This window comes from Lissotriton vulgaris, chromosome 11 (genome assembly GCF_964263255.1).
Source record: "Lissotriton vulgaris chromosome 11, aLisVul1.2, whole genome shotgun sequence".
In the NCBI taxonomy this organism is placed as follows: Eukaryota; Metazoa; Chordata; class Amphibia; order Caudata; family Salamandridae; genus Lissotriton; species Lissotriton vulgaris.
This window is the reverse complement of record NC_141699.1, coordinates 322448179-322592357: the sequence shown is the minus strand read 5'-3', so window position 1 is coordinate 322592357 and position 144179 is coordinate 322448179.

Here is a 144179-nt window from a genome sequence, read left to right as displayed (position 1 = left end):
ATTGGACATCGTGCGTTCTCCTAAGATGACCTCTCTGGCCTCCGGTACCATAGTTGGAACCCAACTTACCACGACTAACTCGAAGCTTACAAATGCTACAAATGGCTATGTTTTCATTTTTTGGGCAAACACTAAAGAAGTCCCAAACTGGAGACTTGAAATGTCTTCGGGGGCCGGAGGAGGCGGCAATACTGGTGGTGGTGGTCCTGCTGCTAATGCCAGATGAAGTGGAGGATGTGGATTGCCGAACTTCAGTACGTTTTGCACTTTCACCACCACGAATTGAGGTCGAGGACGAGGTGGGTACCTTCTTGCGAAGAAATATGGAAGCGGTAGGTTTTGGTGTACTACTTAACTCCAAATCTAATGATTCCATTTCCATTGCCTCCTCGCCGACATCATCATCACGCTCAGCAGCTTCTCGGGATAGGGTCAAAATGTCTCTTTGCTGCATGCCCGGTGGGGCTGCAGTGACCTTTGTGATGACTGGCTCGTCGTCATCGTGAGAGGCTTCATCACCAGCAGTATCTGTCACTTCTTGTTGAGCCTCATCACACTCCATAGGTTTGAGTTTTTGGACGACCTTCCTTTTACGCTTAGGTACCGGTGTCAGATCATGGTGTGCCTCACTCTCAGGCTGCCGTGGTGGTACCCATTCGTCATCCAGATCATCAGAAGGCGGTGGGCTTGAAGAAGATGTAGACACCCCCCTTGATCTTTTCCTTGCTAGGGATGTGGAAGACAATGAATGATCATCAGGAAGAGTGGCTTCCAATGATACCTCGGCTTCATTGTCGATTTCCTGATGTGCCCCTACTTCGGGAGGAACAACTATTGTGGGCACTTGTGAACCTCCATGCACCTTTGCTTGCGCATCTCCTTTTGCTGCCTCTCCTTCCACATGTGCTTGGGCGTGTACTTGCACATGGTGTTGTTGTTGCGGCTGTGTTGATTCAGGGACATTGCTGCTACTTTCTTGCGATGAGCCAACATCACTGGTCGATGGTGATTGGAGAAGTACACTGACTGCCTCTGAAGCACTCAAGGGCTTTGACTTAAGTTGGCGTGGTGGTGGAGGCACTGAACCCAATGGAGCAGGGGTGCTGCTCCCAGCTTGGTCCCCAGCAGAACCTGCTGCAGCAGGCGTACTTTTTTTTTTGCTCCCAAAAAACGTGGCGGGTGGCACACCAGCCTCCTTGGTACCTTGCTTCTTCTGCTCCTTACTAGCAACTTTCTTGCTAGAGGAGCTACGGAGAACTTTCTTTGGGGGCGGGGCCATCTTCTTCAGAGCAGGTCAGACAGCAGGCCGCAGTTGCACGAATTGTAGAGTTGTCTGAGGCCAGACGTGACGTCGCGTGACGTTATGCTGCACACACACACCGCTGCAGTACTTCTTCCTGGCACTGGTGGTTCTCTTGAGTCTTGTGCACCTAAAAAAAATGGAAGACAGAGGAACATCAGTTCAGTTATAGAGCACAAAAAAAATCGAAAAACACTGCAAAATCAGCACAATCCCAATCCATCCATGCCCTCCATAATGTTTAAATTCAAGACAACCCACAGAAAGACTAGGCCCATGCAAGACTCACTAGTACCCCTGGGCATAAATAAAGGTTGAAAAGTAGGCAAAATGGTTGGAGGCCTAACAACAAAGCCTGCATTCAAAATGGCCACTTGCCTGCCAGCACATGGCCAGTGCCTGTAGCTGCACTCAAAATGGCCACCAGCCACATGGCATGTCCCTCCCCATGAACACCCCCAAAAATCGAAAAACACTGCAAAATCAGCACAATCCCATTCCATCCATGGCCTCCATGATGTTTAAATTCAAGACAACCCACAGAAAGACTAGGCCCATGCAAGACTCACTACCCCTGGGCATAAATAAAGGTTGAAAAGTAGGCAAAATGGTTGGAGGCCTAACAACAAAGCCTGCATTCAAAATGGCCACTTGCCTGCCAGCACATGGCCAGTGCCTGTAGCTGCACTCAAAATGGCCACCAGCCACATGGCATGTCCCTCCCCATGAACACCCCCAAAAATCGAAAAACACTGCAAAATCAGCACAATCCCATTCCATCCATGCCCTCCATGATGTTTAAATTCAAGACACCCCACAGAAAGACTAGGCCCATGCACCACTCACTACCCCTGGTCAAGGCCCCAACAACAGGTCAAAAATCGAAAAACACAGAAAAAATCAGCACAATCCCATTCAATCCATGCCCTCCATGATGTTTAAGTTGAAGACAGCCCACAGAAAGACTAGGCCCATGCTAGACTCAAATACCCCTGGTGAAAAGGCCACAAGTACGGGCCCAAAAAACGAAAATCACTGAAAAATCTGCACAATCCCATTCAATCCATGCCCTCCATGATGTTTAAGTTGAAGACAGCCCACAGAAAGACTAGGCCCATGCTAGACTCAAATACCCCTGGTGAAAAGGCCACAAGTACAGGCCCAAAAAACGAAAATCACTGAAAAATCTGCACAATCCCATTCAATCCATGCCCTCCATGATGTTTAAGTTGAAGACAGCTCACAGAAAGACTAGGCCCATGCTAGACTCAAATACCCCTGGTGAAAAGGCCACAAGTACAGGCCCAAAAAACGAAAATCACTGAAAAATCTGCACAATCCCATTCAATCCATGCCCTCCATGATGTTTAAGTTGAAGACAACCCACAGAAAGACTAGGCCCATGCAAGACTCACTAGTACCCCTGGGCATAAATAAAGGTTGAAAAGTAGGCAAAATGGTTGGAGGCCTAACAACAAAGCCTGCATTCAAAATGGCCACTTGCCTGCCAGCACATGGCCAGTGCCTGTAGCTGCACTCAAAATGGCCACCAGCCACATGGCATGTCCCTCCCCATGAACACCCCCAAAAATCGAAAAACACTGCAAAATCAGCACAATCCCATTCCATCCATGGCCTCCATGATGTTTAAATTCAAGACAACCCACAGAAAGACTAGGCCCATGCAAGACTCACTACCCCTGGGCATAAATGAAGGTTGAAAAGTAGGCAAAATGGTTGGAGGCCTAACAACAAAGCCTGCATTCAAAATGGCCACTTGCCTGCCAGCACATGGCCAGTGCCTGTAGCTGCACTCAAAATGGCCACCAGCCACATGGCATGTCCCTCCCCATGAACACCCCCAAAAATCGAAAAACACTGCAAAATCAGCACAATCCCATTCCATCCATGCCCTCCATGATGTTTAAATTCAAGACACCCCACAGAAAGACTAGGCCCATGCACCACTCACTACCCCTGGTCAAGGCCCCAACAACAGGTCAAAAATCGAAAAACACAGAAAAATCAGCACAATCCCATTCAATCCATGCCCTCCATGATGTTTAAGTTGAAGACAGCCCACAGAAAGACTAGGCCCATGCTAGACTCAAATACCCCTGGTGAAAAGGCCACAAGTACAGGCCCAAAAAACGAAAATCACTGAAAAATCTGCACAATCCCATTCCATCCATGGCCTCCATGATGTTTAAATTCAAGACAACCCACAGAAAGACTAGGCCCATGCAAGACTCACTACCCCTGGGCATAAATAAAGGTTGAAAAGTAGGCAAAATGGTTGGAGGCCTAACAACAAAGCCTGCATTCAAAATGGCCACTTGCCTGCCAGCACATGGCCAGTGCCTGTAGCTGCACTCAAAATGGCCACCAGCCACATGGCATGTCCCTCCCCATGAACACCCCCAAAAATCGAAAAACACTGCAAAATCAGCACAATCCCATTCCATCCATGGCCTACATGATGTTTAAATTCAAGACAGCCCACAGAAAGACTAGGCCCATGCACCACTCACTACCCCTGGTCAAGGCCCCAACAACAGGTCAAAAATCGAAAAACACAGAAAAATCAGCACAATCCCATTCCATCCATGCCCTCCATGATGTTTAAATTCAAGACACCCCACAGAAAGACTAGGCCCATGCAACACTCACTACCCCTGGTGAAAAGGCCACAAGTACAGCCCAAAAAAACGAAAATCACTGAAAAATAAGCACAATCCCAAGCCATCCAGCCCCTCCATGATGTTTAAATTCAAGACACCCCACAGAAAGACTCAGTCCACCCACCACTGAGTACCCCTGGGAAAAAGGCCCCAAAACAGCCCAAAAATCGAAAATTCCAAAATTTTAATTGCAGCAACTGTATTGCCCCAAACAAACTTACTTGTAAAATTTCTAATCCAACAGTGATCCAAAGAAAGTCAAAAAGGCCTCAAATCCAAAGATCCAGCAGCATCCACAAAAAGTAATCCTTCCAGCTGCACATCCAAATGAAAAGTGACCAGGAGATGGACAAAGCACTGGGAGGAGCCTGCTGAACAGGAACAGGAAGTTGAAGACTGTGGGGCACTTCCTTCCTCCCACCCCCCTGCACCCCTCCCCAAAATGGACTCCTCGCTAAAAAAGTGCAGGCAAATGTCAAACTAAGGAGTTATTCACATAAAAATCATCATTTCTAGAAGGTTTATGCTGCTTGCTGGTGGATTTCTTGTGCAGAATTGCAAATTTATATTTTCGCTCGCCGCATCTCAAATCTCGCAATTGCGAAGTACCGCGAGACGTGATCTCGCCGTACTCGCGTTGACAAACTATCGCTGGCAAGCCGCGATGACGTAATCGCGCTCGCCAATTCCCGCGGGATCACACAGCAAGATCCAAAATGGCGCAGCACTCGCAAACTATCGAAAAAAACAACTCGGCAAACGATGATAAACGCCGCGCGCCGCAAAAATTGTATCACCAACGCCGCGCGCCGCCAAAAAAATCCGCTGCGTGCGAATTTGCGGATTTTGCGGGAAATCCGCAAATCTCGCGGATTGCGGATTTCCCGAAAATCCGCAAAATCCGCGAGCGTAACGGATTTTCCGCCCATGCTTAAACAAACTGACTCCACAAAAGTTTAGAAAAATAAAGGTATTTAATCTAGATTGCACAAAGTTGCGATAAAAATAATCCACAGTTGCGTGAAAAGTTCACAGTTGTGTCATGTTTAATCAACAGTACCTTTAGGTGCGACAAAGTTCCAAAAAGCAGAAGCTGATGTGGTGGAAAACAAGCAATGTGCTGCTCCTGAGACCTTGGGGAGGAGTTTGCGACAGCCCCGCTGCAGCAGCGGGCGTGTTACAACGAATCCGGTCTGTATGGGGAGGAAGGCCACTTGTATGGATTCCGGTGCTTAGGTTCCGTAGGAAGTTTGTTCTCGCAAAGGCACGATGTGACGATCTCGTAGGGGCTGCGGCGATCTCCGGGGCAACGATGCGCGATCCAGCGGTGATCTCTATCTTGCAGCTCTTCGATGTGATGGCTCTGCGACGATGTTCGCAGCGACGTGATGCGGTCTGCAAGCAAGCGGTGCAGCGATCTCACCCAGCGATGACAGGCTCTGCGACGACACTCGCTGCGATGATAGTCTTCCCGCACCGGTCGGGTGCGTCCCACAAATGAAGGATGCGACAGCTCTGGCAGCGGCAACAGGCGCTGCGACAATCTCAGCCTTCGTAGCGGCGGGAATTTCCTCACACTGTCGGGGATGCGCTCCGCTGCGAGCGATGCAATAACTTTTCTGTAGCAAAGTTTTTAAATCTTGGTATCCAGCTTCCCAGCACAGGTACAACCTCCAGAGGCACCACACATGGTCCACACACTCCAGGAAGGACAAAACTCTCTCAGTAGAGCTCAGGGCAAGCTGGGGGTGAAGTCCTTTTGTTCCTGGGACTTCAAAACAGGAAGCCAGCTCTTCTCAGGCCCTTGGAGATTCCTTCAAGCAAGGGGACACAACACAAAGCAAAGTCCTTCCCATCTCCTTGGCAGCAAAGCAACAGCAGGGCAATCCTGCATAGCAACAGCAGGACAATCTTCCTTCTTCAGTTTCAGCTTTCTCCTTGGCAGAGGTTCCTTCTTGATTCCAGGATGATCTAATTTTCTGTTGTCAGGGGTCCTGTACTTATACCCTTAAAAGTCTTTGTTCTCTTTGTACAAGTGGGCCCTGAGCCCGGTCTGAACCAGTTCTGGGTGTTCCTTGAGCACTTTGTTTTCCTGGCTTCTCCTTTCCTTTCAGAGTGAGGGGCAGGGTCGTAAGCCACCCAGCAGGAGGTGGAGCCAGCATTGTGGAAGGCAGGCACAGCCCTATTCAGGCCCAGGTGCTAACTCCTCCCACTACTCAGGTTGCAATGCAATCATTCAGCCTAGGGCTGACTCAGCCAGCCTCCTGGGGAATCCCCAGCCCCTGTCACTCTCAAACCAGACAGTCAATACACAAACAGGCCAAGGCACACAGAAAGGGCAGACAAGAGAACAGCAACTTTCTAAAAGTGCTGTTCTCGCACACAGGATTCAAAAACAACCTTTCCTAAAAGGTGTATTATTAAGTTCAGGGATACTAGGCTTTTATGTCCTATCTTGTTCCTATGGGAAGATATGATGGTAGCCACTGTAGCCAGCATCCCCCATGATAGCCTATGGAGCAAGATAGCCTGAAGCAGTGAAAAACAAAAATGGTTGTAATTCACTACGAGAGCATGCCACCTGCACAAGTACATGCTCTAACTTTCACATACATTGCACCCTGCCCAAGGGGGTACCTCGGGCCTTCCATAGAGGTGACCAATGTTCACAAAAAAGGAAGGGTTAGGCCTGGTCAGTGGGGACACTGACCAGGAGGACATGGCAGTTCACAGACTGCACACAGGCACTGTGGTGGCAGGCCCGAGACACCATTTTGGGGCTACTCCTGTTGGTGGCACAATCAGTGCTGCAGGCCCACTAGGAACATTTGTCATCACCGGCCCGGGCACACCCCATGCACTTTACTAGAGACTTCTTGGTGATGCAAATATGCCAATCATGTATATCCAATCATAATAACAATTTACACAGGGAGCACTTACACTCTGACACTGATCAGCAGAGGCAGAGTGTCCAAAGCATCTAAACCAGCAAAAACGAAATCCAGCACAGCATCAAAAATACAGGAGGTAGAGGCCAAAAAGACAGGGGAAACCATGCCAAAGATGCCAGGTCTAACAACTATTAACTAAGTGTTTATTCCCGCTGAGTGCAGATAGGCAAGTGGAATTGCGTAATTACTGCAGCCCTGTACTGTCAAATAGTTTCTTCGTAGTTAGTAAGTTGTAGTAAGTACTACTTTTCAGTAACCTAACCATCCATTTAGCAAACAACTGCATGCATGTAGTAGTGCACTTCCTTTATGTCCCTTAAAAGATTTATTGATATCTTCGTATCCAAAGATTTTCTTCATTTGTTGTTTGTCCATGCTGTGTTTTTTTTCTTCTCTCCACAAAAATTTCCCAAAAACCCCATTCCCATCCAATTTTCAAATCCTAACCCTCTTCCCCCCTGGGCTGTGTGGTTTTCATTGAGGTGTGACTAAATGACAACAATAATTCCACACACTTGCTGGGGAGGATAAGGTCAAAGCAACAGAAAATCAATTTCAACGCTGGTGAAGGAATTCGAGGATATATTCTTATTTTTATTCTGCTTGACACACACTCATGAGTATTTGCAAATCAAATCAGAATTTCATGTGTGCCATCAAGTGGATTGATCATCAACAACATCCTCCTCCTACACGTGACGAATGCTTACGCTGCTGTGTCCTTCACCTTCAGTACTATTTCTTGTAGTAGCCATACTCCGCGCAGCTACTACTTATATTTTGAATACTTTAGCATTGCTTAGGCTACCATTTATGGCACTGTTCTTGTGTACTGTACTATCTATCGTACTGTTCTAATGCTACGCTCAGGCCACTCAATGTTTAATTTCCTTTTTTTTCATGTGCTGCTACTGCCAGTGTGTACCACTACTACTACCACCACAGCAATGACATTTGATCCAACCAATATTCCATAGCCAACCTTAATCGCCATTTGCCATGCAGCAAGCCCTGTGCCTAGCCCTATTCTCAAACACGAATCACAGGTAAGATAAGCATTTTGAGGGAGGAAGAATAACAGAGTAGGAGGAGAGGAGAGACTGGCGGTAGTACTAGTAAAGTAGTAGGACAATTGAATTCACTAACTCTGTCAGTGGCATTTTTGTACAAATTTGGGAGATTAGACAATTTGAATCAACCAGGATGCTATGTTTAAGTTGAAATAAATAAATATTGGAGCCCTAACAAAAATAAGTTATCCAACAAGCAAACCCCACCCACCCCCTCCCTAAACCCAACCAATGTCCATGAAATCAATGTCCCCAGTCCAAAAATCCCAATGCCCAGTTCCCATCCCCCCAAAAGTCTTTAAAAAAGGGGCAAGAGACAGTCTCTCTTCTTCTGCCGGCGGTGTCCTTTGGCCAGGTGGTCATGCTGCTCTCTCTGGAGGTCCTTGAGCAGGGCTTTCAGCCTCGCCACCTCCTGCTCAAGGTTGGACACTCTCAGGGTCAAGCGGTGCACACGACCCTTGCACTTGCAGGTACTATGGGGGGCAGCTGTTGTTTTTGCTGCTCGACGGCGGGTGGCTGCCGGACCGCGGCTCCGTACCGCTGGAGGTTTGCGCTGACTGTATGACCGAGGGTCAGTGGAGGAGGATGCAGCTGTCATGGATGTTGGTGACTGCGACTGCGTGTCCTCCTCCTCCTGGGCCACCAGCTGCCGATATTCGATGACAATTGTCTCCAGCTTCCGCTGCTGGGCCTGTCTAGCCAACTCCTTCCTTGTTAGTTTGGAAGGAGTATCTATATGAAGAAAGAAAACATACTGTAACCAATGCTCTTTAAGATTAACACAAAATAATTAAGCAGAAAAGTGTGCCACAGTAGCATTAGCAATTTGCAAGCACAGTACACAACATTTGTGGCACATATCTATCTAACCTCCCACTTTGGAGGCCTCTGCCCTAACATTAGTGGGAGTTTCAGGAATAATACCAGCACTATATGGACTCACTATATTAGACTCAAACAGTGCACCAGTCTTCTTCTTCTCTCTTGTTTAGCGAAATTGGTATGTAAACTTGTGGAAGCCGGCATAATGCCAGCGCAGTCAACTTGCACCCGAGAAAAACAGACACAAGCCATGATGACACAGACTTGCGTTACTGTTACCAGTCCAGTACATGCAGGTGGTGAAGCTCTTACTTTTCTATTACGGGTAGCACTGGCCATACTCTGTTACAAGGGCTACTGCTTAATTAATTTAACTTTCACCCTGCCCTGCCCCTGACTACTACAAAAGGAAAAGGAAGAAGATAAACAATATGATCATCTATCCCTTCACAGGATATTTGCTTACATATGGGATGACATTTAGGTGCTTTGTTTTTGATTGAGTGAACACCGATAGGGCACACATGAATGACAGAGTTGTAAAAAAAATATTAACAGAGGTAGTGAGTGAGTGGTCACCATAATCGCCGGATATATGCTGTGCTTGCAAACTACTGTTACTAGTCATGGTAGTATTCTGAAAAATTGCAACTTCCCTTTCCTCAGCATGCTACTCTGGCACGGACGTGCAGTGTTACATGCTCTTCAAAGTAACACTCTTCATCCAGTGACCGTCTACTCTGTCTACATACACCTATGCTAAATATGAGGAAGATACCATCCAAGCATCCATCCATTCAAAGTAAATGTCAATCATTCTTCTTAATGTCTGACTCTCAACTGGACAAACCTTACTTTTTCTCATCGAAAAACAACCTTTTTATTTTATTTTGTAAACCTCCAGCCATGCAACCGTGCTTGACTTGCATTTGAATTTGAACCAAAGGATATATTGCGCACACATACAGTTTCTGTTTCACCCACCCAGGCAGTCCTCTTTTCTTTCTCCGTCCACCCATCCTTGCTTCAGCCTTTAACCGGCCATGCATCAGATTCCCAGCCACCTCGGGCAGCATTCAAAAACAAGTATTATTCTTTGCCTGTCATTAATTTTCACTTGCTTGTCCTTCCTTACACCCTTCTTTCCCTTTTCGTTCATCTCATCCATCAAGTTCATCTCTGATCTGACTTGACTTCTCGATAAAACTTTCACAGCTGAGTTGAAGTCAAATTTAGAGGAGGCCATTGGTTACTCGTCAACTCCCGCTGCTATTGCTAATGAGAAGCCAAGGGTGACTGTATTCTACCAGGTTGACAAAATGTAGTTCTAAATTTGTAAGTCTTCTCAATAGTAAAGTGTACTTGTACTGTACAAAATATACACCCCTGCAGAGAGTCCACTCTGCAATCTCAATAAGTAAGTAAGGAATATAATAGCTTACCACTGCCCGCCACTATCTTGGCATCTCCCAGAGCAGTTCTTTCTGGCTGTGGCACCGCATCCGCCCCTGGAGTGCCCACCTCCACGCTGGCTCCGCCACTGGTGGTTGGCTGTGCCGATGGTGTTACGCCTAGAAAATACATTTAATATTTTTAGATGCCATATACACTACTCCCTATTTTCTATAATAATGAAAAAAAGTTACTAGTACTACATAAACAAATTTAATAACTTGTGAATCTCTAGTCTAAACAAACAATTTCCCTTTCTTCAGGGAAGGGTGTTTTTATTTATGCTTAGCCATAACATGTGATGCTACACTTTTTGACACAACTGATGAATGCTTCCTTTTTAACACGCACCATTTTTCTCATAACAGACAGAAGCTTCCCTTCTACGAACAAGAGCAAGATCATCATCATATGTTAGTTGGAGTCGTCAGCGATTCATCCCCACCAAGACTTTAAGTTCCAACCAGGTGAGGGCTCTCCCACAATTAATGTGTGAAACCAGCCACTTTTCAGTTGTTCACTGTTTATCTTATGACATTGATTTTAATACAGGTTTTTATATAATTCACAATTTAAATTTTTACAGATTACACACAGAGCTAGATGTTTTACTTTTAATAAATCTTTAAAACTTACATAGACTCTGTGGTTTTTGGTCATGAGTGAGTGAGCGAAAGGGTTTGCAATTTGCAAGCATGAGTCCATGACTCTGAGAGGTCGGGACTCTGACTCCATAGTCTTATGTTCTGGGTTGTATAATCATTGGGGATCATCGCTGCATTCAGGAGCTAAATAATGACTCCGACACACTAGCTAGTCAGTAAGGAGATTGGGGTTCAACTTTTGTTATGACTGAGGTATGTGGAAAATCTAACTGTGCCTATTATAATTTATAACCAATGCCCTATTTCCTGTCCATAGTGCAGAATAGTCCCTGCAACAGTAGTAGTATGTCCTCCTATCCAATCAAAAAGTAAACTAGTATCTTATTCTTGGTGGCCATTGACATTTTATTGCTTGGAATTGTCAAAGCATAAACATTTAGAAGACTTCATTAGACATTATGTGTTAGGAATTAAACACCTTGACATGCGAGATTGCTGGGATGTGGTCTTTTGCCCATTTCCCTAAAACAAAACAAACAGCTATTTTTAGACGCTCCCTTAACAGAGAAAAGAGGCACGGCAGATCGTAGCCTTTGCTTGGCTTACTGTTCCGGTACCACGCCCCCTCTTCACTTACTGGTTCCTTGCTGGAGTTCTCCGTGGCGTCCTTCGGATTTCTTTGAGGCTCCTTGGACCCTTTCCCTCCTTGATTCCTTCATTCCCTGACCCTGCAGCAGCTAGCGAGGCTGTTACTTTTTGAGAGTGTTTTTGCCGAGCTTCGGCTTTTCTTAGTTTGTACGCGAGTGTGTTTATCGCGACTACCCTTACTTTGCTCACGCATTTTGCGGGCGTTAGTTCGCTCGTTTTCTTTTCTTGACTTCTGCTGTATGAATGGTACAGACCTTGCAAATTATTAGTTGTTTAAGTGCCTCCTGTGAGAGTGAGCCCTCCGCCCTTACCTTCTTTTAGGGCCGGGTGTCTCTCCTCGTGAGTGTGTGCTGCTCCGCTGTTTCCACCCACAACAGCCGGCCGGTGCTCCTCACATCCCCTCATTTTTGTTTTCGTTTGTGTCTGGTGTGAATGTCCTTCAAGAGTTATACTCCCCATACCCCGATACTGAGTATCCTGCTTACCTTTACTGAACTCTTCGATAAAGTCCACCTGACCTACACTTGGGGTAAGCACACCTGGAGAATCACGCATGTCAATGTCTCCTGTATGAAGGTTAGTGAATTAAGGAAATATTATGTGTATTGCCTATTTTGTTGTCTAGCCTGGACATACGCCTGTGACTCCTGCTGTATCCTGCCGACCCCCTCGTATGCGGAGGGTGGTGGACACTCCTTGGGTAATTCCCTCATACTTTTAGGGGACAGTAGACAGGAGTGTGTATCTATTCGCATTCTTGCTTCTGTGTCCTGGAGGTGTAGGGATTCTTCTTCGCTCCCGTGGAAATTGGTTATTCGCCTGACATTATGGACAACCCAGAGGACTGCACTCAGTGCCTACACCTATTGCTGAATAGAATAGGAGTTTTGTTTAACACCTTTTGCCAACTGTGCAAGCTTAGCTAGCTATACAGACAGACTAATAACAATCTAGTAGTACCACAGAGAGTCATAGTAGAGGCAGGATAAGAATTTAGATGCCAAGCCGGTCGAGCAGGTCTTGTTCCCGGTCCGGGATGTCGCACCACTGGTGTGTCGCCTGGTTGTAGGTGCGCCGGACCACAGACTTCCAATATATGGCCCGGCGCACCTTCCCCAATAGCTGGCGATGCTCCCGGAGCTCGTACCCGTACTGCCGCAACGGTCTTGGGAAGGTAGCGCTGTACAAAGAACACTAGTGCGGCCACCTCCACCGCGCTGAAGATCTCCCTGGGACTTACTGATTCCCCCCTTAACCTCCGGCAAGGGAGCCGGCTACGGGGTGCGGGAGTTTTCCCCTTTGACTTGCCGGCTGCCTTTGCCATGGTCCTGGGTAAAAGAGAAGGAAAGAATATGGAAAAAAAGTAAATGAAAGAAAAAAGAGATAGCTAAACAAAAAAGTAGTTGTTAAAGTAACAAAAAGTTGAAAAAAACACAAAATACAGATATAGAAAAATAGAGAGATAGATAATGAGTAAAAAAGATTTAAAAAAAGTTCAAAGAAACAAAGCATTGCAAAGATTAAAGCAGGATAGAAAAAGCATGCCCAGAACCATAGCAATGAATGAAAAACAAGATGGCCGTGCCCTTTGCCCACGTGGGTACGTTCGCTCAACATTTCCCCCGCGAGCACGCAAAAACGGACGCGAACACGTAATTCGCAAATTTCACCCATACTTAGGAGAAAGCTTGTCCTCCTTGGCATACCATACCATCTTTTGCGTCTGATTATAGAATTGCATACAGACACCTGGTGCCAGGTTCTGATGGGAGGGGTTATCTTGTAAAATTAGAACGCCTAATGGGCTTAAGCAGGGTTGCCTACTAGCACCCCTTTTATTTTCCTTGTGTATTGCAGATCTCCCGCTCAGAATTCTGTAAGGGGGATGCCCCCAAAATTGGTACAATGCCCTTTGGTTCTCTATTTTATGCAGAGGATGTTGCAATATTCGATCTGACGCCTATTGGCCTGCAACGTCGGCTGGATGCCCTAAGTAAATATGCAGAGGCTCACTTCTTCAAAATTATTATTTCAAAAAACAAGATTTTGGTTTTTTCAATAGAAGCGGCTTAGAATAAAGAGATGTCTAAAATAGATGCTTGGCTCTGAAAAACTAGAACTGGTTGACTCCTGTATCAAGGAAAAGGTTTTTTTCTAAAACAGGCCGAGATTTGGATCATATTAAACACTGTGTTAGTAAAGCTGTCTCCCAAGCCAGTGCATTAAACAGATTCTATAAAACTTGTTTTTAAAGTCAAAATCCCTCCGTCTTTAATATTTGCTGCTGAGGTGTTGGACATGAATTATTAGCTCTCTTTCGATAAGGCGGAAGAACTTATCCGGCCCCAAATCTGCAATTGAAAATCTTTGCCTGCCCCACATGTTTTGCACCTTAAATTTTGATTAGTCTTGTCCTTCATTTTATCCCTGGCAGCGGTTCTTAGGTGGGGTAACTCCCTCTTTTGGGAGGAGGAGTGTACACTCAGGGTTTCCCTGAGAATAGAAATGGTTTGCAAGCTAAAAGAACAATCACGTTTTTAAGGTCTTTTGTATGTAGAAGTGACACATTCAGTCTTAGTCTGAACCCCGCTTCTCCTATGCCTAAATCTGTACTGAAACAGCTTTTAAAGAAGTCTAGATCCCCTATTAGTTTGGCAAGAGATGCTGCCTCAAGTCAGTCCAGGTCCAATAATGAGGCGGCCAGTGGGAGTAACTTGGAATATTCCACATTGGATTAGAAATCTGATACCCCTACTGAGATTTAATGTGCTGCCTCTAAGAGAAGTCACTGGTATCTGGGATAAAACTCCAAGAGAGAAGAGAATTTACAAATTGTGCCAGTTGCAAATCCAAGATCTGATTCATGTTTTATTTGTTTGTCTAAGGTTGCAAAGTGCTAGGCGAGTGTTTTTATAGCCACTTTTTATTAAATGTAATATTCACTCTGCCCAGGAGGCACGATCTCTGGTTTTGTCCCTTCCAAATGAAATGGTTTGTTTTAAGATATATCCATATTTTAAAACATTTCTGTCTATTTACTAGGACATTTTTTCACAGTAATTCTATTTTCATGACATAATATTGAGTGGTTGGTTATTTGATCGCTTCATGTATTTAGAGCACTATTTGTACATTTCTCAGTATGTTTGATATAAAAATCTTACAGCGGTGTATAAGGAAGAATGTTGTATTGTATGTAAAGTTTGTCTTTTTTTAATCTGTGAATGTGTTTTGTTGACCTGCGTAGGAGATCCATAGCACAATAAATTGGAAATTGGAGAATAGAATCAAAGATTATTTATTGCAATGCATTAGTTCCAAATGTAGTTTTTCTTAAGGACATTTGGAATAGGTATTTTAGGACTGGTATGGGCAACTCAGTTATAGTTGCTAGAATCAAAACTAGAACTATAGGTAATCTGTTTTAGAGAAGTACAATATGACTGTGTTTGCCTGTCATAATAATTTTGTGAAGGTTAATTGAATCACAAACCTATTTTTTTTCCTTCTTCATTTCTTACATCAACATCCAACAGGCAAGAAGAGGGACGTTGCAGGGACAAGTTCGGGTGTAGCTGATCAGCAGGTGGCGCTGACTTCTAGTGCCACTGCCGAAGCCCCTGCTAAGCCCGGTAAGTCCTAATATTTATTATTATCTATTAAAAATAGCCCCTTTTGATGGTTTATTCCCAAACCTTTTGCTTCTTCCTCCTATTTTTTCCTGACTTGTCTTTGTTGATTTTAGGACTCTGGACACTTTACCAGAGCTGATCAATGCTAAAGTGCATATGCTCTCTGTGTAAATGTGTATTCTGTATTGGTGTTTCAATGATTGGCATATTTGATTTACTAGTAACCCCCTAGTAAAGTGCACTGATTGTGCCAGGGCCTGTAAATCAAATGCTACTAGTGGGCATTCAGCACTGATTGTGCCACTCACAGAAGTAGCACTGTAAAGGTAATTCAGACCTGCCACTGCAGAGTCTGCATGCAGTTTGTAACTGCCATGTCGACCTGGCAAGTGCACCAACTTGCCAGGCCCTAACCTTCCCATTTCTTACATATTAGCCACCCCTAAGGTAGGCACAAGGTACCCCTGTGGGCAGGGTACTGTGCATGTTAAAGGTAGGATATGTACTTGTGTGTGTGACATGTCCTGGTAGTGAATTACAGTGCATTATGTTTTTCACTATGGAAAGGCTATCTGTCCCATGGGGCAAAATGGGAGTTATTTATAACATCTTATAAATATACCTTGCAAGTGGGGCAAGATAGGAAAGTAAAGTTTAGTATGCCTGAACTCAGAATATAAAGAGGCATCTTTTAGTACAGAACCTTTTTATATTCTGCATTTGAAAATTAGCACCTTTAGAAAGTAGTTATTTTCTTGTTTAGCCATTCTATGTGCCTCTGCAGGTTTGTGTATCTACTGTCTGTCTTTCGAGTGACAGGGGCTATAGAGGTCCATTCTCTCAGATGGCCACCGGGGGTGGGGGGGGTTGATGCCTGTCCTGCCTTCCCTGAATCAGTCAGGGCTGGGCTGAATAGACCTGGGCTGCATTCAGAGTAGTGGGTGGAGTTTTTACTAGCCCCTGAATAGGCCTGGTCTGCATTTAGGGCGGTGGGATGAGATTTCCCTTGCGCCTGAATAGGCCCTGTCTACCTTGGACAATGCTGTCTCCACCTCTGGCCAGGAAGCTGGGCCATTGAGGACAGAACTGGTTTTGGGTGCGCACAGACATTCTCTGCCTCAGACCACAAAGGATTTTGCTGTATAAATATTGGGGTCCAGACCCCAGAGATTCAGACTACTGCTGAACTAAGGAACCTGCCAGTTAGAAGGGCTGGAAAAGCTGTCAGGAGAAGCTGCGTGCTCTGCTGTGTTGGCCTGCTGCTTGCTGCTTCTATCTGGGCAGGGAGAGGACTGTAGTGTACTTTCATCATCGTGCTGTTAGAGTTTTCTCCAAGGCCTTGAAGTAGAGCTAACCTCCGTTGGAAGTCTCAGAGATAAACTTCAGAGAACTCTTTTGGAGCCAAGAAGACAGCCAAGAAGACGAGCTGGAGAAGCTATGAGGAGGGACTACCACTTTGCTGTGTCCTTTCCTGTGTTGGCCTGCAGTGGCTGCTTCTGTCTTGGGGAGTGAAAGGACTGGATTGAACTTTCTGCAACTTCCTTTTGTGAGTTTCTCCAAGGACTTGAGGTAGAGCATGTCTCCTGTCCAAGAAGTCTCAGGAACAGCAAAGACTTCAAGTTCATCTGTAACCAGCACTGGGGACTTTGTGTTTTGTGCTGCAACTGAAAAAAAAACAACCAGATACAGTCAACAATGCCATTGCCGACTCCATGTCCTGAAGGCACCGCCGCACTTTGCACCGCAACCCTGGTCTCACTAACGCCACCACCTGACACCGCCACTGAGCCACTGCTTGAACCGAGACCTGTTGGCACCTCACACCGCACTGCCTCGCTTCATGCCGTTGCCCTGGGTATCCCCCACAACACTGCTCCATGCCAATCGACACAGCTGCTTGCACTGTGGTTTGAAGGCACCGCTTGCCATTTACACGGCGCACCGTCCTCATCCCGCACTGCAGCCATGGCCTACTGATGCCAGCGCCATCAGCACCAGTTCGTGAGCTGACGACAGCCCTTCAGCAATGACTGATGCTTGTACAGTGATGTGCCAACAACATGACGAGCACCACATCACTTTGCACCGCAGCCTTGGTCTCACTAATGCTGCTGGATGACCGTCACTGAGCCACTGCCTGCACGCAACCTGAGGGCACCGCACGCCACACTGCTGCACTTCGCACCATAGCACCAACGACTGCTGTCACCAGTGCTCCCAACTTTAACTGCAAGTTGTTTGATCTGCAAAGAGTGTGACTTCAGTGGTCTGACAACTCCTGCATTGACCTCCCGAACCAACGCCTGCTGACGCCAGCCCTTCGGGTCTCATGGAGAGGTTACCAACACCCTGTATTTCTAATACTGTTTTGTGGGTCTTCCTGACACCGTAGCTGAACCCCGACTCTGCAGTCAGCCAGAATTGTTTGCATTTGTTGTTCACAATGCCATGATTGCCCCAGACTGAGCTATCAACTTCAAGGAAATGTATTTCAAGTCTATTTTTTTATTATTGAAGATTTCTGAGAACTGTATGGTGGATTATTATCATTTTTGGTCTTGTTTCAGATATATAAAAATATTGGATTTTTTTCTAAACTGATCTGGTGTCCTTTTGTAGTGCTTTGAGTGTATCACTGTTGGTTATGTTCAAATTCTTTACACACTGCCTCTAAGATAAGCCTAAATGCTCATGCCAAGCTACCAAAGGGGTGAGCCGGGGTTATTTTAGGAATGTAACTCCCTTATCCGCCCTAGGGATTACAATTCGGGTTTCGACAGCCTTTCTGTGCCAGCCTTTCCAACACGAAAAGTCTGTTGAAACTTGACTTTGAGGGTCCCCAGCTGAGCCGCCTTGGGTGCCTGGCTCCAGTTGGAGGCTGATGGGTTACCTATGGTGCCCCCCTGTTGATCCCAGCACACTGTGCCAGGCATATTTTAGGTGCCTGTCACGAGGTGCAGGGATTAACTGCACCTCCTATTTTACAATGTGAGCATGCATTCCATCCAGAATACATTCTCACATTGTAAAGTATAGGAATGCGACCAAACAGTGTTTTGTTGCATCCTATTAGTCAGTCGGGACCACCGACCATGTGTCGTTCCGTCCCATGACCGAGACGATGTTGGGCAGAGGAATCTCCACCTGACATCGTAACAGGGCCCTTAGTGTGAACAGTGGTTTTGTTTGCAGTTTTAGTTAGTAAAGACAAAGGCAATATTAGTGTGTTTGTTCACTTAGGTAATAACTTAACCACTTTTAAGTCAAGCCACAACACCATACCATAACATATAATCCTCCTTCAGAATAATACACAATATACAGAATGACAGAGCTCCTTCCTTTATGTCCATTTATTCTAAAAGAGACATCTGTGGCACTGAGGGAACAGCATGACTTTCTTGCCCTAAGTGGGCTGGGGATACCCAGATGTAGGTCCCAGGCTCACTGTGCCACTGGATTCAACCTAACGATGCTGATAAGGGGTGTTACCCAGAAAGCGGTCCCAGGATGCTTGTTTCCCGTCCAGGAAGAACCTGGCTTGGCACTTCAGGCTGGACTGTTCCCATGAGGAGCAGGGTCAAGACTGGTTTGCATATGGCTAGGTCCAAACTGAGTTGGCATGGTAAGCAAAAGAATACTGGATTAAACTCATACCTTTGTGACTGGGGCAAACGTTTGCATTTTTCAGCAATTAGTCCATCATGTGTTCCTTTTGCTTTTGTGACCGTAAGTGAGAAGGGTATACCCAGACATGGCTCCTGTGCTCACTTTGCCACTGGAGTCACTGGATTAAAACTACCCTGGCTAATGAGGGGTGATACCCAGAAACCAGTCCCAGGATGCTTGTTTCTGGGCCCGGAGGGCTGGCTTGGCTGTTCGGGCTGGACTGTTACCATGGGAAGCAAGGTCAACATTGATTTGCATATGGCTGGGTCTAAACTGGGGTGGCATGGGGAGTAAAAGAACGATGGATTTAACCGAGATATCTTGACTGGGAATCAATGTTTGATTTGATCGGCATTCCATCCATCATTTGTCTCTTTTGCTTTCTTATCCTAAGTGCGCCTTGTATGCCGCAACATGGTCCCAGGCTCACTGTGCCACTGGATTCAAGTTAGCCCGGCTGATGAGGGGTCATACCGAGAAACCAGTCGCATAATGCTTGTTTCTGGCCCAGGGAGGACCCAGCTTAGCAGTTCAGGCTGGACTGTTTCCACGAGGGGCAGGGTCAAGACTGATTTGCAAAAACTGGGGGGGCATGGTGAACAAAATAACAATGGATTTAACTTAGATCTCTTGACCGGGGGATGAATGTTTGATTTGTTCCCTCTTCTGTCCTTCATTTGTATATCACCAGGGGCTTTGCCTCATTTCCAGGGAGGTAAGGAATTGGCATCTCTCCATTGCGTGTGACCAGAATTGTCTGGTGCAACTCAGCTCAAGGTGCACCAGATGTTCTATCTCATTTCCAGGGAGGTACTACATTTGTGAGTGTGTATTGCATGTGACTGGAACTGTCTGGTGTGACGCGTACCAATGCTAACCAGACATTGTGGCTCATTTCCAGGGAGGCATGGAGGAGCGAATTGCCTGGGCATTACTTTGATCAACTTTTTGCGGTATAGAGACAAAATATCGACTCCAAAATATCGACTGGACATAATATCGAGTTTTAAATATAGACTGGACAAAATATCGACTGGACATAATATCGACTACAAAAATATTGTTTTTCAGGTAAGTGAAGTAATATCGACTGTGTAAAATATAGATAGCAAAAATATCGATTTTTTAATAATATATAATATTTTATAGTGTATTTTTATGTAATAATATGTGTGAATAGTGTGTATTAATGTTATAAAATATTTTATTACATGAATTTTGTTTTGTTAATAATTGCGTAATGTAATTCTGTAGCGGGTTGTGGGTTTATAGGGGAATAGGGTGGGAAGTAATTTAATAATAATTAATTAATTTATATATGTGTGTTAATATTTTGAATTAATAATTAATTGATAATTAATTAATATTAATTAGTTAATTAATTAATATAATTTTGAATATATTTTGTATTAGTAAATAATTGTTAATTAATTAATTGTAATTAGTTAATTACATTAATTAGAGTACATTTTTAATATATATAATTTTGTGTTATTTTTAAGTAATTAATTTTGAAAAAATAATATTAATTATTAAAATAATTACACCTAATGTTCTAATATATTTATTTTATTGTTATTGTTAATTAATAATTAATTGGTAATTAAATAATATTGATAAATTTTGGGTAAAGGAGCATTTTTAGGGTTCAGGGTCAGTTTTCAGTTCATGGGTAAAGGGGTATTTTTAGGGTTCAGGGTCAGTTTTCAGTTCATGGGTAAAGGGGTATTTTTAGGGTTCAGGGTCAGTTTTCAGTTCATGGGTAAAGGGGTATTTTTAGGGTTCAGGGTCAGTTTTCAGTTCATGGGTAAAGGGGTATTTTTAGGGTTCAGGGTCAGTCTTCAGTTCATGGGTAAAGGGGTATTTTTAGGGTTCAGGGTCAGTTTTCAGTTCATGGGTAAAGGGGTATTTTTAGGGTTCAGGGTCAGTTTTCAGTTTTTGGGTAAAGGGGTATTTTTAGGGTTCAGGGTCAGTTTTCAGTTTTTGGGTAAAGGGGTATTTTTAGGGTTCAGGGTCAGTTTTCAGTTTTTGGGTAAAGGGGCATTTTTAGGGTTCAGGGTCAGTTTTCAGTTTTTGGGTAAAGGGGTATTTTTAGGGTTCAGGGTCAGTTTTGGGTTTTTGGGTAAAGGGGTATTTTTAGGGTTCAGGGTCAGTTTTGGGTTTTGGGGTAAAGGGGTATTTTTAGGGTTCAGGGTCAACAAATAAGATTTAAAAAAAATATTTTTATTATTTTCATTTATTATTTAATTATTATAATTTAATTTAAGTCGCTTTAAGTATATTTTAGTAATTAAAATTTAATATTAATTTAATTTAACACTGTTTTTAATAAAGTCGATATTTTTTACATCTATATTTTTGTTAACGATATTTTGTACTCGATATTTTTGTACTTACCTGTTTGTAGATACAAACTCGATATTTTGACTGTCGATATTTTGTCCACGATATTTTGGCAAGTCGATATTTTGTCAGTCGATATTATTTCAGTGATCCACTTTTTGCTTATGGGGTGACTCATTTTTTCTTGAGGCTCCCCTGCTTCATTCTCCATTTATGGATTGCTCCTTTTTGGGCCCTCAGTACGGTGGGCCAACTGCCCTCTCCTCACCGAACATCCACAACTTTGTGTTGCCAGGTAGTATTGCCTGGGTGTTGGGAGTAATTGACTGGGCTGAAGAACACTTAAGAGAGATATTGGAAGCTGGTCAAGAGACAGCGTGAATCCTCCCTCCCCTGAGCTTTGTAGAACTGGGCTGGTGCCAGAAGGCACAGTGTGGAATCCAGTGACTGAACGACTATTGTCCTCAGTCTGCTTGTGCTCCACATACCATGGATGGACTTCCTGAGTAGTGGCCAGACCCCCATTTGTCGACTGCCGCCTAATTCTTATTATTGTTATAATTTGTCCTGCTGCCTACCCACACATTCATCCCTGGAAACCTGACTAAGTGTGACTCTGGCCGCGATCTTCCTAGTATAAAGTGGAAGGCTTTCTTTATCTCTAGCTTGTGGGTGTAGGGTAGTCAGGGTTAGCTGGGGGGTGGAGGAGGGCTTGGGGCCAAAAGTCAGCATGTGCATTATCAACTGACCTGTCGGATATCTGTTGCACTGCATTATAGTGCTGTGTGTGTATGTGTATGAATGCACTTCAAACAGTCTTGCCTGATATCTGTGGCACCGTGTATTGATGCTGAGTGAGAGCCTGGGGGTGCCTGCCTGTTAAATAAATGACACCACATGACAGTGTTGCTTTACCTGTTTGATTCCTTTCCAAAAGAATACTACATTTGACATTGTTTTTTACCCATGCAGCCTTGGACCACGGTACTACCTGACTCCTTCAGACCTGCCCCTATGTCGGCTTCACATATGTATCATTCTGAATTATTATGCATTATTTGGTACTACTCTACTCTTCTATACTATTGTAAGGTATTATTTGTATTATTATTTGATTCTGAAACTCCCAATAACATATTTTGAAATGAAAAGTATTGTAATTATAGGGGGTGCACACATTTCCAAAATCGTTGTGATCAGTGGTGCACCCTATAACTATATGGTATTAAACTATAATAATTTCCAGGATGGGCCTTGTTCTGACAATGTTTTGCTCTGCTTGAGGGGCTACAATAGGATCTTTCCCAGTGAGCATGTTACTGGTGTCATTTTAACAAGGTTGGGCCAAGTACTGCTAGTGATATTTCCGAATACGATTTATGTCCTGAACTAAATGAAGTTAATGTGAGTGTTAAAAACAAACTGTATTTACAAAAACCACATGTGAAGTTTCTTTTATGATGCTCAGATGCACAGTGCTGTGCCAATTCTCTACACATTGCCTCTGTATGTAATTTTTGACCACATATTATTTTCTTTATACTCCATCTGTCCTTTAGGCTTCGAGTAAGGGCAGGAGTGTAGCTGGTGGTAGGGAAGGCGCTGTTTTTGTGTTCGAAGGTAGTCATGTCTGCGTTGACTACCACCATCCCGAGAACAAGTCATTCGTAGGCTGTCACCCTGAACCCCCTCCCCCCACCCTCCAGCACCGGTTTGCAAACTTAGGGACTGCCCCGGTGCCAGTACGTCTAGCTACGCCACTGAGTATAGGTAGTTTGTACAGCTACCAAATTGTCAGCTGCAAAAACTATTGAAAATCAAGTCGGGATTGCTTTTTAAAAAAATACTTTCTTAGAGATGAGAAAACCTGCATGTTTTGCAAATGACCGCTCTGGCCAGGCAAGTGCGGCGCTTGTTCTTTTAATAAAATTTTCACCACCGCCACTGATTAAAGATGTTCCTTGATCGGGATCCCAAGCTCCTCTTTCATTCCTATGGCCACTGGAACAGATCAGAGGATTTCTTCCTGCGCCTGTGTCATATCACCTTCATGAGCTGTTCTTATTCATGCTATAATTTGATTCAGCCTATTTCAAAGTATGCCTCATGGTTAAAAATGTCCTTAACTGAATCAAGGCTTTTGAAGAGGCTGGTTTTATCCAGCACTCTGCTGATCTGAAAGCCATTAACTTCTGATTATTTATTCAGCATTGAGTTTCAAGTGCAAGATCTTTGTAGAGCAACACTGACCTTGTAATTCAAACAAATGGCTCGGAAGAAGAGTTTTAGCAGCCGCCATCCTCCCTGCGAGATCAATCACAGACTGTAAATATTGTGTTTGCAAATATACCTTCAGCAGCGTAACTGCGCATGTGCTTGTTGCAGCGGCGGCCTCGTTGCGTTCCCGCGTCGCTCTCAAAGTAACCTTTCAATCTGCGCTTCTTCTTGTAGTTAATGTTGTGTTATCAAGTAGGTCATAAAGTATTATCATGCCAGACTCTGAGCATCAGCAGCGTGTGTCTTTGCATGTTACCGTATGTTTATTGTGTAAAACTACTTGAAATAACTTCTAATATATTTGTATCCTAAGGATGGTAACCGAGCAACATAAAAACTTGAGATTGCCTCAAAAGTCGTTTGAAGGAAAGTAATGGCTTCAATCCAAAAGCTTTAAAACCCTACAAGTGCTACAGTCACGGTAATCCACTTATTCATTAGGTCCCTCGATGCACCTCTCACAGCCTCAGTGCTTAATATGAACCGGTGGTCGCCGTTGGGGGTCACAGACACTTATTTTTGGAGACTTGCACTTATTTTTACTTATTCAGATATCTCCGGATAGCACGAGAGGGACAATACATACATTGGAAAGACAAAGAAGGCAACGAGGAAAAACCTGTCATGAAGGGAAAAAGCAGGAACATGCAAAAGTGGGATAATGGTGCATGGAGAGCCTGTTAGTAAATTGCACAAGCATAAGGTGGAGTCTAGATGCGCAGGGGTGGCACTGTTTAATTACACAGGCAGCGGGCATCGGAGCAGGAGTTTCCAGCATCAGCAAACATTGTTTTACAAGTTAGGCACAGCGTAGCCAAACAAGTCATCATCGATGACATAGCATACGACATCATTAAAGATGAAGTTACAGATTTGTATTACATCGACCTGAATGGCTACTGCAGCCTAGCTCAGAAGTAATGCATATGCTGCAATATATGAAACCCTTTTGACCAGAGGTATAAACACTTTGTAGCAGGTTTATGGCACAAAAGTGGCAACACCTATTGCAGTATTGAATTTGGAGTATTGTCCAGCGCAAAACTTCCACTGAAAATGAATCCTAAGGTAATAGAAATTAGCAATATGCACTACTTCATGCATGCGTCAAAGGAGGCGAATCAAGTGTGGGACAATAGGATTCCCATGTAATCATCCCTGGACTTTGTTGCAAATCGATATCTACTAACACTGGTAGACAGGGATTTTCATTAAAAAAAACTATGCCTCTCGAACCAGGAGTAACTTGGGAGAAAAGTATTATTTTCTCCAACCCTTCCTAACTTTAATGAATCACACATTTTTTTATTGATTGTTTATGTGCAGGAAGGGTCACCTTCTTGCACATATACAATCAATGGCCTTTTGCTGTTTCTATGTGTGCTGCACAACTCAGCACACATAGAATGGGATATTCACAAGGACTTATCTCCGATTTATTCCCACCTTAACGCATCACAATTGGAGATAGATTTAACACCCCATTCAAAAGCTGGTGCAAACTGTAAACATCGCCAGTATTCCCGCCATAACTGCCCTGAAATGCATCTCCACAGTGGACAGGCGATAAGCTGCAATAGCACCACGGATCCATGGATTTAACACCTGCCTTTTGCTGGAACTAAGCAGGACGACTACCCACAGCATGAACGGGAGCCCAGCCAAGATCCACACCTGAAGACCCACAGATGCCATGGAGACAATGAACATGCAACACCGATACCCATGAGGGCCACAACGTCCCCCACCATTAACCCTGCTCCCCCCGGACATACACATACCGTGCACAACACAAGAGCCACAAAAAACGCATGATGACTCACATTGCCAAAATAAATACACATATGTGCGGCCAGAAGAATGAGAAACAGTCACACAGCACTGAAGTAACAACAAAAAACGTTATTGAAATACAACATAAAACACCAATGCGGAAGACACCAGTCGGGTCCGTCAGGGTCAATCTCAACATCACAGCCTGGAAAAAAAAGCACAAAATCAGGACGTGTGTCATGTGCACATCAAAGAAGAGACACACAGGGAAAGAGAGAAGGAAGATGAGCCAGAGAGAGAAAGAGAGGGAAGGAAAGGAAAGGAAAGGAAGGGAGAGAGAGAGAGAGAGTGAGAGAGGGAAGGGTGAGAGAGAGAGAATGAAAGGAAGGGAGAGAGAGAGAGAGAGAGAGAGAGAGATGGAAGGGAGAGAGAGTGAGAGAGAGAGAAGGAAAGGAAGGGAGAGAGAGAGAGACACCGCTGCCCCTGAGCACACAGGCTCCACTGTTCACCTGCTGCCATCAGTAGACACACCACGTGCCAGTGCAAGCTCCAGGCCCTGGTCCCGCCACCATGGCATGGTCCACATCATGCGGGCCCATACATGACGCTAAGTCCTGAGTCATCAATGGTGGAGACCAATCAGTGCACACGTCATCAACGCAGGCTGTACACCCCCTCAGCTATTTTGGGGCCACTAACCCTGTGCAACGCCAGTCAACAGCATGTGGTGGTAGGCCTGTGACGGCCGCAAGGCCTCGGGTGCCACTAACCCTGTGCAACGCCAGTCAGTGCCACATGGTGGTAGGCCTATGACATACGCAAGGACTCGGGTGCCACTGGCCCCGTGCGCAACAACTAATGGAGCCTTTATGATTGGGAACCGTGGAGCGTCCATCATCCAGTCACCACCGGCAGAGGAGAATGTGAGGTTGTCGGCCCCTTATATTTGCGGGGTCATATGGCCTGTGCCGCCTGTGCCGGATTGGTGTGGTATGTGTGCAAACCTGCCATAAGGGAGCGGCCTTGACATGCTGACAACTAGACCAGTGACATGCACACCACCAGCGAGTACGCCTGCGACAGGTAGCTATGTGGGCCCCCACTTGGAGCGTAAGCGGAGTGGTCTGAACAAAACACTGTGATCCAGCACTCCACACAATATTTATCAAATACAATATTAAATGAAAGAAGATATTCAAACCATTCAGCAGGTCTGGTTTCAGATTTCTTTATTTAATTTTTTATTTTCAAATGACCGTAGCCAACGCATTTCGTCCCTAAGGAATTCTTCAGGGCAATAATGCGATATAGGGAGCTTTTCTTTGTGTATCTCCAATGTTAGATCCTATAGTAATTGCTCCCTTTAAAAACAGACTTGCATGTAACCTTATGTGCTTTCGCAGATCTATAGCGATAATCGTGCATTGTCTATCCCTGTAAGGTTCTTTAGGTTGACCTATCGCAATTTGTATTCAGCAAAGCAATCCTCCCATTGTGTGGTCCATACGATAAGCAGAGTTATCTGGCCTGGCGAACGCTGGACCGTGAAAATTAAAATTAAAACAGCATATCCGGACTCAGAACACCAAATCATCTATCGGAGTGCACATTGCGGAAGCTCATCACAACATTTCCCAATTGAAGTTTCTCGTATTGGAATGTGTAGAGAAACGAGAAGGAAGAGACAATAACAGACACTTGTTACAACGTGAAAATATTTGGATTCAAAAACTATGTTCGAGTAAGCCAAATGGGCTCAATGATCGGATTGAGTAGGCATGTTATTTATAATCCATTTAACCTAAAACAAACCCAATAGGGTTATTTTGTTTCCTGATGTGATACTGTGAAATGCTTGTGCCATTTCAATAATTCATGCTTACTATTAATAGTGCCTATACCAACACATGCTGTTTTAATTTTAATTTTCACGGATATATGTGTTTACTTGATTTAATTTCTTTTATTATTGACATCATTTAGAAAATAGTTAATATTTTCACTGTAATATTTTCGCCGGAATATGTTTTGCCATGAGAGTCTTTTCTTTATGGCCATAGACCAGGTGATCGCGAGGCGGTCCAATCAGAAGAGACCTAGCTTAAAATACGGAAGCGCGATACGAGCGCCACGAACGCCTTGTGAAGCAGTTAGCTGCAGTAGTTGAACATCGAATATGAACGTCTAAAGGTTAGTGTGGATATAGTTAGAATACTGGTCGGTCAAGACTCGATATAGGAACAGATGCATTTTTAAACATATGGCATTCATGATATTTACAGGTGGAGTATACTGGCTGAAAGCAACTCATGTGAGTTTAAGTTTTTTTACCCAGGCTTGGGATAACGGTGAATTGAGACACTTTAATCACTTTTGATGGCATGTAGCACTTGTAGAATACCTAGGAAATTGTAAGCATTGCTATATGGGAATGTTATATTTACTGTTGTATTATATATGTTTTTGATTTCTAGTGCCTCTCCCTGAAGAAGGGTGTTTTTCACCCGAAATGCATAGGAGGATGAGTAGTAATGACGTTCAGTGAAAAACATGTCAAAGAATGTAATTTGACTAAAGTGATTTAATGAGCGAACACGAAAGAATTGAATAAAACTTTTCTGAAACATTCAAATTAATTTCACAATTGAAATACTTTCTCAAGAGGATAGGAGTGTGTGCCTTAGAGGGATGTCGTCAGTGTTCCATTGACGGCACGTATTGTTACTTTGTTTAATTGACACCACCTGGCGGAAGACGTCACCTCGAGAGCACCCGTAAACCCATGGTTTAACACAAACAAACAAAGCATAAACCAAAAAGAAACAGGCTGTGCACCTAGAGCGCAATTTCCAATCCAGCCAGAGTCCATCCAGGTATGAAAAGTGCTGCGGAAGAGGAAGGGTACAGTCCGCAGTCTGGTCACAGTGTCATTGCTCATCAAACTGGATATGGCAGTCGATGTCACGGTCCAAGGTGAGTGCAGCTGAGTGTATGGGGGTCAGTGGAAGGTCATGGGGCCATGCGCGGCACCAAGCAGAAACAGGCCAGGTGGTGGAAATGAATGCTAGTGCCGCCTTCTGAACACAATCCCATCCACGTTCTCATCCTCAGATGTGTGCTCTGCACCACCTGTGGGTGTTGCTGTACCCGCTGTGGCGCTGTGTGCCTCTGACACATCAGGGGCCGGAGGAGGATTGTTGGCCGCACTTTGTGGCAGTGACACATCAGGTGCCGGAGTGGATACGCCTGCCGCACTGTGAGGCTCTGACACACCAGAGGGTGGAGATGTGGATGGTGTGGGTCAGCAGCATTCATCAGCGCCACACCTTGTAGTAGCAATGCCATGATGAGGATCTGCAGGGCATGGTAGATCCCAGCTACATTTTGCTGACGTGCAGCGGTGGCTGCCATCCTTTCTGCCTCCATCAGCACCATGTTCTCCATGAGCCTCCGCATGTGTGGAATCGCTGGAGCCACTCTGAGTGAACATGTGTTCTTCTCTCCATGCCATGACTCCAGCGATGTCAGTCAGGGCTCGTTGGAGACCATGGAGTAAGCGGTGGGTGTCCGTTAGGGACTGGAGCTTGTCCCTGATGGGACCTAGACACCCATGGATCGGGTCCAGTTTGATAGTCACAAGGCCAGACCCCACATGCACCTGCTCAGCCGTCTCCCTCTGGCCCTCCAACAGACAGCTTTGGAAGGCAATGATTTTTTCCTGGGGGTCTTGGGAGACTGCCGGGGCTGTGGGTGCCTCTTGCTGGGTGTGTGGGTAGTGGGTGGGGTCTCCTCGATGCAGCTTGGCTGCCCTGACCCTGGAGGTGAGTTGCGTATCATGTCGATGATGTGTTGGAGGGCTTGGGACTGCTGAGTAGGAAGTGTTGACGGTGCCTCTGCAATGTGAAGGGGAGATGGTGTATCACAATCTGTCCATATGTATGTAGCCACATGGTACATGTTGACATTCAGACAGCATGGCATTGTAGATTGTGGCAGTCTGTTGATCAGGGCCATGACCCCGTCATTGTGGGTGTGCACTGTGCTCTGCTTGATTGTGCATGTGTGCCATTGTGGTCATCTCCAACCGTGCCCCCAGTACCTGGCGGTCACTCACCCTGTTGCGGTTGTTTTATGTCCTGTCGAGCAGTGTCCGTTCCCCCGACTCCAGCCACAGTCTCCACACTGATGACTGTCGACACCAGCTCCTCCATGTTATCCAGCACAAGCTGTGGCGCTGGGATCCCACCTCTAGTCTGCACTGCTGCCTTTTGGTTGGCTGCAAGTTTCTCCTTGGTCTTGCGCTTGATGTCAATCCAGTGCCTCTTGGCCTCGTCTATTGGCCTCTTGTGCTCTCCGACGGCATTCATCTTGTCCACGATGTCCCGCCATTTCCTATTTTTGAGTGCCCAATGACACGTTGGAGGTGGCAAACAGTTGTTGATGATGTTCCATCACCTCCGTGATTGGGATCCTGTTTCCTGAGGACTGAACTTCGTCTTCCTCTGCTTCTTGTCCTTGCCCTTCCATGTCCCTGATGTCTCAGGCCGTTCGTCCGGGGTGCTTGTGGGATTGCGCTCGTCCTCTGGGCCTGCCCCAGCTGCCTCCATGGTGCTTGGGTGTTGGTCAGTTTGTGTTTGAGTGTTTTTTCTACTTTTATAGTGATTTTTCCCACCTGCATTGTGTGTATTGCAGGCCTGGCGCTGATTTACTCATCCCGGTTTGGCCCATTGCACGTTTTTTGGTGTTGTGGATTGTGTTTATATCTCCGTCAAGGTGGTTGTTTCGCAGACATTGACTGTGGTTTCAGCAGACTATCACATTGTACCGCCTTGTTGTGAATTCCATGCTGACGCAGGGTTATTTTCCCACGATGGGCTGCAATGTGTAAAGTTGCATCAGCACACGTTCTTGTGAATAAACCCCAGAAACAGCAAAAACAAGGAGAAATTATACATGTCTCCCTGTTGGGCCTGTTTAAGACCAGGTTTTCCCTGGTCTTAATTTTGGTGCTACCCCTTATCTATGCTACCTTTGTAAATATGAGGCAGCGTCAAAATCAGTGAGTGTTACGGTGAAACACCCTCCGCAACACCCAGAGCCCACCTCTGTCCCACTAAGTATAGCGTGAAAGGGGGCATTATTCACATGGCAGAGTTAAGTCTTGTTAAGTGGTTTAACACTGCCTTGTGAATAAGGCGATGCCCCTATCACCACCACAACGTCAGGAAAAGTGACGTTGTGATGGTAATAGAGGCTTGTAAATATGCCCCTATTTTTTAGGACAGAGGAATAGAACCCTTTAGATTTAGGATAAAATTAAGATTGTTCTTTTGTCATCCATACCAAAACATATAGGTGAACTAAAACCTAAGGTGTATAAATAATTCAAACTTAAATCAACATTTGATTATCTTGTCTCCTACAACGTACAGAACATATTTGAAACAAGGATTGATTACACAACATAGCACAAACAGATCAGGACAACTGATGAAATAGAAATCCTGAATTGCCTTACAAATAACAAAAAGATCGCTATTAACGCTGCAGGCAAGGTGGCACGATTGCAAATGTGGACACTACATATTACAATAAATTGGAGAATACGTTAAAAAAATATGTACAAACAACTTTGCGGATTTCAGTGGTAGACTCAGTGAAATTTTGGGAAAAATCCTGCAAAGTACATGGATCACAGAAAACATGAAACAATACCCAGTGCAAGCCCACCCTGGGATACCAGTGCTACATGCTGTCAAAGATACAAACCATCTTGCACTTCTCTTACTCTCTGCTCAGAACTATAGGCAGCATTTCCAGCCGATGCAAACATTTTTTGAAGAACAACTTATTTTAGAAAACTGAAATTGGAAAAGAATCATAAAAACTTTTTTTTTAAATTTATTGATGATCTGTTTGTGGTTTGCCCCTCAAGTGAAGCTTACCTTCATTTAAAAGAAAACTTTGTTTTTTTGGTTTGTTTAAGAGTTGACAGCAGTTCCGTGGACCACTGCATACTCTTCAACAAACTTTTCTTTTTTCTTTTCACAAAGGGGAAGTGGTCTCAAGGGAGCCCCTTCCCCTTAAAGAATGCATTACCATCTTATCTGAGGTGTTGGTAAAATGTTAATAGTTTGCGACCAAATTTTAGTCGCCAAACATGTATACGTTTCCTATTTGGTATTTAAAAGGCATTCCTACACCAAGCTTCTTCCATATACAAAACCAATATCCATTTGTATTCCTATTTAAGGAATCAGTAAAATATTTCTGACTCAGATAAAGGGATCAGCTTGTCAAAAAAATCACTTTAATGATCGCAAGCACCAAATTGGAGCATTTGCAACCATTAACATGCCTAGAGTATCTGGCCCTTAGTCCCATTAGGTGGATCTCTAACAGCTCAGACAAACTGTGTTTTCTGATTATGTTTTTTTAAATTAAGCAAGTGAACTCCCACACACGAAACTTGGCGGAATGCTTCATCATTGAGTTGCTCCTTATTCAGACTCCATTACTACTCAGCCTGTCCTTGGAGGAAAATAATGTAATCGGAGATGGGGTGGTGCTTCCTCCAAGTATAGCCAATCCTAAATGTTTTTTGAATGATTAGTGCTTGTTATCAATACAGTGAACTATGCATGCCAATTTAATTCTTGAATATTTAGAAGAAGAATACCTGTAATATTTCAATACAGTATTGGCATCGTACTGCTCTACAATATTACTCTAATCGGAAATGCTTAGTTTTGAATCTAAAAATACATTAAAGTTGATAATCTCCCATATTTACATATTCAGGCTTTCAAGGGAATTGATTGCTCGTTCAATTACAATTTTGTGAAAAACAAATATTTTAGTTTGTTTTGCTCTCAAGATTGTCATCACATTTCCCTATAAATGTGAAGTGTTTAATTCAATGAGTCATTGTAATTAGAACATGAGGATATAAAATGCAAATCACATTGAAAGCCATGTCTTAATTCATTTTGGGGATGATGTGCTTAAACAGAATACTAAGGTATATGAGGCTTTTTGCTTACACCCCACCACAGAAACCCCCTGGTAGAGTGGTTTGAGTAACCATCTCTGGACCGCCAAGCAATCAATATGTCAAAATATTTTAAGAAAAGGGCACAGACTATCAGGGATTGGACTAGTTAAGGCGTGTCTCTCCCACTCTCCAAGCCCGTGGGCTACCCAGCTTCCTCTGCAGCACAGAGGCCGTATTTGAGCACTGATTGCTGCAGTGGGACACCCGTGTATCCCCTCTGCAAACTGGGGGAGTGGCTATTTTGTCATTCAGCCTCAGTGACAGCATCACAGCCTCTTAGCAGCACTCTAGTGACCCCTAGTCTTACTAGACCCACGCCTCGACCTGCAGTGACAGAGGCAGGGGCCGGAGGCTGCCTTGCTGGGACAGTCCTAATGAGTGAACACGTCTGAGAAGCTCCCTGGCAGCAGCTCCTTTGTGACCTGGCTTCCGTGGCATTCTTGTAAGAACCCGAGGGCCCATCGAAGCAGCCCAAAATTTAGGATCCACCACCTCGTAAGCAGGGGAGCCGCAACCTGCTTCGGCGGAGGCGGTGGCGCAGCAACATCTCTGCTGGGCATTAAATTGATGGGGTATGTAACTGAGCAGATCTCTCACGTTCTGTAGCTATGGTGCATTGAGGGCTTGCTGGGTGCTCTATACAAGGCAGTGAAGTTGCAGGATTGTGGGACACTTCAGAGGCTGTGCAGTTACACCCCATCAACTCCAGAGTGCCTGCAAGGGGGACCGGGGCATATTGGTGGGCACCCCCTTCTACACTGCACTCTGGACTGGGTGCGAGTGGCAATTCGAGGTGACTACAGCGCCCGAACAGCAGCTTCTCTGCTGAAGGTCTAGGGACAAGACGTGCCGTCAGACTGACTGAATGAGTTCAGATGTTTTGGCTCAGAACCCTGGGGTCTGTTTTCCCACAAGCAGCTGTCCGGAGCTTACTGCCCAGAGACCGGAGAGTGTTTAGGGGCAGTGACGAGTTTCCCTTCTTGTGTCACCAACTACAGCCAGTACCACTCTTGTGGAGCTCATGCCGTAGTGCTCCACAGCCCTCGCTGAGGCTGCAGCACCTGGTGGCCTCGCCTACACCTGCTGAGCATTAGCCCTTGGGCCTTCTCATCTACTGCTTGCCACAATCCCTGTAAACAAGATGGATAATCAGCCTGCCTGGTACTTGTGGGGACCTCTGACCAGCCCCTCCCTGATCATCATTAACTGTGAGTTGTTGCGGGCTGGCATTGGGGACTCAGGTGTGAGGTTTTATTAACGCTCTTTGCTGCCCTTGAGGGTGCGCCGTATGTTGGGGGACGAACACAGAGATTACATTACTGAAGACTTGCAAGAATGATTGCATGGAGACCCAACACCATGCCAATGAGCCCGACTGCCCTCTTCGGTTAGATTGGACTCCTGAAGGGCCTGCCCTTCTCTTATCTTGCCACAGGCACTTTGCCTCTCCACCCACAACATACATGGGAGACTGTCTCTTTCTCCTCTGGGACACGTTTGCCTGCGACGAGTCGGGGTAAAGGGCTGGGTGACTTTGGACTTTCCACACTGGATCTCATGCCCTTGACCACCATGGTGTGCCCCAAATCTGTGAACGACAGTCCTCCCTATAGAACAAAATCCCTCTAGTTATCCTTAGACTCGAACCAATTCTTCTTTTAAATTATTTGACGGGGCATGGACATGTATTGAAAAGGACGGTATGGATACCAATCTCAGTAACGATCTTTAATATGCATGGGTACCCCTCAGAGTGTTCCTGTGATGATCCTGGAGTTTTCAGTTCTCCTTTAACTCTTATTTCCTGGACGTTCACAGGGAAAGTGAATGTCCAGAAATAAGAGTTAAAGGAGAACTGAAAACTCCAGGATCATCCAAATTTCAGATTGATCACCCGAACTCCGTGAAATAAATCCTGTGTGACAAAAACATGTAAGTACCCCCTAAACTGCTCATTAATGAATAGAACACTCCGAGGGGTACCCATGCATATTAAAGATCGTTACTGAGATTGGTATCCATACCGTCCTTTTCAATACAGGTCCATGCCCCGTCGAATAATTTAAAAGAAGAATTGGTTCGAGTCTAAGGATAACTAGTAGAACCACAAATATATATGCTTTTTAAGTAAGACCAACTTGACCTTAACAAATCTACCTAAAACCTAGATTAAATATAGGAGAAATATATAACCTCTGAGTAATATTAACTGTATGTATTTGTTTGCAGATTTGAAATGTTATAGATTTTATGTACCTGTCCTGAAGAAGGTGTTTACAAAAATATCAAGACACCGAAACGCGTAGACAAAAGGACTATTGTATCAATTTATATGTATATTGTGTATTCTATGTAATAAGAACATTTTTTTTAACTTCGTATTTTGTACTGTATATGTTAAATGATCATGACATTTTTTGGCATTTAATGCCGGTTTTTAATAAAATCGATACAAATATTTTAATAGTTTTGTGTTTGAGGTATATATTTCAGGTTCCACTTTAAATGTTTTGATAAGGTTTAGATTCTAACAGTATTGGTTTGCACAGAAAGGAAACTCTTTTTGTTTACGGCGGATGGGTGAGGCCAGTTTGTATGAGCAATTGGGACAACGTGTAGACACTAAATTGATGAAGGAGTCAAGATTGAAATGGGGACAGCGAGGGGCACTAGTGGTGTTTCTGATGTCCATAAGTTGGGAGCTGGTATAGGATAGCACCTTGTCTCCAGTTAAGGGTCTCGGAGGGCTAGGGGGCATGGCCCTGGGCCCTGTTCAGGCGCGGACGGGCGCAGACGGGCTTGACTTTGGCGCGCCATCAGCATGGTTCTTTTATGTTGGTGCAACGAACAGCTAGATTGCTGACCTCCGCTTGTCACCGGAGTGTATGGGGAACACATCCGGATCTTGCGATCGATCCCTTCACACAATCTGAAAAATTAGTGGTGGGCCGGGGAACACGCAGGAGGACACAGTGGCAAGATAAAAACAAAACAGTGCTTTAAATGTTAAAAGGACAAGCAAACAATAAAAAGTTGAGAGCGAAGAAGCCCTTTTCCAGGTGCTTTGATTGGCAGTGGCAGGCGTGCGGCTTTAAAGTTTAGGAGGGACTGCTACGCGGCAATTAGTGCAGGATAAAAATGATTGTTTCAAATTTAAAAAGTTTTAGTAAGAGCTAAGAAGCCCTTTTTCAGGCGCGGAGTATGGCAGTGGCAGCGTGCTGCTTGATGGGCTGGCGTGGCGATTGAAGCAAGATAGGAAGCGTAGCTAAGTGTTTTTTAAGTTAAAGCTGAGAAGCCCTTTCCCAGGTGCTCCTGTTGGCAGTAGCGTGCATGCTGCTATCGTACCTTAGAGTGAATTTGCATCCAATGGTCATAGACAAATGCAATGTTTAACTTGACCTTCTGTCTTGCTGTGATGTATTTGGCGACCCTGACGTACTCTGTTGTATTGAATAGGAATTTTCAATAAAGAGATTCTGAGTAAAAAAATAATTAAATAAGCACTAGTCCAAACTCAGAACATGTAGCCTAAAGACAGTTTCTCATGTGTGTGCTTAAGAAAGACTGTAATTGAACAGATCAGTCAGCTTCTAACAGCATCCAGTGGCCAAGGAGCCATCATTTCTCAGACATTTGGGACTTGGAAAAACTGGTGTGATATTTTTACAACAGTGTGAGAAAGTAGATTATTACTTGGGGTGAATAGTAGTCCACCACAAATAATGTTGTCACCTATTATTCTTGTTAGGCTCATTAAAGGTTTCAGTAATGTAACCCTTAATTCAACCCCTGGTATATCTGGCACAGAGCAGATAGGTGTAGCTTTGGAAAATGCGTAAAGCATTTAGAAGTACCAAAACAAAAAAATGTCAGAAACACAACACAATAAATATCCCACTCAAATTTATGACAATAAAGAAAAATGTAATGACCAATATGACACTTAAATGTTAAAAATCCAATAGGAGGAGCTGGTGATATGAATTTTTAAAGTTTTTAATGAAAAAAGAAACAAAAAGTGCAAACCACCAACCACGGGCAACTGGTTGCACTAAAGCTAAGATTTGATATACAAGATGGATTTCTCACAGTTGGAGAATTACCTTCACATTTAGAAAATTTCAGAGAAGGTAGAGTCTTCAGCGGGCCATGGATGCAAGCTGAATCCAATGAGGGCTTGTTAATGACAGCCCATCAAAGAAGGTGGGAAAAAGCTTAGAGGGCGAAAACTACAGATTTTATGCCCGGGAAGTCATCAGCTTCACTTGGATGCTGCTCAAAATTAGACCTGGTAAAACTTTTTTATTTTCGTACTTTGACTCATTTCTGGGAGTTGGAATTCTCACTGGAGCAAGGCTGCAGGGTGCAGCTGAGGAGGGTTCCTCATCATCAAACCCTTATCTGCATCTATCCCACTGAAATGGATTTGCTGCTGCTAAGGACGAGGCTGGACCTTTGCTGCTAGGCCTTCCCCCGTGCCATGCCTTTTTTGTGCTATTGGGGCAGTTCTTGATTAGGTCCCATAACTATTTGTCCACATAAGGTATCCATGCCAAATGTGCGTCCTTTTCCTCCAACATCATCAGGATTCTGAAGGTATCCATGGCTTGTGAATGCTCCTGGAGGGGATGGAGAAATGTGGCAAAATACATCTATGTTTAGTGCTTTTTGGGAAAAAAGTGCTGCAGAAGACAGCATCTGTATTTTTCCCAGCAATTGATATTAACAAAGTGCTTGTGGTGCTGAAATGACCTTCTTCCCAACTTACAGGAACAATAAGCCTTTTGTCACAAAACCAAAATTTTCTAAACAGTTTTGGAATTTTACTGGGACATAGCCTATTTTTCCTATTTTTTGTGCTTTTAACCTCTTTTCAGTTAGTGGGTGTAAAACCAATAATGAATCACAGAAAGCTATACATTTCTGAAAAGAAGATAACATTCAAAATTCAGCAAGGGGTCATTTGTGGAGATGCTTCAAGGTTCTCCTATAGAAAGTAATAGTTCAAATAATCAAATATTGAAATTTAGTTAAAAAAACACCTTCTGTGCCTACATTTTCACCTAAAACCTCTTGAAACTATGCTATATTTTTAAAGGAATATACCGTTACGTCCGTGGGATACTTGTCGATCTTGTTGGTTCACAAAGAAACCCAGGTTCCCAAAGCCAATAACTAAGCATGGGCAGAAAATCCGTTCCGCTTGTGGATTTTGCGGATTTTCGGTAAATTCGCAATCCGCGAGATTCGCGAATTTCCCGCAAAATCCGCTAGCGGAACGGATTGGGTCAAAAGTTCAAGCTGACTTTTTGTAACTATTTTAGAATGGGCCGGCAAGCTGCCAGAGCCTCTAAAATAGTTACAAAAGTCAGCTTCAACAGGAAGCACAAATAAAGTAAAGCAGGTGCTAGAGTTGAATCTCAAATTCAGTTACAAAATCATTAATCTTCCCAAACTTGGGGTGATTAATGGATGTGTAACTTAATTTGACCTTCAACTCAAGCACCTGCTTTACTTTATCTATTAGTGCTTCCTGTTGAAGCTGACTTATGGCTGAGGGCAGAAGGGCACAAAGTGGGACAGAGAGCATGAGTTAGGCAGAGGGCAGAAGGGCACGGAAACCAGTGGGGCAGAGGGCAAAAGAGCACAAACAAGAGTGGGGCAGAGGGCAGAAAGGCACAAAAACAGGTGGGACAGAGGGCAGAAGGGCATAAAAAACGAGAGGGTGGCAGTGATGAACCAGGTAAAAAATAACCTGCGAACATGCAAAGCGCCCCGCGAATACGCAAAGTTCCCCGCGAACATGCAAAAATAAAAAATCCACAAATTCGCGCGAATTAGCGAATTTTGTGGATTGCGAATTCGCAAATCCGCAAATTCGCGGATCGCAAATTTGCAAAATTTGCCCATGCTTACCAATACCTGAGCTGTAACTTGCAATGGTTTTTCATTGTGTACCGGGTATACAGCAATTCCTTTATCTACGTATAAAGAGTGAAAAATAGGTATCATGGAAACCTTTGTATTTCAGAAATGGGAATAAGATATGGAGTTTAGAAGCAGTGGATATTTGCACATCCCTGAATTTTGTGGGTAGCCATACCGGCATGTGAATTAGTGGGCAATTTTTGAGATTGTCTTCTTTTTTACACACTGTCTTGGAAGGCACAAATGCATAGAAAGACAAGTGATATTAACACTTGTTCTGCTATTTTGCATTCCTTCAGGTCTCCTGATAAAAATGGTTACTTGTGCCTCGCTGTGGATTTTGGACCCTAGCTTTGCCGGCGCCTGAGGAAACCTAGCAAACCTATACATTTTTCAAAACACAGACATCCAGAAAAATCTAGGATGGGGTGACTTGTGTGGCTCTCACCAGGTTCTGTTACCCAGAATCCATTGCAAACCTCAAACTTTGTAAAAAAACAAACATTTTCTTCACTCTTTGTGATGGAAAGTTCTGGAATCTGTGGGAAACCACAAACTTCCACCCACCAATCTTCCAAAAACCCCAATTAAAACGGTACCTCACTTGTGCTTAAGCAAGCACCTAAAGACACCTAGCAAACTTGCGCATTTTTCAAAACATGACACCCAGAGGAATGTAGGAGTGACTTGTGACTCCCACCAGGTTCTGTTACCCAGAATCCCTTGCGAACCTGAAACTTTGTAAAGAAAAAATAACACATTGTTCTCATATTTCTGTGTTGGAATGTTCTGGAATCTGTGGGGGGGCCTTAAACTTCCACCCAACCGGAATTTCCCCAAGTCACCTGAAATAAATGCAAACCCACTTGTGTGGGTAGGCCTCATGCCCACAACAGGAATAGGCTGAAACTGCAACATGGACACATCACATTTTTCAACAAAAAATTGACTCTTTTTTGCAGTGTTTCTAGCTGTGGATTTTGGGCCACAGCTCAGATGTCAATCAGGGAAACCTAGCAAATTTGTACCTTTTTTAAAGATAGACATCCAGGGGAATCCAGGATTGGATGACTAGTGTGTGCCATTCACCAGGTTCTGTTACCCAGAATCCCTTGCAAACCCCAAACTTTGTCATAAAACAAATTAGCCTCACATTTCTGTGATAGAAAGGTATGGAGACTGTGGGGATCCACAAACTTCTACCCACACAGCAAGCCCCCAAGTCTCTTAATAAAAATGTTACCTCACTTGTGTGGCTAGGCCTAATGCCTGTGACAGGAACTGGCCCAATACCTACTGTGGAGACTTGAAAATGATCGATCACAAAAAATACCTAGTCTTGCAGCCATGTAGGGAAACCTACCAAACCCAGAAATTTCTGAAAACTAGACATATAGTGGAGTCCAAGGATATGTGGCTTGCATGGATCCCCCAACATTTCCTTACCCAAAATCCCCTGCAAACCTCTAAGTAATCACATTTTCCTTACATTACTGTCTAGGATCATCGTAATGGCACACATTTCCTTCCACTCTGCCTTCCCCATGGTCTTCCAATCAAAATTATACTTCCCTTTTGTGGGTCTCTAATGCAGAGTCAACCTAAATACAAATAATTTGCTTAGAACTCGCTGTGCTATCCCTCAATCTCTATGTTTTTTTACCTTTCCCAGTCACAGGCCGTTAGCCCACCCACACAAGTGAGGTATCATTTTAATCCAGAGATCAAGGGGAAGGCTGGGTAGCAGGAAATGTGTGCCAGCACAACAATATTCCCACTGAAATGTGAGAACAATGTGATTTTTTTATTAGCAAAATTTGAGGTTTATATGGGATTTTGAATATGAAAACATTGGGGGATCCATTCAAGCCACACATCCTTGGATTTCCCCGGGTGTCTAGTTTTTAGAAATGTCTGGGTTTGGTAGGTTTCTCTACATAGCTGTCGATTGCAGGACCAAAAATACAGGTGACCCCCTTGCAAAGCCAGGTTATTTTGTGATGCCTCCAGAATACATTTTGTGCCCATCCCTGTGGCAGTCCTTTGTTCCACCCACACAAGTGACAAACCACTTCTATCAGGAGAAATGGGGAAACGCTAGGCAGAAGGAAATTTATGTCCGTACAGTGATACCGCAACATTTCCATACAGAAAGGTGAGGAAAATTTGATTATGTTTTAGCGAAATTTGAGATTTGCAGGGGATTCTGGGTAGGAACACTTTAGGTGATCCATGCAAGCCACACATTCTTGGTCTCCTCATGTTTGTAGTTTCAAAAATGTCTCTGTTTGGGTAGGTTTCCCAATATGGCCACCGATCCCGGACCAAAAACACAAGTGACCGCCTTGCAAAACCAGGGCATGTTGTGATTGATCATTTTGATGCCGCCACGACATGTTTTGGGCACTTGCCTGTGGCGGGCACTTAACCCAACCACACAATGAGGTACCATTTTTATTGGAAGACCTGGGGAAATGTTGGGAAGTAGGAACATTTGTCTTGGTCAGGTGATCCCACAACATTCCCACACATAAATGTGAGGAAAATGAGATTTGTTTTAGCAAAATCAGAGGTTTGCAGGGCATTCTGGGTAGGAAAACATAGGAGGATCCATGCAAGCCACACATTCTTCGACTCCCCCGAGTGTATAATTTTCAGAAATTTCTGGGAATGGTAGGTTTCCCTACAGAGTCGACGAGCCCACAACCAGAAATTCAGGTGAACTCATTGCAAAGCCAGGTTGTTTTATGATTGGTTATTTTTTATTTCCTATAATATGTTCTGGGCCATTCCCTGTGGCCTACCCATACATGTGAGATATCATTTTTATCGGAAGACCCGCAGAAATGCTGGACAGTACGATATTTGTGTAAGACCGGTGTTTCCACAACTTTTCATGAGGGGGTCTGGTCAGACATTATCATATAAGCGAGTCAGTATTATATCTATGACGACTGCCCATCTGTATACAAACTGGTCAGTCCATATAATTTCATTAATTTAACCCAATACAGTTGGCTCTTACCAGGACGAGTCACTGCGAGACACGTGATCACGTGACTCAGTGTCATTTTGATGGTTACCGGTACATAATGGCTGGGCATCCACAAGGTAAATAAAGAGTTTTCACACAAACTCGTGCGTGTAATTTGGGACGTCCTAAACTGCACTCTCTTACCACAGAGGTGCAGCATGATCAGTACAATCACTGCAATGCTCTGGTTTTTATTTACACCGGTCCTTGTTCAATCAAATTTTGACGTGAAGTTCGAGAACCCCCTTTTACGCCCTGAAGAAGTTGCTAAATTACAGCAACAAAACATGTTGGCTTGATAAAGAAGAGGATATGGTATACAATTAAACCATTTTTAATGGAAGGTCTTGCAGCATCAGAATAAAGAAAAAAGACGACCAGCAAGACTTTTCCAGGTTTTATTTACCTGTTTGTTTTGGTTGTCTTGGGGTCGTAGTATGGATACATGTTGTCACAGTATTGTCTGAATCCACTCACTGTGTTCTGTGTGTTTTCTTGTCACTATTCTCACTGTGTGTACTAGTATTTTTGTGTGCACGTTTCTTACTTCACGTAGAGAGAGTAACCGATGATGAGAAGTGAATATACCGGATATTGCTAAACCGGCAACCCCCTCGGGTGTTACGACCGTGAGGTACTCTCTCTACTCCCCACACTTTTTCTAGTAAGTGTTGGCCTGTGTTTTTTTTATTTGGTTCATGTTGATTTACTGAGACATCCTTGCCTAAGGAGTAGTGTGAACACACACACCTAGGGTATAGAAACAGACACTGTGGTCATTTACCCTGGTTGTGGTCAAGAAAGTGGATGGTGTGTTAACTGAGGTAGGGCAACAGTTTGATTATTTTTGATTGAGTGGGGGGCAGCCTTACCTCTCCTCCCCCTACACCCCTTGAGATTAGTAACCCCCTTGTAAAACCAAGTTGTTTTGTGCTTGATAAATTTGATGCCTCCACAATACGTTTTGGGCTCTTCCTTGTGGCAGGCAATTGGCCCACCCACACAAATGAGGTAGCATTTTTATCAGGTTTTGGGGAGCACTGGTTGGTAGGAAATGTGTGGCTTATTTCTAAAAAGCAGAAGAACATGTTTATTTAATTATTATTTATTTAGAAGTTTTGTATAGCGCTAGCTGGACCATAGGGTAACAGAGCGCTTCACAACAAGTACAAATATGAGCATTTTTGGTAAAGACAAAATCCGAAACTCACAAACTTAACAGCATTGTAGACATAATTACAATACAGATCTTGTGGTCGAACAAGAGGGGTGAGGCTGAGAGGTTTCATGAAGAGGAGTTAGTTTGCTGATAGCTAGTGAGGTGTCTATCAAAGAAAAAGTGGTACACCGGGAAATCCCATCGATTTTAGTTTTAAGACAACTGTTTTAGTCCGCATTGAGGTTATGGTGTGGTGTCGAACACTTTCCGGAGTATCTTGTGGTTTTCTCGTTACGTTCGAGAGCGCTCTAGGAAGAGGGCTTTGAGTAGGATCTTGAATTTCAGGAAGGAGGTGGTCGTTCTGATGTGGGGGGCATGGAGTTCCAGATCTTAGGTGCATTTCCTTGAGTGCTGGAGAGAAGTGGTTGAATTTCTTAGTTCCTGTGACCATTCTTGCTGCGGCATTGAAGGAAGTTATCAGGGGACCTAGGTGAGATTTTGTTGTCCTGGTCAGGGCTGTGATTTCATAGTCAATTCTAGAGAGCACCAGTGCCTGGATGGCCTGTTAAAGATCTTTTGGGGGAAGGTACGGTTTTATTTTGTATAGAAGTTTCAGATTGAGAAATGCACTTTTGGCGGATTTTGAGAAGTGTTTTTTCATGTCCAATTTGGGGTCTAGGGTAATACCTAGAGATTTCACTGAGTCCGTTGGCGTGAGGGCACCATTGCGGGCGTCAATGGCTTTGAGCCATCCCTCGATTTGGGGTTTTTCATCTATGTTGGAGATGAGGAGAACTTCTGTTTTCTCTTGATTGAGTTTAAAGTGGTTCACTGTGAGCCAATGTTGGACCTTTTTGAGCATGACATTTAGTCTGTATGTCATCAATCAAGGTGGTTTCCAGATAATGTTGTGTGTCATCCGCACAGAGGTGGAAGGGGATGTTGGAGTTCCTGAGAAGTGTGGTGAGGGGTTCCATGTAGATATTGAAAAGTTGGGGAGAGAATACTAACCCTTGCGGAACTCCTCTGTTGACGGGTAGGGGGTCGGATTCAAAGTTATTAATTTTTATTCTTTCCGAGTGGAGAAAAGAGGAGAACCAGTTTAGTTCTTTCATTTCAATGCCCGCTCTTTCGTGGAGGACTTTTAGGGTAGGGTGTGATCAATTGTATCGAAAGCGGCCGATAAGTCTAGAAGAATGAGAAGGCTTCATTGGTCTGAGTCAAGTGACTTGTGTAGATCGTCTATGACATTTACGATTGCCGTTTCGGTGCTGCATCCCTTTCTGAATCCCGATTGATGTGGGTCTAGGAGCTTGATATTCTCCAAGTGTTGGGTTAGCTGCAGAAGAACACATCTTTCGAGAAATTTAAATAAAAGAGGTAGGTTCAATACAGGTCTAAAGTTGTTCATATCCTCAGTGTCTAGCCCCGTTCTTTTTAGTAGCGGTGTGACTTGACCTACTTTGAGGCAGTTTGGAATGATTCCCTAGCTCAGTGAGCTATTAATGATCTTGCACCAAATTGGTGCTAAGATAAACTTCGCGTCTTTAGCCAGGCTCGTGGGAAGAGGGTTTGGCGGAGGCGATCAGATTGACTATCTCTGCTTCTTGGATGGGGGTGAAGGAGGACCAGGGAATAGGTGCATTCACTGGGGTGCTGTCCTTGATTGCTGGTGTCTTGATCTCCGTGTGAAGGGAGGGATTTTTGCTGAGAGAGAGAGATCGGTTTTGGTGATTTTTTCATTGAAAAAGCTGGCAAAGTTATCGCATAGTACTTTGGATGCTACTATGTTGGATGTCATTGGTTTGGATGTTTGGCTCCTAATGATATGAAAGATTTCCTTGGGGCGTTTTTTTGCATTGTCTAAAGCGGAGCAGTAGAAAGTTGTCTTTTTGTTCTTGATGTTCTTATTGTATTTTCTGTGTGCTGCCTTGAGTTGATCACATTGGAGGGAGGAGGGATTGTTTCTCCAGATTCTTTCTAAGGTTCTGAGCTGTCTTCTTTCATCATTGATGTTGGTGTAGAACCAGGACCTGGAGGGGGTGCTTCTGGGTTTTGTTAGATACAAGGCACAGTATTGCAAGGAAAATGTGTGACTGTAGTCACATTTTGAGGTTTGAATGGCATTTTGGGTAGGAAAACTTGTTGGTATCCACAAGAGGGACACTGCCATGTACTCTCATGGGTTTATAGCTTTCAAAAATATTGAGAATTGGTAGATTGCTCCTACAATGTAAACCTTGGCTGAGAAAGACAAAACAGACAAATATACCTCACAGCTAACTATCCCTATACACACACACACACACACACATACTAGTTGGATTTGGGAGTGAAGATTTTGAGCTTTACATTTTATTAACAACAGATTTCACAAAAAGGAAATGCACTGTTAATATTTAAAAGGTTAAAAACCTGAACCAATGACTCACAGCTCGTGAGCTGTAAAGTCATGGCAAGGCACTAATCTCTTTACAGGCTATTCATACACCTTTCATTCTTGACCCATACAAGAACATTTATACTGCCGGCCATGGGCCCAGTACATTACAACACTCACATCAACAGGCAGCGACATTCAATTGCCCATCACTTTTATATGCCCACATGCCTGACATAGAAACCACATCGGCTGGCTGAGTGTATAGGCTGGCTTTTTTGCTAGCTGTGTGTATAGTGACCAGCAGCAAGTCACTACTCACACACTGTCAGCAAAGCACCAGTCTATGCACACCCAGCCAAGTGCCAGTCCACCCACACCGCCAGCCAAGCGCCTGTCCATACACACCACCAGCCAAGCACCAGTCCATGCACACTGCCAGCCAAATGCCAGTCTATATACAGTGCCAGCCAAGTGCGAGTCCATGCTCACCACCAGCCAGGCACCAGTCCATGCACAGTGCCAGACCATTACTAATCCATGCACTCTACCTGCCCGGCACCAGTCCACGCACAGTTCCAGCCTGGTGTCAGTCCATGCACACCACCAGAAGGTGCCAGTCTACATACATCATTAGCCAATCACCAGTCCAAATACACTGCTAGCCAAGCGCCAGTCCACACACTGCCAGCCAAGCACCAGTCCATACACCACCAGCCAAGCACCAGTCAATGCACACCACCAGCCAAGCACCAATCCATGCACACTGTCAGCCAAGCACCAATCAATGCACATCATCAGCCAAGGATCAGTATGCGCACACCGCCATCACATTTGTTATGCAAAAAGGAAAACCGAAATCAGTTGGCAATAGATACAAAACTATAACTACAAACACAACAGCTCTAACTAAATACATGGCACTAATGCCAACCTTGAAATCTGAACAAAAAATATAAAATGATACAGATCAGTCAGTTTTGTGCGGTACAATTTAAAACATGTGAGCATATATGGCCCAGGATTAAAAGAACAATAGGGGCAGTATATACGACTCTTCTTCCACATACATGTTTTGGCACAGACTCTACAACTCTTAGGGGGAAAGTCTTTTTGGGAAGTTGGAAGAAGGTGATCAGGAAAGTGGTGATCTTTCAATTTAGCCACATCCTCCACCACTAAAACAAGGCTGCCTATCAGAGACTGCTATAATAATCATTAGATACAACAAAGGCATTGCAGATTTCCAAATGGAACAGATGGACAGCCAACTTCTTATACCAAACGTCCAACTTACGAACAGTAGTGTAAGTTTCCCACATCTGATCTACTCAATCAACACCACCCATGTGCTTATTGTAGTCTAAAATACACACAGGTTTGCACACTTTAGGAACATGACCCCAAACAGTCACAAGTGAAGTACTTTTATCATGGATGGTAGTCCTCATATAAGCATCTCTCCTGTCAGAAATGTTCAGAGCTAGAAGTTCATCACTTCGCAAGGCACTGCACAGTCCCTTCTGAAGTCTTTTACAGTTAGAGTGGATTGTGCCACAAGCAACAGTGTCCACTTTGAACAATTCCCTGATCAAAGGCACACCACTGTAACAGTTATCTACATATAAATGGTGACCTTCATTAAAAAGTCTTCTAACAGGTTCCCACACAATTTTCTCTGTAACTCCAAAAGTAGACAGACAACCAGGGGGGTCAATACTAGAATCCCTACCAGTATAGACTCTGAAATTATAGACTTATCTAGTACTACTCTCAGACAGCATATGCATCTTAATTCCATAACATGACCTCTTGCTAGGAATGTACTGCCTAAAAACCAAACAGCTCTTGAACAGGATCAAAGACTCATCCACAGTTATTTCTTTCTCTGGCACAAAGATCTCTGAAAATCGATCTACGAAGTGATCAAGGACAGCCAAACTTTAAATAGACGATCACAATCAGGGTGATCTTATAACAATGTTAAAGAATTATCAACAAAATGCAACATCCAAAGAAGAAGCAAATACCGATTACAACCCAAGGATGCAGGAAATATAGCCATTACCATCAAGGGATTAGTAGACCAATATGACAACAGTGGCAGCTTCCTTATCAAGCCCATCAAAATACGTTAAATCCAAGAACTTCTTCAGCTCATCCAAATTTGTGGGAGTCCACGGGGTAGCTTAGAGTGGGGCGCACATCTGGCACTGTTGTTCCTAAAATTACTGTTCAGCATTCAAATTAGTCTGCTACACAATATCAGCCAAAAATACATCTTCCATAAACAAATGAAAGAAATTAATAGGTAAAATGTTTTCACAATTCCCTCTACACCCTGCAACACTACCTCAGGCAGGCAACACTTCCTGCTCCATGACTGGATCAACCATGAGTCCAACACTTCCAATGGGAAACGTTGTAGCCATGGGCTACAATCCAGATACCTCTTCCTGCACGATAGGCACACCAGTGTCTTCCTCTAACAGCAGCACTTCATCCGCACTGACAGTGGCTTCATCATCAGATGATTCTTCTCAGACTGAAAATTCACAGTAGGAATCCTAGCCAACCTCCTCTGTTTCAGAAGCATAGTCAGTCTCATAATCACGGTCAGACGAAGTCTCAAAAAGCAGACAAAGAACCTGCTGAGCGGTCATCCTGTAGCTAAGCATAATCCTTAGATATACAAGTAACTTGACAAACAAATCAACAGTACCCAACACTATGTAAAAAAGTAATAAACAAAGTGCAGATTTATAAAACAAAAAGAAAAACTACCTGCATATATTAGTTGCAAGGTAAAGTCAATCAATACAAAGCACACAAAGACCTATATACCAATACCACTCACTTGCTAGGCCCTACCCTTCCCTTTTCTTACATGTGAATCACCCCAAAGGTAGGCCTAAGGTACCCTGGTGGACAGGGTGCAGTATATGTGAAAGATTGGACATGCCCTGGTGTGTGTGGCATGTCCTTATAGTGAAATACTGCCAATTTCACTTTTCCTTAACACACACTTGCAATTACACAAACTACAGCTCTACCAGATTGGGAGTCTGTGGGCGATTCAGACGTCCTCTGGAGTCTGGGAGCGCCGCTTGTTTTAATCAGGCTGAGATCACACAGCCCTGCCGCCTCATTGCGCGCTTACTCGCGCTGGACCTATGCGCCTGTATTTTAAAACTGCTTTTATGCTGTGCAACACTAACCCCTCTTTTGTTGTGCAGGTCCCCTGGAGCTGTCTTATTTTTATTTGCGCCGCCTGTCTTTAATTCACCTTCGTCTTTGGAGTGCGCGCTGGGACCCGTCCGGTCGCGCTGCACTTCCACCAGCTGATTCCGCCTCCCGGCCCGCCCACTGCAGCCGAGCAAGGTGCTGCCTGGGTCGTGACCTGGTGAGCCGCCATCTTGGGTGAGGGAGTAGGCGAGCGGTGCAGCGCTCGGCCCCTCCCGCCCTCGGCCTCATAAATACCCTGGCCTGGCAACTGTCCCATTGATTGGGAGTCTGTGGGCGATTCAGACGTCCTCTGGAGTCTGGGAGCGCCGCTTGTTTTAATCAGGCTGAGATCACACAGCCCTGCCGCCTCATTGCGCGCTTACTCGCGCTGGACCTATGCGCCTGTATTTTAAAACTGCTTTTATGCTGTGCAACACTAACCCCTCTTTTGTTGTGCAGGTCCCCTGGAGCTGTCTTATTTTTATTTGCGCCGCCTGTCTTTAATTCACCTTCGTCTTTGGAGTGCGCGCTGGGACCCGTCCGGTCGCGCTGCACTTCCACCAGCTGATTCCGCCTCCCGGCCCGCCCACTGCAGCCGAGCAAGGTGCTGCCTGGGTCGTGACCTGGTGAGCCGGCATCTTGGGTGAGGGAGTAGGCGAGCGGTGCAGCGCTCGGCCCCTCCCGCCCTCGGCCTCATAAAATGGTCCCTCTTCATAGGGAGCGCAGCGGACGGGCGCAGCGGGCGCGCCGTCATCGCGCCGAAGTCGCGCCTAAGTCCCGCCCGTCTGTGCCCGTCCATGCCCAGACGGGCGCAGGGGCCAAGGACGCTGCCGCACCCATTACTTACAGCAACGCGGCACTTAAAGCTCTTCAGTTCCCCCCCTGCCCCCTCCACCCCATCACTTGGGCTCGTATTACCTCTTTGGAAATCATGGGAAGCTCACCCCCTCTATTAGGGGCTGTCACACCTGCTACCCACGAGTCAAGCCTCCGCGTTCTGTACCTCAACACTCGCTCCTTCATTAGGCACCAGATCGACATTTTCCTCTTACTGACTACCGAGAGTCCGGATATACTCCTACTCTCGGAGACATGGCTTTCGGAAGACTCGCTCCCAGACATTCTGGCAGCGTTACCTCCAGACTACTACATGCTGAATGCCAATCGATCAGGTGGCCGTCAGGGAGGGGCTGTCGCAGCAGTAATCCAGAAAAACCTGCAAATCATCTCTACCTCCTCGCTCATTCTCCCAGCAGTTGATAACCTTGTGATCAACCTGGGCACGAAAGAAGGCGCTGTCACGCTCGTGGTGCTATACCGCCCCCCGTACCCTATGCCTCTTTTTCCCCCTTCTTTTGTTGAACAAATAGCCAATCTCACCACCTCCTCCCCTCGTGTAGCCATTTTTGGGGACTTCAACTACTGGTATTCAGGCCACTGAGCTCTTCGAGGCCCTATCGTCCCTTACCCTAAAACAACACATTGACGTCCCCACTCACACTGGAGGTCACATTCTCGATCACATCTGGACCCATGGGGTCAAGCTCTCCCACTCGGTGATTACTCCCTGTATTTGGTCCGACCATTTTCTGGTCAACGCCACCCTCACCATTACTGGCCATATCAGAGCCCCTCCCTCAGAGGGCGGCATGGCACGAAAATGGAGGGCTGTAGACACTCAGGTCCTTCTTGACCTCCTCTCGAAATCCCGCCCTTCCCTCACGTCTGACCTCAGCACTGACAAGCTAGCCCATGACATCTCTCACTGGCTTGTCTCGGCTAGCGACATCTTAGCCCCCCTCACCAAATTCCCTCGGTCACGGCACAATCACTCCCATAAGTGGTATAACCCCGATCTTAAAAAGCAACACCTTGAACTTCGCCAACTGGAGCGCAGGTGGAGAAGGGACTATCACACCTCAAGCAGGGAGATTTACTTGGTCGCACGCAACAAGTATAAGAAAGCCATCATCGCGGCCAAATCTGCATATATCGCGGAAAGAATTCTCTCTGCACCCATTCAATCCAAAGAAATTTTCAAAGTGATTGGGGAACTCACCACTGACACCAGGACTCTCCCCATCCAGGCCCCTACCCAGGAATCTTGCAATGCCCTTAGCTCCTTTTTTGTTGAAAACATTGTTATGATTAAGGACTCTATCACCACCCCCTCTCCTGACGCTGTTACTACTCCGGTCCCCCATAACTCTTCCTCACTTCTGCACTTCCCTACCCTTGACTCGACCACCCTAGCAAAACTAGCTACCCGGGTCAAGTCTGGTTCCCCGGACGACTGTTGCCCCCCATCTATACTGCGAGACATCTGCCTCTCTCTTCCCGAAAGCATTCTTCCGTTGCTGAACTTGTCTCTTTCTTCGGGCACGGTGCCTGGCTCTTTTAAGGAGGCCGTGTTAGTTCCTCTCTTGAAGAAGCCGGGGGCCGACCCATCGGTCCCAGCCAATTACCGACCTATTTCCCTCCTTCCCTATCTCTCCAAAATCCTGGAAGCCCATGTTACGGCTAGCCTCTCACAGTTTGTCGAAAATTCGAACTTCCTGGAGTCTAACCAAGCCGGTTTCCGACCCGGCCACTCCACGGAGGCAGTCATCTTAGCCGTGCTCGACACTCTGAGAGGCAATGCCGACAAGGGCATCCCCCAGGCCCTGGTCTTGTTAGATCTGTCGGCCGCATTCGACGCAGTGGATCATGACATTCTCATCCGCCGTGTCGAGCAGGCCGGCCTCCAGGGCCCGGCGCTGGCCTGGATCCACTCCTTTCTATCTGGTAGGTCTCAGACGGTCAGTCTAGGGACCTTTCGTGGACCCAAAGTCTCCTCCACTTGCGGTGTCCCCCAGGGTTCTTCTCTGTCCCCCCTCCTTTTCAACCTCTATCTTCGCCCCCTTCTTCTTTCTCTGAGGCAGTGGGACGTCACCGTCTTTAACTACGCTGACGACCTACAACTCATCTTTCCTCTCTCCACCCCTTCTGCTGTCTCTAATTTTCATTCTGTTATGTCTCATATTCTTCTCTGGATGAGCCAAAATCAGCTTAAGCTGAATCCTGGAAAGACAGAGCTCCTTCTTCCTGGCAGGAGCTCCATCTATTGGGGTCCACACTTTTGGCCTTCTGGACTCGGCCCTCCCCCTGTCCCTGTGACATCCGTGAAGAGCTTGGGTGTCATCATTGACTCCGAACTCTCCCTCAAGGCCCAGGTGGGGGCAGTGGTCTCTTCCTGCATGGACCAGATCCGCAGGATCAGGAAGGTCGCCTACCTCCTGTCCCCCGCAGTCCTACTTCAAGTCACTCTGGCCTTAGTCCTTTCCCGTTTGGACTTTTTCAATTCTCTATATCATGGCCTGCCAAAAACCTTGCTCTACAGGCTACAGGTCGTGCAGAACCAAGCGGCGCGTCTTGTATTTAGGACCCCTAAATGGCAGTCGGCCAAGCCCCTCCTTGCTAAACTGCATTGGCTCCCTATCAATCTCAGGGCAGCCTTCAAGACCGGCTGCCTAGTATTCAAGTCCCTCACTGGCCCTTCTCCTAGTTTTCTGAAATCTTTTATCACCCCGTACTGCCCCCCCGCACTCTCAGATCCTCTCATCTTCACCTCCTGGTCATCCCACCCTTTAAGCTTACGAGGATGGGTGGCCGAAGTTTCTCATATCTTGCCCCCACATTCTGGAATTCTCTCCCCCTTTCTCTCAAATCTGTCACATCACTCATCCTTTTCCGTAAGTCCCTTAAAACCTGGCTTTTCCCCCAATCTGGATAAACTCTAATCTGCCACTTTCAGTATCCCAATCAGCGCCAGGAAACCTACGGTGATAGTGCGCTCTACAAAAACCTCCTAACATAACATAACATAACCAGTGCTGAAACCACAAGCACATGTTACACTAAAGTAAAACAAATGTTTGTACTAAAATAAAAAGGAGAAAACAAAAGTTACGATCACAAATAATGGCAAAACACATAGACCATCAGCCATAGTACATTTAATACACACATTTTCCCTGGTGGTCTAGGGGCTTATTCTCCCTTAGGGGGCACATAGGCTTTGATATCCAAGGCCTATCTGCCACCAATAGGACAACAACAGCCAAAATATTCACCTCCAAATGGGGAGCGACTTGTGCCCAGGTGCCACTCCCCAAACCAATTTGCACAATACATAATAAAATACCTGGTGGTCTACTGGCTTCTGCCCCCCTTGGGGGCAGATTGGCCTACAAATATAAGGCAGATCTGTCTCCAAGGGGGACAGAAATCGTCAAAACATTCACCCCCAAAAGGAGAGTGACCCTTGCCCAAGGGGCCACTCCCCAAAACATGTTTTAACACTACATACAGACGAAATCCCTGGTGGCCTAGTGATTCTGCCCCACTTGGGAGCAGATGGGCAGAAAAATATAAGGCTGATCTGCCCCCAAGGGGGGAAAAATGGCATAAACATTCATCCACAAAAGTGGAGTGACCCTTGCCCAAGGGGGCACTCCCCAAAACAATTTTCTGTACATACAAATAAAACCCCTGGTGGGCTAGTGGCTTCTACCCATTGGGGGCATATGGGCCTAAATTATAAGGCCAATCTGCCCTTATAGTGACCAATAATTTCTTACCAAAAGGGGAGTGATCCTTGCCCAAGGGATCACTCCTCGTAATATAAAAAAATAATCCTCGGTGTTTAGTGGCTTTTGACCCCCCCCCCCACCCCCTTCATCAGGATGTACCTGATACACGTCCTCTCTCTGGACGCGCTGGAACCAAATGGTTTCTAGGACGTCCCCGGCAGCCTATATTGATGTCTGCATGCCATGAGCGTACTGTACTCATCTGATTGCTGAGGGGAGGTTGGGGATTGCAGCAGAAGCACTTCCACTGCCATCCCCAGTGGGGGCATGTAGGTGAGTGGCTCATGGGGGGAGAGCCAGTGTCATGATGTAATGGTTCCATCCTTGGCACAGCATCACCGCTGCAGAGGATGTAACCAATACGTCCTTGGCACCCAAAGGGTTAAATCAGGCCCACAGAGGGTGTAGCTAGGTGGATTGACTGGTAGGTAGGTCCCAGTATGCCAACGGTTCTCCAGGCAAATCTTAGCAAAATATTTCTGTTAGACCTGGCACAATTTTTAACCCTTGTATTTTTGCCTTTGCCTTCTGTGTTTTTGCTGTGTGTTGGACTTTGTTGTTGCTGGTCTAGATGCTTTGGGCACTTTGCCACTGCTGTTCCGGGCCAAAGTGCAAGTGCAAATTGTTGTTATGATGGTTTGGTGATTCCATGATTGGATTATTTGATTTACTGGTAGGTCCCTAGTACAGTGCACTGTGTGTGCCCAGGGTCTGTAAATCAACCGCTGCTTGTGGGCCTGCAGCAATGATTGTGCCATCCACATAGGCAGCATGTAAATGTGATTCAGATCTGTCACTGCAGTATCTGTGTGCAGTCTAGTACTGCCATGTTGACTTGGCAGGTACACCCACTTGCCAGCCCCTCCCCTTCCCTTTTCTCACATGTTAGTCATCTCTAAGGTAGGGACCCTTGTGGGCAGGGTGCAGTGTATGTCTAATGTAATGTAAGACATCCCCAGGTGTGTGCAGCATGTCCTGATAGTGAAATACTGCCGAGTTTTGTTTTTCGATATTGCAAGGCTACCTGTTCCCATAGGATAGAAAAGGGAGTTTGCTTATAACTTCTTATGAACATAAATTCCCCTGGTAACAAGGTAGGAAAAAAAGTTTAGGGTGCCTGAACTCAGCATGCTAAAATGCATCTTTTAGTGAGGGTTATTTTTACATTTTAGAAAGTAGGTATTTTCTTGCTTAACCATCCAGTGTGCCTCAGCTAAGATGTGTATTGACTGTCTGGCTTCGGAGTGACAAAGGCAGGGGATTTACAGTGGCTCCAGAAACTCTAAATGAGTCAGGGCTAGGCTGAATAGACCTGGGCTGCATTTAGAGTAGGGAGAGGAGATTTTCCTTTCACCTGAGTGGACCTGATCTGCCTTCCAAAATGCTGTCTCCACCTCCTGCCAAGAAAGTGCACCAGAGAGGACAGAACCGGTTTTGACTGAGCAAAGGGCTGCTCTGCCACCAGAGAACAAAGGACCTTGCTTTATGAATATTGGGGCCCAGACTCTAGAACTTTTGATTACTTTTGGACTTCAAAATGAACCTTTGACAAGGAGAAGTTCTGGAGAAACTGGAGGAGGAGTACTGCCCCTTTGATGTGTGCTGTCAGGGGTTGGCCTGCAGTGGCTATGTCTGCCAAGGAGATAGACTGTGTGTGCATACTGCTTGAGAATGTATCTCCAAAGGCTTGAAGTGGAGCTTGCCCCCTGTTCAAGAGATCTCAGGAACAGCCAAGACCTCACCACCCTTTCTGGCATCGTCTTTGATTCCGCTGGTTCCAGTCGCCGCAGAAGAAAAGAGCTGCTGGTTGCCCCGCATACTGTGGGCACCACACTCCGCACCGCTTCACTACACGTTGTACAGAAGTCACCGACTCTGTCGCTGCCCGCCTCAAACATCAACCATATCTGTCACCGCACCATGACTTGCCAGCACAGCATCGAGCACTGTCTCACCCTCCAATACAAGCCTTGGTCTCTCCAACTCCATCAACGAGCCGCTGCCTGCACCGAGCCATGAGGACACTGCATGCTTCCATCTCACATCGCAACCACAACGGTTGCCCGACCGACTTGCATCTACACGTTGGCTGCAATAAGAAAGGTACCATCCTCGAGTCTGTAGAACCTTTAGCTAACCCATACCCACGCTGTTGGCTGGAATTGTTAGACTCTGTTGTGTTCAGTATCGAGGTAGGCCCAGAAGGAGATGCCGATCAGAGGAACTGTGTTTTCACATTATTCCTGCAATATAAAGGTTGTTTTGCACAGTACCTATTTTTACAAGTATTGTGTGTTCGATTTTTGTCGTTTTTGTTCTAGTTGGTTTAGATAAAGTTTTGCTTACTTTTTCTAAACTGGTGTGGTGTTCATTTGTGGTGTTTTCACTGTGTTACTGTATGCATGCACAAATGCTTTACACACTGCCTCTGAGATAAGCCTTTCTGCTCATGCCAAGCAACCAAGGGGGTGAGCAGGGGTTGTTTTAGAAGTGTATCCCTCTTACCCTTACTAGGAAGAAGGGTCACTACTTGGACAAAGGTACCTACCTCTGCCAACAAGAGAGCCCCATTTCTAACAGTTTCTATGTCACAGTTTTTGGGTTAGGCAGGAGTAGTACACTCTGACATAAGCTAGAGGTGACAGGACCTCAAGAACAGTACTTGGAGTTAAGACTCACTTCAACAGAATCCACCAGAAGATTACAAGGCAGGTCCCCTTGAAATGGATCAGCTGGATCATTCCAGGAAAGTGGGTTTCACCAAGCTTGTGTGTCTCTGTAGCTTACAGGAGGTCACCCTACTTAGTCTGGGAGTCCATTTCTTTGTCCCGGGTACCAGGTCCAACTTTTCAGATCTCCCCACAGATCTTAACAGCAAATGTAGTCCTTCTTCGGTCTTCCAGAGGTCCTGTAGTGTTCTAAAGATGGTGCCCAGGGGTGCCACATTTATGTCTCACACTAGCCTGTGAAGAGATGACTCTACACCACTCCCTAACCTGTAGGAAAAAAGTTACCAAAGGTAACGCTACCCACTTCTGCAGCAGGTCCTGTGTACCTTACTTCATACAATGCTACAATGCCACTAAGTACCTAAATCCAACATGTCAGAACCTTTCTCCTCATGCCAGGGGCTCTTGTGTCCACACTAAAGTTGTGGCCATGGTGGGCCCTCGCCTGGCAGTTCGGGCTGGACAGTTCCCATTGGAAAAGCGACAAGACAGTATTTGCATATGGCTGGGTCCAATGGGAGGTGGCATGGTGTGAAAAATAATGATGGTCTGGGATGTGGTCTCAAGTAATTAGCAGTGTCTGGGATTAACTAAAGCATTCTATCCATCACTTTTTGTATTGTTAACACTTGTGGTGTGGTTAGGGAGTTAGGCAACTCCTCCTCTACGGTAATTCAAAACCAGTTCAGGTGGTAGCTCCTCTCCCACTGAGTTCAATCCATGGCTGGCTAGGGAGATAAAGGCTGTGGTGTTAGCTAAGTCTTCCTATGACAGTGTAGAGCTCTTTGAAATTAATGAAGTTATTGGACAAAGCTCAGATTACCACCCTGCCAGAGGACCAAAATGCCACCCCACAACCAATACCTTTGTCTCAGTTCTGAGAGCAAGTTTACCCCTTGTAAAGTTGCCTGTTCAGCTCCTGGGTGGCAGTTGGAAGCTCATGCGAATAGACCTCTTGAGGCTTTTAAGCAGGAAACAGATGGAATTTTAAAAATCACTGTTCTGAAATATTTCCTACACATTCGACTTTACCATTGTATTGGGCTTGTAAATATATTTAAAATATCAAATAATGATCTTTGTAGCTTCTTGACTGCTGTAGATCACATCATTAAATGTAATATTGTATCCTGATGATTTCCTGTGGAACAGCTAATCATTCTACAGTCGAAGTAGCTTTTAGGGCCTTGTCAGTGTAAGGACATGTTTAACATTAAACTTTTACATGTCCTACTTTTAAATAGCACAATCCCTGCCTTCTGGGCATTTAAGGCCTACATGCGGGTGACTTAGTAATATTTAAATGGAGCTGTAAGTAGATAATTTGAAAGGTTGAATTTGCGGTTTTCAAACTGCACACACAGGATACAGTGATAGGCCTGCAGTCATGTGTTGCAGCTAGTGATGTTTAGCTTATAGGGCCAGGGTTTCTTTGTATCATCTGCTAGGGCCTTATAGGTAAGTTATACATGCTAATTAGAAGTATAGACAATTTCACCATGTTTTAGTTATCACAATACATGCGCTCTTCACTGCAGAGCAATGTCCTAAAATCTAGCAAAAAATCGGGGTGACCACACAAAAAAGTGGCATTCTCCTCCATGCAACAACTGTGCAGTGTGCCTATTTATGAAGAGAACAAATGAACGCCAAATACACTCAAACAATTACATTTTTCCTGTGTGATGCTCGCAATTTGATGTCTTTGCTGTCTATTGCATACCAGCAGAGAAGTAGGATCAGTTGATAATAGCCACAGCGCCCTCAGTTAATGATTCGGTAAACATGAATAACCTAGAAAATGACACAGTTGGTAGTTAAACGTGGAGAAACACCAAAAAGCGGAGCCAGCATGCACCTAAGCACGAGGGTATGAAAGTGTAATGTTTGCAATTTATTTGAAAATTATTGAAACACTCTTGAATAATGCGAAAGTGGTATTTTCACAAAATATTTTTTGTAGTCCATTCTCACTGTTCCTGGCCTCATTAAAAGTAGCACTGTTATGCCTATAAAAACTACATTTTTCATACCCCTCTCTTTTCCTGGATATTCTATGAGGTTACTCATCATACATTTGACATCTTGGAAGCTTTTACATAGGGTAAACCGTTATATAGGATAAAAAATGACATTTCTTTCACTCCTCCTCTTCTTTGTATATCTCAAAGACCTGAAATGGCGATACTGTGTGAGTGACAATGTCTCGTTGCTGCATTGCAACTTTAGCGTTTGCACTCAAAAAGCTTGTAATTCTGTGCGCCAAAGGCCTAACATGTGCAAATACTTTTCTACATCTAGCGACAAATGCTTTCAAACTGGCACATGTACAGCAAATATGCGCTCTTCATTGTGCACAGTGAATTCCAGGAACAGAGAGTTGGGAGGTGTGTGACTATGACTCTCTAACTAGTAGTCAGTGTTCACTGTTCATTGGATGCTTGGGACAGATTTTCCAAATGATAGCGCAATGCAGCGTGGTTACCACATTTTATGTGCTGTATTGCACTGGGGGAGAGAGGTGGGCATAGCCATGCTACTCCTCTCTTCCCTCACTCAGGGCCCGATTCACAGAACTAACTTAAGACAAAATCCTAAACTTACTACCAGTTTGGTATTCACAGAAGGCACTTACTCATTTTAGTATTCACAGAAGGCACTTACTCATTTCGGTATTCACAGAAGTTAGGAGTCCTAACTTTAGGACTCCTAAATGCCTTCTGTGAATAGCGAAAGTCTTAAAGTTAGGTTTTTTCACAGTTTAGTAGTAGTAAAGTTAGGACTCCTAGGATAATCAACATACTCACAAAGAGATAATTTGACTAAGGTGCGTGGCTACGCCAGCAATGGAGACGGACGTGCTCAAATTGATCTCTGTCACCGGCTACCCTCTATGGCCACATATCTCCGTAAGCAGACATACCGCTAGGGCTGCTAACTCCCATGAGTGCACTGGGAGCTGGCCTGCTGCTCCGGTGAGGCGAGTACCTGTAGTGTATGGGAGAGTCTGCGGCACACTTCTCCGACCCTGAAGCTGCCCAACAGATCCCCATCATCCTGGGGTACGGCGTCTGTGCTGAGCTGAGGATTGGCTCCACCCGCCAGGCCCTGAATCGTAGCGCAGTTCCAAACAGGAACCCTGTTTGCTCCTTTTGCCGCTGGGACCGGCTGACACCAAACTGCTGCTGGCTGTTGGGACTAAAAAAGAGAATGGCACCCATTAGGATAGGCACCTGGAATGTGAGAGGTATACATAGCCCATCGCGCAGGTACCTCATTGATTCATATCTAAAACAACATTGCATACAAATAGCTCTCCTCCAAGAGACACACTTGCCCAAACCAGAGGTGACACAACTGCACAGAAGGTGGAGGGGCAATTATATGCCACAGGCTATTGAGCATACGCAAGGGGAGTTTTGATATGGGTAAGGTCAGGGACTCCCTTCCGGGCAGTAGACTCTTTAATAGATATGGAATGCAGATACGTAATAGTAAAGGACGCCCTGGACGGAAGACCAGTGGATATTGCGTCATTGAATGCTCCTAATTCCGATCACGCCTCCTTTCTTGAAATGCTATTTCACAAACTGGCCATATGTCCTGATACCCCCATGGGGTGAGGAGGTGACTACAACAGTGTCTTAGATGTCTCATTAGACCACTCCTTTCCCCCCTGCCTGGCACAGCCACACATACTGCAATTAAAGCGTTAAATTACTGGGCGACACAGTGGCACCTTACAGACACCGGGAGGCATAGAAACCCGCAAGACAGAATGTATTCCTATTATTTGGGTGCACATGGTCTCCATGTATGCTTAGACTGATTTATGTTATCCAGGGATCTCTTGCCATGTGTTTCTGGGTCACACTACATGGGGCGGACACACTCAGACCAAACCCGCATGTGTTGGAGCTAGAGTGGGAAGGCAATGTGCCGCGGATACCTGTCTGGCGCCTCCAACCAAAAACTTTACTTGACGCACCATTTTGTGACTTGTTAGCCACCACCGTAGCACAATACTTTGACGAAAATGCAGGCACAGTCTCATCTCGCTATTGGAGAGGGACGCCCTTAAGGTGGTCGTGAGGGAGCATTGTCTGGGAGCACAAGCAGGCATACAAATACAGTTAGAGAAAGATCTCACTACTATAGAGAGAAAGCTGGCACCCACTGAGGAAGAGGCAGCTGAGGGATCCCCTAGACACCTTACTTACTTACCATAGGGAGGAGCACACTTGGTTACTAGAATGGCTCCGATGCCTTAATTATGAAGCACATTCGGCACAAACACATCACATGGGGGACAAAGCAGTAGAACTGCTAACATGGTTGATCCATCAAGACGAGATGATGACTCCTGTGTCATCTGTACGCAAGGCACAAGGGGTTACAGTATACACACAATAGGACATACATTGCGAGTTCGTGGCGCATTATCAGGAATTATACAAATCCCACATGCAAGCTACCACAAAGGAGATGCAGCTCTATCTTGAGGGGATCACCCTGCCACATCCCACGTGTCATCAGAGAGCAGAATTGAATGACCCTATCCTTCTAGATTAGGTCTGGGACAGCATATTCTCGTCTAATGGCAAGTTAATGGGACCTGATGGTCTGTCGACAGAAGTTTACAAGGCCTACGCACACATACTAGCGCCACAGCTGTTAAAAGTGTATGAGACTGCTGTAGACTACTCCACACTCACTGACACACAAAATAAAGCACAACTGATCTCTCTCCTCAAACCCGGCAGAAACCTGAAGCCTTAGGTTCTTATCGTCTACTAGCACTCCTAAACGCAGATTACAAGATCTTCGCTAAGCACTTAGCACCATTGGTTAAAACACTAGTGCACCCTGATCAGAATGGTTTTGTCCCCGCCAGAAGCAACTCACTTAACACAAGCAGGTTCTTCAGTGTACAGAAATAGGCATTGCGCAGATGGCCACTCTCTGGCTGCCTAGTGCTAGATCTGGAGAAGGCCTTCGGCTCCCTGGAATGGCCCTATTTGGTGGCAGGATTACATAAATACGAACTAGGGAACCATTACATGAGTATGGTCCAACTGCTTTACCAACAACCTATTGTTCGAGCTAAGACTGGTCAGATAATTTCGGACCCCATCCATGTGAGAAGAGGCATGCGTCAGGGATGCCCCCTGTTCCTGTTACTCTTCTCCCTAGCTATGGAACCACTAGCGATGCTACTTCGCAGAGATGGAGATACGTGGGGCATACAATTAGGTGATGGGATGCATGCCATTTCTTTATATGCCGACGATCTGCCACTGTATGTGCGTGATTTACATGATATTCACACGATCATAGGGGACACGCTCAGGGTCTTTGATAAAGTTTCTGGACTTCGGGTGAACTGTGCAAAATCGGGAGTCTACCCCTTTAGGGAAAATACGGTGAAGACGGATGTGCTTATAAATGGCTCCACTCTCAAGTGGTACCCCACTACGTTGCATTATCTTGATGTCTTCATATATCGATTACCCGCCGACATGCTGGAAGAAAACCTAACCAGAGCTATTTCAGCTGTTAGGGCCTAAGTGCAATTTTGGAAGACACTCCCACTAAATGTTATGAGCCGCAACACTTTGAAAAAGATGATAATCCTACCAAAACTATTATACTATATTTCAAAACTCCTGATCTATGTCCTGACTAAAATCATCCGTGAGCTGGAACGTATGTACCATGACTTAATCTGGAACAAAGGCAGTCCCCGGGTTGCATTGTGGAAACTATATGCCCCCACCAGCCAAGGAGGACTGGCAGTCCCAAATATGGAGTTATACTATTTAGCGGCCCAGTTACAATGGGTGACAAGGTGGTTAAGTGGCAGGGGATTAGAAGATACAGCAACCCTGCAACAGCCATGGACACAATCTCAGATTTACTATATGTTCCACCCCATCGCTAAACCTACAACGTTAAAAAACGTACAACACTACACAACGAGGAAGCTGCAGGACTCTGCAAGTGCCCAATAGCGCAACACTGGGTCACCATCCTTAAGGCATTTCCGCATGGGAATAATAGCAACGATGGCAGCACCCGCCTCTCAAAGGCAGCTAACACAAACACCAAAGCCCCAAGTCAATGGGCGCACATCATCTAATATCTAAGCTGTGACCTATAACCAAATACGCTTATGGCCTAAACCCGCAGCTATGAACTTACAGGGGTTCCCAACCTACCACCTAATGCGCCCGGCTTTTAACAGTATGCATGAGCCAAAGTGCCACCCTGGCGAGCCAATATAATATACATATACACGATGTACATATCCAGGCCCAGCTGCGATACGTTCTTGATGGCAGTTTGTATAACAGGTTCCTAGTTTAGAGGATTAAAATATATGTCTCTTATTAGCATATCTCATAGACTTATTAATATTATACAGAGGTGATCATACATGCATAGTCCCCATGTGCTAAACTATTGTACATTCTACGTGACAATTGAACGCAACCATGCTCATGCGATTGTATATCTCACAGGTGCTATTATTTGTAAACAAAAGAAAGAAGTGACACAGAACAAGAACGAGGTGGTGTACAACAGTTCGCTTTAATATTACAAATGTAGAGGCATATACATACATGATCTGTAAATGTGCTTATGCTAAGAACCTCAGCTGCATGTGCTCTTTCACAATACTTGTCTGTGTATGTATGTATACTGGTTTGAACGACCTTAGAATGTGATATTTAAAAAAAAAGAGATCATTTGACTAAAATGAGAGCCCCTTACAATGGTTGTAAATGACTCTGACGAACATCTTGCCATGGTGTGCTACTCGAGAAAGTAATTCAGATAGCAAAACAATGGGAAATGCATGGCTGGTAGCAGAAATTTATTGCATAAAGATGGGTCCAGAAAATAGTTTAGTAATTCAGTTCCTGAGGAGCTTGCTGGAAATTCCTTGCTAAGTCAAATGAAATCCTTTAGAGGACAAACCCAGAGTCAAGAGAATTTTCTTGGACCAGGTAGCCTCAAGTAGAGCAGCAGTGGAAGGAGGCAAACCCACAGTCTGCGCTCATAGTATGGTAAAGACAGAGGAGGTCATGGAACCTTATGTCGCTCTTATGTTTAATGCGCAGGATAGATTTTTAATCACTCGTTTTAGGCTCAACCTTTTACATCACCTACTGGCTGATCCACCAGGTTTTACTTTAAATGTTGAGCAGAAGGTTTCCTGCGGCTGTGATAATCGGTCTCCGCAGTACACCCTTCATTTTGTATTATTATATCCGTTTTATGGAATACCCAGGCGCAGTTTTTTAGTAGGCATTTTAAAACAGGCCATGTTTAGACATGCCAAGGTCGCTCTATTATTCTTGCAAAGGGCCAATGATTCTCAAATATTGTTTTGTATTATGAATTTTATTAAGGTCGCTCTAAGGCTAAGGAACACAAGAGGGTTGTGTTGAATGAATTTTCCGTCAAGTGTTTCCAATTAACTTTGGCAGGTGATGGCCACAAATTGTATTTTAATTGTTTTTTAACTGCATAAACATGTACATTTATGGTATTTTTTTAAATACCGAATAAAGGATTATTGTATTGTATTGTTATTGAACAGCTCATGCTCTGCAGCTGTGTACCATGGGAATCAATTATAGTATATGGTATCAGAGGATATGCAGACTCTGCTGTTATTCTGCATACTAAGTCAGCCAACACACACTCTTACTGCCTTCTACAGGGCTCTTGCAGTGTAGTATTTGAGAGTTTTTCTCTCATCCACTGAGTGAGAAGATCACAATGGCTTCAAAGATAAGTACAGGATGTAATATGCATCAGTCCCTACAATGGAGGAGACACTGTAAGAAATTGGGTTATTAGTTGAGGGAGTGAAAGCCCCACTCAAATAATAAACACAACCCTTGTCAGGAGGAACCACAGAAAGTCACTACATTAACCTGTCCTTAACCCTCTGGAAGCTTGACACAAAACAGTCAGGCTTAACTTAGGACAATGTGTAAAGTATTTATGCAGCACTCAAACAGGAATGTAATAAACACAACACAAAAAAATCTCCAATTCATTTTCAAAAATAGACCACATTTTAATTAATAAAATGAGTTAAATTCAATCTGTAGAACTGCATTACTACATTTTTTAAGTTTTCAGTGAAAAAAAGCGCAATGAAAACAAAGCACCAAATGCAGGTATATGGTCATGCAAGACTTGGACAAAGTCACAAGTTAAGGCTGACTGTGATGAGCGCAGGTCCGATGCAGGAACCACGTTCACCCTGGCCTGAAAGCTACCTCTGGTCTTAAAACATTTCTTGAAAAGTTCTTAGGGAAAGTAGATTCCTCAGCAGGGCCAGCAGTAGTCTGTAGCCGATAACAATGTTGTCGGCAACGGGAGCCACTGGACAAAGTGATGCACCAGCGGTGCAAGGAGCTTATAAATAAATCTCCAAGTTTCTTTGGCCCATTTTTTGATTTTGGGTAGGGGGAGTACACTCAGGCTCCACACCAAGGGTCCAGGTACCTAGAGGGCACCACCTGGGTGCTAGGACCCACTCCAGCATGTCCTGCAGTGGCAGTCAGGTAGGTCCAGTTAGTACTGGTCAGCTGGATACGTGAAGGGTCTCTGAAGCTTGCTTTGTCCCTGTAACTCACAGAGAAGGCCAGACAGCTAGCCCTTGGAGTCATTCCATTAGTCATGGGTTCAAGGAGCCGGTCCTTCATAGGGCAGCAGCACAGCAGGTAGTCCTTCTAAGGGCAATGGCAGTTCTTCTGAGTCTTCTTAAAGTCCAGGAGTGGTCTGATTTGGGGTCTGAGAGTGCCACCTTTTAATCTCCAGTGCCAGCCTTTGCGTGGGGAGAGACCACTAGCCTCCTCCCAAACTAGTTCTGATCAGGTCCTTGTACTTACTGGGTTTGGCTCCCAAATGTATTGGGTGGCAAAAGGCTGGTGTTCAGTTTCTTCGTGTGTGCTGCATACAAGGCCCTTTGAAATGTAATCAGGGCTGGATACAACTCCTCCCCCAGTTATCCTGCCAGGATGGCCCAGGCTCTCCTAATCCCATTTGTACCCATGCCTGGAAGGAATCAACAACCCATCACAGGAGGGACAGCCACAGTAAAATGACCTGGTTTACTGGCAGGAAGACACTGTTGATGTGGGTACAGAAATTACAACTTTCCAAACAAAAAAGGCATTTCTATAATTGTAATTTAAAACCTGGCTTTACCATTAAAGAGGATTTAAAATTACAAGTCAAAAGAGTCTAAGAAGAAGTTTTGTATCTGTTCTGAATTTGAAGGTAACACTTTATTAAATGTAATAAGGTAACCAGTGATGGTCTATGGGAGAGATAGTCTTACAACAGTGAAAGATGACATGAGAAGCTTTCCTCTGCCAGGACACATAAAACTTAAACCTTATTTTTTAACTACTGTGCACCTTGCTTTAGGAACTGAGAAGGCCTACTTTAGGGTTGACTTATATGTTTTAAAAAGGAAAGTTTGGACCTGGCAAAAGGAATATTTGCCAGGTCAAAAAACAACTTAAACTGCACTACAGGCGGCAATGGCAGGTAAGAGACATGTTATAAAACTGCTACTTTAGTTGGTGGTACAATGGGTGCTGCAGACCCCATTACAAGCCTGGGGTACATGTAGTACCATTAACTAGGTACCTATAAGAAATTCAATGTGTTAGTTAGACGTGAGGCAATTTTACAATGTTTTAGGAAGAGGGCACAATCACTTTAACACTACTGAGCAGTGGCAAAGTGCATATAGTCCTAAATCCAACAATAACAAATTCAGCTAGCAGTAGGGGGACAATCTAAATTGTTTGGGGGCCTACCACCCAAGGGTGTCAGATCTAACAAAAATGTACATATTCCTTGATATGTATGCAGGTGTAGGGCAAGCAGAAGAAGCATTCCTAAACCATAGTTTGGGGACAGGTAGTGCAAGATTCTCTAAACGAACAGTTAAGTAAGGCATTACTACACAATAGCTGCAGAACAAGTAATGCATGTTTCTCTATAACCTACACGTGGAGGCCTCAAGTACACACTGTCCACCAACAAAGAATCCATTCCCTTTTTAGATCTTGAAATAAAACACACAGAAGGCCGACTTACCACCAGCCTTCATCGCAAATCTACAGACAGAAATACTCTACTAAACTACAATAGTCACCATCCACGGGCATTGAGAGACTCCCTTTTTCACAGTTTTTACGCATTAGGAGAAACTGCTACTTTAAAGAGGATTACTTTACGGAGGCCAAAGTCCTAAGCCATAAACTTAGAAGTAGGGGATATCCACGTAAACTTGTGCGCCGCTCTTTAAAACGAGCGTGGTATTGCCCAAGGGAGTCCCTCCTGGAACCAAAAACCAAAAGAGATCAAGATAGGCTTATCTGTGTCACTACCTTTTCTCCAGCTTCTAATACCATCAGGAAAATCATGTTAAAACACTGGCCCGTACTTAATGCTGGGCTACTAATCTGGAACGCCTAATGTTCGCCTCTAAAAGGGCAAAAAATATAAAGGGCCATTTGGTGCGTGCCTCTCTCCCCCAACAACCACAAAAAACAACACTTAATGATGCATGGGGTCTCCCTACCCTGACAGGTCATGCCAAATGTGGCAGCTGTGTGTGTTGTGAATCAACTATAGATTGAAACGGTTTTGAATTTGGTACAATCAAATTTGACAGGAAATACTTCTCAAATTGTAATTCAACAAACATGCTATACACTATTTTCTGTCCCTGTATGTTAATTTACATAGGTCAAACCAGTCAGAAGATAAAACTCAGGATTGGACAACACCGCAGCAGGATCCGCTGCAAAACAGCCAACGCCCCCCTCGTGGATCATTTCACAGAGAAAGGACATACTGAAAAAGTTCTGATTTGGACTATAATAACACTGATCAAACCCCCACCTAGGGGAGCGGACGTTTCTATGCTACTTAACAAAGAAGAACTGCATTAGATTTTAAAGACTAACAGTTTCCGCAGTGGTTTAAATTGCCTTGAAGATTGGACCTCCCTGCTTTAATGTGTAATTCTGTATAAAAGTCAATAATTAATTGTACTGCCTTTTCTAGTCACCTGCGTCGTTTTCACTTTCACTATCGACAAGACTATCACTATCACCTTTTACCACACTAATATGCCAGGTGCACTCCTTTTTAAAATGGCCACTTCATTTTCACCCCATTCAGTGTATTCTTAGAACCCCAGTCCTTCCTCTCTTGCTACGCCCATCTAATGCTACAACAAGGCTTCCCCAGATGGCTGCAATTCTCCACCATAAAGCCGGACCAGCCATTGAGCTCCTGCCCTTGAAGTAAGTTACTCTCAGGTTTCAATCTTGAAAGACCATGCGCTGCCACCGCATTTGCAACCTGCGATATAACACACTTTTAAAACCCCTCTTTTTCAGATTGTGCGATCTTGCACTCGTAAGGAATTATTATCTCTACAATTCTTTTGGATTCCCCCACTAGCACGGTAACTATAGCCTTTCTGAAATTCGGAACACCCGTGTGCTCCGCCTCCTCACAATGGATCTAGCGTTATTAATTTTGCCCTCCCTATCCCCCATTAGGTCTCCCTAGTTGGCTCACTGTCAATTTCTGACCGCGAGCTACCGCGCCCGCCCCTGATCCTTATTACAGGTACCGCTTCATTCACGACCCCGATTTAAGACCCAATTCAAGCCATGGCACTGAAATAATGCATAAATCCTTCTCTTGTGGCCTGTCGGATTCTCTGCCCGCCCGAAATAATGCATGAATCCTTTAATTGTGCTCCCGCCCACTGTCTTATTACACTGACCACTGCGCCGTAATTACGAGTGTTCACGTTCCGGCATGATACTGCATCAGCTCTGAACTAATGCATGAATCCTTTGAATGTGCTTTCTCCTCTGGGTTACCATACCGATCACTGCGCCATTGTTATGGGTATTCCCCCCTCATGTTTACATAATCAGCATCAAACACTTTGCTTCCTCCACTGCAGCACAATACCTTCTTGTGTGCCTTTAATTAATCGGCCACACTTTCAACCCTCGTACCGTGCCATCATTGTCAATAATGGAAACCATCTGTAATGAGTAGGCTCACCTCTCCCTGCCTGCACACCACAACAATTTTGAGCTCTTTCAAGCATGCGCTCCTCTGAACAAAAAGCACTCAGTCACGCTATTCGTCGTTTTTAATCCTTTCTCACTCACTTGTTGCCCTACACTTCTCGCAAATTTTTAAACCCACGACAGTCATCAATTTTACATGCCTAGCAGCATTCATGTTTATCAATTTATGTTCTTTTTGTTTCCTCCCCATTTTCTTTCCCTGTTTCATTTATATGTACAGTAATGCAATAAAGGCATAGTGTAATTGTAATTCTTAAAGACAACAATGAATCATTAAGTTGTTCTGAGGATGATGCCCAGTATCTAGTGTTGGCCTTGAAACGTCGTCGACACCTAAAACGCCATATGCAATATGATCAAACAATATTGTAATGTGCAATGGTGTACAAAAAAATGATTTAAGTCTGTTAAAATTTCCAAATACGAGTGTACAGACGTATTTCAACTTGCCCTTTGGCCATTCTGTGTTTCGTTGTTTTGTCTCATTTTTCCGTGGGTCACGGCTGTGCCCACTTGTCATTAAGTGTTTCTAACAAGTCAATCCCTTATATATATATATATATGTAAAATAAATTCTTGTCCGGCTGGGCAAAAGACATACTACCTATTTAGAGTATGATTATTGTATAAATGTGATTCTTCTTGTGAAAATAGGGACCAATGTTCTCTATAACATGATACTGCCCAAGGTCCCTATACTATACCTTTTGGGTTCCCTTGTTTTTTTGTAACAGAAACAGTCAATCAGTCAGTAAGAAACATAGCCAGTTTATAAAAATAGCATACATTTTTTATCTTTAAAGAGACACCAAAAGACAAAAATCAGATGAAGGGAACAGGAGTTGATGATTTTTGCAATGTTTTCATGAATCATTGCTTCACGCAGTTTTAAAATTCCAATTTTTTTTGTAAATCACTGCTTTTCACTTTTAGCAGTAGTCTCTGAGCTATGAAGGCGAAGGCCTCTGGAAATGTCAAATTTCAGGCTGATCGCGATGGAAGTTGAGGTCAAGATTCTTACTTTGCACTTAGAAACTTGTTTGGTGCCTTTTCTCATTCATGATGAGTTGTTCTGGTGTTGCACTCAACACTGATGGACAGGCGAAGTCCAGCACTCTGGTGAAGTATTGCTTTTTTAAAATAATGTTTTTATTAGGCATTTGCAAATCATGAAAGCATACAGTCACATCATGAATTCTGGTGAGATTAATTATAATCGTAGGAAGCTACAACAACACTTTCAGATGTTTAAAAAAAAAGGATGAGAAATTTTTCTTTTTTCTTTACAAAACAGTGGAAACAGAAACAAAGGTGTTTGTCAGTATAAACTTCAACAAAAAAAACCAATACTGGTAATAGTCATATAGAGAAGCATAAATACATTAGTGCGTTAATGGGGGTCCGGAATGGCAAGCAGACGTCTACGTGCAATCAGTGGTAACAATCGACAAGTGGACAGTGACTCAATATGCATATCAACTTCTGGGGTATGCGCATAATACATCAGGGGCTGTTGGCCCCTGCCACAGCACTGCTCTTGGTGTAGACGGGCAGATCCAAGCAAACAGCAATTAAGGCTCGTTAACAGGTCAGGTTGGCGCAGCCAGGCCCTACTGAGACGCCTCAGAGGGAGATAATCTATTGCGGGACCACTGCAGGAACGGCTCCCAAATGTCTCTCGGGCGGGCTGCAGCCGGCATCAATTCCCAATAGGAACCAAGTTGTGCATGACCATATGTCACATCAGACAGCCAGTCATCGAATTTCGGTTTGGTCTTATGCCCCCAGGTGATAGCCACCCTCCTTTTAGCATACAACAGCAGCAGCGCGTGAAGTTTCCGACTCGCAGGTGCAGTACCCGCAACCCAGCCAAGGATCCCCAGCAGCGGCGATGGGTCGTCCCTCCTGCCTAGAATTTGGTTTGTGGCTTCAAATACCTCAGTCCAGTACTCAGAGAGCGCCGGACAATGCCAGGCCGCGTGCAGAAAGGTAGCTCCCTCCGCCCCACATTTCCAGCATCTATCGTCTTCTCTAAGACCCATGCGGTGAAGAGAGATTGGGGTGCGATAGTATCTATGTATGAACTTGAAGTGAACCAGTCGGAGTTTACAATTCGGGGATAATGCTAGCAGCTGCCCACAACAGAACGCCCACTGCTCATCCGTCAGTGGCGTCTCCAGTTCATCACCCCACAGCTGCTGCGACTTGGGCACCACCAGGGGGGCCTGTTCCTGCATGGAATTATATATCCTGGAGACAAGTTTTTTGCGGGACGCCCTGGCCAGTACGTTTTGTAACGCTAGTAATTGTGGTGGCTCCTCAGGAAAGCGATCCCCCATAGCCCTGCACGCAGCTCTGAGTTTGTGATATGTGAACTTGTCAGAGAAAGTCAACGGGCCTTCAGGTGTATCTTCAGGTAGATCCAGAAATGTGCCCTCGGGATAGATGTCAGCAAATGTGCCTAATGTAACGCCAGCTATGGACACGTCGCTGCTGTTGGACTCCAGGCATGGAAACATTGGATTCTGTGTGAGGGGCATCGTGGGCGCATATAGCATAGGGACGGGGGATCTCTTCAACAGTTCTCTCCAGACCCAGCGGAGCATATCAGCTGTGTTCACATCCTGCGAGGGACGCAGCACCCTGTGATACAGGGCCACCCTAAGAGGCAGTGGTGACATCATATCCATCTCCACCGCCACGTGCGGTTGATAGGGCGTGGGATAAGCCCAAAAGTGTAGGTATTGTGCCTGTGCACAAAGTGCGTATAAGTGCATGTCTGGTGCACCTAGCCCCCCCTGTCTCAGTGGAAGTGTCAGCAGCGCGCAGGATACTCTGGCCTGACCACCTGCCCAGGCCAGTGTCAGCAGATTCGAGCGTAATCTTGTAAAAAAGGATTGAGTCAATGGGATCGGCACATTAGCGAATAAATAAAGGAATTTAGGGAGCACAATCATTTTTGCCAAAGCAATCCTGCCCGCCAACGAAAGAGGCAGCCTGGACCAGAGCGCCACCTTCCCTTCCAGCCACGCGACTGCACTGCCAAAATTCAGGTTCCAGAGTTCCTGTATACTCTGGCTTATCCAGATTCCCAGATACTTCACTTCATCTGCTTCCCACCTAAGGGGGTAGTCAGAGTGCACCTCTGTGGTCTTGTCAGTGAGAGGGAATATAACAGATTTGGACCAGTTTATGGATACCCCAGAGAGGCCACCAAATCTGACAAACTCGCGCAGCAGTGGGTTAAGGTTTTCGTTTGGGTTATTAACATACAGGGTCACATCATCCGCATATAGTGATATAAGCAAACTGCGGGAACTGAACGCAATGCCTCTCGCCGTGTGGTGCTGCAGAATACAGGCAGCGAGCGGCTCCATAGCGATGGCAAATAGGAGGGGGGACAACGGGCAGCCCTGTCGTGTCCCCCTGGAAATGGAAAATGAGTCCGAGATCATCCCATTCAGTCGCATCCTGGCTCTAGGGGCAGTATACAGTAATCGTATTAGGTTTATGAACAGTGGACTAAATCCCATTCACGTTAGTATGGCGAAGAGAAACGGCCACTCCAGAGAGTCGAAGGCTTTGGTCGCGTCCAGGAATGTCACAGCCGCCTGCGAGTCTGGGTGTAGGTAGTGTAGTGCGGAGAAAACTGTTCTGAGATTGTGTGTGGTGGAGCGTCCGGGTATGAACCCCGATTGGTCCGGGAGAGCTACATAAGGGAGTAGGGGTTGCAGGCTGTCAGCTATAATTTTAGCATAGATCTTGACATCCACATTAATGAGGGACAGAGGGCGGTAGGAGTCAATTTGTTTATCATCTTTGTCCGGTTTAAGTAGTGTGACGATCAGGGCCTCTCTCATCGAGTCCGGCAGCACTCCGAGTTCCTGCGCTTCAACAAACACAGCGTGCAGGCGGGGGGCTAGTTCCTCTGCATATGTTTTGTAGAAGGCTGCCGTCAGCCCATCTGGGCCTGGCGCCTTATTTAGTGGCAGTGCTTTAATTGTCGTTGTGATATCCTGTACAGTTATAGGTAGGTCCATGTATTGCCTGTGGGAATTATTGAACCATACCAGCGCTACGGATTCTAAAAAGGCCTCCAGTGCCTCTTCAGACAGAGCATGTGTAGTCGTGTACAATGTGTCATAGTAGGTGGTAAAGGCTTGCAGTATGTCTCTCTGATCCATCAATGTCCGTCCTCTTCCGTCGATTATAGTGTGTACGTGCGTGGGTGTCGGGATGGACTTGATCATTCGAGCCAGCGTGCGCCTCAGTCGATCTCCCTCGCCATATCTGTGCGCTTCAGCCTGTTTCCCAAGGAACTTCAGTTCTCTCTGCGCCTCTTCCACAAAACTCAGTAGCTTATCTTTAATTTGACCTGCCAGTGCAGGTGATGGGGACTCACAAAAAGCGCGCTCTAGCAGTTTCAGTTCTCTCTCCAGCTTAGCAAGTGTATCCCTGATGGCTCGCAATACCCCAGCTCTACGTGCAATACATTGCCCCCGGACAACCACCTTGAACGCATCCCATAGGACTGCCTCTGTCTTTACCGAGCCTGTATTTGTAGCAAAGTAATCGGCAATGTCCTGCCTGATTTCCTCCGTGAAGGCATCATCCTGGAACGTGTCCGGCGGAAGTCGCCAGGAGAAGGCACCACACCGGTTTCCAGGCATGGCCAGTTCCAAGAGACAGGGGGAGTGATCAGATAAAGACCTGACCAGTATATCCACCCGTGTGGCCCAGGTGGCCACCCCAGCAGAGATCAGCCAGAAGTCCAGCCGGGACCAGGTCGCATGATGAGCTGATATACATGTGCCCATACGTGCATCCGGGTTACGAGCTCGCCACACATCTATCAGCGAGCCCTCACTCACTATGTCCGTAAGCGCTGTGCGCGCCCGTGGGTGCATTTGCCTAGCCACACCCTTTCTATCTAGCACGTCATCAGGCACTACATTGAAGTCTCCCCCCAAATGACATTTGCGCATAATGGCAACTAGTACCACCTCAGAACCCAACAAAGCACCATGCGAGATAATGAACCTCCCAGCTTCGTCCAGTAACACAGATTGCTCTCTCCAATCCACCCCACGCCGCAGAAGTATAGCGACACCCCTGGCATAGTTAGAGTATATTGCCGAGTATACATGACCCCACCTAGAGTGTTTTAGTCTGGGGGAGCTGGATGAATTAACATGCGTCTCTTGCAGGAAGCATACATCTATTTTATGGCGCAGCAGATAACTGTGCATTAATCTAGATTTCCTGTGGTCGCCCAATCCTCTAATGTTCCATGTCAAGAATCTGGTCACCTCCATTTAACTGTAGCGGCGAGCACATGTCCCTCCACCATCCGACCCATCCCGTGTTCTCCATCGCGCAATTACACATGTTGACTTTCATACATCTGACTATACACCAACGAACTCCCGGCCCAACACCACCGGCCACCCACACCAACCCCCCAATCAGGTTGTGTCAAAACCCCCCCTATAGCGCCGAAGTAAACTAAACATAGGGCGCCAAAACAGGAAAACATTAGATTCACGGGAGACACCCCTGGGAGGCGTGGCATCTCAAGCGTACACCCCTGTTTACACAGGGTGGCTGCATTAGTGGAGCTATTTCTACAAGTACAATCCAGAATATTCGACACTGCGCAGCCGCACCGCAAGTCGCATGAGGCAGCTCACAGTGTCAACATTTGAATCCAATTGCATCAGTAGGTTTTTTAAACTATGCAGACATCAAGTTCAGAGCGCATGTGATTAAAGAATATCACTAGTGTGGGCCAGCCATTCAGTCATTATCACTCATCAGGCCTGCAGACTCAGTTTCAGTGTCTAGTCGCTTCCCAGTTCGCGACTTGCTGATGTGTTTAGAAAATTTTAAAGCGGATTTTGCGTCCAGAAAATGGTGTGTCGTGCCCTCGTGCACCACAAGAAGTTTAGCAGGGTACATGAGAGAGTAAGGGATCTGTGCCTGGAGCAGCATCTTCTTAGCAGGGATAAACTCTTTACGTGCGGCCTGCACCAACGGAGTGAAATCCGGAAAAAAGGATATTGCGTTGCCCTTGTGGACAATCTTCCCCTTCTCCCTAGCTAATTGCAGGATTAGATCCCTGTCTTGGTAGTTTAACAGCTTGGCCAGTATCGGTCTCGGCGGGGTCCCAAGTGGCGTTTTTTTCCCCAGTGTCTTGTGGGCTCTTTCCACAGTGAAGACGGATGACAAATTAGGGTCAAACAGTTAGTGCAATAGATCGGTCACAAAGGTTTCCATCTTCCCCATTGCCATTGTCTCCGGAATGCCCGTGATTTGGACGTTGCATCTGCGCGAGCGCGCTTCAAGATCATCCGCCTTGGTGCAGAGAACCTCAATTTTCTTCTCTAGGTTGACAATATGCGCCTTCGTCTCCTGCCGAAACTCACAGCATTCCGTGTTTCTGTTCTCCAGACCATCCATGCGCGTTTCATGCGTGGCCACTTGCGCCCTCACAGTGTCTAGTTGGGCCGCCATGCCATCTAACTTTGTAGCAATGCTCTTCAGGCTGGATCTCACCTCCATGAGCAGCGCCCCCACATCTATGTCCTGAGCCGCATCTGCAGTGGACCCTCCTGCGGCTCCCGCGTCTTGCTCGGCCTGCTTCGTGTTTTTCTTTTGCTCAAATGTGAGCCTCGGTTGGCGCGGATCTCCTTTCCCCATGGCTGGCGCGCAGTCGTCTGCCGGGTTTATGTAGTGGCCAAGGCTTGAGTTTTTTGCGGTCGCGCACCACAGCTGGGGCCTCGAGGGTAAGCAGGTGGTGTGCCAAACCTGTACTCGGCTTAGTCCAGTCACCAGGCTGCATCCACCCGGCCCCTCATAGATCACTCGGCTGCTGTATCAGGCACGGGACGCACCCCGCCAGAAGAGAGCTCCAGAGAGCCAGGGATGCAGGGCAGCGCGCTGCTCTGACCTACTGGGTGCAGGCGGTAACAGCGTTGGATATGACCCCCTTCGTGTTTTATGGTCAGTCCCCCTAATGTCTCAGGGCCCACCTCGGCGGCAGCGCGCCGTCCTCCAGGGCGCCTATGTCTCCGCTGGAAGTGCAAGTCTTGTGGCGATTGTATGCACCTCAGTGTCGCCAGCGTTTTCCCTGATTTCCGCAATGCCACTGGCAATGGAGGCGTGGGGTGTTGCAACTTGTGTCCGGTGCCTGATTGTGGCCCAGCCCAGCCGCGCCTGCCCTGGAAGGAGATGCGTCGCTGTAGACTTAAAATGGCGGCCGCCTCCCAGTGTCCGGAGCCCGGGACCCCGGAGGCACTACTGAGGAGCTCAGATTCAGGGCCGCTCTCGCCCTGGCCCTCGCCGCAGCCTTGCCTTACCCCTGGAGAAGCTGGTCACCCGGCAGGTATCTCTCCGGTCCAGGAAGCGCCCAGCCGGCCAGACCCACTGCGCCCCGTCCTCGATTGGTCCGCTACTGCCGCACAGACCTCCAGGGGCGGCGGGTCACGCAGCGCGCCTCTCCCGGCAGAATCGCCGAAGCCTCCAGTCGAGCAAATCTTTCGTTCAAAACCGCCGATTTTCGGGTCAGGTCTGCCCCAGCTCACGCAGCACCACTGCGCACCTTCCAGGTATGCGAGTGATCGCGAAATAGCAGGATTTTGCAAGGATTATGAATGCAGCCGGCGGAGCTCGCTGTTTAGGCGACCATCTCGCTGCTCGTCCGGCCACGCCCCCTGGTGAAGTATTGCTTCACGACAACGTTTGAGACAACGCACGAACCGGCAAGTAGCGGTAGTACATGGGCCTCAGACCCTGTGTACAAAAATGTTTATTGTTTGCCTTTGCTTGCAAGTTACATTTCTTTAGGGACAAAGAGTACACTCTAGCCCCAGCCAATGGTCTATCACCTAAGAAGGCAGTTCTCGAGCTCACAGGCTACACATGCAGAATGCTGGGAATGCCCAGTGGCCAAAGGTCAGCCGGGCACTTAGCAGCTACATTCTCATTTATCTTTTGTGTCCCTGACGCTTAACAGGAGGCTAGCAATCTAGTCATTGGAGTCCACTTAATGGCCCTTAGTGCAATTAGGAACAGGTGCACCCTTGGGATCTATTGCCACAAAGTCGACAGTGGCAGCAGCACTTCTCCTTCTGAAGTCCTTTGCTGAAGAAGCTGGTTTATCTTCCTTGGTACAACCTTTCTTTCTAAGATTCATGGGGCCAGAAGGGTCAATCCTTCTTCTATCCTTTCTGAGTCCAACAGTGTTCTGTGGTTGAATGCCAGTGGTGCTACTTTTATGACAATTTTGAGTTTGTGGGTGGGTAAGACTCCCTTGCCATTGGGGCTAGATTTTCTATGGGGCATCCCTACTCCTTCTGACATATGTTCCTGTGTGGTTGGCACAATCCCAGAGAACATTTCTCTGCCCGAATCCAAAATGTTTGGACCTCTCTTCCCTGGGTAAGATCTATGGGCACAGCCCTGTTGTATGTCAAGTACAATTAGCCGTCTCCAATGGGTTTTCCCCTCTGGAGGAGATGCCAGCCTGTCTACCTTCACAACGGATCAGCCACGTTAATGTGTGACTTGGATTTACTTCTCAAACACGATCACCCCTTTAAAGGTTTGCCATAAACTTCTGCCCATCCTGCTGAATGTGGGCACACTTCTTCTCATCATTAGTCCCTTTTATTACCTGTTCCTGGAAGCATTTCACTGCTCCCAGCAGGAGAGCAGCAGGTGTTATCGGGTGACAACTGTTTTGGTGGAGCAAAAAAGTCTACCAGACTTTTGGGCAACAAAGCAGTGACTTTCTAAAGTGACCCTTATATTAAAAGTTGCTTTAAATCTGGCTTCAGCTGTAAGTTGGGTTTAATGCAACAAACAATTTGGTACCTTACAATTAGCTCGTCGGCTAGTGTATCTCCATATTAGCCAATGGAACTGCCAGCCTTCTTACAGTGAAAACAACAATTTTGAGATTTCACTGTCAGGGGTATGCAACTTTTACAATGCAAATTTTACCACACAGTGCTGTTACAACGCATGTATTACAACGAAAACCATTAAAACGCATTACACTGGGGGGCGCTCTAGGATAAGGAATAGTTTTAATTTGCTATCCAACACCTTCCCTAGTGTCCATGGAGACTGGAGTTGGAATAGTAAATTAAACTTTTCACTAACCAGCACCCCCAAGTGTAATGCGTTGTAATGGTTTTCGTTGTAATACTTGCGTTGTAACAGCATGCGTGGTAAAAGCATGCGTTGTAACGTCATATATCCCTGTTAGGACATGTCCAATGTAGAATAAGCATGTCCTCCTTTTAATATTAAGTACCCCGCCTTGTGGTCTAAGTCATTTCCAAGGGGTGACTTATAAAAGGGTTTATTTTACCAAGTTGTGTTGGCAGTTTAATGATGTCTTGCTAGACTGCAGGGCGGACCTAGGGCTATATTTTCACCTTAACACTGTAGTGGTGGAACATTAAGTGCTGTAGTACACTAGTGACATTTAACTTACTAGCTCTTGGCACATAATGTACAACATACACTGAACTTATAGGTGAGGTAAGTAAGTGAATCAAGGTTAGCCATTTGTGCATCCACATTTGAGGGGTCAGAGTACATGGACTGGGGCCTGGTCAGTAGGCTCCAATGCACTTCGAAATCAATAAGCCAGTAACATCAGTCAATATTTGGGGGGATGACCATGCAGACAATTTATGTTCTTTCAATCTAGATTTCGAACAACACTGTAAAGTTTTCTTCATTTTGCACACTGTCTTGCAGTGCTTGAAATTTGTTCAGAAAAAAATTGAAAAATGTAAGCCGCACATGTAGTAATCCTAAAGGACTTTTATTATTATTCAATTTTTCAGACTGCCTTTTCAGTGATTTCCCCCCACCAGATTACGAGATTATGAAACACGCTAATTTACTTTTAGTGCTTCAGGAAATTCCTAATCAAAGTCTTCTATAAGTTACATCTATGAGCCAGAAGTCTTGGGAATCCAGTTTTCTCAACATCCTTTAATTTCCTCTTTAGAATAGTAGAATGTACTGGAACGTTATCTGATGGGGCCTGTTCTTGAAAGCTGACAAAAACCATCTTGAATATTTACTTTAGGAACCACAAATCCGAGTTTTTCTCTAATAGACTGTATCACGTCAGATTTTTGTGGCCCTTGAACCTATTTTCCTTCATGTGGCTCAAATTGTTTCTTGACAATCTCATGTAAAATCAATAGATGCCTGTTTTGTAGGTGAGCGCTCAACACACAGAATAAGATCTAAGAAGCAAGGACTTTGACAAGGTTGACTTGAGGAGGGCATATTATGATATATGCTATGCTATGCATGACCCAATTGTGTTACATTTGTATTGCTTAACAAAATAGATGGGGACCCCTCGAAAACCAAGGAGACAGGGTCTAATAGACAAGAAAACCTAACAAACCCCCCAATCACTATAAAAACATGAATAACTCAGGTGTTCCTGTGATTTTTGGACCTGGGCGGTATATAGGTACAACGCGCCCCACTTTCAGATGCTGCTTGATCCTTACTGGGACCGGCGCTCCACTCACTGCCGGATTACCACCCCAAGCATTCTGCTCGCGGCAAGCACGCCCCTGACGCACCAACGACGCGCCAGGAGGTGCTTAAAGGACTCCTTGGGACCAAGTTCCCTGTGTTCCTGTGATATTTGGACCTGGGCAGTATATAGGCACTATGCGCCCCACTTTCAGACGCTGCTTGACCCTTACCGGGGCCCGGGACCGGCGCTTCACTCACTGCCGGATTACCACTCCCAGCATTCCGCTCGCGACAGGCACGCCGCTGACCCGGCAACGACGCGCCAGGAGGCGCTTACAGGGCTCCTTGGATCCTCGTCCTGCGGGAGGCACGCGCGGGCGTGCCAGGCGAAGCCCAGGCAGAGGGCGGGCTGTCAGTGGCAGTCCGAGGCCGGAGGAGGTCGGGCCGGGCCCTCCCTCTTAATTCCTGCTTCAATAAAGGTACTTTTTTGATCAAATATACCCTGAAGTAATCCGCGTGCTATCCCTTGCTGACTTTGATTGACTACCTAACCTGGTTGTTCAGTACTATTGACTGCCCCTGAACTCTCCCATTGATTGACTTTTGTTGCAGATACTCATTGGATACTGTGTGGCAAATAAGAGGCACTTCACTTCATTCAAGACTGACTTAAAGCACAATTGCAAATAGTTTTCTTTCTGCTATATTTCTCTCATATTGCGCCATACTTTAGTTTGGTTGGTTTACCCTTCAGAGTACAAGAATATACAAGTCCCTAATTGGATCATATTGAACTATTGGTTTCAATTCTTGTTGTCATTTTACTAGTGTTTTCTCCTTGATAATGTCTAATCTAACAATGAGCAAAAGGAAGGGAATGACAGGGACATTGGATGATTTCATAACACAAGCTGAATCCGTATTATGCCATGAAATTGAACTTGCATAAAGAAGACTCTCGGTAGATCCTTCTAAACTGCCTACATACACAGCGACTATAGCACAGTCTCCAATAAATACATTGCTTTCAAATTCAGGCATAGATAACCAACATGATAGTATTAACATCCAACCGGTCTTGAATAATTCATTAATAGATTCAATGGAATTGCTTGATGTAAACGCGCAGGCAAGCCCGGGGATCTCAAGTAGATTACGAGCACAAAAAACAGTGGGGACAATGAGAATATCCAATGAGGAGAAAAATGAAAAATCCCAGAAGGGGAAGAAATCTAGTCAAAAAAAAGGGAAAGCAGGGTGGAAAGGGAATCTATGTAATGGGGATTCAACTACATTGGAAAATAAAGGCAATAGGTTTAGAACAATAGGGATACAAACTGATGCTAATGATAATTTTGGATTAGCCAGGGAAAATGAGGTAATAGGAGCGCTAGAACAAACTGTAGCAGATATTTTTAAAACTGCCCTGCATTCCATCCAGATAAAAATAAATGAGTTGTTGGATGGTAAGCTAAGGGCCATAGATGACAAGATTGCCCAGCTAAATGATGCAGCTCACCATCTAAGCAAGAGCATTGGAGAAGGAAATGGACTAATCACAGAAGGGGCAAGCATAATAGCTGATTTAAAATTGCTCACAAGGGATAAGAGGGTCTGTGATGATGCGGACAGAACATTGAAAATTCTAAACCAATCAGGCGCAGGACTTTCAAGTAGAGCCCAGTTAAGAAACAGTGCAGAGGTTATAGGGGCATATGAGCAAAGGGGGAAGGTTACTGTCAGTCCACACAACATCACATCAGGCTCGGAGTGTGCTAACTGTAGGGCAACAATGTATAGCCCCAAGGGGACGGACTTGATTCCTAACCCAGACAATTTGAACTTACCACTGGCAATGTGTCCCTATGTTTTAGTTCTGGCCGGTGTCCCGGCATAGAAAAGGGATCAGAATGAATCTATAACTTGAGGAACAAAGTTGTAGACTGGTTATCCAAATATAAAAGGTTTAACTCAAACAAAACAAATGAAATTCTGATGGTGTGTAGGGTAGGGTGGGTGGGAAGTTCCCCTAAAGACATACAGGGAGATTGAATTGTTGTAAATTTTAGCCACCCCCTTATAGTCTGTACCCTACTAAAAGCACATGAGGAAACACTAACCTGGAAGACTAATATCCATGCATTACCATTAGGATATTTTTATAAACCTTTGGAAACTGGAGTGAATAATAATCAAGTCAATTTACTATTCCCAGAGACCTCTTTTAGATTCTGTTGGAAGCAGTAGACTGACTGCATCAGCCAAAACCTATTGCAAATGTATCCATTGCATTAGATAGGGAAGTAGGGCCAGATGCATCAACCAAAAATGCGATCGCAACTGGTGCGAAGTACCAATTGCGATCGCAAAGTAAAGAAACGGCATGCATGAAGTGAAATCGCAAGAAAATGCGAATTCGCAAACGCAAAATTGCGAAATCGCAATAAAATCGCAGAAACAAGGCCAAACCCCATTAGCGACTCGCAAGTAGCGAGAAACCAATGAAATGCGAATCATATTGCGAAATCGCTATATCCAAATAGCGATTTCGCAATAAAATCGCTGTTCCCATGCATGTAAATTCGCATATTGCGATTCTGTCAATAATCGCTATTTTGCAAGAGCAGTTTACAGGGAATCACAATCAGGTGGTAAAAAAAAAAAAATTCCTACTCACCTGCCTGACATCAGAGGTGTATTTAAACAGACCCATGAGGGCCCAGTGGCCTTCCACAATGGCAGGACTCTACATATTTGCGAGGAGGAGGAGGATACTTGCAGCAGGCCAGGCCAGAAGGAGAATCCAGGATAGAATCTTCCGTCTGCGCATCACATTGTTAGGACAGACAGCTGAGCAAATTTATGATAAGTACAGGATGAATGCTGCAATGATACTGGACTTAATAGATGAATTGGACCCACTATTGCAGCGCCAAACACATAGGAGCCAGGCTATACCTACTCATGTCCAGGTGCTATGTAGCCTCCACCTCCTTGCCTCAGGTAGCTTCCCGGACATAGTGGCAGAAGCAGGAGGGGTATCACAGAGCTCCCTTTCGCGGTTCTTCAAATCCTTCCTGGCCGCCATGATGACTGTGATCAACAACCACATCACCTTCCCCACCACCCCACAGGAATTGAGCCAAACAAAACAGGATTTCTACCAAGTAGCAAGGTTCCCACACGTGATTGGATGCATTGATTGCACCCACGTAGCCATATGTCCCCCTGCCGTGAATGAGTATATATTCCGCAACCGGTAAGCATATCACTCAATCAATGTTCAAGCAGTGTGCAATGCTGAAAACATCATCACCGACCTTGTCGCACAATACCCAGGAAGCACTCACGATTCATACATCTTCCGCCATAGCGGCTTGCACACACGTCTGCTCAGGGGAGATTTTGGTAATGGACACCTGCTAGGTAAGTGCAATACTATACACATCACTGACTTAGTCATGGCAATGCATACGTGACTCTGACATCTTGCCTCTTACTCTGTAGGTGACAGTGCATACGCGGTGAGGCATTACATCTTGACTCCCTACCTGAACCCAGCCAGCCCACAACAACAGAGGTACAATGCAGCCCACATCAGGACACGTAACGTAATAGAACGGACATTTGGATTGCTCAAGAGTCGCTTTCGCATCCTGCATAAAACTGGAGGAGCAATGCTGTACCAACCGGAAACCTGCTGCAGGATAATTGCGGCATGTGCAATGTTGCACAACATAGCAACAAGGAGAGGCATCCCCATTGAGGAATCCGACACAGAGGGCAACCAGCCCCCAGCACAACCACGCCGTGCACATCTTGGTAGTTCAGCGGAGGGACAGAGAAAACGTGCTGACATCACCCAGCATTATTTCTAAGGTATGTAACAATGACACACAACACTCATTTGCATTTGAAGGTGAACTATTTATTATCACGGCTGGCGGTATGGGGTGTCAATACAACCTGAAATGGTGTCCATTAGCACATTTACTTCATGCACCAATGGACAGAGGAGACACACTAAGGACTTGTAATGCAGTCACAAAGATAGTCTTGTACATGGTTACGTCACCATGAGGTCTAACACCCCTCCAATTTGGTTTACCGTCTCCTCCCTCTCACACCCAAATGTCTTTCTCCTGCTTCAGCATCTGCATTCCCAGATGCTGCAGGAGGTGCCTGTCTACGGCTACTGCTCCTCCTGACAGTGTTGAGTGGCGCAGTGATGCTGCTGAGGCTGGAAGCCTCACTACCCTCTTCCCCTGTAACGTCGCCCTGAACACCAGTGCTAGCCTGCATCAGTTCAACGGCTGTTGTAATTTGCCCCAGTGCCTTGGACACATCCCCACAACAATGGGCCATATCAATCTGCATTCCCACAGACCGACGTGCCAGGTGTGACACGCTAGTGCTGATCTTGTTGTTTGACCTGGTATAGGCGTCCATGCATGTGAGAAACTGGCGATGCCTCTTCCTCTGTGTGGTGTGTCCCTCGTGCATCACAAGCGCAACCTCCAGCAGGGCGTTGTTGGATTCCCTGTGAGCCTCCACTAGTGCAGTTGTGAGCTCCCTCACACTGTCAGCCATTGCAGTAATGTTAGTGTTCATTTTTGTCATCTGCAGGTTGATTGCTCCCATGTGCCTCGCTTGCACGCGCTGCACCCGCACCATCTGTGACTCCACGCCACCCCACTGATTGGGACTTCCTGCTTCCTGTGCCCAAGTAGGGCTCCTTGGTCTGCGTCGTGTTCCTGGCCGGACATGTGCCTGCAGTGTTGGTGTGTGTCTGGCACTTTCACGGCTTGTACTAGGTGCGGTAGATGTATCCTGTTCTATCTCCATTGGCTGTAGTGGTGCAACTGTGGCCCTGCGTTTTGCTGGTGCCTTGTCTTTGGGTGGTGGTGACACAGGTTTTGACACCGCAGACTCTTGATTGGGCTGTGTGCTGTCTCCATCATCACTGTCATCAGTGTTTGCTTCAGCTGCATCTGTGATGTGAAACAGTGCAATGTTATTTAAATATGTTTCAATAGTTCAGCAAATTATACTTTTATGTTATAACTGTCTCTCATCTGTCACTGTACTGCTTATTGTTAGCATTTGGGCTTACTGTGTTGGATTCTAACAGGCAAATGGGTACTACTGACTACAAGTCCCATGATGCATTGGTCTCCCTATGTTAAATGTGTGCTGGACTATTTTTGCTGTTCTTTTGCAGGTTAAATCACATTTGGGCACTATCAGTATGTACTTTGTGCTGTTGATAGTCATGCATCTTACCTTGTGTGCTACAGGCTGCCCCAGATGTGTCCAGGTTCGCCACTCCAACCACTGCTTCTGGCTCAATTGTGGCCTCTACCATGTCCTCCTGGGGTGTGTTGTCTGGGACTGTTGGGCCTCCTCCTCCAGTCCCCTTTGCCTCCTTCAGCCTTTCAGCAACCCGCTCCTTGGCACGACTGTGCAGGTCGTACCAGCGTTTCTTCAGGTCATCTATGCTGCGGTGTGTGACCCCCACAGCATTCACCTTGTCCCTGATCCTGTTCCAGATCCTTCTCTTGTCTGCCTCTGGCACTTTAAGAGAGAGCTTGCCAAATAGCTTTTCATGGTTGTTTGCGACCTCCTAAATGAGGAGGTCAAGTTCACCCTCACTGAACTTGATTTTGCACTTCCTGCCCACTGCTCCCTCCTCTGTGGCTGTTTGGGACATGGCTGTCTCCACCAGTGAGCAACCTGCAGTTTGTTTTCTTCTGCTCTCACTCCCTGCACTCAGCTTCTGCCTCAGTGTTCCTCTGTGCACAGGTGGCAGCATGGGCTGATTGACTTCCTGGTTGTGATGTCATCAGCCTGCTCCCAATGCGACTCTGTAGTTTTCACGCTCCCGCTTTTTGCGATCTCGCAATTTGCGATCTCGCAATTTGCGATTTCGCAAATAGCGGGATCGCAAATTGCGAGATAGGAGTTATTTTACTATTGCGATTACTTTACATGGAATCGCTATAGTATTTAGCGATTTTTAGCGATTCCTTGTTTTTTCGCATTCCACATCATGCTGAGAGAGCGCAATTTGAATAAAACGTATATCCGAGCCATATTTACAAGCACATTGTATAACGTAGGAATGAAATGCATATCGTAACGTGAAGTTGACACTTATAGCATAAAGCTAACCGATATAATCAAAAGTAATATAGGAAATGTAACTGTATTCACTTTAGAACATGCATTAGATTTAGAAGGCCCGTATACGTAGTGGGCTAATGTAGAAAATGTGTAGAAATGCTTATGAAATGTAGAACGTGCAAAGTAGAATTCGTGTACGTGTGTAACTTTCAATGAAGAAACGGCGTGAAATATAACGTGGAGAAATGTGCAGAGAGCATACACGGCGATGTAACAAATGAGAATATAAAAGTTATACTCTACGTAGTTTATATTCCATGTACAATGTATTCACTTATACGTAAAGGATTTGCTAAAATGCGATTGTATATAAATGTGTGTTAAAGGTTACACTGTGTAGGAGAAGTTTGTAAGAATGTTAGAAGGGTTTAGGTCATTTGTGATTTTAACCTGACTGACCAAGGGTTCGCAGGAGTGTAGTCCGCTGTTTGTAATTTAGTGGGCTCACAGGAGTCGTGAATAGCCTTGTTTTGAACGTGAGAGCCAAGGAGTCTAGTTCTTGTTAGATTTAAGGTGACAATGCTGGACAAAGTTTATGGCCTAAACGTGAGAGGAGACGCTTGGAATTTGAGTCTTGTTTTGAAATGACCATTCACAGGACCTAGAAGGGTTACATACATAGTCCTAAAGTTTAAAGTTCTGCTGATGTTATAGACTTTTGATCTGAAAGTGTCAAATGAAGTCACCAACGAGAAGACGAAGATGGCGTCTAAAGAAGAAAGGTCAACTTAACGGACGACGCGAAGAGACGAAGCAAGGAAAAAGCTAGAAGATGACCTCACGGGGAAAGTCCGTGGTGGGCGTCGAAGGGGCGTTCCACCCACACTGTGATTGTGTATTTTAGGGACAACACCCCGGGGAGAAGATAGCGATTAGAGGGAACAGCTCAGAGCGAAGGGCGAAGGGTAGATGACTTGAGCAGATGCGCTGAGAGAGATCAGAGCGCAAGAGAGCAGTAGGCCGAGGACCCTTAGAGAGCGGATGGGTAGGCAGCAAGGGTACTGCTTCTTAAACTTAAGTTACCTTTAGAGGCTAAGAGAGTTTGAACTTCTTTGGGAGTCAAACTGCTGACACCTTTTTTAGGTTAGGAACTTGCGAAGTAGGGATGTCACTTAGTATAGAGTAGGGACAGATTTAACTTGCTTATTTTTCTCTTTCTGTAGATGACGCAAAGGAACCAATTCATACAGATGCTTTTAATTTGCTGATTCTTGAACTGACTTTAATTGTATTCGTTTGTAGACTGAGGTTCTTTTAGGGAATATATCTTCCTTCTAGTTCCTGTATATTTGTTGAATTTGATCCTGAGAGGATTGTATATGCAAGTTTTCTTAATTTTATATTAAACCTTTTAAACGTTATCAGTTGTAAGTGGTTCTTCAGAGTGGCGTCAGTTTATGGGGTTTATCTAACCTATGCGGGGTTTGTCTTTTACTCAATGACAGATAAAAATCGATCCAAAATTTACGAATGAGATAAGTTATTAAATTGATCATAAATTGATATCAAAATCTCATTCCCCGCAGTTGGTAGCAGAGAAAGATGGTTTTCTTCTTGAGGAAGACAACCTAGGTTAGGTTTAGTTTACTCCAAGGTCCCTAGTCATCGACGACCAGAAGAAGAATCCCAGCCGAAGAAGGTGCTGACGGTGTGTCGAGAGGAAAGCAGCAGAGTCGGTCGAGAGTGAGTATAAGGGTCATGCGTTGTAAGATTGCGGTATTTTATGTTGTACTTGTGTTGTAATGTCAAGCGGAGTTGAATGCCTGTAGTGTGATTGAGGGAAGGTTGTGAGCGCGCGCAACCGGATGAAATCTTAAGCTCCAGGGAAGGACTTAAGTGGTTCGGGTGTATCGAACACCCAGAGTAATTTGTCTACCATTGAAGGGGGTCATGAGGTACCATTGATCGCCCGACAGACCGATGATAGGGGGAGCGTAAGAGTGAGTGTATGAGTAACGGACGCTGGTCGTACGTTTACTGTGTGTAAGTAACCTATCAGTTGAGGCGATCGTCTGACCGTAAGAGGGAAGACGTTTCGCCAGTTAAGGTAGCAATTACAGTTAGACTGTGGCCGTACAGTCAGAGAAAAGTGATCGCTTGGACGGAAGTAGTCATTTTTCGGTGTACGAATGAAACGCATGCAAGACCGCGAGACGAGTTGAGAACGGAGGGGAACCGCTGCAGAGTGGACGAGTGACGTCAGCGTAGAACCGCACTGGGATAGGCCGATTTAGCGAGAGCCGCGTAGGGATTGGTTGGTTTATCATTGGGACGTAAACAAGGAAGAGAAAGAGGAAAATAGTAGAGTATCGAAAATGAAGTGTTTTAAGAGTTTAAGAGCAATCTTTAGGAGGAATAGAAGAAACTTATATGCCGGAGAAGAAGCTCCACCAGAAGGCACACCAGCTTATCATATGGCAGTAAATGTAGGCTTACACTCGATACTGTGGATCTCCGAGTGGAATAAGCTAACTGAAGGGAATAAGGAACTGACGTTTCCGAGATTCGGAACGTTTAAGCTAGACGTGTTGAACGAACTGAAAGCGGTAATGCTTGCAACGGGACCTCTACCGAGGCCAACACAGTTTGAAGCCCTTAGTGCATGGTTTAGAGCAGCACACGAAAAGAGCGTAAAGAGGCGCCAAGAAAGAGTGAGACGATCAGTAAAGGCAGTACAGGATGCCAAATGGGATGAGGAAGCTAAAAAGTGGAGAGTGCAAAAGATAGGAGCGGACAAACTGTTCACAATGATAGAAGCCACGGGAGAAAAGAAACCTCTAGAGGAAGATGAGGAAAGCGAGACAGAAGAGGATCTGATAGAGATGCTATTAACAGATAGACCACCTCCGTACAGCGGAGGGGCCGCAAGTCCCATATTACAACAAGGGGACGGAGCTAGATGGGGGGAATATAAATCGATCCCAGTAGCAGAGTGGGATACCAAGAAAGATGAGGAAATACCTCAATCTAGTTCCGAACAGAGAGTAGTGGGAAGATTCGTGGTCCAGAAAATGCCAGAAACGCAATATGCAAGGTCGTACCAAATGCCAGACGCTTTACAGGTACCTGTTACCATAGGGCCTATTGTGTCAATCTACAACCCAGAAGGGGTCCAGCAGATGGAACAGGCACGATGGGACAGGGAAAGGACAGAGATGGAAAATAGGAACAGCACGATGAATCCTCAGAGACAGATACTAGCACCGATGAGTCGGAGTACCCCATTAGATGCCGCAACAGGTCCCTGGGTAGAACAGGGGGGTCAAAGAGGGCCAATGGACTTAGGGGACCAAAACCGAAATCCCATAAGGAATTAAGGGAATACCTGAAAGAATGGGATACTGCCGAAGAGATTCGGAATAAAAGTTTAGAAACAGGAGCAGAGTGGAGAGACCAGGATAACAGGATCCTCTCTCATTGTGGAGCTGGCGAAAGCATCCCGGAGTGGGAGAGAGGGAGCCAGGAAAGCAGAAGAAACAATTGTCCTACTATCAGCGGCAATAGGCAAATGTGCGACGACAGGAGTGCAGGGTGTGGCGAAGTGCCTCGCGTCACCTTTAGTGAGGGGGAACGAAGGACGCAGGAGTACCGAAATACTTTCAGATGCACTCACCATACCCCGGGTGAAACAGTGCAACATTGGAATCACGGGAACATGGAGAGTCGCGAAGGGTCTCGCCATGCATCCGGTGATCGCGAGCGAAGTCACGAGAATATAGGGAGTCGCGAAACGTCTCGCCATACTTCTGGTGAACAGGATCGAGATCACGGGAGCATGGAGGGCCATGAAGGACCTTATCGTTTATTGAGCGACACCAGACAGCAAGCGAGTTACAGTGGTTTTGAACAGAACGGTGGATCCTATCTCGTATCTGGAGAAACCGAGCCGAAAAGACGGAACCTAGGGATGGGGGATGGAGCATTGTTCCACCACACCCCACGGGAAGATGGAAAGGCTTGGGATCTAGAGAGGTGGGAACAAAGAGATGGAAGGAAAACTCCTCATAACTCACCTGTGTTTAGGCATAGGGCGCATAGTGGAGGTGAGAGGGGTGTGAGCGAACCACCTAGGACTGACATACTGAGAGCTGAAATAAAAGCAAGACGGATTGATGTAATGAGTTTAAAATCAGACTTGGACGAAATAATTGACGGCACAGTGGCAATAGAGAGGTTAGAGCTGTACGCACCAGATGAAATATTGTTCTTATCCAAGGATGTTACTCGGAAAGCAAGGGCAGCTCATGAAAAACTATCCGAATTAGCAGAAAAGTATATGATAGACATGTCACGAACTAAAGCTTTACAGCCCAATCATAGGCTAAATTGCACAGATCAAGATCTAGATGAACGTAGAACGATTGGACTAAGAGTACACATAAGGGAACTAGTCATGTGTATTAGAATATGGAGAGATCTGGATAGATGGGAGGAAAAATGGTCTAAGAGGGGATCTGTCAGAAGAAGTACAATTGTGAAGTACCAGGATACAGACCTAATGCGAATGGAAGCTTTCCCTTTGCGAGAAATCGCGAACGGAAACTACGTTCATGTACCTTGGAGTAGGGGGGATTTAGCGGCATTCACTAACTCTTTCCCCAAGTTAAGAGAAAACCCCGTAGAGTGGTACAAGCAGGTAGAGAGGTTCGTGAAGATCTCTAAGGTGCTGTGGATCGATTTGAACACATTGTTCGATATCGTAGTACCCGGAGATTTGTGGACGGCATGCAAGCTTAGTGTTGAATGGCCCGCTTGCGAGCCTCCGAGAGATACCCGGACAAATGGTCCATCAGATAGAGTCATGGAAAAATACGAAAGAGTAATAACATGGCTAAAAGAGAAAGTGTCAGTGCAGGACATAGACTGGGTTAAGATAGATCGAACAACTCAGGAGCCTAAAGAGACAGTTCACGAGTTCTATGAGAGGTTACTGAAAGCATTTAAACAATACAGTGGGTTGGATGTAATGGATCCTAAGGACATAGGACAGTTTGTGTCGAAGTTCGTTCTAGGATTAAGACCAGACATAAGCTTGATGATACAACAGCATTTGATCTGTTGGCAGAACAAACCTTTAGATGAGATTCTAAGGTATGCAAGGTACTGTAGCGATGAAATAGATTCAAAGGCAAAGAAGCTCAAGGAAAAACTAATGCTGGTACAAATGCAAGCAGCTGGAAAGGGTGGACAGCGGCAACAGGGAACAGGAACGCAAGCAAAGAAACAGAATAATCAGAGCAGAGATGAGGAGGAAAGACCGAGGCCAAGAATGGATATTGCGACACTGAAAAAGACAACGAGGTGCCATCAGTGTAATGAGGTGGGACATTGGCGACGCGAGTGTCCTTACAATGTTGAGACAGGGGAATTAGAACAAGAGGAGGAAGAGGTACAGAACAACGTGGTTAAGGGAGCCGCAGTCCCGAAGGGAAAGTTTATCAAAGGGGGGACTCAGACTCCTCGAGCCCCAATTCCTCAACCGCCTCGCATCACAAACGGAGGGAAAACCTATAGACAAATGCCATTGTTCGTAGGAGGAGAAGAATGCTACTACGTTGATCCTCTTACAGGGCAACGAGTGAATAGGGAAGAAGACTGTACTCTAGGTGCAGCCCTGGAAGTAGATCAGAGAGGACCATACGTAGAGGCTGAAGTAGCTGGATGTCCTACAACCTTTTTGGTGGATACGGGGGCTACTCGATCCACGCTGAGATCAGCGGTAGTCCCAGGTCTGCCAATATCGGGAGAGACGATTCAGGTGGTAGGAGTCGCAAACAAGAGGATGACGAATCCTCTGACCGAACCAGTGTCAGTAAAGATAGGGAATTACAGCGACGAACATCAGTTTGTGATCTGTGATTCTAGCCCTGTGTGTTTGCTAGGAAGAGATCTGTTGTGTAAACTGAATTGCACAATACATTGCACACCTGAAGGAGTAGAAGTGCAGACCAATGATGAGGATGCCGATTTTAAGGTTGTAAACTCGCAGGAGTGCGTGGAACTATATCCTACCTTAACAGTGGAAGAGCTTCCACAGGATTTGAGGGAGAAAGTGTCAGCTGAGGTGTGGGATTTTACTGGAGAGGAAATAGGACTGATCAAAGGAGTAGAACCAGTAAAGATCTTGGTAAGACTTAATGCCGAATATCCAAGAACGCCACAATACAAGTTGACACCAGAGACGATTGCAGGCATAAAGCCTGTGATCGAATCCATGATTAAACAGGGAATACTGAAGGAGATCGTGGGTAGTCCATGTAACTCCCCGATTATGGGTTTGCAGAAGCCTAGTGGAAAATACAGAATAGTGCAGGATCTTCGAAAGATTAATAATATTGTTGTCTCATGTTGTCCAGTGGTACCGAATCCATCAGTGATATTATTTCAGATACCGTTCCAAGCTGAATGGTTTACCGTGATAGATTTGTGCCAGGCTTTCTTTTCGATTCCTTTAGATGAAGAGAGTCAGTATCTTTTCGCTTTTAAGCTGGAAGATCGCGTTTTAACATGGTGTCGTATCCCTCAGGGGTATACAGAAAGCCCATCGATCTTTAACCAGCTACTGAAGAGAAATCTTGAAAGTCTAGTACTGCCCAAGAATTCGGTTCTAGTCCAGTACATAGACGACCTCCTAGTTGCGTCAGAAACTGAGGAAGCTTGCAGAGTAGACACCATAACCTTGCTGAATCACTTGGCCGAGAATGGACACAAGGTGTCTCCAAGGAAATTGCAGTATTGTAAGACTGAAGTGCAATACTTGGGCCATAGGATCGAAAAGGGAAAGCGGAAGGTGTCTCCAGACAGAATAGAGGCGATCATGAAAATGAACGCGCCTACAACACAAAGAGAAGTCAGGATGTTTCTAGGCATGGTCGGTTATTGTCGGCAGTGGATAGCTAACTTCTCACTGAAGGCAAAACCGTTATTACAACTGACGCACAAAGGAGTAAGCGATCCGGTACCATGGGACAAAGATTGTTTGATGGCGTTTTTGCAGCTGAGGGAGGACTTATGTCGCGCCCCGGCTTTAGGAATGCCAGATTACACAAAACCATTTTTGCTTTACTGCTGCGAAAGAGAGGGATGCGCTTTAGCAGTTTTGGCCCAGATACATGGAGATGCGCGTAGGCCAGTTGCGTATTTTTCGGCTACATTAGATCCAGTAGCCGCAGCGTTGCCCGGATGTCTCAAATCCGTAGCTGCAACGGGTGTCAGCTTTGAACGTTCTGAAAGCGTGGTAATGGGACATCAGTTAGTGGTGTACGTACCGCATTCTGTAGAATTGTTAATGACCAGGACTAAGACTCAGCATCTGACAAATAGCAGGCTCACACGCTACGAGCAAGTCATACTGGCTGCCGAGAATGTGACCCTAAAAAGATGCTCCGTCTTGAATCCTGCAACTTTGATGCCACTTCCAAATGAGATCGATGATGAAATTTGTACAGATCATGACTGCCTTGATGTGACTGAACTATGCACCAAACCGAGACCCGATATCGTAGATGAGCCATTGACTGACCCCGATGAAATATTCTTTGTTGATGGTTCATGTGTAAGAGACGGTATCGGTCAGCTGAGAGCAGCTTATGCAGTTTGCACAATTACGAGAGTAATAGAAGCCGCTTGCCTGGAAGGAGTACACTCCGCTCAGGTAGCTGAAATTGTTGCTTTGACGCGTGCTTGTTTAGCAGGCGACAAACTTCGAGTCACCATATACACCGATAGCTAGTATGGTTTCGGGGTAGTTCATGATTACGGGCAGTTATGGTCTCAAAGAGGTTACATGACCTCCTCGGGTTCTCCCATTAGGAATGGAGAATTCGTGAGACTTTTGTTAGAGGCATTGCAAGGCCCGACAGCCATTGCAGTTGTCAAATGTGCTGCGCATACAAAAAATGTAGACTTTGTGTCACAAGGTAACCGCTATGCGGATGAAGTAGCGCGTTACTGCGCAGAACAGGGATATTCTCACACTAATGTAAAAGTGGGGGGAATCCAAGAAAGAACTGAATTGACAATGTTGTTAGATACTGTAGATATGTGGGATGAGCTAAGGAGTGTTCAGGAAAATGCACCAGATGATGAGAAAAAGAGTTGGGAAACAGCGGGTTGTACTAGAAGTGAGATGAACTTTTGGATCTCTGCAGATGGGAGAGCAGTTTTACCAAATGAACTTGTTAGTCCAATGGCAAGGAAATTGCATGGATCAGCACACATAGGTAGAGATGCTATGGTGAGAGTATTCAGACAAACGTGGTTCAACCCGAAGGTCAGAGTAGCGGCAGAAGCAGTGTGTCAGCGATGTGCGATCTGTCAGCAGCTAAACGTGGGAAAGAGAACACCAGTCACATTGAGTCACATTGGGAGGTCTGGGGGGCCTTTCAATAGAATGCAGCTTGACTTCATAGAAATGCCTAAATGCAATAGACTCAGATACGTTTTAGTGATTGTTTGCATATTTTCTAGATGGGTTGAGGCTTACCCTACACGTAGGTGCGATACACTTACAGTAGCAAAATTGTTACTTAGAGAGTTAATACCGAGGTTTGGGGTGCCATCCTCTTTGGAATCGGACAGAGGAACTCATTTTAACAGCGAAATAGTGAAGATGCTATGTTCAGCTTTGGGTATCGATCAGAAACTTCATTGCAGTTATCGACCAGAAGCTTCAGGGATTGTAGAGCAAATCAACAGTACAATCAAGTCCAGACTTGCCAAAGTTTGTTCATCAACATCCCTGAGTTGGCCAGACGCACTTCCAGTGGTTCTTATGAGCATACGTAGCACACCAGATAGAAAAACAGGTCTCTCTCCTCATGAAGTGCTAATGGGGAGAGCCATGAGATTGCCATCGGTTCCGACTGCAGCCCTAGTGAACATCACAGACGATTTGATCTTGGACTACTGTAAGGGACTATCTGATGCCGTTAATTCTGTGTCCCTCCAGGTCCAGGCTGCAGAGGTTCCATCAGCACAAGATTTGTGCCATGACCTGAGTCCGGGGGACTGGGTTTTGGTGAAAAAACACGTCAGGAAGAACTGCTTAGACGTGCGCTGGAGAGGACCGTTTCAAGTCATACTTGTGACGAATACTGCTGTAAAGTGTGGAGGCCTGCCAAACTGGATACATGCCTCACACACCCGAAGAGTGCCAACACCTCTAGAAGAAACAGCTCCTCTCTCGGATGAGAATCCAGCGGAAAGCGGAGAAGCCACAGAGGGGGAAAGCCAAGCTGTGGAGGTGATCGAAGAGGCTGAGACTGAGACGGAACAGGTCGACGAAGGTCAGGACACCAGTGGGACCGAAGTCGCCTCAGGAGAAGAGAGTAATTGGGAGATCGAATCAGATACTGAACAAGCAGAGAGTGACCAAGAGACAAGTCCAAGAACAAGGAGCGGGAGGACAAGGAGTGACGAAGCTAGTTGGCCGGAGAGAAGGAGAAGGCCAAGCTTAAAAGCAGATCAAGAAAGAGCTCTTGTCCCGATCGCTGAAGAATCGGATCAGGAAGAGGAAACTACAGACTCAGGAACTGAAAGTCCAAGAAGATCGAGAAGGGTACGTGTGCCCTGCAGAAGGTACGCCACCCCAGAGTGGACTTATCTAGCAGATGTCTTGGGGACAGAAATCTGGGAGAGTGAAGAAAGTGAAAGTAATCGATCACGATCCATTTGTGGCAGTGGAGATATGGATGTTGACGCCTGGACTCGAGACTGAGGGGTTACTGACTTTCACACTTCCCATACCCCCATATTTGAGTCAAATTCAAGATCTAGTGCTAAATAGATTACAGTTTCCGACTTTTGGTCATCAAATTCCAGAGGAAGAAGAAAAAGTCATTCGTTTTGAATTATTGGAAATTGTTGTGAAAGCTGCAGGTACGAGAATGATTGTTGATGCATAAAAGACTTTTGTATATAAGCTATAAAGAAGAAGATAACCTAGCGCCGAGTGGAAAGAAGAATAAAATTAGGGATTACATTTAGAGGACGGAGAAGGGTTAGGGTTGTCTGTTGCTAAAGAGAGAAGGACATTGGTTGCGAAAAAGAGACTTTTGTTGATAAAGAGCACTTTACAGACTGAGAAAGCAAATAAAGCAAACAAAGACTGGAAAAGAAAAACTTTTTCGCAAAAGAAGGAGCTACGCTGTTTGATAACATGGAGAACGGCAACCCAAACCGAAAAGCTAAATGTATAGTAGGTACACTTATAACGGTAGTAATTTTTCTCATAATTACAGTAGTGACAATATCATACATAATAGGACATGAAAGCGATAAAGAAACAGCAGATGTAAAGCCTGTAACGACTTTGAGACCTGCTCTTGTGGGGAAGAAGGAGGAGAGCAATGTAATACGTGAAAAGGCGTTACTGGCAGAAGAAGCTCGTAGGTTACACATAGACGAGTCACAGGGAAACTTTAGGTCAAACGCTTATGCTAAACTATTGTACGAGTATATCGATGCCATGGAGGCCAAAGATTGCTATGTTTGCATGCAATTGCCGGCTTCTGTAGACGAAGGCATTAGATATCATCATCTCCCACTGACTTATGGGATAACATGTAGTTTACTGCTTAGTATATTTTATGGTAGGGAAGGATTTGAGTACTACTTTTCAAATTATGATTCGGTACTGCCTGAAGTTCCGAATTATAAACAAATGAATAAGCGGGACTATTACAAAAAAGAGGATAGACTAGCCAAGTTCTTTCTTCCTTGGGATACATTAGATACATCATATGCACGCAGAAATAATCTAACTTGCAAAGTGTCAGAGGTTGAGAAAAGGTTCATAGGACAAGTAGACGACAGATACAGAAGGCAGAAGATTCTAAAAATGTCAGGACAGTTTAAAACTGATTGGACCGAAGAAGAGAAGGCGCATAAAAAGAAAGGTAGCAATGGTTCAATAGCTTTGGATAGAACGCAGAAAGGAAAGTTATGTTTAACTCGAAGCAAGACGTATTATGAGAGTGTATTTGTAGGTGAAGTAAATTGCGAACATGCTTTTAGATTAGAGTACTATACGAAAGATTTCATGAAAGGGATGCAAGCTATTCCGAATGTGTATTTTGTATGTAGAAGAAAGGCCTATGTAAAACTACCTGACAATTGGTATGGTTCGTGTTACTTGGCAATTGTCTTCCCCAAAATATATAATGCAAAGGATTTAGCGATCATAGAAGGAAAGGCTTCGACGAGAGCGAAAAGGGAAGTAGGAGATGCAGAAGTAGTAGGAGATGTATTTGGAGCGATGTTTCCTATGTTAGGTTTAATACTTAACGATGTTAAGATCAGGAGACTGGCTACAGTTGTAGATAGATTATCTGCAAGTACTGCAAGGTCATTAATGCTAGTAGAAGGCGAGATGCAGTCGATTAGAGCAATGGTTCTTCAGAACAGACTTGCTTTAGATGTACTCCTAGCAAAAGAGGGCGGAGTTTGCAAGGCTTTGAAGGTTCAGGAATGTTGTACTTATATTCCTGATAATTCAAAACCACTTGAGAAAGTCATAAGCAACATTACACAGATTCATCAAGAAATCGAAGATTTATCAAAAATAAATGTTTGGGAAAAAGTAGGTCATGGAGTAGGAAAGGTTGGGAGTTGGTTTGCCAACCTTGGTAAAAGCATAGTATGGTATATATTAAAACCTGTATTGATAGTATTAATTTGCATAATCACAATATTAGGGTTAGTGAAACTATATAAATGGTATAGGTCGAACCGGTTACAAAGATCCATGAGAGAGCAAGAAAGGAGACTAGCTGCGTTACAAGATCAACAGTACAAAAGCTTAAGAGCTCTCGAAACGATGAAAAGAGGGAATATTGTAACTAGTTCTGTGTAAGGGTGCTATTCAAATTGCATTTAGTGATGACTCCCAGAAGTCATCAAAGGGGGGAACTGAGAGAGCGCAATTTGAATAAAACGTATATCCGAGCCATATTTGCAAGCACATTGTATAACGTAGGAATGAAATGCATATCGTTACGTGAAGTTGACACTTATAGCATAAAGCTAACCGATATAATCAAAAGTAATATAGGAAATGTAACTGTATTCACTTTAGAACATGCATTAGATTTAGAAGGCCCGTATACGTAGTGGGCTAATGTAGAAAATGTGTAGAAATGCTTATGAAATGTAGAACGTGCAAAGTAGAATTTGTGTACGTGTGTAACTTTCAATGAAGAAACGGCGTGAAATATAACGTGGAGAAATGTGCAGAGAGCATACACGGCGATGTAACAAATGAGAATATAAAAGTTATACTCTACGTAGTTTATATTCCATGTACAATGTATTCACTTATACGTAAAGGATTTGCTAAAATGCGATTGTATATAAATGTGTGTTAAAGGTTACACTGTGTAGGAGAAGTTTGTAAGAATGTTAGAAGGGTTTAGGTCATTTGTGATTTTAACCTGACTGACCAAGGGTTCGCAGGAGTGTAGTCCGCTGTTTGTAATTTAGTGGGCTCACAGGAGTCGTGAATAGCCTTGCTGTGAACGTGAGAGCCAAGGAGTCTAGTTCTTGTTAGATTTAAGGTGACAATGCTGGACAAAGTTTATGGCCTAAACGTGAGAGGAGACGCTTGGAATTTGAGTCTTGTTTTGAAATGACCATTCACAGGACCTAGAAGGATTACATACATAGTCGTAAAGTTTAAAGTTCTGCTGATGTTATAGACTTTTGATCTGAAAGTGTCAAATGAAGTCACCAACGAGAAGACGAAGAAGGCGTCTAAAGAAGAAAGTCAACTTAACGGACGACGCGAAGAGACGAAGCAAGGAAAAAGCTAGAAGATGACCTCACGGGGAAAGTCCGTGGTGGGCGTCGAAGGGGCGTTCCACCCACACTGTGATTGTGTATTTTAGGGACAGCACCCCGGGGAGAAGATAGCGATTAGAGGGAACAGCTCAGAGCGAAGGGCGAAGGGTAGATGACTTGAGCAGATGCGCTGAAAGAGATCAGAGCGCAAGAGAGCAGTAGGCCGAGGACCCTTAGAGAGCGGATGGGTAGGCAGCAAGGGTACTGCTTCTTAAACTTAAGTTACCTTTAGAGGCTAAGAGAGTTTGAACTTCTTTGGGAGTCAAACTGCTGACACCTTTTTTAGGTTAGGAACTTGCGAAGTAGGGATGTCACTTAGTATAGAGTAGGGACAGATTTAACTTGCTTATTTTTCTCTTTCTGTAGATGACGCAAAGGAACCACTTCATACCGATGCTTTTAATTTGCTGATTCTTGAACTGACTTTAATTGTATTTGTTTGTAGACTGAGGTTCTTTTAGGGAATATATCTTCCTTCTAGTTCCTGTATATTTGTTGAATTTGATCCTGAGAGGATTGTATATGCAAGTTTTCTTAATTTTATATTAAACCTTTTAAACTTTTTCAGTTGTAAGTGGTTCTTCAGAGTGGCGTCAGTTTATGGGGTTTATCTAACCTATGCGGGGTTTGTCTTTTACTCAATGACAGATAAAAATCGATCCAAAATTTACGAATGAGATAAGTTATTAAATTGATCATAAATTGATATCAAAATCTCATTCCCCGCAATGCATAGCCAATAGCGAGTCCTTATTTGCGATTCCTTAACAATCGCAATTAAGGAATCGCTATTTCTTTGCATGATGCATCTGGCCCGTAGAGAGGATAAGGACAGCACGCATTGGGAACTTGGGTGAGAAGAGAAGGGAGGAAGTAAAATGCTGTGCGAGTAAGGATGAGTTATTGCTCTTAAACGGCATTGACATAATAACTAGTGAAGAACCTATACGGGATGTAAACTATAAAGCCTGCCCCAAATTAAAAATTATTTTCTAGAACATTGCAGGTCTTAAAAAGAACATGCAGGATCCTGAGTGGAATAGGTTTATTGAAACAAGTGATATTTGCTTGTTACAGGAGACATGGGCATCTAAGATCACACACAGGATGGGATACAAAAGTTTCCACATAGCGGCTGTTCCATCTATAAGAGGCAGAGCCTCTGGTGGTTTAGTTATCTGGGTCAAGGTGACCCTTGACATTTTAGTGTAACACAATTAGTGATGGACTCATTAGATATACTAGGGATCAAAATAGTGACTAAGGATGAAAGGGGGCTGCATATATATATTATCTATAACCGACCAGGTCTGGCATCAAAGGAGTCGACAACAATTGATCAAATGGACCCCTTTTTAAATTTAGTGGACCCTAGTGCAAGTATAGCAATTGGTGGCGACCTTAATTGCAACTATGAACCCATTACGGGGCTTGGAATGATTTTAGAAGATGAAGATCTGGCAAATAAGATCCCTGTTCTATCTAACTGCAAACCGGTCTTGTGCATGGACCTAACACTCTAAATAATGACTTTAACAGTGAGTCATGGCTTGAGGGCATGTAGTGGTTGACTCCCATCAGATTTACTAAAGTCACCAAATTTTTGCAGAAGTACTACTCAGAGTAAAATAGATGACCTTATTTTATCATTTGATATTTGGCACTTTTTCTGCAGATCTAAAAATTATAACAAGAGTGGAGAGCGATCACCATCCGCTTGAACTAGTTGTAAAAAGTAGTATGTTGACTAATTTAGCGAAGAACAGAAGTAACTCTAGTAATTGTATGGATAATATCATAGTAATAATCGCCACTCTGTTAAATGGGCACATATGTTGGAGCATGGCGAGAAGTTGGCAAGCATTTACAGCATTTTTGCAAACACCTTTTCTAATTATACTACTATGAAAATGGATAAGAACACATTTTTAGATTGACATGAGGGCCTTTTTAAGGTATTAGTCCCATTGGTAACAAAAAAAGCTAGAGCGAATAAGGAAAATGTAAAACAAAAACCGATGGGTAAACCTTGGTGCAATAAAGATTGCCGGGGTGCCAAAACTGAGTTACTACTAGCTATTAAAAGTAATAACAGCTCGATAGTTAAGGGAGCCAGATCAAAATATAAGAGTGTGTTAGAGAATGCCAAAATACTATGGGATGACAAAATTTGGCTTGATTTGCTGATAGCAGCAAAAAGCAGGGACCAAATGGCATTTTGGAAAATCATTGCAAATGGAAACAGAAATGAAAAGGGCTCCAGAGATGTTTATCTCGATGAAGCAACTTGGATAGACCACTTTGCAAAATTGTATGCTGCCCCTGAGATTGGCCGTTCCTCAGATGACGGGCTTCTATTATGCTCGAGTGAAGGAACTCTAGAATTTGATGTACATGAAACAATTTTGGCTATTAACGCAGTTAAAACTAGTAAAGCCCCAGGTCTAGACAAGATCCCTGGAGATCTATACAAACGCGATACCGATGGCTGGGGTTCTTACAATAATTATCTGTGTAATTTTATAGTCGCAGCAGCTGACATACCAGAGACATGGAGGGGGGCAGAAATTATTTGCATTTTTAAAAAGGGCAATAGGAGTGATCCCTCAAACTATCGCCCATTTAGTTTAATCGACGTTTTACAAAAAATCTACGCAAGGCATATTTTAAATCGCAATCATTCTTGGATTGACAAAAGGGCAATTCTCTCAAAATTCTAGCACCTCTCAAAAACAAGCACCTTAGACCTGGTGTTTAGGTTCTGCTGTATGTGTTGGAAGTACGTAAATCTGAGGAAAGGCCATTTATTTGAGGCATTTGTTGATTTAAGGGCTGCGTTTGATCTCATCCCTAGACATTTTTTATGGACAACACTTAATAGCCAAGGACTCCCGGCCAACTTCCTGGAACAAATTGTTAGATTGCATCAAAATAACTATGCAAAGGTGAGGTGGGGTCTGGGTGGCGAACTAACTAGTTCAATCCCCATAAAAAGGGGGGTTCGCCAAGGATGTGTCCTGGCACCAACTTTGTTTTCCTTATTTGTTAATGACATTCCTAGCTTTTAATAAGGTTGTAACAATGATGCACCAAAGCTGGGAGGTGAGTCAGTACCGGCCCTATTATTTGCGGATGATAACATTCTTATATCGCAAACACCTAAGGGCCTACAAACTTTACTTAGTACTTTCCAAACCTACTGCAGTAAAAAAGGCTTACAGATAACTACTAACAAGACAAAGTATATGGCATTGAATCCTCATACGTTTTTCAGAGAAAATTTGGTTTTAAATGGACAAAAACTGGAATACGTTCAAATTTTTAGTTACTTGGGAGTTTCACTGGATTCTAAAACAACATGGAAAACCCAAATTGCATCATAATTATTTATTTATTGTTCAGTTAATTAAAACCGTAACAAAAATTTCCATTATCGGTCTCAAGCATGATTAAAATATGATCATTGAATAAGGTCAGCCACAACAACATTTCCGTTATCATCTCAACCTTGAATTGAAATTGTGATTATTGGGTATAGTCGTCTATTTAAAACCTAATAATTATGGTTAAACGAATAACTGAAATTAATAAAAGAGTAAAACAAAAACTAAGTATTTACATTGCGTTCACAAGTTTTTCGAAAGTCAGCAAGAACTTTACACTCTTGCAGTTTGTTTGTGGTGATGTTGTGTCCATGCATCCAATTACTGCAGTCCTACAAGTACGTAGTTTCCTTACCAGGAATATGTTCCTTAGAAAAAGCCTTTGCTCCGTTGTCAACTGTTTGCAGATACATATTATGTGAACAAGGTCTTCTTTTACATACCCGCAGAGGCGGCAAGAGACGGATTCTGTTTGTTTGGAGGCTGGCTCGTCGGCCAAAGTTGGAAATTTACCGAACCTCAGTGCCATCAGCTTTCTTTTAATAAAGACAGAGTATGTTGCGTCCAGATAAGCTGCTGGGGTTAGAGATCTGTAACTATTAATCAAAGCCCAGGAATGTGAGCGGTGTGAGAAAATATCTTTGTCCATGATCAGAGAATGAAATTTTGCGGCCGTATTTAGTACCAGTTTGAATGATGAGAATGGCAAGTTTTTGTCCCAAAGATTAGCGGTGCATGTTATCTCCAATGCACTAGTCAGATATTTATTTGCTTCTGATTTTTTTTGAGTTTCTAGTTCCTGCAATAGGTATTTGTTAAAATTATTATCAGCTGCTCTCTTTTTGATCCGATACCACTCCTTTAAGCATGAGTAAAGCCGTCCCAAGCTTTCATTCTTTAGTCCAAACTCTAGGCAGATTTGCGCTGGTTAAGCAGAGTTCGGCAATTGTAGTACCTGTTTATACATTTTGGTGATTAAACTGTTTAGGAGAACGGAGTCCTTGCCATTCATTGCAATACTGGCGTAGGCTAGGGTTGGAAGAGCTTTGTTGGCAATCACCGTAAGTAAAGGTTTTAAAGAAGGACCTTCCAGCTTTTTCAATAGAGTGCTAAGTGCAAATGTTAATGCTCTTGATCTGTGAGTTAAATACGTTTTCTGGGCCTTTAAGGTGAGCTTATCATCAATGTAGTATCCCAAGTATTTATAACTTGTCACCCTTTCCAGCTGTTGTCCTTCTAGCCACACATTGTGTGATGTTATATGCCGATTGGTAATTAACATTGCTTTAGATTTTGAGAAGTTTAGAGCCAAGTTGTTTGCAGACAAAAAAGCTGAAAGGACCGATAGCTGTCTTGACAGGCCAACCTTTGTCTGGCTCATGAGGACGATATCATCAGCATAAGCCAGGTGTGTCAATTGTAAGTCGCCTAGTTTTGGCAGGTGGACGTTACATCTGTTTAACTTTCCTGAAAGGTCCGAAATGAATAGATTAAACAGATGCGGAGCCAGGACACATCCCTGTTTTAAGCCTGATGTTGTGGGCACTTTTCTCGATAATCGCGACCCGTCCCCTAGCTTTACTTGCGTCCAGGTATCAGAGTAAAACAGCAGCAGGCCACTTAGTATGTTCTCTGGAATCATCCAAGCTCTCAGTTTCGCCCATATTAGGTTCCGATCCACACTGTCGAATGCTGCTTGGAGGTAAATGAAGCACAAGTTCAAATCCTGTTTGATGAGCTTACATTTATCCTCGATCATTGAGATGGATAAAATACTTGTTATAGTTCGGATCCCTTTTGTGAATCCTGTTTGGTTAAGTGGAATAAAATCCCTCTCTCCTGACCACTTTACCAAGTCAACTTATAATAGCGATGCAAAGTATTTAGCTTCGACGTCCTGCAGGGCAATTAATCTGTAGTTAGCAGGGTTGGATCTCTCACCGCCCTTGTATATTGGCGTTGTGATGGAACCGTGCCAGCTTTACGGCACTAGGTTGTGTGTTTGGATGTCTTCAAAGAGTTTCTCAAGCAATGGGCTCCAATTTTCCGGTGCATGTTTGAAAGCAGCTGCCGGTATGCCGTTTGACTCAGGGGCCCCGTTACTTTTGCCCTTTTTGATTATTTTCGTTATATCCTCAGCGGATTTTTTTCCATGTAATGCAACAGGAGTTGGGTATTTGGACTGGCTAGTAATTGGTGATTGGCTGATGCAAGCTTCTTCCATTGTCCTTATTTGTTGACGCAATGAAAGCTGTGTGTTCCAGGTAGCTATTACTCGGTGTACTTTAAATTTAGAGGAGAGAAAGGCGACCCATTCAGATTCCTGCACATTTGAGGTCAATACATTGCGCGGTCTTGTTAATTCGTTTACTATTTTCCAGAATGTGTTTGAGTTCGGAAGCTTTGAGCTAAACAGCAATTTGGTCCAAAAAATTTCATTAGACCTCCTTTTATGTTCCCAGGCCATCTTTTTGTATAAGCGTCTTTGCGCATAAAAAGTGTCCCAAAGCTGCGCATCTTTATCATGCATATGTAGCTTCTTTTGAATTCTTCGCAAGTTCCTCTTTAGTTCTAGGAGTGATTTTGGTAGTTTGCTGTTGGTCCTTACTGTTTAAGCCTGTTTTCCCGATAATTTCATTTTTGACTTCAATTTCTCCAGAAAAAGATTCCATGCTTGGATATTATTCATTGGCTTGTCACCCACACCTCTCATTGAGGCATCTATTATTGAAAACCAGACCGTTTTATTTGCATCAGACCAATTAATGCGCTTTTGGTTAATTGTGCTTAGGTGACCATCCAGTATATGTGATGGTTGGAATCTTTCCGTACGGAGGTTAAATTTAATGTGTTACATCGCATGGTCACTCAAGGGCGTATATTCAATATAGAAGGATTCTACTAAAAGAATTAGTGGTAGGCTTACAACGTTGATTGAGAATGCGGACCGTAGTAGGTTTTTTTCGGTGGACGATCTTCGTTGGTCCTGCCATTCAGGACGCGCATGCCGAGATACTCCAGTTCTGTCACAAGGAATAATCCAAGCGGATCCTTACGAGCTCTAGTCACACTGCATGTTTTGCTGTGGGACGCTCCAGTACATGTTGTCTCCAGTTAATATTTCCTCTTCCTCAAGGGAGTGTATCATGTTGGAATTAAAATCGCCAGTTAATATTATGTTCCATGAGGGCTCAGTGGAGCGAAGTCCCATTATTGCATTGCACAGCGCAGCATTTTTTTTCTTTTTAGCTTCTAAGTTCGGTTGCGTGTAATAATTAATCAGGATTATTGTCTTGTTGTCGGTTGCCTTTTGTCCTGATAGTTTAATTAATTGTTGGCTTGGGTGGGAGGAATTGAGCTGCTCAGAATTAATGTTTAGGGCGGTTGACACGTAAACTGCTAGGCCTCCGATGGCTCGTCCATGGGTTTTGGATTTTTCAGCAGCTACAGTGTAGTGAGTGAAATCTACCAATGCGATATCTGCTTGCAACCAGGTTTCATGCAAGGCGATGATATCACAATTTGCCCATTCTTCTAATGCTTGTCCTTCCTCCAACAGTCTTTTTGCACCCGCAATGTTCCATGATATTACGTGTATTCCCCCGTGTGCATCTTGGTTCGACATGTCTTTATTTGGTCAGTACCCTTGCTTGTCGTTTAGCATACTGGGAAGCCACTTCCAAAGATCCATTGAGTGTTGAGATTCCTCAACATTTTCCTCTTCCATTACTCCCTGAGTAAGCGTTAGGTTGCTTCTACCTTTGGCATTGTGTAAGATTGAGTAGACTGGTTTCTGCAGAGCAAGGTCAGTTAATTTCCTGGTAGACCGTGTTCCATTTTGTTTTTTTAACGGCAACAGATAACGAGGGCAGTTGGCTGTGATAATTGTATGCCCCATGATAGAAACCGGTCTGAGCACCCTAGTATTAATTGGACAATCCCTGGGGTTTTCCAAGTGGTCAATGTTTGCTCATTACTTGTATCCTTTGACTCTCTCTGAAATTGTATCTGTTCCAAGTCTGTGGATTTTATGTTACTTAGTTCTTTAATTTCTGCCATAAGTTTCAAGATGTTACTCCTGTTTAGTGTATCATGCCTGCCCTGTGTCATATATTCAGGAGTAAAAATTAGTTGACAGTGAACTTCAACAGGCTCGTTTGGGTCTTTCCTTATGTTCTTGCTCATTTCTCCATTTGATTGTTTAATGTCCTTATTCGTTATACTTATACTTAGTTTGCCTTGATTTAAGGCAACCGGGGTTTCGAGTATCAATCTTTGAGAATCATGGCAAATTTTAACTGCTAAAATATGTGTTCCGGTTTCTGACGATGCTTGAAGAGTAGAAGCGAATAAGCCCTTTTTCCTTTGGTTCTGATCGGGCAACTGTTTGTACTCGATTGGTAACATCATTTACTGCCCCATTATCTCCAGCTGGGAGGTTTACGTCTCGCTGGTTAGGAAGATTGAAATTTCCTTTTGATTCTGGACCTTGTAGATGACCATACTTGTTATTATTCGCCCAAACTGAGATGGTGACTTGCGATGTAGTGATATCTTTGTTGGTTTTTTGGTGAGGGTTCTGTTCTAATTGGGATTCTTTGTCTTTTCCACAGTGAGGTGATTTTTCAGAAATATTTTCAGTTCCTGTGGTTGGCCCATTGTTTGCTGTTTGCAGTATATTATGGTGTTTTTCAGTCATATGTTTCAAACTGGTCAGGCTGTCAGCTGGCTGTTGGCCTTTGAGAGCCTTTGTCGTCATCTGTGATGTATTGATGGACATGTCAGCATTGACCCTTGCGTCTGTGCAAGATTTCATAATGCTGTCCTCTGTTAATGCCTTTGTATTAGAGTTTGCAAAAATAGGATATATGCTGAGGCTTAACTGTGAGCCAACTTCGCTTTTTTTGTTCCTTGCTTTCCGTTCTTTTTTCCTTTGTCGCTTTGTCATTATTAGCTTTGTAGGAACTAAGTTGGTTACATCAGTTTTAGTTACTTTATGGATTTCTTCATTAATTGAAATTTTTCCGGACTTGGGGGGTCCTTCTTTACTGGCATTCCCTAAGGAGGAGTTGTCCTCATTAAGTTTGTGGCTCTCTGTAATAACTTTGCCGGACTGGTCAGACTCTATGGCTGGATGAATGAAGCGCTTGTTTAATGTAAGAATCTGGTCTAAAACTGTAGGTAATGTGCTTAACTTATCAAGTACTGGACCACAGGTGCATGACGATTCGGATTGGAAGGCTTTAGCTTGTGCTTGTGCTATAATAATCAGATTATTTAAGTTATCCAATTTTCTGTTAATGCCAGCTATGTAGGAAGCTATTACGTTCATTAGATCTATTTGAATGTCCAGCTTATCGGATTGCATTATTAATGTTGTTGTAGATGTTTGAAGTGCTTGTAGTAAAGGCGGGCGAAGGCCAAAGGTCCATTGTCTTTGTTAAGCTGTTGATTGGTATCTGTATTTGCTGAATTAACGTTTCTCTCATTTGATGTAGACGTGTGGTTTTCGCTGTGTCCCAGTTGCCTCGATTGATTCTCTATACTACACAAGCTGGGAAATTGCAGGTCCAGTTCGCTACTTTTAATTTCAGCTGGAGTGTCTTCCTCCACCTGAATATTCTTTATATTGGCCGACCGATCATTCTCTTTGCCATTAAAATCTATCTGGCTAAGTTCAGGCCATAGGTGAGAGAGCTCGTCGAGGCTCGAATGCGTAACTTGCATGTGATCCTGGCTTGGTCTTGGATCCATTGCTTTTATGAATGGTGTTGGTTGTATGGTGGTGGTGGTGAGATCCCCGGTGGCTAAATGAACCATTGCTGATGTGGTAACTTTTCTATCTGCATTAGATGAGATTTTATTGTTGTCTGTGTTGACTTGTTGATCCGGGCCATTTGTGGATGCTGATGTGTCGCTATGATGGAGGTGTGATTTCCCTGCAAAGGGTGCATCTCTAGCGTCTGCCTCGCTTTGATCTTTCACTACTAATATTACTACAGGGGCTAAGGGGGACGATAGTGCTGATCCTTGGTCCTTTAGAAATTGAAATCGCAAACTCATTGCTGTGTCTTTTCTCAAGGCAGATTTTTCAAATAAGGATGCGATTGGCGAGATTAGTGGATTTTTTGGGGCATTGTTTGCCTTGTTATCATTAGTTTTATCAATCCTCCTTCACTTTGCAGGCCCCTTTGGGACATTGGTTTTATCTCCTTGGGCCCTTCTGACTTTGCCGGATCGCATGATAGCTTATAGATGCAGCTCAGTTTAAGCCTGGCTTGCGCCGCGGTATCTAGCGATGTCTAGCGCCGAGCCTGCCCCCGCCAGTTGTTTGTATTCGACGTTCGTGTTCTCTGTGCTCTCTGTGCTCCGTCCGTGCTTCCTCCCAACTAAATGCTCGTTGGGGTATTGCCGCTCAACCGTGGATTACAAGTGATGGGAACAAAAGCGCTGGGAATGGGAGGACTATGACAGGTGGAACACTCATCTGAACATTTTGATGCTGCTCTCGAGTACTCCTGTCCTGTCCCTGGGTTTTCGCGGGTCGTCAGCGGTAGAGCTGGTGGGGGGCCAGGCACTGTAGTACAAAACTGCAGTGGTGTTGTTATTGCAGCACTTGGCGCTTAGCTTAGCGCTATGCGCTCAGCATACTCAGCGCTCACACTCACCTGCAGTTGCTGCAATTGCTGCTCCTCTCGCATGTGGCCTGTGGCCAATTGTCTGTACTGCTGCAGAGGCAGTTTCTGCTGCTCCAACGAGCTGGTAGGTCTGATAGATCTGGTGAAGAGACCAGGCAAGGCGAGGCGTGACTCCGGCGGTGTTGTTTTCACTGCGCTTTACTCAGCTTGCTCAGCGCTCACGCCCGCCTGTGATGACTACTCCTCCTCGGCTGCTCCTAGCACGCTCTGCTGCACAAGGGGTCCTAACAGTCCCAACTGCCCCATCGACAGCCCCGCCAGCACAGATTGCAAGCCGACAACCAAGCCAACAAACAGCGAATGGAAAAACAGGGACTGGGCCGCCAACAATCCGCTCACTTTTTCGCTCAGCAGCAGCGGCGGCGACGGTAAGGACTGCGTCCACCTTGAATCAATGGCGTTCTGGCATTCTGTTCAGTTCGCTGCTCTCGAGCTACCCTCTAGCGATATCTCAGCAGCCTGCATTTGGATTACAAAACGGGAATCCAGAGTGAGTTCCTTCCTTGAAAGGGATGACTCAGAAGTAACATTTGCGAATGAAATTACAGCTTTCACCTGTATCTCTTGCTGCTGAAAAAGATCCTTTCAGTGCTCCTGGTACAACACTGCATCAAATAGACCAGGAACAATCTTTGGCTCCTGCCGCATTTTAAGAACTCTTGCAGCGTTCGTAACTTTCACCGGGTGCTTTGCTGAGATCCGCGGCCCCCGCCCCGCCACGTTAAACAAGCTTTTACGGCTCGCGCGGCGACAGGCAGGCTGGCAGGCAGGCCGTTGAACGTACTCCGCCCCGGGCAGCATGCAGTGAAACCGGTCGCCTCAATAAGGCCAGGAGGAGGGAAAGATCGGGCTGAGCCAACCCCAGCTCACCGTGCACCCTGCGGCTATCCGACGGTTATTCCGATGGAGGCGGCAGTGGTGACGTTTTTTGCAGCTCTCCGCGCTCCCCGCTTACTCGCCCACTGCGCTCCGCTCTGCTGCTCAGTTCCTCTGCTCGTCTGCAAAACGCGGACTGGATCGGCATGTACTGCGGTATTCCTCTTTGTATAAGATAAACCCAAATTGAAAAGAGCAAGCTGTTACTAACTCAAAACACCCTACCGATCTTGCAAAGGCACGGAAATAGCCTCAATAAAGCGGTATTTCCAGCACCTGAGGTATTCCGGTCTAAAGCTCAATCGGCAGCACTATATGGTGCTGAATTATGGGGCCCCTCATGCAAAAAGGTGTTTGAGGTTAACAAGAACAAGTTTGTAAGAGCTTTGCTAAAAATCCCAGTACAAACACCGTTAACACCGTTAATGCTTGACCTTAACATGAAACGTATGGATCACCATGTAATTATTAGACCATTGATGTTTTGGGTCAGGCTCTGGACAACACCTGAGCTGCTCGACTATAAGGCGCCTTTAACAGATATTCAGGATCTGGATGAAAATAACTGTATTACATGGTTTAAACATGTTAGCACTTGGTTCAAGTAGTTTGGCTTGGCACACTTTTGGAGTAGTCCATCTACATTAACGTCAGATTCAAGAAAGATACTAAAAGCATCCTTCTGGGCCTTCATGGACCATAATAGATTGAATGATGGAGCAAATGGATCCTTGACTAGTGAGTTTCTCATGTTTAAAGATAGTGCTTGCTTCGAATCCTTTTTGGATGAAGTAAATCCACTGTTGGCTAAAACACTATACTTGAAGTATAGATATGGTGTACTGATGATAAAATCAAGTACAGCAATGTGGACAAATCATAGTAATGACACATGCATGTTGTGCTCAGGAAAAGCTAAAGAAGACATTACACATGTTCTATTTTTGTGTCCGGCCTATTCGATCCCAAGAAAAAGATGGATTAAACCTCTTTGCATAAATATGGGGGTGAGATTGTATAGGAAAGCAGAAAGGATTCTAAAAACTGACACTCGCCAGGTTATCATCTTTGGTATTAGCAGGTTTCTGCCAGCTGTAAATTTCCACAGAATAAAGGCTGGTGAGAAGCTCTAGGAATATTTAGGGAACCGTTACCGAAATGCATGAATTATCTGGGAGCTAATGCAATGAAATAAAATAACAAAAGATGAAATGTCTGCATAACGATTTGATATATGTGCTGTGTAATTAGTTGTATATCAGCTTACCAGAAATCATGCTTGTAAATAGAATGATTTTATTCTTATATATGCCGTTTTTAAACTATTTATATAGTTTTTAGCATAATGATTGATCCCCTGAATCAATTTTTTTCATTAATTATTGAATTATATCTATCCATGGTAGTTGTAATATTGTGATACATTTCTGTGTGAACTTGTATTTTAAAGTATCTTTTATGATACTGTGGCATCGAAATAAAGATTATGATGATGAATAACTCAGTAGGCCACATGCAAATTATACATTATGCAGAAAACTAAAATGTACTGCAAATATGCATCAAAATAATATTTATCAAAATGTAATGGCATATTTCTCATATACTATAACAACACATAATACAACACATCATAAACTACATAGACAGAAATAAAAAATACAAGCAGGCTTATTTCCCGTCACGTCTTTTTTTTAATAAAAAAAATATGTGTATTTAACAGCATAGAATTTGTTTGAAAGAGCCTGATATATACCTGAATTTCAACATATGGATTTTGAATGGAATCTTTTGTTTCTTTAATTTATATTTGTAGTACTTTGAGTTTTTTTGTGCAGTTTGCACATCGCTAACTTAGTTATTTATTTTATTATAGCGCATTGGAAAGTTGTTAGTTTTTCTTAAATATTTATGTTGCTATACAAACTATTTAAAAGGAGGAGATAGAAGGGTCCTTCACAAACTGTAAACTTCTAGTGTAAATATAAGCAGAACTATGCTAAGGCAAACTCATGTTAACAACCTCAAAACAGTTTCTTAGGTAAGAAAGGAAAAGTTAACACTTTGAAATCTTTCCTGCAACATCTGAGTCATTTATTAGTACAACTGTCAGTGGGTGAGTGGGTGTGTGAGTGAAAACGTATTACCATTACAAGGGAAAATAAAACAAAGGTGTACATATAGTACGCATTTCTCTCCTTCTCCATACACAGGTTAAAAATGTTGCCATGGGCTCTGCCCAGGGAAGGAGAATTGTCCCTTTGACTGCTGATTTGTGTATTGGGAAGCATTATAGCACATTCCGAAGATTAGAACACTGGTTTTACATAGGTCTTGCACGTTCAAATTTAGAAGTGAAGGGAACGTTGTGAATGGGGTACATTAGAAACTGGATTTCAGGTGTGCAGAAGAATGCACATTGTCCAAGCAGGAACCGCAATCCTAGTCAGCGTAAGTCAGATACGCACCATAAATTAACCTGTTTTTTCCCTCTGCAGGTAAGGCACAGAGCAGTCAGGCTTAACTTAAGAGGCAATGCGTAAAGTATTTGTGCAACACTTCAAACAGTAACACAGTGAAAACACCACAAATAGATGACACATCAGTTTAGGAAAATAGATTACAATGTTAAAAATAAAACAAGACTGAAATGACAAAAATCCATTCACAAGAATTCGAGATACCAAATTTTTAATATTAAATGTTAAAAGAGTGCCCAGAAGCAAAAAACACCTATTGGTATATCTAATCATTTTGAACCAGAATAAAGTCAAAGCTTCAAGCTGACCGCAATGGAGTGCGAGCCAGATACAGGACTCACGCATGGTCCATTGAGCAAAAGTACTTTAATCCTGGCTGCAACAAGAGATGCATCAATTTGCTTCACACAACAAAGGTGATGCATTGGTTCCGAAGACGAAGAGCCAGACCAGAAATGCTTTGGATGGGAAGCTGATGCGCCAGGTTTCTTAATGCAAATGTAGGGATATGTTGATTGTCCTTTAGCAGTGGTGGTGATGCTGCAGGTCTGATGTGGTGGTTTCGATGGTGATGCGGCCATACCGGGCAATGCCCTGGTTATGTTCCCGCAAAAGTAGTGATTCTTCGACTCTGATCTCACAGCAGAAGATGCGTCTGTCTACTGGAGCAATAGCCTGGGTTCACTACAGGGAGTCAGGCACAGGAGCAGGTTAAAAGACTTTGACGTCCCTGAGTCTGTAAAAAACGGGAGGCTAGTTTGCTTGCCCTTAGAGTCACTCTGGGTCAAGTGATGAATGGATGTCAAGTCAGAGAGAGCAACAGGCAGCAGAGAACACAGCAAGACAGCAGTCTTCCAGAGAAGCACTGCAGCAGTAAAGCATTCCTAAGCACAGCAGTTCTTCTTGGGAAGTTGGTTTCTGGTCCAGAAATGTTCTGAGTTGGTAGGGTCAGTATCCAGTTGTGCCTTTGAAATTAGGGTGATTTCAAGAAGTGTCTTTGAAGTGCCCAGGGGTCCTTTCTTGCTGTCCTGGCACTAGAATTACTACAGTGGCATATGTATCCATGTGTGTGTGTGTAGACACGGCCCAGACACGGCCCAGACTATTAAGGTGTAAATATGAGGCTGTGTCAAGCTCCTTGCTCTCAGCCTCCAAGGAAGATGCATGAAGTGACACCTCAGTCTTCCTTTGTGTGGGACTATCTAGAGAAAACACATACATTGAACTATCTCCCAGCCCAGCCAGTGAAAAAAGATATGATTCAAAATGGCTAAGAGTAGGAAAATGTCCAGCTTTCTAAAAGAGGCATTTTCAAAATGGTAACTACAAATCCAACTTTACCATTGAAGAGCATTTTTCATTACCATTCCGGAGGTATTAAACATGACAAGTCTATCTTCTTGCAGTTAGAAAATACAGCGTATTAAATATATTAAGGAATCCCCAATGTTAACCTATGAGAGGGGTAGGGCTCTCAGAAGTGAAAAACAAGCTTTGGCGTTTTTCACATCCACAAAATGTAAATGGCAAAAGCACATGATTACACAGCACCCTGCCCCATGGGCTACCTAGGGCATATCATAGAGGGAGGTGGCTAATGTGTAATAAAAGGGAGCTTAAAATTTGGCAAGGGGTTATATGCCAAGTTTCCATGACAGTGTAAACTGCACACACAGGCTCTAGGGCCTTGACTCAAAACTCAGCAAGGCTGAGCCAATCTTAAATAATCAAACAACACAATTGCCAGCTCTGAGAACCTAAATTGAAAGCTCCAAACTTGAAAGAAATGGTTAGTATGAATATTTCATAAAAACCTGCTTTTTGAATTGCAACAAATACATTTTTAATACTTCTTTATCAATTCTTCAATTTTTTATACAAGATTATTGCGTGCATGGAAATACAAAAATATTATGTACATGCTATATGCAAAAACATTTTTACACAATGAATACACACATTGACAATTCAGACACTCTTGGCCGCTCAATCATCCAACACAATTCAAACACACTCACACAGAAATATACAAAAATATATACTGGTCTCGGTGTCAATAACACTTTGAACACATGACATGGAAAGAAATCATCCTTGTTATTATCCAGTGCAAAGTTCTTTTCAAAGTTCAAATATTGAGAAGAGAATCCTCTTGCTATTTACAAACACCTCTGTGGTGACAAATGTTTTAAATGACCCGAGACCGGGTTGGTCGACGCGTTTCAAACCCCGCCAAATGCCGGGGTTCTGCTCAGCACCATTATTGTCACTTAATTCTTGGGACAAGGCTCCAATCTCAAAAAAGTTGTATTTCCAATCGAAAGAACGCAAAGAGGCCGCCCTGTATGAGTGTGGTAATTATACTGCCTCAATCTCCAATTGTATCGTGTCCGGCCGGCTTTGTGGTCACTGCCGGTGATCAACACCGCATCCGAATCTGTTTTCCGGCGTCATCCGTTGTAGTAGCGCTCCTCACGGGAAGACTCGCTGCTTCTCCCTCAGTCACTCGATCGTAGTGATTGACAGGCTCTAGTGGCAGGCCTCAGAGATTTTTGAAGTGCTACTTGTGTGGATGGCACAATCAGAGCTGCAGGCCAACTAGTAGCATTTAGTCTACAGGCCCAGACCACATGTATTTTACTGTACTAGGGATGTACACGTAAATTAAATGTGCTAATTGTGGATATGTCAATCAAACCATGTGTGTGGGTGAAGCACATGCACTTAAGCACTAGTTGGCAGTGGTCCTAAGGCCAACAAAACAAATGAGAAAAAATGAGGAAAGCAGGCAAAACGTTTTAGGGAAGACCACCCTAAGACTGTTAGGTCTAACAGCATAGTAAATGTTTGTGTCACCCACAAAGTTATGACTTACATAGACAACGTCCGTGATGGATGATGGTGCGGGGAGAACTGGCCCTTTTTTGTTGTCCTGGTTTGTGCCAATCGCTCACAACCGTGCACACTTCTTTATGAAAATGTCCAAAAATGTGCACTTTTAACGCCTTAACCACAGCGGTTTTTCCACCACGGTGGGGGCTTTCTAAACGGTGGGAGCACAGAATGGAAAGGGGCGACCACTCGGTCCCCCCGCACGTATGGCAGAGTACCACGATCCCCCCGCGCTTTTTCCCCCCCTAGGGTGGGCTGGCCTAGACACGGACGCGGCTGGCCACGCCCTCGGGGCAGGCAGGGGCGGGTTTACGCCCGCCCTGAAGACGGATAAAAGGGGACGCAAGACCGGAAGGCATCCTCTTGTTCCTGTGCTCTGAAGCTGCACCTCCTCGCTGCACATGAGCTCGAGACGGAACGAAGAGCCAATTTTGAGCGTTGTAATCCTTCTTTTTGTCTTGCAGATACTCTGTCGGAGAAATGCCCAAGAAAGGCGGAAAGAGAATGACGACTGAACAGATGCTTCGGGTACTCATGAAGGAGATGACCGAGCTGAAGAAGCGGGTGGCGGAGAGAGAGGGGGAAGGGGGGCCGGAACGTCCTTCGGCTGGAGCAGCCCCAGGAGGGAGAGCCAAGAGGCCAAGAAGGGGGCCAGCTGGGGGAGACGTCCCGGTTCCCTGTACCCCGCTTGAAGCGCCAACCCCAGTACCCGTGGAGGGGAATCCGATTCCCGTGGTGGTCACCCCGGTGTCCAATGAGGATATGCCGCCCGAGCTGGCAGCACAACTTGCAGCGTGGTTGGGCGAAGGTAGTGAGGGCGCCACGGCTGTCGACGCGCAGGCGCTGATGAAGCAACTGCGTGAGAAACGGGAGGCAGCCAAGGTGTCCGCGCCGGCTGCAGTAATTGACAAGCCACAAGGGACGATTGCGACCGCAGAGGCAGCGTCCGGTGCAGGTAAGCGGCCATTGCCGATTGCGAGGGATGAGTCAGCACCCTCTCGTAGAGAAAGGTTGGGTCAACATGTGCCTTTGGCAATTAAAGAGAAGATTTGGGCGGGGGAATATGTGAACATCTTCTCGTTGCTTGTTGATCATTATGAGGTGGAGCATGTTAAGGGCCAGAAAGACCTCATGCATCCGAGTGTTTGGCGCGCAAAAATGGCCGCCTTTAAGGTGAATGAAAATATTGGCAATTGGGGCAATGCATGGGGAATCTTTACGTCGATCTTAGGGGAACGTAGGCCCGAGTTGCTTGCCGAGTTGCCGACCTATCAGTCGCGAATCATGGGGTACTCGACATCATACCAGGGTAACCATTGGTTTTGCTACGATAATCTTTTTAGAAAGGCGAAAGAGCATAATAAAAGCTTAACCTGGGATTGTTACGATTCTTTGACATGGGATAAAATGAAGGAGACAGGAATGTTGAAAATGCCATTGGTAGGAAGTAATGTTGGCGAATCCTCCCGCCAATATGGGGGGACGCCCTTTCGTTCAGGTACGGGTACCGACGATTACTCGAGGCCTGCCGGCAATACAGGAAAAAAGGGGTTATGCTTTAATTTCAACAGAGGTAAATGTACTAGGCCCCAGGGATCGTGCAAATTTAAACATGAATGTAGTGGGTGCGGGTCGCCCCATCCTGAGTCCACGTGCAGAGCCAAAACGGGTGATAACGGGGGGAGAGGAGGCGCCAAACAGGTCTAACATAGTCCGAGGGGCGCCTTTACCTACCCCGATTGATACCTTGGCGATGATTCCCTGGCTCAGTGAATACCCGGATCGTACTTCTGCTGGGGTGCTGCGGAACGGATTTTCGTATGGTTTCCGCATCCCGGTAGGGGACTTTCAGGGTGTGGAGAAGTGTAAAAATCAACTGTCGGTCCTGCAGCATACGACCGTGGTACAAGATAAGATCCGGAAAGAGGTTACTCGAGGTCGGGTCGCCGGCCCGTTTAGTGTACCCCCGGTGCAGGATTTTGTTTGTTCTCCTTTAGGGGTGGTCCCCAAGAAGGACCCGGGTGAGTTCCGATTGATTCACAATTTATCAGCTCCACGTGGTTTTTCTGTAAACGATGCAATAGATCCGGAAGTATGTTCGGTGCGGTATGCATCCTTCGATGAGGCCGTAGTCATTTTGAATCGCCTGGGGCCCGGGGTGCTGATGGCGAAGTCAGATATCGAATCAGCGTTCCGATTGCTCCCGGTACACTCAGACGACCAGCGTCTCCTGGGTTTCATGTTTCAGGGTTATTATTACATGGATAGGTGTATGCCGATGGGGTGCTCTATATCTTGTGCCTATTTCGAGAAATTCAGTAGTTTTCTACAATGGGTCTTCACAAAGAAGACGGGTTTCCAACATGTAATGCATTACCTGGATGATTTTCTGTTCCTTGGGGCAGCCGGGGATCTTGAATGTGGCCGGGCCTTGGCCGAGTTTTGTATGTTAATGAAGCACTTTGGTGTGCCATTGGCACCAGGTAAGACGGTGGGTCCTGCGACCTGCCTCGAGTTTCTGGGGATCGAGTTAGACTCCAGTGAGGGTTGTTTTCGTTTGCCAGCTGACAAAGTGTTGAAGTTCAGGGCAGCCCTGCGAGTGTGTATAAATGGATCTAAAGTTACGCTGCATCAATTACAGCAGTTGGTGGGACAGTTAAATTTTGCCCTGAGGGTTATACCAAAGGCCCGCCCCTTCTCCCGTTCAATTGCCCAAGCTATGGTCGGCTTAAAGGAGGGCCATCATCGCACGAGACTATCGGCTGAGGTCCGCCAGGACATGCGCATTTGGCTAGCATTCCTGGCGGACTTTAATGGTCGAGTCGTCTGGAACAAACCAGCCGTGTCCTCGGAAGAGCTGGGGCTATGGACAGATTCAGCAGGTAGCATAGGTTTTGGTGCCATCTTCGGCACAAAATGGTCGGCACCAAGGTGGCCGACATGGTGGCATGACAATGGTCTGACAAGTAATATTGCTTTCCTTGAACTTTTCCCCATTTTGGTGGCCCTGAGAACCTGGCCAGAAGGGTTCAAAGATCACTCTGTGATATTTTGGTCTGACAATATGACCGTGGTCGAGTGCATCAATAGCCAGGCTGCACGATGTAAACTGATTTTAAGACTGCTCAAAGAAATTGTGTTACTGTGTATGCAACTGAATGTGCTATTCAGAGCAAAACATGTCCCGGGGGTAATGAATCAGGCGGCTGATGCACTGTCTCGTTTTCATATGCAGGCTTTCTCGGGTTTCCTTCCCACAGCGGACCCAGAGCCGGCACCCTTTCCCGAAGCTCTCTGGTCTCTCGGTGCCCCGAACTTCGTCACCTCGTGGGAGAGAGTCTAGCACCAAGGACGAGGAAGGCATATGAAGGGGCGTTTCGGTCCTATTTAGCCTTTTTGGGGACCGATAGAGAGGGGCTTTGGGGCCACGAGGAATGGGTAGTGAATTTTCTGATGTCCTTACGTAGGGCTGGGAAATCAGTGGCTACGGCCCAGAGGCATTGTGCTGCCATTTCCTTTGTTGCCAGGGCTCATGGTATCCAGGACCCGACAGCGTCTTTCGTGGTACAGAAAGCGCTGCGTGGGTGGCAACGCCTTGAGGGTCGCAGAGTAGATGAGAGGCGCCCAATAGGTTTGGATAGGTTGGCCCAGTTGTTGGCCACACTCCCTTCCACATGTTCATCTCAGTTTGAGACAGTGTTGTTCCGAGCCGCTTTTACGCTGGCATTTCATGGGGCGATGCGGGTAAGTGAACTAGTGGCAAGGAACAAACAGGATGTGACAGGGGGTTTGTGCCAGGAACATGTTCAGATCAGAGGAGAGACGATGACTGTCTCCTTTGTCAGGTCCAAGACCGATCAGGGTGGGATGGGTGACTGCATAATTATACGCAGGATTCCCGGGTCCTCCATGTGTCCGGTAAAGTGTTTAGATGATTACCTAGCACGAAGGGTGGCATCATGGGGGGGGACCTTGTTGAGACACGCGGACGCCACCCCACTGACGAAATTTCAGTTTCAGCGGGTGCTTGCGATGTCAATTGCCGCTGCGGGCTTGAACCCGGGCGAGTTTGGGACCCATTCCTTTCGGATAGGGGCTGCTACAGAAGCTACAGCTAGGGGTCTTAATGTTGAGCAAGTAAAACGTGTGGGGCGTTGGTCCTCCAATTGTTATAAGAGGTATGTGCGGTTGCACATGTTGTGAAGCTGTAATGATGTACTCACGCCTCTTGTTTTTGTTTGATTTTCAGTTGCGCAAGCCTACGAGGCGGGGCGGACTATGCAGTCGACCCAACACCGGGCCAGCGGTCAGACATCACCGGCTGTGACAAAGGAGGTGTGGGTCGTGGGCCACTCATACGTGAGGCGTGCCGCGGACGTATTCAAAGCAGGTGACATGATTCACGTAGCTGGGGAGTACGGGTACAGGGTGTCCTTCTACGGAAGGGGCGGTCTCTGTATTGACCAGTTTCAAACATTTTTCGAGGGTTTGTTAGGGCGGACGAGGTCACCGCCGTCTATAGTCATAGTACATCTAGGGGGCAATGATTTAGTCACCACCGGTAGACGACTTTTCCTGGAGGCAATGCTTTCCACTGTAAGTTGGTTGGCGAGGAGAGTTCCGGGGTGCATAATTGCGTGGTCCCATGTGATCCCACGAAAGGTATGGCGAGGGGCTATTTCTATTCCTGCTTTGAATCATTCTGTTAGAAAGCTTAATAACAAAGTGAGTAGGTTGTTCCGTTCCAGGACATTGCATTCTATTTCGTATGGCTGTATTAATGATGACAGTATGTATTTGGGGGATGGTGTGCATTTGTCTCGGGTGGGGAATGAGTTACTCATAGGAGACTTTTTAGCATGGTTAAAAACGTTAAAACATGACCTTTAGGTAGGAGCTTTGTGGGGGGTCCGGATAGCCGGTCAACTATCCGGCCTGTGGCGGTAAGGTCATGATCGGTGAGCACTAATTGGAAGATCCCTATGAGTGGGCGTCACCCAACACGGATGGGAGCGCTCGGGAGAGGTGGCCATTGGCCCCTCAACAGGGAGGCGGTCCCTTCTAAGGATGGGTCGCCGAAAGAAAAGGAAAGGCGGTCAAGGCCCCTTCCTGTGTAGGAGGGGTTACAGCCCCCTCCTGGGGAATTTCCCGGGGCCAGTGACGTCTGCGACGGCAGATGTGGTAAGTTGTGCGGGGTTTTTGGGGGGGGGTCTACGCTACCTTCTAGATACCTCACACGAGTCCTCAAACGACCTTTAAGTGGCGTCGAGTTTTATTGGTGCCCCCGTCAAGTCAAAGGGAAATTGGTAGTTGCACTTGAGGTACGCCTCAGTGCTGTCGCCCCTCACAAGTGGGGGGGGTATTTTTGGTTAGGGATCTTGACACCGGTTACGACCTTGCCGTTGGCCCTTAAACGTTAGGATGTACAATTTCATAATTTCAAGTAAATGTGTGTAGGATGTTAGTTCGGCTAGGAGAACCTCTGTATTAGAGAATCTGTTAAGGTTAGCCAAACATCGCAATGTGGTAATGAAATTGTACATAATATAAAATGTTGATTTAATGTTTTAATTTTGTTTTAATAAATACGGCCGGGAGGGTTACTCCCTCCCTCTTCCAAAAACTTCAAGAACTGTTTCCGGTTTCCCTCTTTGGGGATTGTGTTGAGAGGGGGTGGCGGGTATCTCAGCCATATGGAAAGGGGCGACCACTCGGTCCCCCCGCACGTATGGCAGAGTACCACGATCCCCCCGGGAAGCCATCTTGGGCGGGAGGCGTGTCTCGGCTGGTATGCCCGAAGCGGCGTAGCCGGGGCGCGCTTTTTCCCCCCCTAGGGTGGGCTGGCCTAGACACGGACGCGGCTGGCCACGCCCTCGGGGCAGGCAGGGGCGGGTTTACGCCCGCCCTGAAGACGGATAAAAGGGAACGCAAGACCGGAAGGCATCCTCTTGTTCCTGTGCTCTGAAGCTGCACCTCCTCGCTGCACGTGAGCTCGAGACGGAACGAAGAGCCAATTTTGACCCACCCACCAGCCCCTGATGACAGCAAGTAGTTTTGAATAAAGTTGATAGATAACTCTGATTTTCGTTTACAGGTTGTGGTATTATTCGTGATGATTTTGAGTATGTAATAAAGAATGTCGATTTGTGTTACGTTTTGCAAATAAAGAAATTCTGCTTTAGTGTTCATTGGTAGCATGCTTTTAATGAAGGTATAGTTGCTACTGTAATTTTAGTTTAGTCATTTAGTTAGCATTGTCGTATTTATTTTGGTCGGGCGGTAAGGTCATGATCGGTGAGCACTAATTGGAAGATCCCTATGAGTGGGCGTCACCCAACACGGATGGGAGCGCTCGGGAGAGGTGGCCATTGGCCCCTCAACGGGGAGGCGGTCCCTTCTAAGGATGGGTCGCCGAAAGAAAAGGAAAGGCGGTCAAGGCCCCTTCCTGTGTAGGAGGGGTTACAGCCCCCTCCTGGGGAATTTCCCGGGGCCAGTGACGTCTGCGACGGCAGATGTGGTAAGTTGTGCGGGGTTTTTGGGGGGGGGTCTACGCTACCTTCTAGATACCTCACACGAGTCCTCGAACGACCTTTAAGTGGCGTCGAGTTTTATTGGTGCCCCCGTCAAGTCAAAGGGAAATTGGTAGTTGCACTTGAGGTACGCCTCAGTGCTGTCGCCCCTCACAAGTGGGGGGGGGTATTTTTGGTTAGGGATCTTGACACCGGTTACGACCTTGCCGTTGGCCCTTAAACGTTAGGATGTACAATTTCATAATTTCAAGTAAATGTGTGTAGGATGTTAGTTCGGCTAGGAGAACCTCTGTATTAGAGAATCTGTTAAGGTTAGCCAAACATCGCAATGTGGTAATGAAATTGTACATAATATAAAATGTTGATTTAATGTTTTAATTTTGTTTTAATAAATACGGCCGGGAGGGTTACTCCCTCCCTCTTCCAAAAACTTCAAGAACTGTTTCCGGTTTCCCTCTTTGGGGATTGTGTTGAGAGGGGGTGGCGGGTATCTCAGCCATAGGGGTTAAGACACATTATTTTATTACGGAAACATTAATACCACTGAATACAGAGAACAGATCATCACATTTCCTCTTGGATCTCTGCAGAGCACGACACTGACTGCGAAAGCACAGCAGTTTGTGTTGTTGTTCCATTAAAGGGTAATGTGACATCTAATTGCATCCCTACCGCAACAGACACCCCTCATATTTGTGTGTCACAGTATATAAACCATGAAGGATCGATATAAAAAGAGCAGAGTTTTGCTGCATACTCATCCGTGACTATGCAGTATTAATGCTCAAATCCCATTAATGATCCGATATGGACAACAACTAAAGCTGACATTGAATAAAGCAATCCTAGAGGAAGGGAGCGAAGGTTCACAGAACTAAAAGCACTTATGAGGCAATTAAATAGCGGATGCAAAGCATGCTGAGCGCCTTGGGTCTTAACAGACAGATCACAATGAGAGCTTTTAAATAAACAAGCATCCTGCAACATCAAAAAGTAAATGCAGCTCATCCTTTAGACAGTGAATATCAAAAACTGAAAGGGTAGCCAGAGTCAGAACGTTTGTTGTACTGTTTACTAACAGCTTAACAGAACACAGCTGGTAATATGAAGCAGCTGCAAACTGCAAAGCTAAATCGGACGTTTTCAAAATGAGGCAGGAGGAAGCTACATTCATGGAGATTGAAGTGACCTATGTTCATACAGTGTCGAATAACACAAAGTTTGACTGGCACTTTTACACCTTTTACCACGGTATTATCTAAGCAAAATTGTGGAGTTGGTATGTGTGGCAAGAATATTTGTGCACATTTTTGTGTTGCATTTTGATGTGGTGGTCATTTGTGTGCTATTGTGTTTTTGTGTTTCAATAGCATAGTATGTTGTTATGGAGCGTTTTGAAAGGTGCTTTATCGTGTGCCTTGTTAGGGGTTTGCTGGGTTGTTATTTTGCTTTGTGTCATGTTATTGTGTTATTTTATGTAAAAACAAATGCAGCTATTTTTCTTGCTAAGAGCAGCACATTCCTTAAGAGTGCAAGTGACAAAGAATCACATACTGCTGTCTCTGCAGTAGAAATATCTCTTCAACTATTGAAGACAAAACTATGGGCCCGATTATCATGGCAGAAGGCCCGCCACCGCAAGCCATGAGGTGGGGTGTCCTCCGCCCTCTGTCAATTTTTCCCCGCCACATTATGATGCAGAGGTAATCGTTACCCAGGTGTGATGGGCGCCATGACCGCCCGCCATGCGTCCCCCATAGGCAATTACGATTTCCTGGAGGAGCAGACCAGAACTGTAAGCTGGTGGCAGTGCCTATTAGGCACTGTCCACCAGAATACAATGCTGGCTTCAGCCAGCCTTTTCATGGTGGGGAATTGGATTGGATTGGATTCGGGGGCCATTACAGGCTTCCTCTGTGTTGGGGTGAGTTGGTGCACTGGGGTACCAATGGTACCCCCCAACGTTTCCCTGCACTAAGTGGCAGGCACCCCATGGTGCCTGCCACGTAGTGCAGCGAAATGCACTGCATGTCATTTTAACATTCAACATATCAACCAGCAGCACCGTCTGCAATGTTAAAGCCCCGCAATGCTCCCGCCATACTGGAAGGCGCATCATAATTTGATCGATGGGACCGCCGCATGACTGGCGGGCGGACCCAACCACCGCAATGATGGCGGACGGACTCAGTCCACCTGCCATTGTAATGATCCCCTATGTTTGGGAAAAGTCAGTTAGCACTTCCACTACATTACGTGATACATCCCACAGACCACAGCTCACTGTAACTGTCCCGGGCCCTGTTCAGATTTCAGAAATGGTTTAGTCATTCCTCAAATATGCTTCGACAACTGATATTTGATGCTAAAATATGCAAAAATCTACAAACTATTAATGAATGCATTGTCAAAATAAGTAAAATATGAGGTCAGTGGCATCTTGTATTATAAATAGGGCTCTCGGTTTTATGGTATTTTTTTTATTCTTTCTGTATTTATACATATTCATTTTGTGCCCATCTTATTGGTATTTTTCTATATTAATTTTGTGATTTGAGGATAAACATTGAAGTAAAATGTACATTTCTACATGTATTTACCTGATAAGCATGCACTCATACTTTGATGCCTGTTGAGTTTTAGCAAATAAACAAGCACTACTCCCACAGGTAAATATTGCATTATATACAAATATATGTTAACTAATGCCTGTATTTAAGGAAAGCTCATTGTGTTTTTTTTTAATCTCACTATGCTTTGTATCTGCTCAGTTTTAGGCCTGGAATTCATGAGGAACAGCCTGGAGAGTCACTCACAAGAAATACACGTTATTGTATTTTTCCACTTTTAAAAATAAATTCAGACAGAAAACACATTCTTTTCGGTTTATATTTATTTGTAACAATGGAATACTGGGAACCTTAAATATAATTCTGTGAGGAATACTGTTGCAAAATTAGTTAGATACAACATATTGCAAATACAACAAAGATTACAACAGCGGACTGTTACTGTTGCACCTCAACCTCCAGTTGCATCGAAGTAAGTGTCCTGTGCACCACTCTTCCAGCACTCACCGCTGTTGCGTGCTACTAAAAATGAGATCAAACTATTTTTCTACCAGTAGGAAGGTGCACCAGGAAAGAAGTCCATATTCAGTTTGGGTTTTGCTTCATCTTCTTTATTGATCACAAGAAATACATAAATTAAAATTCAGCCAACGTGATTTCTTCCAAGTTACCAACAAACTTTATCAGGGCTGAAAATAATCACATAAAAACAAAATAACATACCATATATAACATAAATCAACATGACATAATAAAACAAACCAGTCCAAACAAATCACAAACAATCATATTATTACAAAGAAAAGGACATTAGACTACACTCCAATTTCCATTAAAACAATGGAAATAAGCTATCACATGGGTAGGCACACAAAAGGAAAAGAAGAAAAAGACAATGAAATGAAAGAAGACGAAAACAAATTCTATATCTTTTTGACAATAACATCCACATGATAAGCCCAAATCCTATAGAAAAGAAGACTAAGTACAAGAGAAGAAAATAAACATCATACATTGCAAAACATCTTCCACACATTACAAAACGTATTGAAATTCCAATTCATGAGCATACATTTATCAACAAAGAGGGATGGTTAAGTGATAGCGCCTCTCTGCCCCTTATCTCAAGCTCAGTTCGTATACAGTATTGTTCTCACGTCAAAAAGATGTGTTGAGGTAGTATGCACAATTTGTGGTATGGTATCACCACGTATTCAGAATGATTCTCCTCTTTAAGTTTGATATATATCCCAAATCACAAAATATACCAGAGGGTAGTGTCACACACTATAAAGGATACATATACAAAAGGAATTCCAAACATATTTTTTAGCCATATTTAAAAGCCATATGGCAAGACCCCAGGACCAAGCTCTATTAATGCAATTGGAATATCAAGCGTAAAGTTTTAGCCGGATTATCAAATCAGATAACAGCTCCCGACAGGCGATAATTCCACTGTGCACGCCACTCTACGTTGCAGGCAATTACATAAACTAGCAAATATGATAGACATTACTGACTGTATGCATTTATAAATCATCACACTTCTACTCATTTGTCCCACTGAGGCATGTCCAAAAAATGATGAACTGGACCTCTTACAGAGGGACCCATCAATGAGGGGATACATATGTGTCATGAGCCTCCAATGCCATATCCATAACCCTCTTCATATCCATGACATAACCCAGACTTCCACAAGGTGCACTTTAACACCACCGCAGTCCATTTAACTAAACTTAAATGAATAAGGTACAGACCTCACAATAACGGTTCTAAGAAAGTGTTTCACAGTCGTCAATGAATCTGTATAGATCATATCCCAATGTGGATCATCCTGACAGGTCAGGTGCACTATCCCATAGTCCATTTGTCACCCCGACCTTAGTTAATGTACTCCTCGCACCATCATCAAGTTTTAGTATAGATATACTGCCAACCACCATGTATATCAAAAACTGCAAAAATGGCTCAAATACTCCAGCCATTTTTGCCCACACACACCCTCCTCCCTACAGACTTAAGCTGCTGACCCGAGAGCAGAGGACGGCCCGGGACCAGGGTTCGATTCCCGGCGCGGCAGGTTTCTGGACCGGGGTCAGCGGACTCGATAATTCTCTCGCCTCGGTGCCCACTCTGATCAGCGATCACACTCGGCAACTCTGGGCATTAGCTTGCCTCATCTTCACTAACGGCCCCACCAGACCGCCGGGGATGCCTGGTCTCACCCTGGAGATACCCATTAAGGGACCATCTCTCAGGGAAGCCAGGAAGGGTTTCGCAGCGGTCGAAGCGCCTTGGGACCCTACGGGTAAGTAGTGCGCTATATAAATGCCTATACATTTACATATACATTTACATACACTTACTGAAGTCAGTGTGTGTCATCAATGATGGTGTGTGGTCTGTAGTTGAGAAATCTGCACCATCTCAATCTCATTTAAAAAGGTAGCCTCAGCATGTACTTCCAGCTATGTGTTTTGCCCAAAAATGTGTTCATGACCAACGTCACGTGCTCTCTACACCTCAACTAATTGCCACATTGGTATTCCTATTGGTTGTGCTGAATGCGGAGCCTCATATTAATACAATATAGGAAGGGGAATATAGTGTATTGTGACAGAACCCTCTCATTCAAAAAGGAGCCCAAATGCCAAAATCATAATTTACCTAGTTTGAAAAAGAGGTAGTGCTGATTCCGTTTTTTGTTTGATGACAAACTCATGAACAAATCACGTGTTTTCTTATCCCATGTGGCTTATTAATATGGCAAAAAATACTTTTGGAATTCCTTTTGTATAGGTATCCATTATAGGACGTGATACTGTCCTGTGGTACCTTTTGTGATTGAGGAGACTCACTCTGAATACGTGGTGATACCATACCACAAATTGTACATACGACCTCAACACATCTTTCTGAGGTGAAAACAATACTATATACTCACTGATAAGGGATTCAGAGGGGCCGGATCCCTTTACCATCCCTCTTTGTTTATAAATGTAAGCTTATGGCTCACCATGAATTGGGATTTCAATACTGTTTGCAATGTGTGCAAGCCTTTTTTGCAATGTATGATGTTTATTTTCTTCTCTCCTGTTGTACATATCCTTCTTTTCTATATGATTTGCACATATTATGTGGATGTTATTGTCAAAAATATATAGAAAAATGGTTTTGTCCTTTTTCATTAGGTAGTCGTTCTCTTCATTTCTTTTTTTCTGCCTACCAATGTGATAAGTCTAATTTCCATTGTATTAATGGAAATTGGAGTTTAGTCTATCGTCCTTATCTTTGTAATAATATGATTATTTGTGGGCAGGAGATTTTAACATCAAATCATGTACTTATGCACTCAAGGGGGCATGCGGCCATAGGGAGGAGTACTCGGGAAGGGAAACAACATGTGTACACAATCACTTCCCTCATAACAACCTTGGCAGCGCTCTGAATAACTTATTGGCTAAATACGACCTGGAACTCCTTGAATGCAATAAGAATGCAAACAACGCCAGATGTCCGACATTCCATGGAAGGAACAGCCAATCTTTTATTGATCATATCATGGTATGTTGCTCTGTAACCTATATCAATGTTTGGGTGATTGAACAAACGGTCAGTGATCACAACAGTGTATCTGTCGAACTGCTGGGTTGGGGGACCAAAAGGAATACCTATGGTCAACCAATCCAGGACATCGCTGTAGGAAGACCGAACGGGACAAGGGTGAAGTGGACAAAAGTTGATCCCGTTAAATTTGTTACCAATGTAATCACTAACTGCAGCGGAGAGGTGGAGTACTGCCTATCCCCGACACCACGCCCACAAACCCTGCTATCTAAATTTTTAACCATAACAAAGACTATTGAGAAATCACTGACACGCAATAACCGGAAACCAAGAAAAGTTAAGACGGCGTGGTTTGATGACAATTGTGCTCAGTCATTAAAAAGGTTAAAAATTTCGCTTGATGCCACACCAAGAGACTCTTGCAAGATTAGGGAAGAGCGTCACAACTATAAAATTGCACTATCCACCCGGAAGAAAGAACTACAGGACGAGGCCCGGGCAAAATTAGATCAGGCTGCAGAAACCAAAGATCATAAACTTTTTTGGGACACTGTAAATAGTCCGTTCTTGAAGAACGACAATATTCCTGAACTAACCTCACACGTCAGTTGTCAGGCCTGGATTGTGCACTTTACTGAGATTTTTAACTCTGATTTTACTCATGATTTTATTCCTGTTTCAAATCTTAATGTCTTAACTGATATGCCAACCTGTTTTAAATGGGAGAAATTATTGTTTTGGGTGTCTTTAAATGAGGTGATTGAGGCAATTGAGAAGAGTAAGGGGGGGAAAGCCCCGGGCCCAGACGGGGTCCCTGTGGACTTCTTCAAATCCGAGATCGCTTTATGGGCCCCTATTTTAACACGCTACTTTAATGCTGCTATCGAGGATGAGTTACCAACCTCATGGGGTCAATCCATCTTGGTGCCACTCTTCAAAAAGGGTTCAAGGGCTGAAGCACGAAACTATCGCCCAATTTCTCTCTTAGACTCGTCGCTAAAGATACTGAGTCGCGTGCTTCTGGTAAGACTAGAATCCTGGGTTGAAGATAAAAATGTCCTTTCACCTATTCAGTATGGGTTCCGAAGAGGTATAGGAACCATGGAGCAGTGCGTGAACCTTGAACTTATTATCGGCAAGTACACAAGAGCCAAGGAGGGGAATTTGTTTATGTGCTTTGCCGATCTAAGTTCTGCATTCGATCTAGTGGAACATGCACTGCTCTGGCCAACACTACTCGCTATGGGCGCACCCCCAGAGATCATTCACCTACTGGCCAGAATGTATAGCAGCCTTTCAAGCAAAGTCAGATTCGGATCAGACGGAGAATGCACCCCCTTTTTTAAAATCGGTAGAGGGATCCGACAAGGGTGTGTGCTAGCTCCCTTGTTATTCTCCCTTTTTATAAATCAGGTTGACCAATCCCTACAAGAATCTTTTGCTGATGCCCCCCTTATTAATGGGAAACAAATACCCGTCCTCTTATATGCGGACGACGCGGTCCTGATTTCCAGGACCGCGAATGGGCTCCAAAAGCTAATTGAGAAATTTCCCATTTTTATTAAGGGCAGAAAGCTTAAAATTAACAAGGGCAAGACTATGACCATGACCTGTGGAAAGAAACCAAAGAAAAGCAAGTCATTCTTTTTAGATGGGGACAAACTAGAGTCTGTTCAACATTTTTGCTATTTAGGTATTACCTTCTCAGGAGACGGGAGATGGGTAAACGAGCAATCCTGTGTAGGCATGAAGATGACTAGAAACACAAATTGTATCTTCAGATTCGCTTCTAAATTGGGGGGTCGCAGAATAAGAGAGATGATTTCTATCTACAACTCAAGGTGCATGTCCTCTGCCCTATATGGAGCAGGGATATGGGGATATAATCCCCAGATTGCCCAATCCATCCAGCAAGAGGAAAACAGGTACCTGAAACTCTTACTATGTCTCCCTGTTTCAGCGTCAAATGAGATCACTCATAGAGAGCTAGGTTTAAATCATGCCACAGATCTGATTGCACTGCGTCCTCTTTCCCTTTGGCGATCCATATGGGCTAAAGAAGAAACTAAGTTCACCCAGGAAGTAATTTTAGACTGTATTAAACTGGATCAGCATTCGAAAATCCCCTGGTTAAAACACATTTTCTCCTGGTACAAGATCCTTTTTGATCAGGACATTTTTAAAGATATTTTAACAGAATCAGTTTTAACGAAGCGTGACCTTAAAACCACCTTTATGGATCAACCAAAAGGGACCAGAATGAAGAAGTATGCTATGCAAAGTACGTTTAAACTGTATCTGGAGTATAATCTAAGCATAGGATTCTCATTCTATCTCACATTTGTTAATATTAACTCCCATCGCTTTGTTTTTTCGCACGCCTGAGGTTGGGTATAGTCCACCATCTGGTGGCTTTCCCTACTGTAAAAAAACCCGGGTTATGTCCGTGCCCATGTGACGGGAAATCTAAACAGAGTATCTGCCACTTTTTTCTATTTTGTAATTTTTATACTGGTTTTAGAAAGTTTTGTTTGAAGCAACTATTTTTGGAATAAAGTACGTGCAATATAAGAGCTGCAATGCAATTGTTGTTTGACTTGTCCTCCCCGAATGTGTGTTACCGTGTAGCCATCTATATTCTTAAATGTATTGGGCATAGGAAATCAATTATTATATGAGCCCCCTTCTTTCCTTTTGGTAAACACATCCAATGAACAACTGTGAGTTACTGTTAAACTATGTGCATTTCTCTTATATGAATTTTATCCACTCTGTATTTTTAATTGTTGATTGTATCCTTGATAATGATTATCTTCCGGCTTTGCACTTTTTCTTGCACTAACGTCTTTTTCAAATTCTTTGTAAACAAACCGCTGCTAAAATACCTAAGAGACCAAACAGACGTTGCACTTTACTTATAACTTTGCATATTTTGCACATGCTAACTGCACTTTATGCTCATCATAGGTCTTTGCTGATTTGCACTATTTTACTTGGCGTGTTTTGCACTAAACCTTAATTGCTGCTAAATAATATACAGTGACCAAATTTAATTCTGTATATCAATGAGATATATCTTATGGACTTAACAAGACTGGCATGGATATTGATGTAATTTTAATAAGTTTCATTATTCAACTTACACAAATATGTTTTCAAACTGTATTGATGTATGTTGCTATATGGTTGTACTTGTACAAACCGAATAAAGCATTTTGAAACTGATTTTTTTTTAAACTGATTATTTGTGATTTGTTTGGACTGGTTTGTCTAAATATGTCATATGGATTTATGTTATATATATGTATATGTATTTAATTATGTTGTTTTCATGATTGTATTCAGCACTGATGAAGTTCCATGGTAGCTTGGAACGAAACGCGTTGGCTGAATTTTAATTTATATATTTCTTGTGATCAATAAAGAAGATGATGCAACACCCAAACTGAACATCGACTTCCTTCCTGGTGCACCCTCATATTGGTAGAAAAACATATTGCTAAAATACTATTGTCAGATTCAAACAGCACATATTACATTTTAGTCACTGCCGTCATTTGCTTGCCTCACAATCAGGCATTGCAACATGCTCCTTTTAAGAGTGGACTGCTCATGCTCAAAAGACTTTGCTCAGCAGGCCAGTGGAACAGTATGCAAAGTTGCATTTTGCAATGTACATAATTAGCTTTGTAAATACCACTACTGATCATAATTAATGAATTATGAATCCACAGAGTTTCAAGGGAAAGCAGGTGGTCAAGGCGAGGCCCACTACCCCTGGTGGTTTACAACTATTTTCACAAATACTTGTGTTTAAAAGGAAGTGGTAAATTATAGCAAAGTGTAAGCTTTCTATGTATGATGAATTCACTGTGTATATGTAGGTTAAGTAGACCAGAAGTAGCAGCCAGAGCATGCATTCCTCAATGTCAAATTCAACATTTTCAAGTTTTTTGACACTATGACTCTCTAAGCAGCTGTATATCAGTGGAGGTCTATGTTGTGTCTTAAGGCTATGAGTGATAGGACACCTTTATTCTGGGCAGGGTCAATGAAAGACTTATGTAACAATTTGTGACATGTTAATGTGTGGTGTTTATTGGTTATGAGATAACAAGATAACAAGAATTTCAGTTGAATTTTGTACACTGATGAATAAAGATGTTGGTTACAAGCTCTGTGTGTGGGGTGTTCATTTTGCATGCTCCTGAGCTGGGGAGTACGTGCCATCTGGTGACGAGTAGGGGATACGTTTCCCAAAGAAACAATACTGCTCTCCTTGAGAGTTTATAAATGTACAAAGCCTGTCACACCAACAAGAATTATTAATAGAAACATTTTTCAACAATATTTCAATTTCACAGATATAATACAAGTTCGATAGAGATTCAACTTCATTTAATCTTTAGAGGTTTTCCTCCAGTCCAGCCAACACGTGTTTCGTCGATTGGGATGGAACCCACGACTTCATCAGGGCTGGGAAAAATACAATACAAAGATTGTTCGGGTTATGAGATGTGGGACATGTAAGCTATGTCCCATGGCAATGAACAGAACCAAAACCTTCCATAATTATAGGGGCAAGGAATTTATGATCAAACAACTACTTAACTGCAATAGTTGCTTTGTAATCTATATGATTAATTGCAAATGTGGGAGCTTCTATATAGGCAGCACAATAAGACCTCTCAAAGAGAGAATTTTTGAGCACATAAGAGCAATAAAATACCAGGACACAAGATACAACACTGCTACACATGTATACCAATGTCCCAAACAAGGTAAACAGAAAATCATTAGCTTTTGTGCTATAGATCAGGTAAAGAATGACCCGAGAGGAGGTAACAGAGAATTAGCCTTGAGACGCAGGGAAGCATCATGGATACTTACCATGCATGCGGTCGAGTACGGCATGAATGCTGATCAGGAACTACATTACTTTTTGGGTAACTGAGATATATCAGTGGACACAACAATAACACTACCTCCATATTCATGAATGCTAACAAACACAGTATTGCACATAAGAGACAAATATCTTATATGTAAATGTACCCTTGAATGATGTTCTTTGTCTCTTCTGCATATTATATATGATATCCTGATAATCTGAAACAATGTTCGACATGCCCTATGAATGTAAAGATCACTATACCGGTCGATTATGACAGGCAATGCTATGTATACTCACAATTGAATTAATGTATATGTCAATGAATACTAATTGTCTTCATGCTTATGTTTGATGACACATATTGATATTTATGACTCGAGACCCCACAGGTCAAATTCACGAATTTTGAGATAAATTTTACTCTCTCTCACTATTAGATTCACTCACATATTAGATTGCACGGAATATGGCTATTTTTAAGTGCACTACCGTACACGCTATCATTAGAGTAAGGGGATTACATTAAGATAGACACCGCTTAATGATGGCGGCAGTCGCGACCTAAATAACTGGAGCGCGAGCTCAAACAGACTCGAGCGCGAGTTCAAACAGAAACCGGAAGTATATTAACTACTTCTGGGTGACAGACGCGGACTTCCAAAATACGGAAGACCGCGCTATGGATAGTCTCGCAGCCCCTGGACTTCGAAATTAAGGAGGTAAGCTCGAATGAAGGACCCGATCTGGGGAAAAGCATAGAGGGAGTAAGTGCTCGTCCCTGATGTAGTTTGACACTATAATAGTGCCGTCTTTCTCTAATTCTTAACAGCAGGGAGCGTCTTGGCTTCAAATTGACTTGGGGAAAAGAACAGATTTAATACGATCTGGATTCCAGTGAAGAGTTGATATAAATAACGGAATACAATATTTTTTAAGGTAAGCCCTTTACCTAAATATTTGGTGGTATAAGAGGAATATATATCCTCCTAATTTAAACATAGTACTAAGTAAGGTCCTTTTGTAAATTTTAGATTCGACCAATACAAGATTCAAAGGCATACTACTACCCATGCCACATAAGGCTGGGTCGGAATTATCACCAGTCAGAAGGTACGCTTTTCATACTGGTAATCCAAGAATGATGACTGTATTAAGCTTGGACAATGTGATATCATGACAAGCTGAGAGTTTGAATATATCCCATATACTTGATATTTTCAGGCGCGAAGTGCATGAACTTCGAGTAGCAGGTAAGCCTGAGTAGCATATACTCAGCAACCCAAATAGGTTTCACAGAGCACAAATAATACACTGTGGCTGATTGACTATTCAGAACTGACACAACTCCTCACGGGAGATAGCACACTACGCTATCACAATAAGTCTGGGATGAGCACAGTAAATTAATCTACTATAGAGTATAGCACTATGATAATTTTGAATGCCACGAACTGTGGGGACCCGCACCATCTCTCGACAATGAGAGAGCCTCTTCTTCCTCTTTACATGGGAGAGTACCGATACTCCCTTCGCATCTTTCCTCTCCTAATGCATGATCCCGCGTGGCTAAGTGACTTATATGGTAATGATGATTGCCCACTTGCTACTGTACCAACTCAATGCCTCATGTATAATGAATGTGGATGGGGTATCTTATCTCATAACCCGAACAATCTTTGTATTGTATTTTTCCCAGCCCTGATGAAGTCGTGGGTTCCATCCCAATCGACGAAACACGTGTTGGCTGGACTGGAGGAAAACCTCTAAAGATTAAATGAAGTTGAATCTCTATCGAACTTGTATTATATCTGTGAAATTGAAATATTGTTGAAAAATTTTTCTATTAATAATTCTTGTTGGTGTGACAGGCTTTGTACATTTATATACCTAATCTGAGGATTACTTGGGGGTAAGGATGACAACCCATGCCTAGGCACCCAATTATATATACACTTAGTGGTGTGAATAGCAATAAGAGCCTACATATTGTAAAGCGCCAATACCACCAAGATTGGTCATCCTTCTATCTCTGCTCCTTGAGAGTTTGTCAGGATTCAGCAAACTGCTTGTGCGTGACACATGTACACCAAGCAGGTTCAAAGGAGTCTGCAGTTAGTATATGTGGAGGTCAAGCCCCACTCCAGCCCATACCAAGACTTGTGAAGAAGATGAAGGCCTATCGAGGAGCACTGTTGGAAATGCCTGCTAAGCCTTGCAGGCTAGGCTGAAGAAGGAATACTGTGCTGCACCAGAATGCGGAGCAATCATTTCGACAACGCAAATGCTAAATACAGTGACAACCAGGTATCATGCTTTAGGCAGCGACAACCATGTATGAGAAACAAAAACGTACTCACCAGCGAAGTAAAATCTCTATGATTGCAACATGGGATGTGACTGCCTGGAAGTGGAGAAGAGGTAAATCTGTGGAACTTAGCAAGTAGCATCCACCGCAGTCCGAGTCGCAATTCAAGTGAGGTGACTCAAACTCATGGTCAGTCGTTCTTGAAGTTGCAGGGTGGGCTGAGAGAATAAAACAAGACTACATCATGCCAGAAATGGAAAACTCACTTACCGTCAAAGATTAAAAAGGCGGTGCACAACCTGTCAGTGGGCCAGGCAACTCGACCTGAAGCACAAAGTCGGAACTTCCAGAAGGTGCAGATTCCGGTGCACAAGAGCTGTCTGAACAGCATATACTCTTAATGGTGGTAGAAAGAAGTGCAAAGTACACAGCAGCTGCTTTCCCATAGCCTCTGCCACCATTCAATATCAACAAAAAACAGAATATTGGCTCCAGAAGACCACATGGATCAAGAGTTTCGATGACTTCATAAATGCCAAAGGAGAATTAAATGATGAGAAATTCATTAAATATTTAAAGAATCCTGCTGGTGTGGAGTAAAAGAAGTGATAAAGAAGATCTCAGACTGGGACAATCTCATTCCGTCAAATCAAAAAAGCATTAGGAGCCAAGTTCAATCTAATGCCAAACATCGACTATGAAAGGTATATTGTCACGTAAGCAAGACAACAAGATGGTGAAACGATGGATGAGGTTGTTGAGAGACTTGACATGCTTATCAAACATTGTAAATGCAGTTAATTTAATTATGCAAAAGCCATGAACTTGAGAGTCATTGATGACTATCTTTTAAGCTCATTTAGAAGACTCATGTTGAGAGGAACACTCAGTTTAGAAAAAGTACTAAGGGCTTCAAGAGTTGAAGAAAGAGCAGATCAGCAAGCTGCAGACATGGAAGCTTGAATAGCAAAGAGTAAATCAGCACTAATCCTGAAAAGCAAACATAAGCACAAAGTAGATGCACCTGATTCAACATCCTCAACGTAAGGAAAACTGTGTTTCAATGTGGATTTTCATTTCCACATGACAGTTAATGTATGGCATAGGCCCCATAATCACTGTGTTACCAGACTTCAGCTTTACATCACAAACAAGGCCAAACTAGGCAGAACCTAGTCTTGGGTTGCTTTAGTTTTCATTCAGAGGCAATCTAGCTTGAGTGTTCAGGCTGAGATATTATATCAGAGCAGGACAGAGGCAGATTTGCATATGGCTGTTTCCTCTCTGAGCTAGTATAATGGTCAAAAACTGTTTACAGGGATGCAGCACTGTGTAACTACCAGGGACTGAGATTAATTCAAAAATTCCATACAGCAACTTTTTCTTCTCATTGGTGCATTGCTCAAGCTGTAACACGTATGTCCAGACATGGATCTCATTCTCTCCATCTACAGGAATCAAGCTACGCCTCACTGACAAGGCCTATCTAGGCTGCAACCCGGCTGGGGCTGCTTAGATTTCCATTGAAAGAGGGCCTGACTGGGGAATTTAGGTTGGATTGTTACTTTTGGAGAAGGACAAGGCGTTTTTACAAATAGTTGGTTCTATGTTAGGGTAGCTTTATGGGTAAAAGCAATGATGGATGGGGATGCCCTCTGACTAATTACAAAATGCTGATATTAATTCATACATTCCACCCATTAGGTTTTTTACTACCTAAGTATGATGGGTATGCCCAGATGTTGGTTTTTTGCCCACTGTATCCAAGAACTCAAGCTATAGCTCACTGATGCAGAATAACAAGTTTCACATTGGTCTGTGGTTCCATGTGTTCCTATTAGGAGGTGACAAGATCTTGAAATTCAGGCTATATTGTTCCTTTTGGGATAGCACAAAGGCTGAGTTGCATATAGCTGGCTCCAGTCTGAGGGGGCATTGTGCCCCCCCCCAAAAGAAAATCAATGGATTGGGATTACATGTGCTGAGAATAATTCAAGCATTCTATTCATCTCTTTTTTGTTTTACTCAGTTTGATGTTTAATGTGCAACAGGCATGCCCAGTATGCTTCCGCTGATCAATGTGATACAGGATTCAAGGTATACTTCTCTAATGAGCTACACCAAGTTCAAAACAGTTCAGCATTTCCTGAGCCCGGACGAGCTGGGTGCAGAGCAGATAGGTCAGCCGGGCTCTGTGCGTCAAGGTGGTCTTCCTGATCAGGGGCAAGGAGCTTGAAGGGATGAATCCTTGTCAGCTAGACCACTTACAAAGTGGGTCTCAGGTAGACCGATGTCCCTCAACAGGTGCTTGCATCCTGGGCAGTTGGGATTGGACTCTTCGTCTCAGTGTCAGTTGCAGGTGGTCTGGTCCCTTGGGTATTGCTAGTGCATGGCTCGGGTAGGTCCTGGTGTCCTCTCATTTGGTGGGGTGACAAATCTGACCCTACGGAGCTGGTGTACTGCTTCTGGTTGAGCTGCTGCATCAGCGTCGCCGGGGAGCAGCAAGTAGGTAAGTCAGACTCTGCAGGTTTGGTGCCTGCGTCTGCAACGGTGCAGTTCCTCTACGCCAAGGGAGTTCTCTGAAGATTGCTAAGGGCTGGATCTGCTTCAGGGTTCCTGGAGGCCTCACAGCAAAGGGCCAAATCAGCACACCACGATGGTCGAGTCATTTGAGGCAGCAGGCAGAGTTCTGCACCATAAATCTGCAGCAGGTACTCAGTTCTTGGGTAAGCAGCTCTTCTCTCTCTGGTTTCCAATTAGGTCAGTTGAGTCAGACATTCAGGGCCTAGGGGTGCCACCTAAATAATAAATATATGTGCATTAAAGAGGGTGAGAGATAGTACCCAATCGGGTACCTACCTTTAGGCTATGTATACCCTAAATGTAGCCACTTCCTGTGGGAAAGGCACTACCCTGACCCTGATAGCCTAATTCTCTCAATCACAAGATAGATGAATTGGAAAGGTGGGGTCCCCATCACCTGCCCTACCTTAGAGGTGGTAGTGGCTGAATGTGGGCACAACCCCTAATCTAACTAATTTTCGCACCTAAGTAAGTAAGTAATTGCTTTATTTGATGATTAATAAAAATCATTTCAAACAGAGATAAAAACACAGTATGTAAAAAAAACATAATTTTTATATAAATTGGGCAACAATAAATAAGATGCATTTGTGCAAAGTTGCTAGAAGACAATTTCCAATCGCTATCATAACATTTTATAAAACGCTTTATGTTCACTCTTAAAATTGATAAATCCTGTAACAGTTATAATATAGAATGTGTGCATGGCTTATTAAAAGTAGATTTTAAAAACAAGCTTTTCATTTTCATCACCATTTTGCATGAACAGCATATTACAGAACTAACAATTAGAATCAGTTTTGGCTAGCAGTTTGTTTTCGGCTATAAAGATGTACTTTACAAATTGGGAGATCTGGCAAAGCGTTGACCGAGTGAGACAAGTAATAATGGCGTGTTGACATGTTCTCACCCCCAATTCGTTTAAAATAGGTCTTAACAGAGTCTTCCGCTCTTCTAGCAAATGGGAGTATGTAGTCACAATGTGTATTAAAGTTTCATCATAGGAACCACATAACCTACAGAGGTTAGAGGACCACATTTTTTTCCCATTTAGGTATTCCGTCCTTAGTGGGGTATCTCCCAAACCGCAATAACATACATTTTTCCTGTAAGAATGATTTTAGGTGGGTCAACAAATAAAATTGAGGTTCTAATTTAGTAAATGAGTTTGTAATTGACCAAGAGTGATGCTTTATTCTGAGCTCATCTTTATCTAAGACAATCGATGATAGGTTAACTGATCTATTTAATGTTTGTTTATAAACAGATTTGCTCCTCCCCTCTTCTTCAAATGATGGGCAATTGAATTATTTAAACTATCGCTTAAAAAGGATCTCCAGCTGCAAGCATGCTCATACCTTGTTATCTCCTGCCAACATTGGTTGGCAAGGGTATCTTGTTCTGAGCAATATAATGAGAAAAGTATTTTTAAAATGGCAGATTGTCGTACCAGTGATTGCCTTTTAAAACCAAATTCTAATCTAATCTAAATAGCATCTCCTATGTGCTTGGGAATCCTAAAAACTGATTTAAAGACTTTTATTTGCAGGGCCTCAAGAATGTTTGCGTCTTTACCACAAAAAATCATTGAGCCATAAGTCAAGGATGGATTCAACTTAGCTTTCATGACCTTCAATAGATGTTCATGATTTGGGCTTGACAACTTGTCCCTCAACTTTCTAAAAGCAGGACAGGGGAGTTGGTATCCTCCACTAACTGGAGATACATGGGTTGCATTTCAAATGCAGCATCGCCTTTGAAGCTTCCCACTTTGGAATGCCATTCCAGCCTGGGGAGGTGTAAAGCACCTCCCCTCAGAGCAGGCATTGTTCCTCACCTCTGAGAGCACAGACGCTCACCCATTGAGATCTAAAACATGTCTGGTGGTAGCAGGCTGACTAAGAAGACTAATCAAAGACCACACCATTGTTTGGTAGGTGTTCACGGGGCACCACTGTGTGCATTTCTTAATAAATCCAACACTGCCATCAGGGTGGATTTATCAAGACAATATGTTTGGTTTCAAACATCCCTGGGTACAGTGAAGCCATCAAGGTGCTGGGGAACCCTTAATGACTGTTGCCCAGCCCTTGTACTCAATATGGTTTCACTGTGCACAAACAATATTCAAGAATGGACTTAGATATTGTAGGGTCATATCTTCTCAGGAAGATAGGACCACAAATGTGATGTAGTTCACCCTGCCTTATAATAGTAAGGCCTTTAGTAGGGGTAACTTACCTATACCTCATGCAGTGTCTGTGGGCATGGCACAACAGAATGTGTACCACATCAACTTTTCAGTTTTCTCTGCACCAAGACACGCAGGCTGCAATGGCATTTTGCATGGTCGTGTTGAGTGGTCTCTACATTGGCACAATTCGTGGGGCAGCCCTAATGGACCCTCTTCAGTCCGAATGCCATAGGTACCAGGGTACCGTTTATTAGGGACTTACAGGGGTTGCTGGCGTTGTGCCAATCGTGGTACACTTTTAGGAAATTGCTCTGGCACTAGGTTAGCAGGCACCCAGGGCACTTTCATTCAAAATAACATCATGTTCCAGGGAAAAAGTAGGGGCTAACCATGTCAAAAGAGGCACTTTCCTACAATAAGCTAGGGTTTCAGCGCTGTCCTGCTCCTGTTGATACTTGCCTACAAGGTTGATGTGCACTGTTGAATATGTGATTAGTGTTCTTTCTAATGGTTTCTGTTAGCTACTGGGTATAGTTGTTCTTCAACTTTAAGTGTCCACCAACTGTGTCTGTAGACCCCCATTACTTCCTTCACTACTTCATTTTAAAAAGACAAGATCAAAAGAAGGATACAAAGCATGGACGGCAGGTTTGAAATAGTTTAAACAACTATGACAGTTGCCAGTGACCCTAAAACGCACAATACATTATGCATGTCATCTCTGTCTTCATGTATAATTTCAACAACGCAGTAGTATGCAAAATAGTAAGCATGGGCGGAAAATCCGTTCCTCTTGCGGATTTTGCGGATTTTCGGTAAATTTGCAATCTGCCAGATTTGCGAATTTCCCGCAAAATCCACAAACGGAACGGATTGGGTCAAAAGTTCAAGCTGACTTTTTGTAACTATTTTAGAATGGCGCCGGCATGCTGCCAGAGCCTCTAAAATAGTTACAAAAGTCAGCTTCAACAGGAAGCACTAATAGGTAAAGTAAAGCAGGAGCTAGAGATGAATCTCAAATTCAGTTACACAATCATTAATCACCCCAAACTTGGGGTGATTAATGACTGTGTAACTTAATTTGACCTTCAACTCGAGCACCTGCTTTACTTTATCTATTAGTGCTTCCTGTTGAAGCTGACTTATGGCTGAGAGCAGAAGGGCACAAAGTGGGACAGAGGGCATGAGTTAGGCAGAGGGCAGAAGGGCTCAGAAACCAGTGGGGCAGAGGGCAAAAGGGCACAAACAAGAGTGGGGCAGAGGGCAGAAAGGCACAAAAACAAGTGGTACAGAGGGCAGAAGGGCATAAAAAACGAGAGGGTGACAGTGATGAACCAGGCAAAAAAAACCCGCGAACACGCAAAGCGCCCCGCGAACACGCAAAGCTCACGTGAACACCTGTGAACACGCAAAAATAAAAATCCGCAAATTCGCACGAACTCGCAAATTTTACGGATTGCGAATTCGCAAATCCGCAAATTTGCAAATTCGCGGATCGCGAGTTCGCAAAATTCGCCCATACTTACAAAATAGCATTGCAAGTATAAATATATAATAGACAATAGCCTTGACGTCTTTCACAATGTTGTTGTATAGGCTTATTGGGTAATACATCAATTTGGGAAGAGCAATGAAGACCATATATTCCAGCTAATACTTTGATGCGAACCACTATAACTATCCTGGCTGCCACACAGTCTCCGTATGTAAGGATACAATGGCTTGGTGGCTTTCTAGAGAATTTTATGCAATGACAATCCACCATGGGAAAAAAAAAGAAGATCTTGAGGAGACCAGTGAAAAATGCTTACGACATTGGCCTGCAAAAACCATTATGAAAATTAAAGGAAGGCACTCTGCCCCTGAAACCCCAAACACCTGGTGAAATGTCAGAACCCACCACCATTCTAGTGACACATCTCATTCTCTATTGGATCCATTATTTGATTTGGATAATAACCTCAGCATCTGTATCTATTCTTCCATAATTCTCACCATGATAATAACAAAAATGCACTAGAGAGCCCAAAAACGCATGCAAGACTGAACAGTCCATTCTCCTAATTGTGCCCAGAGGCCAGTCACCGTGAAGAAAGACCTCCCAATAGCCCTTGTGACAAAAACACTTAAAGGCACCCCAGACAGTAAATACACAGACCCATTGTCCTCCAGAATCAGCAACAGCAAACCTGATCCATCAGATCCTGATGCCTCTTCCCGATTAGCAGGTAGGAGAGACCAGGCAGAACACAACAAGAATGATAGCGTGGGAGCAGCTGAGAGGATGGGTTTGTGTCCAGCGCATGATGGAGAAAATTTTGCTTCTCAAGATTATCAAAGGAATGAAATGAGACTCCTGAGCCAGAAAACACAAGGTTGCATATTGAGGGGATCTTGCTTTTAATTTGATCATATGTTGACAAGAGAGCTTTTAAGGTCCCTAGCTGGGTGACTGAGTGGCCCGACCCCTTGAGATGGTTTCTCCCCCCTTTAAATGGTAGACTCCTTAATGGTTGAAAGGAAAGTGGAAACTTCCTTCTTATTTTAACATTGTTCAAGTGAGTCCAAGTTCTTTGCAGGGGCCGGAGCCCTGAGGACTCGCAGGTGCTTGTGATGGGGTAAAAGGATCCATTGGTCTCAGAACAGTGCAATGACAAGGCCTTTATCCTGGACTTGAGTGGTGAGTAATAGGTACTTCCTGGTCTGATATGGTCCTACCAGATTAGACTGGATCTGCACATATCTCCCAGTTTCATTAGACACTTTGTATCCCCATTGGCATAGCTTCCATATTTTTCTCCATCGACAGGTGACCCAGACCTGACACAGCATTTGTTCTCCCAGTCACAGCATGATCCAGCCATTCTTCTCAGCCTGTTCTTTATCACTCACCAGCTCACCCCTGGACTCTCATCCTGCTAACCACCTTCAGACATCCATTGGATATCTGAGATGATATTTTCCTGCAACTCACTTGGTTGTTCAGTCTTGTTTGAAAGCTAAACCGTCAGAAGAGCTAAGCTTGACACTTCTGAGATCAACCTCTACCACAAGTGCCAACAGTTTCAGCAGTAAGCTGCCTCCATTATTACATTTCACAGCTAGTGGGAAAGTGACATTGAGGCATTGTACTAACTTCATGAGCAGAATGCTCCACAATGAATGATTCACTCAGGAAAACTGCAGAATGACAACCAATGTGGCCGAATTACAAAGAGACCAATCTGAGCAGTTATAGGTGTTCAAACAGATTGAATAAAATACCTGTAGAATTATTGAAGTTCCTGCCAATATGAGTAGCCATCATGGAAGCACACACATGGAGTAGGAGGCTCAAAATTGCATTGTACTAAAATCCAGCAGTTTGCCATTCATAGACATCTGGGGCCTCATTTGCTCCCAGAAAACAGTGATGCGTTACTTTTAATTGCGCGCTCCTTGCGACACCAATGATGCATCATATTTACAGTATGACGTATCAGGTCGCAAGGCATTACAGATACTTCAGTTTTTCTGACGTATCTGTAGGCAGAAAAATGACGCATTGCTGGAGTGTGTCACAAAAGTGACACAACTCCAGCAATGGGTTATTACACATGGACAAGTCCCATGTGAAATGTGCCAGCGTCAGTATTTACCAATTTGCGTCCTAGAAGTTACGCAGTGAAATCTTGTAGATTACACTGTGTCACTTCTACAACCCTTTCTTGTGCCGGAACGCTCCCCCCCCCTCAAACAATAAACCTGGCAGAGGTATAATGTGATGCAGGGGTTTACATTTTACACATCTAGGTAGACGCGCCATTTTGTAAATATGGTGCAACAAGGCTCAATTTTTACTCCACTCTTGCGTCACAAAAAGTGACACACCAGCGGCGCAAAAGTGACGCTAGGGCTCATAAATAAGCCCCCTGATATTTAGATCTCTGCAGAGGCTGTAGAGTGGTTTAGTAGGCATCCAAACCATGTGTTCTCTTTAAAAGGATTGCCATTTTTATTTTCAAATTGCTGCACCTATTACAATAGTAAAGCAACTCTCTGCATGCAAGACCCCTTATAAAAGTTTGACTTACTTATAAAAACATATCATGTAGTTGTCAGTGACATTTATACTAGCAACCCACACTAAAGAATATATCTCTCTTCTATTAAATTCAAAAAATTGTCACATCTGTAAGATTTGATACATGGGAAGCATATGGGTCATGTGGGGTAAAAAGACCAGAAATTGAGATACATTTTGCCAGAGCTAAAAAAAAGTGCATTCCAAAAGGCACACGTGTTTCTATCTGTAAACAAATTGTATTCACAACTCTTTGAGCTTTGGCCTGCCAGCTGCAATTTCAATGGACTGGATACACAGTACTCTGGATGATAGAAAGACCTTTGATGTTCCCAAAAGAGGTATCTCTAGAAGTACAGATTTTGGTAAAGCCTTCCAACTTTAGTGTAAGGGAACAAGGAAACTGAGTGTAGCAAAGTTCTACAGGCATAGACAAGGTATTGACTCTCAGAAGGAGCTTCTCTTTGCAGTTTATTGAACCATATGTGAAAGAAAGACATTTTGGTCAATTGGTAGACAAGGCAGTGATTCACTATGTTGGAGTTTGGGTGCATGGAAGTTACGGTTTTAATGCCATAAAGCACATGCCCAGGAAAGGAAACATGTCACTTTATTATTGCTATAACGTTGTAAATAAATATTGTTTTGAATGCTTTTTTTGTTCATATATATTTATATTAATGACATCAGTTGGTTTTAGAATTTTCATTTGTGAATATGCCCCATAGTGCCTTTAGAATGATTAAGCTGTGATAGTTAAAGAAAAAGAGATAACCAACCTTTATTACACTTTCCACAATGTTGGTCGAAATGGAATTATAATAGTAGATAGATTTCAGTGCAAAATGCATACATTGTATACAATGTTTTAGGATTGGAGAGAGAATAGTAAAATATGTCTTAACCAATGATATACATTAACCCAAATGTTACTGTAACTGGAGTTAGAGTGGTAAATCTCAACCTCCCTCCAACTATATGCACTTTCCACAATTTTAGTGGTACTGGAGTTAGAATAAATAATCTTTCCTCACTATTATGTTCTTCTCCTAATGATAGTGAGACTAGATTTAGAAAACAATGGACCTCATTATGATGGAGGTTGGACTTTCATCCAACCACCATCCTGTCGGCCTTGACTAGCTGATGGTTCCGACATCGGTATTAGGATCTGACCACCTTCAAGGCTGTCGTATTGTGTAATTATTGAATTGCGGCTTGTGCTGCGGGCTACAGCACACACCTCAAGACACAAAAACACATATCAAACATCCCTGCACTATGCGACAGGCACCATGTGATGCCTGCCACATGGTGCAGGGATGTTTAGGGGCCCCCGGCTGAGGTCCTGGGTGAAAGGGGGCGGCAGCTATCAGCCCACAAGTCACTGCATTGGAGTTGGAAGTAAACCTGACCCCGCCCACAATGTTTTGAACTTCCCCCAATGCAGGATTTAGAATATTAAATCTGCTCTACTTCCTCAAATATATATCAAACAATCAATCAAACTTAATTTAATCTATTAAAACAAAGTTAATCATAAAAGTACAAATATACATCACAGATAAAAAACTTACAGAATAAAACTGGAAAGAAGCAGTTCATAAATGTCAGTCAAAACACAATTTCCTCGTTTTCAAACACATGCATAAAAAGAAGGCAACAGTATTACAGGTAAAGGATCAGACAACATACATAAAACATACAAGGCCAGGAGACATTGTCTAAAATAGTTCTTATGTAAAAGCGGAATTAAAAACCTTTTCCTTTGTTTACAACAAAATTTACAAATGAAGAAAATGTGCAAATCAGATTGTTGGGAAGTGTCATCACATGGGCAACATGGGAGTTCTTTCAGGGAGAAGATACCAGCAGGATGGCCCAACATGCAGGTAATAATTATTATTATTTTTTTTAATATATTTTTTATTTTCACCATTGCACAGTTAGCACCTTACGACGCACATTCTCCAATAGTACAATTAATTTCTTACAGCACATTACATATCAAATCATTTTCATCATAAACAAAATTCATCAAAGCATCTTACTAAGTTCAGTAAGCTGATATCA